The sequence below is a fragment of the Adiantum capillus-veneris genome, chromosome 1 (genome assembly GCF_014529385.1).
Source record: "Adiantum capillus-veneris isolate H3 chromosome 1, ASM1452938v2, whole genome shotgun sequence".
Classification (NCBI taxonomy): Eukaryota; Viridiplantae; Streptophyta; class Polypodiopsida; order Polypodiales; family Pteridaceae; genus Adiantum; species Adiantum capillus-veneris.
Genome location: NC_140931.1, coordinates 159,562,691 through 159,706,869, shown reverse-complemented (window position 1 = coordinate 159,706,869; position 144,179 = coordinate 159,562,691). Strand labels below are relative to the sequence as shown.

Sequence of the window (144,179 nt, the reverse complement as noted above, 5' to 3'; positions counted from 1 at the left end):
GAAAGAGTTGCAAGAAAGGAAGCTTATATATTTTTAGACGGGTACTCTAGCTACAATCAAATCACAATTGCGGAGTGAGCTAGTTACAACTTGCTAGTGGCAGATTCACAAGTTTACATGGATTTTGGAGAGGTACAATTGTCCATAGAGGTGCCTCCTTTAGGAGTGAGCTACATTGCCAGGGCTTTACCGGTTTATCACTACAACAAAAAAAGGTGTCATCGACGCAGATATCGACGCACTGTGTCGCTATGTGTGTCGATATCCGCATCCCTGTGAACCAGTCGCTATTTGCGACGCAGATATAGACACATATAGCGACGCAGATAGCGACGACCATAACAGAAAAAAAATTCTTGGGCAGAGGGCAGGTAGCCTGGCCTGTGCCCAGTTAAAAGATGGACACAGCCACAGCCAGACTTCCTTCCCTCTGCCCAAGAAAGCGAGCAGCACCAAAATCAACCATGCTCCCGTGCACAGAAATTTCGGCAGAGTTCCCTTTGTTTTTACATAAACTTTTCAAAAAAAAAAACCATATCATGTATACGCCTCCTACATGCTATCCATGTAGGATCTCACATGAGATTTAAGGCCAATGAAAAACAACTACCGTACCACCTGAAAAGAATAACCATAACGAACCATAACCATAACTTAAAAGCATAACCATAATGAACCATAACCATAACTTAAAAGCATAACCATAATGCAAATAACCATAACCACAAACAAAATTAACAATAACCATAAGCATAACCAGAAAGTTAAACATAACCATTAACAAAACCTGAACCATAACTATGTCTATACAAGAATAGGAGAAATAACCATGTCTGGCAAGGGTAAGCCTCTAGTCGTTCCTATTGCGTCTCTCTTTCTCTTCTTTGTACCTTTCAAGCCATTTTTGCATCGGCCCTGAATTTAGTATACAGAACTTCATGATCTTTTCTCGCATGGCCAGGTTCATTTTCTTCGGCACCCCTTGCCCTTGCGGCTCCTCTCCCACCAGTCTTGCATCCTCCTCATCGCTCCACAGTCGAGGCATTTCTAGGTCAGAAACGGATAGAAATTCGGTCGTCAATACAAGAGACTCTTGCACCAGCCATCCTTCTGCCATGCTCTCCTCTAGACGCGCTTTTTGGCGAACAAAACCCTTAAGTGTTTTCATGAACCGCTCTAGAAAGAACATCCAACGGCTGTGGACTGTACCTGCCACTGCAACCTCATCTACTACATGGACGAGCAAGTGCATTTGGATAGTTAGGCAGCTCGTGGGTAGATACTTCTCAATCATGAAAACTGCTTCAATGGAGTTAGCCCTTGCGACTGCAATAGATTCCTCCAATATCTCCTTGGAAGAGATCCACCGCACTAGCTCTGAAATCTTGTATATGCAGGTCCGCACTTCCTCCGTTAAACACCCCTTGATCGCAATTGGAAGAATGAATTGCAAGAACTTATGCTAGTCGTGCGATTTCAATCCTGACAGTTGATCGTCACGGGTGAATGCTGTCTTGAGACATCGCATATATCCTGTTGGCGTCCCGAACTCTGAAATCACCCTTTTCACTTGTCGCTCTTCGTTTTTTAGCAATACCCATGGCGCTCTTGGAAGTTTTGTTTGGCCAATTGCATTGGTGAAAGGCCATAGCTCTAGCATCTTTCCAACTGACTGCAAATCATCTCGTGAAGCTCGATTGTCTTTCATTCCCATGATTGTCTTCTAGAGGAGCTCTCCCACATTTTTGAATATATGCATTGGATCCAACAAATGGTTAATTAGTAGATCACCTCAGTACGACAACGTATGGAGAATGGGCAAACGTTTCATTCCCGGAACAGGTTGCCCCTAATGTTGCTCCCATCGGCGACGCCACTCTTGTACATGCATAGGACGACATTCGACGCGACCAAGCTGACCTTTGCGCAAGTGATGGCCATCTGGAAGATAACGGTGGTGGCCTTGATAAATTGTCTCTCGAAGAGAGGCAAAATAGCGCACATCCAAAGACTGCCCGCAAATTGGACATGCATTGTATCCCGAAGTTGTTAGCCCTGCATATATTAAAGCATGAATCAGGCCAAGGCAAAGGGCTTGCGACTAGGGAGAATTTTGTAAATCAATAACCATTACCAGAAGCTTCTCCGTATCCTGGCCAATCATGCATAGTCCACATAAGAAGTCCATGGATCCTTGCATGCTGTCCTACTGGTTCAACCGCATCTGCTATGTTGATCCCATGCCATAACTCCTGGAGCTCGTCAACTAGTGGAGCTAGATAAACATCCATGTTTTTTGCCTTGAACTTACCAGGTACAATCAAGCTTAATATCAAATGACCCTTCTTGATGGCAATCCACGGCGGGAGGTTGTAATTGATAAGGCACACAGGCCAAGTGCTCCATGACGAGCTTCTCAAGCCAAATGGATTGACTCCATCCATTGCCATGCCCAAACGCAAATTGCGTGGTTCACTCTTAAAATGTGGCCAGGTATCTTCAATGTGCCTCCAAGCCTTTGAATCAACGGGCACCCTAAATGTTGCGTCAGTGGATCTATTCGTAGAATGCCACCACATCAACTTTGCAATGGAACCACGACGAAACATGCTTTTTATCCTAGGAATAATAGGGAAATGCCGCAACACTTTAGCTAGCACTGTCTCGCCAACTGCATCTTGTTTGTAGCGCATTGCTTCGCACTTAGGACACGATAGACAATCTGCAAATTCATTGCGAAAAAGAATGCAATCATTTGGACATGCATGAATCTTGTTGTAGTCCAAGCCAACTGAGGTCAGAAGTTGCTTTGCATCTGGCCTGGAGAGGGGCATTTCATTGCCAGCCGGGAGAAGTTGCTCCCGCAATAACCTGTTTAAGCCACATTAAATTAAAAAGCTCTCCGAGCACATCACCGTTGCAATCGGAAAATCTCTTTTGTAAATTACATACCTAAACAAAGCAGTGACGCTTGCCTCTGACCACCCGTACACTGACTGAAGATTCAAAAACGCCAGAGAGTACGAAGCACAGATATTGTGGCGCTTTCATAGATTGGTTGACGTGCCAACTTCCTCAACATGTCTTCAGGAGATAGGCGCACGGCTTCTGGTGCTGCTTCGTTCGCGTTCTCCTCGCTTGTCTGGAAGAAGGCATCCAACATCTCCTCCATGCCGTCGTCTTCTGTCTGTAAGCCCTTTTTTGCTTCCATCCGTGGCTCTATAGTGGTCGGACCTTCACGCATAATCTTTTTTCTCTCTCTCTCTCAGATGTAGGTGCTATGTCGCAGAAATCAATGCCCGTTCCATAGGAGTCGTATCGCAGATTCTGTACGGTTTCTCTAGCAAACTCTCCGTACTTGTGCACATGCTCATTACATATCCTACGCTTGCGCAGGATTTGACACTTGCAGAGCGTGCATGAGCATGCAATCTTTTCCTCCATGTTAGTTGATGACGTTGCCATCTACAATGATTATGAATGTTGTTTTAATATATATATATATATATATATATATATACTCCTCACAATGTAAACTACCTCGCATTCTCTAGTCTTGCCCAATCTCCGTACACCTCAGTCCAGAGGTGTACAGAGATCAGGACCACCGTGTCAAAAACTCGTCTTTATTGGTCAAATCCTATATGGGTAGACAGACACATACGTGCACTCCCACGTGTACATGGCAATGCATGTAGTAGGAAAAACCCCTTTGCCTCTTTTAGTTCCATAGTTTCTTCTCTGTCTACGTACCCTATCTCTCGTTCTTTCTCTCTCGATCTCGATCTCTCTCTCTCTCTCTCTCTCTCTCTCTCTCTCTCTCTCTCTCTCTCTCTCTCTCTCTCTCTCTATTTCCCTATTTTCCTATCTCTCTCCTTGTCTCGCTCTCCACCTCCCTCTCTCTCTCTCTCTCTCTCTCTCTCTCTCTCTCTCTCTCTCTCTCTCTCCCTCTCCCTCTCTCTTTCTCTTTCTCTATCTCTCTATTTTCTCTCTCTCTCTCTCTCTCTCTCTCTCTCTCTCTCTCTCTCTCTCTCTCTCTACTTCCCTATCTCTCTACTGATCGAACGAGCGACCGAGCTAGGGAGATCTAGACGCCCACGACTGTGGAGGACTACACAACATCGACAGAGGCTGCATCAGAGGATCTAGCTAGGTCACTTTGGCTCGACATGCACAATGCCCGGTCAGACTACTGACCATGGAGGAGATTGATGAGATCCGCCAGCGACAGATGTTGGATCTCCTATGATCTACCTATCCCAGCTAGCTGGTTTAGCCCTTTAGTCCACACCCAGCAGTTTAGGATTCCATAATATTTTATTTTGTCATCTTCTTACTCTGACTTTGTATCAGATCCATCACATTGTAACTTTCTTGTCTCATGTGTCATAGGTCACTTTGGCCTTTCGAAGACGTTAATATAACATTTCATTTCATTTCTCTCTTTAATTTTTTTTCTTTAATTTTAATTTCCTAAGCATACATTAATTCTCTCTCTCTCTCTCTCTCTCTCTCTCTCTCTCTCTCTCTCTCTCTCTCTCTCTCTCTTTCCTCACACACACACCTCTCTCTCTCTCTTTCCTACACACACACACACACCTCTCTCTCTCTCTTTCCTACACACACACACACCGCTCTCTCTCTCTCTCTCTCTTTCCTACACACACACACACCTCTCTCTCTCTCTTTCCTACACACACACACACACATGATGTAGAGAGAGAGAGAGGGAGGGGTTGGGGGGGGGGGGGGGGGGGGGGGGGGGGGGGGGGGGGCGGAGATGGACATAATACCTGCGCAGCAGGTTTCGGCCAAGATCTGAGCAGGCGAAAATGGCCCCTGCGCGCGGGTTTCGCTTTTTCCCCCCAAATTTTTTTGCGTCGCTATACGCGTGGATATACGCGTCGATATACGCGTGGCAAATAAAGCCTTTCCACGTGTATATCGACACACACTGCGATGCATATATCGACGTGTATAGCAACGCATGCTATTTACGTCGATATACACGTGGAAAAGCATGGCCGTCGATATATACGCGTCGATATCTTCATGTAGTGTTGTAGTGTATGTATGCCATATGTGGTTTTTCTACTCAGACACTCAGTGTCTATTCATGCTTTATGCGGTTTTTGTGAGATTTTTGAGATTTTTGTGCAAGACTCACGAGAAACCCAGATTTTTCTTATATTCTTGCCATGCTTTGTGCATATGTGTAGTTTACTCTCTGATGGTTTAGTGGTCAAGCATGCCTCTCACTTTGACATTGATTGAGTTTTTACTCTCACTTTATCAGTTTGGACATGGATTGTTGTTCCTTGTATCCACTCCAGCGCGAGTGAGATTTGCATATGCTCATGTGGCTATAGTACATGTAGTCATAGGCTTTACAAACTCTATATGTTTTTGCGGATCTTTTGCAAGCAGTTTTCTTATGGGATTTTGTTTTCAGCACTGTATGCTCACTGCTTGCATATATGGTTATGTGCTTTATGCTCGGTTGAGTTGTTTGTCCTAGATTGGCTCACTTGGCTTAATGACATTGTTTATGTCTGCAAATTGTGGATCCATTTTACGCATATGTAAGCGTCAATTTTGATGAGATTGATCATGGTTTTCATGATTGAGTGGTGGTTGAGTGATCTCCCACTTTGTTGCCAATTTGGCATGGTTTATGGTTGAGGGTTTGCTTGAGTTTTTGGGAGAGACGCTGTTAGTTTTCTCCTAGGATTTATCACCATAGTTTTTTGGTTTCTTGACACCTATATAGTAGACATGCGTCACAGTTGAGAGTCGATAGTGACGACGCGTGAGAGATGACAATCTCGTAGTTGTTGATATATGCGATGTTGGCAATGTGGTCACATAGGGCACATTAGGCACTGTTGTTTTAGAACGTATGAGGCAGCAAAGGAGATATATGCGAGAAGCAAATGTGTTTTTGACACATGCTAGAGAGGTGGCTTTGTATGCCAGTGACGATGATGTCACACTTTCCTCGAGTACATCTCTTGCATATATGTCTATGGATAACACATTTTCTCCATAGTGTAGGACATGTCAGTAGACTTTGTAGGGATAGAGGTAGTGCGAGACTGCTCCAGTGAGACACAATAGGTGTCGTCAAAGTCTATGCAGATAGAGGTAGAGCAGGTCTACTCCCTAGAGACACAGACAAAGATGATATAGAGGCTGTTGAGTTGTTGCGAGGACACATGGTTCCACCTACGGATGCGGGGAAGATGGTCTTCTAGGAGTCGACACATTTATACATGACCGATAGTCCTAATGTTGTAGAGTATGCACATAGCATTGAGGAGGCTAACACAATCAAGTATGTGGAGATTTCGCCAATGTTTGAGCATATCATGTTTGAGTTGTTAGTGTTAAGGCCTGACTTAGCAACTGCAGTGGGAGAAATTATTGATGCTAGCATGATGCTATGTGGATCTACGCAAATCATATAGAGATGTTTGCAAGATTTACATGCAGCATTTTAGTATAGAATGATAGTGATCCAATAAAGAATTACTTCCCAAGTGGTAGGAGCAAGTGTACTATCTGACAAACAATAGTTTTCAGCCAAAAAAATATCCAAGAAAGGAAAGAGTCCTCACCTGCATCCATCCAAACAACAAAACAAATACGTTAGTCTTGGATGTGTGTTTACAGGTATCAATGGACTATATCAATTGTTATCCATGTCCAACTTACAATTTTTAAAAAAAGGACTTAAAACCACTGTCCAAAGTGTTCATGTATTTCAGCTATTTGGTTTTTGCAACCCCAAAGTTTTTAAAGATAGTACATATAATTATGGTATTTCTATAACCTCATTTTTTAATAAAATTTAGACTTTAGATAGATATTTATATATATTATTTTGATCAAGAAGGCCATCAATCCCTGGGCAATCCCTCCTGATCAGGTTTCTTAATCCTTATATCATCTCTCAGATCAATTTTTCAATACCAGAATAACTTTGCCAATTTTGTCAGGCACCGATTTCACTAGCTTTATTAAGTACCATGAAGCCATAAAGTATCCACAACACCAACTACATATACCTCCCATTTTTTGAAAAAAACTCGGCTTATGTTGGCAAGGCAATTCAAATTTCTCATACCCATTTGGGCTTACGGACTTCAACCTACCAGAGTTTGTAAGTTAATGAGAAAAAACACACTAAATGAGCCCAAGCTAGGAAGATTAGTAAAAAGAACCTATTGATAGCTTGTCTATCAAAAAGAGAAAAAACCCATATATGTTAACGGCACTGTCAGTGTCGTGCTATATAAGCTCAAGGTGAGAAGAAGCCCCACGATCAAGTACTCAGTAACTACTGTCTCCCAAGCCACCTCTATGGCCACTCCTGCTTACATATGGAAAGTTGAGAGGGAGAGAGAGCAAGTGTAGGGGTTAGCATACGCTACTGCGAGTTGTAGTGTCGTTAAGGGGGACAGAGAGAGCCAGCGGGCATGAGGTTTAAGGTAATGAAAGCCACTATCTTTGCAAAAATCTCCTAAGGGGTGGGTTCCCATGAGATGTTTAGAAGAGGAGGGTTATCCCCCATTTTTTTTAGAAACCACACCGACTAATTCGGTTTTCAACTAGGGATCTGTGCATGAAAGGAAAAATATGTTTTTCTTTGTTCTATATATATAATCAAACTGATATATAGGTATACATGTGTGTGTGTGTGTGTGTGTGTGTGTGTGTGTGTGTGTGTGTGTGTACACATGCACCACATTCGTGCATTCCCTTTCAAAGCAATGTATAACTCGCACTCATGGAAACAAGTTTCCCCATCCAATGGATGCATATAGTGGCTCAACAAGGAATTTGGGGGTCCAAAAATTTGAATAGGCAGAACGAAACAAGTTGTATTTTGACCAGAACTCTTCACTCAAGCAAAATTTTCACTTGATATATAAAAGAAAAAGTGCTCTAAACTGTGTGTTTAATCTCCCATTTTTTCCACTGCAATTAGCTAAGTAAAAGTATATCCAAATAAGTAATGTGATTGTAAATGGACTAGACTGCACCGAGATGCCCCGTTTAATTTTGTTTCTCGAGTGTATGTCTGTTCTATACATATCTGATAACTAAAAATAATATTTTTAGGGTTAGACGATTTTAAAAAGCACGTTGCTTTTTGGAAACGTCGAAAAACACAAAGCAAAAAAAAAAAAAAACCACGAAAAGCTAAAAGAGAAAATTTTCCTAAAATTAAATCACAGCTTCATCTGGCCTTCTTGAGCTAAGAATTGAACCTACTTTTTTGAGAAAATCATCAATAAGCACTTAAAAGGCAAATATTTACAAAATTGAACATTCTTTGGACCTAATAGATTAAGGATCTGATCCTGCTTTTCACAGAACTTTGAAAAGCACAAAAATCAAGAAAAAGAAAATTTTCCCAAAACTGAACTAAGTGTCCATCTGACTTAACATAACCTAAAATGACCTTGCTTTCCACTTTAAGACATCTTAGCATTGCACAATAGGCATTCTAAACCAAAAATAATGTAATGTACATAGGAAAGATAAATTTTTTATTTTTAAAAGAGGCGTAGAAATGAGGGATCTTACAACAAAGATATCTTTAACACAAAAATTCTCAAATACAAATTTCATATGGATATACTTGCCAAAGCTTTTCCTAATAGAGGAGAATGAAAAATGACCATTTGACATTCGAGAGATTGAAAGAGAAGTACAATGTCAACCATTCTAGGTTGGTACTTAGAACTAAAGATGTCAGATTCAGAGATTTGACGATTACTAGAAAACAAGACTGAAACTAAAATGGAAAACACCAAAACCAAAAGGTGAAATACTGGAACTAAAAGACAAGACATTGTAAAGGAAATTGAAACTGGGATTGTATTTCAGATATTCAGAGTACACTAGAGCATTTGGTATTCCAAAAGATGGCTTTGTCATAAAAGAAGAGAGAGAGTGCAGCAAAATGATTACAAGAGTACCACTAGCTCTGGACATAGACTAGTATAGATTCTAAAGAGTCAAAGCTATACAAAATGAGTAATGGGTCCTATTTATAGGCTCTTGGGCTGGTGTCTGATTGATTGTGCACTGTCAGTTACTTTGGTAACTCACTGGTTATTGCTTCTAGGAACTTCCTTCACTCGCCCATCCAACTTGGGATTAGTTCCCGCCTTCTACATTCCTCCTCTCCTTTCTTGAATTTTGGTATGTACCAAAATTTCCAGTAGGCGACTTCCAGATTGTTTTCCAATAAGGTTTCTTAGTTGCTTGTTGTTTGTGTCAATAAGGTTTCTTAGTTGCTTGTTGCTTCTTTTGTATTTGGACAGTCAGCTCTCCTACGTCCGCATGGGACTCCAAAGGTGTCGACTATAGACAATCATTGTCTTATACCACGCATCTCCAGCTGCTTTAATCGCCTCCTTGTCAGCACCCTCCACTTGAACAATAGTGGATTTCCTCACTCAGTGTCTGTCCAGCAAACCTTCTTCTTGTTCCGTGCCTTCTTCCTCGTAAATGGTGCATGGGATGCTTTAGAAGTAGTGGGTTCAACATTTCCCTTCTGAATCAGTCTGAACACTACCTCTTGCTCCAGTTGGTCCTTTCTAGCCGTTGACATTTCAACTTCATAGGGTGTTGACACATCCCAAGTCTTTGTGTCGGCATCATATAGGGTATGTCTACCTCTTGTTAGAAGATTTATGGGCAGCTTGTGACAATAAGAGGCCGTATGCATCCATCCCTAAGGTAGTGGTTGGTTACACTTGATGTGGGCCTCAAACAAAATCTCAGCCATGTCTCTGAATTGTGGTTCAAAGCGTGCCTTACTAGCCAATTACTTCTCTAGAATTTTATAGGCCTCAATTGTCAGTTGTAGCAGCTACTTTGTAATGCGAATGAGCCGTTTGATCTGAATTTTCCAATGGCCCAATAACAAATGAATTCTACATAGCTCCTCCCTTAGCTCACTGGCCACAGTCTTTTATTGTGCATCTTGTACTACTCAATTCCACGCCATCCATTCTACATTTGCCTCTTCATACCATGTTCGGAGCCCATTTGCTATCTCCAAATATTTGTCCTGATCTGTTGGCTCCGTGTGAGGTGGAAAGAGAGGTAGAAAGAACCGAGGTAGTTCAACTTCCTTAACTGGAATGGCATAGAGCAAAGCTAGAGAGTCAAGGACAAATTCTAAGAAGTTTAACACTATCTGATTTTCCTGATGCATCATTTTCCTTGTAAGTTGAACCAGGTGAAACAAACGTGTGAGTTGTGTTTCCCGTTCTTTGAGCGACATCTTGGTCTAGAGTCCTCTGTTGTTGCTGGCCTCATTGCGTTCTATTAAGTCCTTGACTCTAACTTCCAATACTCCTCTAGCACTTTGCATTTGAATGAGCACATCCTTCAGTTGGCGTCTGATCTCCTTCATACACTGGTAGGTGGGCTTGTTGCCTAGGAGTATTTCCACCCGAAGTCCCATTGACCTGAGATTTGGCGTGGTTAATTTTGTGGCTTTGGGATGTACTGCTCTATCATTGCCAATGAGGTTCCATTTTGGAATCCTTTCCAACACTTAAACACATGCAGGGTGAGTTGGTAATTGACAGAATGTCTAATCATGATAACTGGCTGACTTCCAGTCTGTCACCATGCATTTGGCTCCCACATAGAGCATCTGAAATCGCTCTAAATATGAATACACTGAATTATCATCCAAAAACTGGTCAATTTGAAGACTTTTTGCTCTTCGTAGACTCTTATTAAGTGCTAGCAGCTCAATGGATCTAGTAGGGTCAAAATCAGAATCAATAATGAGAAGCACAACTTTCACTTTATTTAGAGTTGAATCCACTTGGTCTTGTTATCCCCAAGTTTTCTATTGTGAATTTGGATGGTCTCCTGCTAGTGGGTCATGCTGCTCTGCTAGGTTTCCGCCTGCTATTTGATTTGGAGGTGCATTCCCTGCTGATGTGCCCCTAGCGGATGCTCCAGTGTTATGCCCATCGTCTCCATCCTCATTATCATCATCATTGTTAGGCTTCTTCTGTTGTTGTTGATCTTGATCATGTTATGTGCCACCCTCTTCCTCATAATCCTCCTCCTCATAGTTCTGACTGTTGATGAAGTCCATGATAGCTTCATTGACTAGTAAGGTAGTGTATTGTCCTGCCTTTTCTCTAAGTTCCACTTGGACTATCTCAATGAAAGTTCAAGGTCAAGTACGTTAAGAGTTAAATCCCCATTCTTATCTAGAATTTGCACTAAATTGTGGTAGACGTATTTCTAGAATATCGCATCCTTTATTACTTGATGTGTTTTGAACAAATCCCTAAAATTTGATCTTTTAGCTTCAAACAGTGTCTGGTAGCAATCAGCATCCCTCATAGCATCTTCCTTTGTTTCTTGAATAATCCTATTTTCCTGGAGAAGGTTGTGGATTTTCTTTTCTAGTGCTTCCTCTCCCCCCTGTGTTGTTGTTATTGTATCTCAATAGCCAGGTTTGGTTGTCCAGTTTGTCTTATCCTCTCTTAGTTTCTTTAGCTCCTCTTGGGCGTGCTTCAGCTCCTCCCGGGCATGCTGAAGTTCTAGTTGTAGTGTTGCAGTGGTACTGGAGCTCAAAGTTTGAGCTTCCATCATTTGTCCAATAGCATTGACTATCGTATTCTAGCCTGATTGAATTGCTATCGCACAGCCCTGAGTGATTACCTCTTAATTTGTGTTATCCGTTTCATAAGTTGTCACTAGAAATGGATATGGCAAAGCAGATCTATCTGGTTTCTTTATCACCAGTCTTCCCTTGAGAGGTGTTGTCTGCAAACTCTACAATCAATCTAGCTTAAGAATGGCCATGCTATTGGTCTCTCCTATAGAGCTACTTCTTGAAGCCTGATTGGCTTTTGCAGTTTTGGTGGCTTCAATTTGTTGGTTAGTAGTGTTAGTGCGATCAACATGTGCCTACGTTTTTTGTGTGTGTGTTGATCAGTGGTCTCCGTACTGGCTGGTTTTTGAATTCTTGCTTTAAATCCCTTGATTAAAGCCAGTAATCTCGGCTTTTTAGTAGCAGAACCAATATATGTGTCAGTGGTTGGGCAATTCTCCCCTACCAACTCTTTGCCTTTGCCTTTTCCCTCAGCAGGTTTTGATAAACTTTCCTTTCTTTGTGACCCAGTTTGTTGTGAGTAAGTCTGTGTTTCTTCATTAGAAGAATCTAAGTTGATTTTATCAACTCTAGAAGCATCCACCCTGTCCTATATTGTGTTGATACTGACAGGCACTACGGGTTGACTTGCCCAATATACAAACTGCCAGACATAGCCACTGGAATCCCTTGAGCCCCGTCTTTACTTTTCTTTCTTGCAGGATCGTCTTCTTTCAGATTACTGGCTGACCTCTTTCGCAGTCGTTGGTATGGCTTTTTGGTCATTAGGGAGTTTGAAAATTCAAGATAGTTCACAAGCAGTTAGTTCTAATGTGTGGCCCTGAATTAGTAGAGTAGTTTTTTCAACCTTGTACGTATTGAGCACCTGTTGCGTAATTTGCCCATCGAAAGGAAGTGTTGCGGCTTCCCTAATCGCCTCTAAGCCCCATAACTTGAGCAGTTTCTGCTTCCTTTCTTGAAATACATACTTTGCTATCTTGATGTGGGGTATGATACTTAGTGACTCCTTAAGGCTCTCTGCTTGAGCTTGCATCTTGTCCATGGATTCCTTCATATGCAGTGACGTCTTCTTTTTGTCCATGCACGATTCAAACAAAGAGCCAAAGAGCTATCGGTTGAATCGTGCATGGTTGAAGGAGTTAGGCTCTACGTAGGCGAATCAGGTTGTTGTTGGTCAGACACACTATCTGCAGGTGGAGGAGCAAGTGGCGCCAAAGGTTGTAAGTAAATTGTGGATGGGCGAACACGTCACATAGTTATACGTATTCTTGCCATGAATGCTCCACTAGCTGGCCACCCTTGGTCTCTGCGCTCTACTTGTGACGTGTCAAACATGCATTGGCTTGTCCGGTTAGTCATTCCTAGAGAGATTTGCTTTGGGATTTGGTTCATTCTCCACTTACAGCTGGTTGGGATTTTAAATGGTCTTTTGTTCTGAACTAAACTGGTTGGGTGACCGGTGCTGGTTCATGCACTGAACTGATCGATCACTCGTTGTTACTCGTACTGGTACTGGTACTGGTTTCCTCATTGCTGACATAGAACGAGTCCAGTAGTTCCCCTTGTGGTTCTGGTTCTGCTTTTGCTTCTGGAACACCTTATGTTCTTGAATAATAGAGCTTGATCTTGGTCCCATTGTACATTCTCTGTAACAGTAGACCACATGAATCTTTGAGTCTCACAATTTTATTCGAAAATACCCAATCCACCTCATAGGGTCCTGACCATGTTATTTTCAGGTTTGGTTTGGTTGGTCCCAATTTGAACTGGTAAGTAGAACTAGGTCCCCTCTCTGGAATTCTCTAACCTTGATTCTACTGTCATGCCAATTATTTCTCCTTTGTTGTACAATTGCTCATTTTAGCTATCGCATCTCATCCATGCGTAATAGATCATCGAGTCGTTGCTTCAAGCTCGTATTGAAGTCCATCCCATATTCAACTGCCAGTCTTAAACTTGGAATCACAAATTCCATAGGTACAACTGCTTATGTGCCATAAACCAGTTGAAATGGAGTCATGCCTGTCGTGACTTTGTAAGCAGTTCAATAGGCCCATAATGTTGTCTAAAGTCTAGCATCCCAATCGTGTGGCTCCTTCTAAACAATCTTTGTAAGAATAGACTTGATAGTTTTAAAACTGCTTTCAGCCTGACCATTGCATCTAGGATAATATGGTGTTGACATTCTGTGTTTGATTGCAAACATTCCCATGAGAATCTCCATCATATCAATAATGAAATGCATGCCCTAGTCTGACACTATCTCAATGGGACAACCATATTTGCACATGATGTTCTCATAAAGAAATGAAGCTAGCCATAATGATGTACTTATTCTTTCTGGGAGTGATATTTTTGAATGGTCCCATGAAATCAAGTCCCCATTTCATAAAGATTCCTAATGGGATAACTGGAGTTAATAGTGTTATGTCAGCTGTTGTGGGTCTACCCATCCTTTGGTAGATGTCACAAGTCCTACAAAATGTTTTGACATCAGCCATCATTGACTGCCACCATAATCATGCCTGAAGGATTTTCTTATATGTGATGTCAAGTGAAAAATGTCCTCCAGCATCACCAGTATGTGCTTCAGTGATGACTTGCATGCATCCTTTTAATGGTACACAACGCTGAAGCAATGCATCAATTCCCAATCTGTAAAGCACTTCTGCAATAATGGTGAATTTTAGACTTTGAATTATCAGTGCCTTTTTCTTATTCTAAGGCTACTCTTATGGGAATTTGCCCAGCTAAAGGAAATCATATACTTCTTTCCATTTTGGGTCTGGTTCTTCCTTAGCTGTGCTTTGAAATAGTTCAACGTCTACTAGTTCATCTCTCAAGGATGTTTACAAGTAACCTTCGATGCTTCTTGAAAGAAAGTCACCTCCACAATGTGACTTTCTTGGTTTGCGGAAAATCTTGAATTTGAATTCCATTAAGAACATCATCCATCGGATCAATCTTCCTTGTATGATCACTTTATTAACCAGAAACAATAAAGCTTGATGATCTACATAAAAGTGAAATAGTTTCCCCAGTAGGTAATGTCTCAACTAAGTTGCACTAAACACCATTCCCAGTGCCTCTCTTTCTATTGTTGAATATCCTTGTTTGGCTAAACTAAATTTGCGACTGGCGAAGTAGATTGGGTAGTCTGTCCTCCCATTAGGCTGAGCCAGTATAGCCCCCATCACCATTTTTGAAGCATCAACATGTACATGAAAGATAATATCCCAATTGGGTTGGCAAAGAACTAGCTTCTTGCTAATCGCATCTTTCAAGCATTGAAAGCTTTTCTCACATTCTTTAGTCTAGATGTATTTAGTTACTTTCTTTGTGAGCTCATAAAGGGGTAAGGCTTTAGCTACAAATAGTGAACAAATCTTTTATAAAAATTTATGTACCCCAAGAATAAACTCAATTTTGAGACTGTAGTTGGTGCTCTAGCTTGCTGAATATTCTTGATCTGGTCCTCAACCATCTCGATGCCATCTCAAAACAATGTGTCCCAGTAACTAACGTTTCCGGACCATCAAAATAGACTTGAATGGGTTTAAGAAAATTCTTTTCTCCCTGCACCTTTCAAAGACCATCTCCAGAAATAAACTCAATTTTGAGACTATAGTTGGTGCTCTAGCTTGCTGAATATTCTTGATCTGGTCCTCAACCATCTCGATGCCATTTCTCAAAACAATGTGTCCCAGTAACTAACGTTTCCGGACCATCAAAATAGACTTGAATGGGTTTAAGAAAATTCTTTTCTCCCTGCACCTTTCAAAGACCATCTCCAGAAATAATATGTGCATCTATTCAGCGGAAAACACAGTAAAATCATCCACGAAGAGGGCTAAAAATTTATGCAGAAACTCACTGAAGATTTCCATCATACACCTCTGAAATGTAGCTAGAGTAGTACAAAGTTTGAATGGCATTACTGGATACATAAATGCTCCCCACTCAGTTATGAATGTTGTTTTTGCTCTATCTTCTGGTGCAATCTTTAGTTGGTTATAGCCACTATAGCCATCCATAAAGATATAAATTTTGTGGCTTGCAATTTTGTTGAGCATCATATATGTAAATGGTAGTGGAAAGGGGTCTTTAATGGTTTGGGCATTGAGTTCCCTATAGTTGACACAAACTCTGGGCTTGTCGTTCTTCTCTGGAACTACCACTATAGGAAATAATCAGTCACTACTGGCTACCTCTGTAATGAATCCTGCCTTAAGCAAATTATCAATCTCCTCTTTGACTTTCTTTGCATAATTGGGATTCATTCTGTATATTTGGAGTCTTACTGGTCTGGCATCAAGTTTCAGTGGTATGCTATGTTGGCATACTTCTGGATCCACTCCCTTCAGATCCGTATGTTCCCAAGAAAAATACGTCTTTATACTTCTGGAACAATGCTTTGGCTTTTTCCTTGATCTCCAGCTTTAGATGTTTGTTGATCTTAATCGTTCTTGGTTCTTCCTATGAGCCGAGATTCCATTCTTCAAGTTCTTGATTGTCTGAAAGCAACCAATTTGGTCCACCTCCTTTTCTCTTAGCCAATGATTCAGCTTCATTGTCTGTTCAAATGCTCGTGCATAATCACTAAACGGGTTTCAAACTTCCAGAAGATCATTCTGAAGATCCTGTTGTGGTACTAATGGGATTTCTTCATTTGCCTTTGAATAATCCTCTGAGTTGGTTTTTGCTCTCCCACTGAGCTTTTGAGGTACAGATTGGTCTGGTTCCCGACCATCTCTCTGGACATATCTTTCCCCAACATTTACTTCAGTGAACTCGTCTTGATATTGTTGTTTCTGTGGTTTTGCTTGTTGTTTGTCCATTAGCACCGCATTGAGGTCAATCTATGTTAAACGAAAAATGTTCATAGAGGCTAACATCCTCTCGATATTTTGGGTACCATATTTCTTTTAGAGCTATTCCGATCTTAATGCCTTTCTCCATGATCTTGTGTTATCTGTCTTGACCTGGATTCTTCTACTGGAGCCTTGGATGGTTAATGTTTGGTTTGCATAATCATGTACATCCCCAACGATTTTTAACCATGGCCTTCCTAATAACATTTCATAAGCCCCTTGGACTTCCAACACCAAGAAAGTGGTCTTGAATTTCTCTTTCCCCACCCTTGTTTGCATGTTTTCAATAAGACCCATGGCTTGGACTACCCTGTGATCTGCCATCCTTATTCTGAATGGAGCTGGCTTCATCTCGGTTATTCCCTGATTTTGTCCAAGACGCTCACCGTGAGAATATTCACTCCTGCTCCCCCATCCAAAATAACACCAAATAGCGGTTCCCATTGTTTTTGGAGCTTATAGTCTATTTGGATTACTAGAACCTCATCATCTTTGATAGCTGCTAAATCCATTATTCTGGTCTCTCCTTCAGATTTTCTCTTTTTTCTGATAAAATTGGCCGCCTCAAGTAATGTGCCTCGAATGTCATCCAACTCTACAGTTAGTTTTGTGAATCCGATCACAAACCTTGACATATATCTCATCCTGCTCATTGCCCAAGCTCTTGCTATCCGAACCAAAAGACTTTTCTTGAGAATCTTCACAGTTCCACTCCATTGGTTCTCTTGTAGTTGTTGGTTGGATCTGTGATGAATCCACTTGATTCTTTCCCAGTCCAGTATTTCCAGCCTCGGCTAAGTATGCTCTGACTTGCCTTGATTCTTCTCTCAAATGCTGTACTTCCACAATCACAGACTCATCTAGTCCATTTGTTGCTTCCTCTTGTTTTAGTTCTAAAGGCTGAACTAGTATTTTGTTAATGGTATGAGCATATGAACTTTCTGGTTGTTCTGGAAACTTCTTTGATAGATTTTCAGTGATCTTTGCTTCAAGCTCCCTTTGTTCTTGCCATTCATCTAGTACCTTTTCTTTACCCTTAGCCTTCCATACTTTCCTCTGTTGTTCCCACTTTTTGGCTTCAACAATTTAACTATCTTCCTCAGTAGGGATTTCTCCAATCACTACTCCTCTGCTTCTTATGACTACTTTTACAGGTACAGGCTCTGGTTGGCTTTGGTAAATCTGGACATTGAGCTACAAAAAGACCATACTTCCCACAAGTATAGTAATTCATGTTTCTCTTAGACAAATCTCCCCTGCCTCTACCCCTTCCAACTCCATTATGATAGTGTCCCCTTCGTCCTCCAGTGCCTTCATTTTCCCTAGTCACATTGGCTCCATCTGCCTTGGATGTTTTTTGATTCGTAAGGGCAATCGTTTACATGTCCTTTTTTTTCTTGAAGAGATGAATTCAAATTCCACAATTGTTCCAAAAATCCCAAAGAATTTGCAATATGTGCATTGGGAACATTCACTTGACATATGGTCCTTTGACTTGCAATGAGAACACCATATGTTTGTTTTCCTCACTAAGGTTCTTGTTTTGGCTATCTTGGTGATTTGGTTAGACATTTCTTCAATCTTCTTGGTCCAAGCTCCTTTCATAGTTTAGTTTTTTTTCCTCTGGTTAAATTTTAGAAGAACTAGAGCTACATCTATATTTTGAACTTCCTTCAGTAGAGGATTCATCGTAACTAGACTGCCTTCTTCTATGCCTCTTTTCCTTTTTCGCCTCATGTTCCAACTTTAATGTTGTTTGTACCAGGTCATTGAATTTCCTTGTTGGTGCTGGTACTTCTTGCTCTCTCACCTTCCTACTCTTAAAGCCATTCGAGAACCAAGCTCTCAATCTTTTCTCTAAGGGAGGTTCTTGCAATTGTCTGGTTAGTTCTTTTATCTTTTTCACATAACTTTTGACTGAAAGCTTGCCTTGTTTGATCTTATCTAGCACATACAAAATATCTTCATCTCCCCTATTGTCTGAGTATTCTAGTTTGAAGGCTTTAATGAGCTTGTGATATGATCTGAGTTGACATGCTGGGTAATGGTAATACCATGTCCTAGCTGCATCCTTTAGTGCTTCTCGAAAGTATTCCCCCCATTCATCTTCATCTATGTCTTTCAGTTCAGCATAGTGCTCAAAAGCTTGTATGTGAACATTGGGGTCATCCTTCTTTCCTCCTTTGAATATATGAAAGGAAATTTTCAAATCAGCAGAATGTTCCTTGGTCTTGATGATTCTGGTTTTACCTATTGGTTTCTTCCCTCTTGGTTTCTTCTTGTCGTAATGATCAGTTTTAGCCTCACAGTCCTCTGTTTCCATCTCTGTCACTGTCCCTTCAATTGCTTTCTTGGTTACCTTGTGTGTTGAGTGATGAGTGCTTCGGCTTCTATCACTCTCATCACTCTGTCTTTGACTTTTGGATCCTTGCGTTCTATTTCGTCTAGCCGCTCTTTCAGTTCGTCGACGCCAGGAATGTCTGGAATGATGCGAATCCCTTGATTCCTCAGCAATACCCCCTCCTGGAGCAACCTCAATTTCATTCTCAAATTGTGGATCAATTTCAGAGCCTACTTCAGTTTCTTTTGGAATTGCATTGACCCTTTCTTGATTTTTCGTAAAGCGAGTTGCTGGCCTACGACCTCTGGTAGTTGTTTTGGGTGGCATTGTGAGCATACAATAGATATAGTACCAGTTGGGAGATAGTTCGCTGGTCTCAAAGCTTTCAGCTCAAAACACTGTGATCTCCAAAATGTAATGGATGTGTTCAGACAGCTATTCCAAGTTGGTGCTTAGAACTAAAGATGTCAAATTCAGAGATTTGACGATTACTAAAAAACAAGGCTGAAACTGAAATGGAAAACACCAGAATCAAAAGGTGAAATACTGGAACTGAAAGACAAGACATTATAAAGGAAACTGGAACTGGGATTGTACGTCAGATATGCAGAGTACACTGGAGCATTTGCCATTCTAGAAGATGGCTTTGCCATAAAAGAAGAGAGAGAGCGCACCAAAATGATTACAAGAGCACAAGTAGCTCTGGACATCAACTAGTGTAGATTCTAAAGAGTCAAACACTATACAAAATGAGTAATGGGTCCTATTTATAGGTTGTTGGGTTGGTGTCTAATTGGTTGTGCACTATCAGTTACTGTGGTAACTCACTGGTTACTGCTTCTAGAGACTTTCTTCGCCTGCCCGTCCAACTTGTGGTTGGTTCCTGCCGTCTACACATTATACAAAGAAAACAAAAAAGTGTATCTTAGGCTTGGATTTGTCACAACACATACTACATCAAAATTTCATTGTGAGGGTGCCGAAATGTCTCTAATACCGTAGTTTCTTTCTCCATCTTGAGGATGACCTTTGAGGAGCCTCCTCTCTTAGGTCTCGCCTTCTCAAGCTCTCTCCCTTCTCAAAACCACTCCTCTCTAATCATGGGAGCCTCTTAACTCCATCAATATATGTTGGTTCCAATATTGCAAGTTCTCGTCCTCTCCTCTCAAAACCTACAGCTTCCTCCCTTCGGCTAGGCTGCCAACAAGCCTCCCACTAGAAAGCTCTCCCCTTACATGACATTGGGTCAAGCAAATGTGAGACCAGATAAGCAAGACACAATTATAGCTCTAAATGGATTGGATTACCTGACTTGCATCATCATACTTATGACACATCTCTACACAAGGCAGACAATCACCACTACCCTTTCCAATGAAAAGCTTAACTTTAGACTTATGACTTGTAAAGAAAACTCAATCTACTCTATCATAGGTAGCCTTGAAGTTTGTAGACATAGTGCATCATGTTACACCTATTTTACTTGTTTGCAAGATACTAAGATCATAAACATGTGTCATATATGATCCTAAAAAATGAATTGTTTTGCTTATAAGCCTAAACTCACACTTGTTTTGTGGAGGCGGAGTATACTTTCCTTAGAGTAAGTTTGCAAGTTATGGGGAAAGGTATGCTTATACACAATCTACATGCAAAATGAGTTTGAATGGAGCTGTTTCAAACATGCATGTACCCGCGTACTTCAACTACAAGCGTTTTGATGAAGTTGGTGCTATGGAGCATACTCTTGGCAAGGCTAGTCTCTAATGGTATGTGCAAGCATGTTGAAGAATACTAGAATATTCTTTTTCTGTCCATAGCTCCTTAAAGGCGGGATTTTTGAATTGCAAACATATTCAAGTGAGGACATCATGCATAAGGTCAATGTTTTGTCTTGATACATAGATTGCACTCCTTTTTACATAAAAATTTTTACTATGACACTTATAACATGATTTGTTATAAATTTTTTAGTGTTTATCTTGATATCGCTTTTTGTTTAGAAAGGAATTGTCAATCAGTTTATAACTTTGTTGGCGTAGTGGTGATTTTCAGATCCCTCCCTTGGCATTCACCCACGTGGCCAGCCTTGCCAAAAAACAGCAAGCTGTCAAAAGCCGTCAGCGCTAATAAAATAAAAAAACAGCGAGCTGCCAAAAGCGTCAGTGCTAATAACAAAAAAGCGAGCTGCCAAACAAAAGCTACGCCGTCAAGAGTTCGTTCAAATTAAAATAATGAAGAGCGAAGCACTTCCCTCAATTGGAGAAGCAAGCACTTCCCTCGATTGGAGCAGCAAGCAATTCGCGCGATCTTCTCCATAAGCAGTTCGCAGGTTCTCTCTCTCTCTCTCTCTCTCTCTCTCTCTCTCTCTTATCCACAATTGCTCCAAACAATATACGACTGCTCTAAACAAGTAGGTTCGGGCCTATCATCAAACTCTAGTGCCAAGCCTGCAAGGCCATGGTTCTGTTCATGTAGGTATACAATTGCTCTAAACATGAAGGTCCGGGCCTATCATCAAACTCTAGTGCCAAGCCTGCAAGGCCATGGTTCTGTTCATGCAGGTATACAACTGCTCTAAACACAAAGGTCTGGGCCTATCATCAAACTCTAGTACCAAGCCTCCAAGGCCATGGTTCTGTTCATGTAGGTATTGACAGACAGGTGCTATTTGCCTAAAGGTCTACTCCCACAATTGTAAAGTAGAATACACATAGCTTGTAAGGTCACGTCGTTTGGTGATTTCTTTTCTAGTTCCTCATAGAGAATTGACCTTTAGTTGTAAACACGAAGGTCCGGGCCTATCATCAAACTCTAGTGCCAAGCCTGCAAGGCCATGGTACTGTTCATGTAGGTATACAACTGCTCTAAACACAAAGGTCCGGGTCTATAAACTCTAGTGACAAGCCTCCAAGGCCATGGTTAGGTTCATGTAGGTAGCAATCATAGCAGCTTCGTGTACATGTCCATCTTTAACTACCTTACTCAGCTCATTTCTGCAGGCGAAACTACTTCGGGACTAACTCTACCGTGTTTCACTGCAAACAGATCAAGAGAATCTTGGACACATCACCTCTACATTGCAACAACGACATATTCTAGCGTGTGGTGAGTAAGAAGTGCCACATTTAATTCTTGAACACTGGGGACATAGTAAAAAGGAACACACTGAAAATTGCATGCTGCCGTGGGAATGGCACGTTCCCTTGTATTATAAAAATTGGGGAGGACTGTGCAAACTCCACTGTGCAGGGACACCAGCACATTTTCTTTTTTTTATATAACATAAGAAGTGAAGAACACATACAAATAATGAGATTACTCTCAGAACCTTCAACATTGTGCTATTACTTTTCTAATGCTTCGTACTTATTCTTTGCAAGGGACATTCAGGAAATCAGCTGCTTGCCTCTTCCCAGACCGAAACCCCACAATAGCACAATCCATCACTAGGTACATGGTTGTTTCAAACGCTTGAACTGTTCGTTGCTTAGACGTGACTTGTAAGTAAATATCGCCAGGTTCTCATCGCATTGAATCATTAAGATTGAGTCCGACTTAAGCCTTCAATGGACCATCACCAAAAGCACAGGATACACCTTAGCATATCAAAAGCGAGACATTGCACTTTAATAAAGAAGAAGGCTAGATCTCTACCATGCTCACAATCATGGATTGATATCGTCAATTTAGTATACCGATGGAGTTCTGACGTTGTAGCGATATTCAGACCTTTAAGCATATGCTTTGTTTGTGGTGTAGTTTTCATCCAAAGAAGTGCCTCTTTTGATTGTACTCGAGCTCCAGACGAGACATCGATTACAATGTTTGCCAGCAGTCTACTGGTATCCAGCTTAGAGGCTACACAAATAGAAACTCAATGGGTGCAGTGCTCCACTTGTGAGAACTCAAGCGCACATCGCAGATATTGTGTGCCCTTACTTCCAGAATACACAAGAAGAATATTGAACGGAAATCGGCTTCACATATAGCTACTGAGCATCATTGACATATCTGTCAATGCCATCTCTACAGTGACAACAATTGCAAGAGGTGCACTAGACAGACGTTCAATATTAGACAACCCTCTGCTATCATGGAGTAAAGAGCATAGAACAACCTTCACAGAGCAAGATCTAGCTACATCACAAGTGGCAGACATACTTGCATTCAATCTTGAGAACAACTTCGTACTACAGAAGTACGTGTCAATGGGGCTGAACGGCCGAATAAGAAGCTTGGCCTCTGCATACTAAGTCAAGAGAGTGTGAGAAACATCATTCAACAACAACAAGACAATGCACCGTTTGCACTGATGACGCAGCTTGACACAAGTTTGATGTTCGATATCATTGAAAACATTGTTGAACCAGCCAGGAGAAGAGCATTCACCCCTAGCGATACTTACGAATTTGCTTCTCTACAGCTCCGTGGCCGTCAACAACTGCTTGAGAGAACAATTACTTTCAAGCCCAACGGCATGCCTGCCACATCAAGCTTTGTGAACGACATCACAATAGAGACAACAACGTTTCCATTCCTGCTCCCTTTTGGGAAAGGCCAGTATAATGGTAAAATCAACTTCAGTATATATGTAAAGATACGTGCATCGACTCTGTTCTCCGTTTACACCCTGTACAAGCCATACCTGCTCATAATGTACCAACTAAAGTAGGCACTTATGTTGGCTAACAATACACACACGAGCTTGTTGCAGAGGGACATTGACAACTACAAGAGGGCCAATCGTACAGCAATTGACAAAGATACTGTGAGACATGTGCTTCGGTACAACACCCCTTCCAGCATGCCAGGTTCTTACTCGTGGCACCGCAAGAACCTAAAAGAATTGATAGCAATGGTGGACGAATGGGGAATGCCTGATTTCTTCTTGACTTTCACTGCCAATGAGGTCACAGATACAAGATGGCCTGAGATTGACACGATCGAGATAATTGCACGTCAGTTGAACGCCTCCTTCACTTGGACAGACTGCCCAGTCGAATGCGCCCGAGGTCTAGAACAGAGGATCATTGCATGCTCATGTCATACTGTGGATGCATGAAGAAGACAAAGAGCAACTATCTGCTGAAATAGCTGCATACATCCCGACAAAAACTAGCTCTGTGGTTTTGCCAGCAGTGAGCCGGCTTCGTGAACTCGTACTCAGGAAACAACTTCACAAGTGCCGTACAAGTTGTTACCACGGTCAAAGAGATGGAGTATGTAAACACGAGTTTCCATTTCATGCGCAGCCAAATCCAAACCCAGTCCTCAACGAACAAAATTACAGATGGCAATACTTCAGGCCCCGACGTAAAGACAAAAATGTCGCACCATACCACCCTACACTGATTTTGCTATGGGGAGTGCATATGAATATACATCGGGTTACCAATTCATCGTTGTCCTACTACCTCTTGAAGTAGGCACTCAAAACTGAACCAATGGGCCATCTCAACATCCGCTCAGAAGATGCAGAGCGCTTAGGCCTAGGTGGCCTTGACACTGTAAAATTGAAGCTGATCTCAGCCTCTTTACTATCGAAACCTATCTCAACAATAGAAGTGGCATTAAATTGTTTACAAATCCCAATCATTTCAAAGAGCGATAGCGTCCAATACGTCCACTCATCACCCTCGACACTACGACAACGAATCATTTCTCACAACAATGATGTCGTGCTGCACCCTGTTGATCTGTATTGCACACGACCACAAACTCTGGAGAAGCTTACATTCTATGACTTCCACAAGAATTACATAGTGACGAAGGGAAAACAAAGGAAAAAAAGTATTTCAGAGGAGAACACCTACGGCCAATTGCTCTAGCGGCAACATCGACTGGTCCGTTTCACAGACTTTCACCCAGGGCATCATCCGGCGGCTTTCTTTTACAACGTGCTGCTAAAGAGCATCACCTTCAGAACTGAATCCCAGCTGCTCTCACCGGAGAACACGTCCAGGTCATACTACCTTGAGTGCAAACTTAGAAATTTGATCCTGACAGATGAGGACCTTGAAATGTACATCACAGAGTACACACAACGAAATATGCTCACGACAGATCAAACACACCAATTTCACAACATGATACTACAGAAGACATCCTCAACAAAGGCTGCCTCATTTCAATCTCCAGATGTGCAAACAGACTACAAGCAACATGACACGTCTTCTCGTATCTCTGCACTTCTAAACGAGCTTCAAAACATCCAAAACGCGTCACTGACACCTGAACAAGCAGAGATCTACAAGCAGCTCACAACAGCAAAGGGTGGACTGCATGTGATCACAGGCACTCCTGGGAGTGGCAAAATCTTCCTCATAAGATATATCACAAGCCAACTCATAATGCAACGTCACACTCGCCACTTCGACTAGTGCAGCAGCCACGAGGTTAAGCAACATCGCAACAACTGTCCATTACCAATTCAAGATACCAGTACGCACACAACAGTATCCCCTGTCAATCTCCGAAACTGATGACAGATACATCAGTATTAAAGAAGCAGACACGATTATCATAGACGAGAATTCTATGTTGACAAAGAAAACTTTTGATCTCATAGTACGACAAATTGTGAATGTCACCAATGGCACACTGCTAGATCCATTCAAAGATAAAAAGGTCTTCTTGTTCGGTGATTTGGCACAGCTGTCGCCAATATGCAGGCATCAAAGTGGTCAGTGCTACTCGTGCCACATCACAAGCTCCACTTATTGGTCCACTGCTACTACGTACGTTATGTCATGCTCAATGCGCCATGCAAAAGATATCTCTTTCATAGAGTTCCTCAATACAATAAGAGTCGGGTTCCCCACAAAGAAAGAGATCCACAATGCGCTCGGTGACCGCATCATAAAGCATGATCAAATAGAGCAACACATGGATAGGAATATGACAATCGTTTGCACACACAAGAGTGACGTTCGATATTATAATAACCTTCTCTTCGAACGTTTCCATCGGCATAGTCACATAATCCAAATCGGCCTCAAGACGAATGCACACAACGTCCTTGAGCTCCAAGCATGACTGGAAGATCCCGACTTCCACGCAATTGACAGAATAGCAGAAGGAGCAAAGGCGCTGATAACAGAGAACATAGACTGAACAATTGGAGCAGCCAATGGATCAATATGTCGCGTAGACGAAATCCTTGAAGATGAAGAAGGAGGCGTCAAAGCAATCAAAGTCACACTGGACACATCCAAACAGGAACTTACACTTCGACGGTCAAAGCATAGCAGGCAAACATTCAATGGGCACTGGTACCATAAATCCACATTCCCAATAGCTCTCGCCTATGCTATGACTGGACACAAGTCCCAAGGCGCAACAATCAACACCAATGTCTTGTTCATTGTAAAAGAAGTATTCGCCCCTGGCCTTCTATACGTGATGCTATCACGCGTTACTGAGCGAAACCAACTACATTTACTATAGCTCCCTACGCCAGAGATGTTCACACCATCTAGATTTTTGCCCTTCTAAACGTGAATGTTTCCTACCCCCTCTTCAGTATCAATTCCTCTTTGTGTTAAACTGATTGAATCGCCTTGTAACTGCCTTGTATATAAAGCAGAAATTTTAGTTCAACTGCTTTTCTTCTCTTCTGTCGACTTGTCATTTTCAATATGTTGCATTGCTGAGACATCTTCCCTACCACCTTCTGTAAATTTACTGCTCTTCCCTTTTTCACTTCATTCGTTTGTGTTTAAACGTTTGTCGGATCTTTTACTTCAGAAATACTGTAAGAGATCATCAAAATAATTATTTTTACGTGCAGGAAACTGAATCAAACAATGGATCACAACACGGTGCATTGTTGCACTCTTGTTTGCGCTTGCATTTGCCTATGCATACACATGCGAAACAATCACTCATCTTACTGTGCAGCTCTTCAAGCAATACACGAGCAATGCCAAGGAAACACAACCAATTATACAACCTAAGAGATTTTACCTCACGACTAAGTAGATGAGATTGGCTAACTCAGCTGGCGAGAAACCCCATGCGTATATTGAGGGGTTCCATACTTTTCAAGAGCGTCGCAACTTCATTAATAAGTGCGACGCAAGATATAAAGCTCTAAACCAAACGATGGCCACACCAAACACAGATAGGATGACAACAAGTACTATTAGAAAAGAAAAATGTAATGCCTTCTATCTGTTACGCTAACCAGTTTGCTCCTACATCCTGCAGGTCTCATGAAGCAAATACTTGAAGAGCTTGATATCCAGCACGAGGATGACGAGAGTATCTTGCGTAATGTTGAAGCACAACAACTCCTCGACACAAAAACTGAAGGAATTACATTGTACACGATGGAGCAGCTGCGGTTTGGTTACAACATAGATTTGGCTGAACTTTCAAAAGCTACTCAAGAAAACTGTGCCGCTATCTTGACAAATTTCATGACTTCGGCAAACCACACGCACAACGCAACTAATCCACCTATCACAATCCAGAAGGTAGCATGGCACTACAACGAACACAAGGCAGTAAATTACGGCCAACCAGCCTCTCCATACGAGCCAGTTGCAGTAGACCAAGGCAAGTATGGATAACTAGTGTCTCTAGCTTCCATTCATTTCTCCGTAGCACCGTCATTTTTTTATTGACCTAACCAATCTGCATGGACTGCAGATTTAGACACTCATCAACAACCAGAGACAAGCATTGGCCTTCCACCCCAGAAAAAGCAGCGTCGCGGAAAGAATACATAGTCTACAGTATACGCTGCACGAAAAACGACAGGAGATATATCGGAGTTACGAATAACATCCATAAACGCGTTGGCTAAACCACCTTTAGTCAGCTAAACAATTCGTTTCGCGCTATTTTCCTGTCAACCAGTTAGTCACACGCGCAACTTTGAAGATCATCTTACCGATATAGCCCTTACTTCCTGCATCAAAATCTCCCACTAATATGTGTTGTTACCTAGTCCTCCTCCTCTTCTCCACAGAAGTTCTGTCCGTTTCATTGTGAAGAAGTCATTGCATGCTACATTCAAAGTCTTACCAACTCTCGTTTGCTTAGTTCCGTTCTTAATTCATCAACTTTTTACCATACTATTTCCATTAAATCGTTCCAGTGACTTACACTCACTTAGCGTAACAAGATTTGAGCAAAACAAATAATAAGCTCTCCCTCTCTCTCTCTCTCTCTCTCTCTCTCTCTCTCTAAAAAAAAAAAAAAAAAGCCCTGCGTCTCTCTCTCTCTCAAAACAAAACAGTACATAAATTCTTGTATATATGAGTGACTTCTGCTCACTAACGCTCACAAGATTTGTCGACATTAAAATAAGCGCACTCACACACTCCCTCTCTCTCTCTCTCAGCTTTCACTTCTATGTTCTTTTTACTAATGTATACTCTTCTTCAATGCTTCGATGAGAACAAAATAGTATTTACAATGGTGCCCTTGCTCTCCATTCATTTCCATAAACATCCAGTATCAAATCCATAAACATCCAAGCACCAAAGGGAAGCTCTCTCTAATTGCAATCGCCTTGACGGCTTGCACCGTTATACCAGTTTGTTATCCACTTCCGATCATGCAGGCTAACGAAGCACTCTAGTTAATAGTACCCTATTCTATAGCTTGAAAACATAAATCTCTATGACGAGGTCAACCAAGCATCACTACCTTCCTTAGAGAAGGGTAATTTATCGCTAATATAAACAATACAAATTTGTGATTTTCACGTAAAATTGTCCTCTTCTAGAAAATTGGCCTGCCGGTTTAGGCGGGCTTCGAACTCAGTCAGATATGTGATTTGTGTAGAGCTGCTACGGCACTACGTACTTCACGCATCCGCTTCAAGCGATTTGCTTCCTGAAGCACAAAACTCATGCAAACATATACTGGCCGTGTCGATGCAGCAGGCGTGGAACTGTCCAACGGTAAGCTATGGTGGCCTTCTACATTGTATTCATAAAGCAGGATCACAGTGAGCTGTTACTCTTCAGCTGCAATCAAACAAGAATTTTGGGATAACAAACTAGTATTCGAGGATGCCTTGCAGAATGGTCCTGTCAAGCATGCTTCTTTTAGCTACTAGGAACAATAGGACATTCTGAATATGGAACTCATCGTTTATTCATTGCTCTCTCAGCTTGGCACAAGAATCTTTCTTTCAATATTTCATATCATGAGCAGTGAGAACGTGACTGACATGTGCAAGTATTGTATGTAGTGTGTGTGTTTGCATTTTGTGTATGAGAAGCTGGGAGGAGGAGGCTTTAAAGTGCCAAAGGACGGAGAAGTCTTGAAGCACATCTGGAGTATTGAGGGTAACTGTCGGGTTACAACATATACCTAGAATCTCTTCCTTGCATCACAGGAAGGTTGGGCTTTAGTTAAGCTTGACATTTTAAATGGAAGACGACGGACAAGAGCAAGGCTCTGGCCTTCATCTGGCGGTCAAAGCCGGAATTCTCTGTGAAGTATTTGCATCTGAAGTCTTTTGCATGATGCTAGGACATCTGAGCGATCTTCGGGTCTTGGGCTAATTTGATTGTGTTTTGCAGATTTCGGCCTTCAAGCCTAAAACCTAGAAGATAAGAGGGAAATTGAAGGAACTTCAAACTATGAGTGCCCGTCGAGGAGCCTACTTTATTAAAAATAAGAAACTAAAGTCTATCCAACAAAAGGGGTGCCAGTCTTTGTGGCCAACGCGTCTTGACTCGGAACTCCGTCGGGAAGTGTCGTCTTCTCTCTTAGTTATTCAAGTTGTTTTGAAGCACTAAAAGTGTTGCCAAGTGTGCATATTACAATTATCTCTGTGTTTCCGTCCGATCCCTCACCGGAATTGATTATAGTCCCAAACCCCCCTCCAAGGGCCCCGCTCTGTCGCTAGAGAGGTATTTGCTTATATTGCACAAGTGCTGATACAATGGTTCTAGATGCTAATGGGATCTTGTCACAAGACGGGCACCACATGTCAATAGAAAAGAACAAATTGAACAGACTTTTAGCACTTCAATAACAACTAAACTGAGAGAGAGACTACATGCGACCTGGAGTGGCTGAATTCCACCCCAAAGGGTATTGGTACAAACTGCCATGTCAGCAATCAGTGTTGTTTGCAAGGAAAATGAGTGTCTCTATAGCCTTGCACGAGTCACACCATCGAGAGGAAGAACTATTACATTGCCGAAACCACCTGTGATAAGCACCTATAAAGATTTATGAAGAACCCTTCTAGCATGAAGCAACTGAGAATTAGGAGAAACCAAGGACATATGACGTAGCTCGTCTCCAGTAGATGTCCGTAGAGCATCCATAGGCTAAAAACAGATAAAAGATGAGAGTTATGGCCACTCGAAGTTGGGGGTGTACTCTCTCTTGCTAAAAAATGAGCTCTCTCGAAAGTTTACAGGTGTTGCAGAGAATTGCAGCTATAAAATGGGGCCTCTTTTTATCTCTTATCCCCAAAGATTTTCCCTCTCTTCTTAGCCGACAAGACTCTCCTTGTAGGCTCATTTCAATTGGTCCATTTTTGGCCTTTTTTGGGTAGGAAAGGAGGTGTCGGTGACTGTTGACCCAAGGGAGGGGGGTGTGGCAAGTGTCCAGGGGATCAAAAAAGGGAGCCAGGCACCTGGGCAGGCTAGTGGGAACCAAAAAATGCGCCATCTTCCTCCCCATGAGCCCACGAGCCCCCGTAGCCAAGCCTTAAGAGAGCTCCTCTCACCTTTGATGCACCCATTCCACCTCTTATACCCTTTGCCTTGGGCCCAAGTTCCCCTATGTGGGATTATTCCCTTGCTACATGGCACCTTCCTCCCACACTTCTCCAACTCACTCCTTCCCACCGAAAATTTCCAGCTTGACCCTTTCTTAGGACCAACTTCCCAGGATCATAGTGCACTGCTCTAGCCACCAAATGCAACACCATAAAGCACGGTTTGGAGCCTATTACTTCTTCTATCTCCACAAATTTAAAATCTCAACATTTCTAATTTTAGATCATCAAGTTGGTCCAGTTGCCTTTGTCGCATGCATCTTCAACCACTTTCTAAGTCGAGACCGTCCACTTTGGACGCACATAACTCATGGTGTACAAGTCCGATTCACAAGCTATAAAGCACGGCTGAAAATACTTATTGAAAACCATGTTTTGGGACTCGAACGACCCAAAACACTAGTACACAAGCCCGACAAAACCAAACCTTTGTACATGAATTTTTACATGGTCACTCCCGAGACTCGAAGCACAGATTTATGGCATGATCTAATGACTTTGTGCTCATGCAAAAAATGCATGACATAGCTTGCCAACCCCTCGAGCATTCATGACAAGCAGAGGTTTCTAGGGTGAACAATTGTTGCAGCTTATTCCCAGAAACCTCATTTACATCCTCGGATGTCTTCACACTGTCTTCCTCCATTGATAGCATCTCATCTGTCACAATTGTCATCAAACGTGCTAGATGTTTCTTCATTCTATAGCCATTAACACGGTATTTATGATGTGCACCACCCAAATCTGCCAACTGATATGTGCCATTGTCAAACTTGTTTACAACAATAAAAGGACCTTCCCACTTGATTTGAAACTTTTTCTGGAAAGTATTGTTCAACTTACGATTGTATTGCAACAAAAGATCACCCTTTTCAATTTCCTTGTCCTTCACACATTCATTAGCTTTTATATGAGCTTTTTTGACACTTCCTCATAGTAGCTCAAAGCCAAAACTCTGTCCAATTGCAAACATTGTAAATTCAATAACCTTTTTTGCCAAGTATATTTTTGCTCTTCATCTCCCAATGACAACAATTTGAGTGCAGGAATTTCCACATCAATTGGCAATAATGCCATAGTTACTAGGGAACGGACCTAGGAGGCCTTGGAACGCCGGAACGGTGTTTTGGTTGGTCCAACTTGCTCGGAACGTCCCGGAAGGGCAGGCGTTCTGACAGGCCGGACATGATCGGAACGGCAGAGCTTGATTGGGCTGGAGCGAGCCGGAACGTGCAGCAACGGCCATAAACGGGCAGGAAAAAAAAAGGTCATCTGTGTATCAGACTTGGACACTCCAAGTTAAGAATCAATCGCGACAGCACCAAATAACCACTTCAAAACAATTCACAGATCACAATAGATTTGCACTGGCCTGGCGGAGTTCCGTGCCTAGAGATATTGGCCCCAAAGACTGGCGCCCCTTTCGGTATTTCTTTTTGTATTAATCAATTCAAAGTACAAGAGAGTGGGTCGGGATTCACTCTCAGACTCTGCGCCCAGATGCTCTGAGAAGTAAGGCCCTCACCACTAATTTAAAGGTTACAAGGGATGCCCAAAAGCAGAGCCCCAAAAGCTTCAAATCAAAAGCAACTGCTCTCTCTCTCTCTCTCTCTCTCTCTCTCACAGAGAGTCAAAACTTGAAAGCAAAAGCATTCTCTCTCTTTCTCATTGCGTAGAGAAAAAGCAAGATTAGAGTCGCTCATCATTATAATTAAAAAAAAAAAAAAGCATCACATGACATTCAACATTCATTCGGATCTTAGACCATGACATTCAACATTCATTCGGATCTTAAACCATCTAGGTCCAATCGGGACCTCATCGATGTCCGATTGACTAACCCCTATTGCAACCATGTCTATTCGAGATCAATCAGACCAAAATGCTGCAATCATTTCGGCTATCAGTTCTTGCACTCAAAAGAAGTCAAGAACAAATCAGTATTATTATCAGGAATTCCATTTCATAAAGTCATCCAGCAGAATGCTGTCAGCTCTTAGTATCCCTGAAGCTCAAAGGGACATCAGTGACTTTAGTATCAAAATCAAGGCATCTGTTGACAAAGGAGCGGAGTAACTCCCATCTTGTGCATTTGACTGCACCAGATCTTCGGCCAAGCTGAATTTCTGGGTTCCGTTTGGAGTAGACTATGCGAAACCAAAACATAGAGGTAAAGTTTCACAATCCGAGGAGTATCTGCTAGGTCCTCCTCCTCCATCCACTTCGCATCAAATGTAGGAAAGTTCTTGAACTTAACCAAGAACCGCCTTCGGACTTTACCTTTCTTCGTATCGTTATGTGCCAAAATCTGTTCAGGAACAAGGATCTCCTCGTTTTCTTCCACTTCGGGTTGCTCATCAGGCTCCCCATCATCAGGCACATCACCCTTAACAGATTTCAAGAGACTCACATGCAATGCATCGTGAATCCTCCAAGTATCTGGCAGTTTCAATCGGAAGGAGACATCATTTATCTTGTCAGTGATTTGGAAAGGTCCGTAGTATCGCATACTAAGCTTTGGAAAAAGGCCTCTCCTTTCCCTTTTTCTTTCGTAGGCGTGCCTTCTCAAAACTTAAGAGCACCCAATCATCCTCCTTCAATTTCAAGTCGCGACGATGGCGATCTGCTGCCTTTTTCTGTCGTTCTTGAGACTCCTGCAAAGTCTCGCGAACCTTGGCAAAAGCCGTATCCAAATCGCGCGAATATTCATCCGCTTCAAAAACTAATCTTTCGTGCTAAGGAAGGATGGAACCTTCGCAGCACTTTCAACAATCTCACATGGCGTCCCTGTCGAAGAGTGTATCGTGTTATTGTAGGCAAATTCCACCAAAGGTAAGTTCTTTTCCCATTGAGTCTTCTGATCCGAGATACAAGACTTCAATAAATCTAAAACCACTGAATTGGCAATCTCAGATTGCCCGTCAGTCTGCAAGTGGAACGATGACGAGAACTGCAACCGCGTGCCAATGTTCTCCTAAATTGCCTTCCAAAACAAACTGATAAATCTGGGGTCTCTGTCAGAGACAATCGTCTCAGACGTGCCATGTAATCTGAAAACCATCGTCATCATTCTGTGTAATCGGGAGATAAAAAATGAAATCCATTTCAATACTTTCCCAGGGGCGGGTGGGTATGGGTAAAAGGGTGTAACAATCCATGTGCCTTATGCTTGTCAAACTTGACCTTCTGGCATACTGCGCACGACTCTTCCACGTCCTTTTTGAGTCACGGCCAAAAGAAGTATCTCTCTACCCCTTTCATGGTGGTAGCAATGCCGCGGTGACCCGTAAAAGGTGGACAGTGGTATTCAGTCATAACCTTTTCCCTCAACGGCTGTGTAACGGACAAAATAGTCTTTTTCATCAAGCAGCCTTCCCGAAGGGAGTATCTAGCTACTGTCTCCCCATCCCGTATCCGTGTGAAAATATCTACAAAATCTGTATCTGTGGCATACTGATCGACCATATCCTCGAAGCTCCTATAATGTATCGCGGAAATAGCTAGAACCAACGGTTTCTGAGACAAAGCATCTGCCACCACATTCTTCTGTCCCTGCACATGGACAATCTGGAAGTGGAACTGTGACAAGATGTTCGCCCACCGCATCTGCTTTTCCGAAAGGTGCTTCTGTGACAAGAAGTAGCGCAAACTCTGATGGTCTGTAATGACAGTAAAATTTGCTCCGAGGTAATGCGGCCACTGAGTAAGAGCGTGGATAACCGCCAAAAGCTCTTTCTCATAAATCTGTGCTGTCATCTCTGGCCTAGAGAACAAACGGCTCTCGTAAGCTATGACATGGCCTTCTTGCATCAAGACCGTACCCAGACTACGACCACAAGCATCACAATATACTTCAAATGACTTCTGCAAGTCCGACAAAGTCAAAATAGGTCCCGTAGTCAATTTCTCTTTCAATGTCTGAAAGGCAGTCACCTCTGTGGGTCCCCACGAAAAAGGTACTCCTTTTTGTGTCAAGGTATGCAAAGGGGAAGCAACCTCTGCAAACTTTCGTATGAACCGCCTGTAGTACGAACACAGTCCCAAGAAGCTTCTAACTTCATGGACATTCCTCAAATCGGGCCAATCATGGATAGTCTCTATCTTGGCCGGGTCCATTTGCACTCCTGCTGCTGCTGACACAATGTGTCCCAAAAAGTGTATCTCTGGTAGGAAAAATTCACTTTTCTTTGCATTAATCACTAACGTGTGATCTCGTAATGCCTGAAAGACTTGAAGCAGATGATCTCTGAGTTCTGCCTCAGAAAGTGCCAACAAATAGCCTGTACTCTCGAAAAATCCTGTCCATCATCCGGTTAAATGTCACAGGAGGATTGGTTAAGCCAAAAGGCATCACCAAAAACTCAAATAACCCAAAAGTCGTCCGGACATCCCCTGGCGCTATCCTGATCTGATGATGTCCACTCTTCAAGTCAATCCTGCTAAAGCACGAGGATCCTTGTAACTTGTCGTGTAACCTGTCGAGTATATCATCGATCCTAGGAATCAGAAATCTGTTCTTGATGGTGATTTCGTTGAGAGTGCTATAATCGATGCACATTCTCCAAGATCCGTCTTTCTTCAAAACCAACAACACTGGAGAGCAATACGGTGAAGTAGTAGGCTGGACAAGATCCTTTTCCAAGAGGTCTTTCATTGGTTCATGATCTTTTCATTCTGTACTCGGCTCACACAGTAAGATGGCCGATTCGGTGGCGTGCTTCCAGGTATTAGATCAATGGTTTGATCTTCAGGCCCTCTGAAAAGCAATCGGCATGAGTGTGGAGAAAATCTTGGCGTTCTTTTGATCAGGTCAAAACATATTCAACCTTTATCCATCGTTCAGTTCTCTCCCAAAAGAATGAGTAAGAAACTGAAGTTCATCAAGTACAATCTCTAAGCCCTTCATTTATCAAAGTCGCTTTCTCGGCCCGGTAGTCAACCACAGCGTAGTTCTTGTGGTACCAAGGGATCCTGAGTAGAACGTCACTCGCGTGCCCTGAACACCCCTGTCATTGCAAACGAAGTTTGCCAATGCTCGGTGTAATGGCAACATCCCATCTGGGTGCCAGTCGAACTACTTCCGCATGTGGCGTCAGTTTGTCGGGCGTAATTTCCAAATCGAGCCACCCATTCCAAGTGAAAAGAAGTTGGCCTTGGCTCCTTCAAAAGAGCTTCCTGATCCTTCACTTTGCCCCAAAAGCGGCAAAGTTTGTACTTTCATTCATTAGATTCGGTGCAGGTTCCACGCCATGTGGTACCAGTTTGTTTTTCTATCTGCCTTTTCTGCCACGTTCCTCAGCTACTCTCGAACTCTCAGGCCTGTCATCGTCTTTATCATTCTGTTCTTTCTGTGCCTTTTTAGGGCACTTTGCGGAGATATGTCCATGTTCCCCGCATCCAAAGCACTTCCCCTCTCTGATGAAGCGAGCTCTCTCCTCAGGAGTCAGCTTGGGTCGTGCATCCTTTTTCTTTGGGTTGCTCTTTTTCTTTCTACTTTCATTTCCAGAAGTCTGTTCGGCTCGTTGTGTCATGGCCTCATTTGTGGGGTAGGTCAGACTGCCAGAGTGAATGGCAAAGCCCCGCTTCGCATGACTCATCAACTCCTGAATAGAAGCTGACTTCTGTTCCAAGCAGTGATCTCGGATCTCTGTAGGTAGACCCAAGGTAAACCGCTCAATCTGTTCTCTGAATGAGATCTTCTTGAATGAAGAGGCGGGTAGAAAAGAGCTCCAGAATCTTTCACAATAAGCATTGATTGTATCTTTCTTGGTCATCCGAAGATGGTTCCAAGCAGCTCGTATATCTCGTTCATATTCTTGCATCAACCAAGAAGAAATAAAAAGCTTCTTAAATTTCAGCCATTTAACTGGCGCAGTCTTGTTTAAAAGAAGTGTGGACCACCAAGTACGAGCATTTCCCTTAAAGTAAGAGGCAGCTCTCCGAATCTTGGAGTGCTTTGAATAGCGTCCTCCCGCGAAAGCGATATCAAACTGTTGTATAAAAGACAAAGCCTTCGAAGCATCTGAGTATCCTGAAAAAGTATCAAACTTGATTGAGTGGCCACCTTCCTTAAACTCTCGGACTTTCTTGCTTTTATCTTCGAGAAAGTCATACAAGTTAGCTTTGTAAAAATTCTTCTTGTTCGCATAAAAGTTTCTGTCATTGGAATGTGAGCTGCTGGTAGACGAGTCCTCAGTAGAACTGTCAGTCTCTGGGCGAGATGTAGCCTTCTTTGCCTTTTTCTTGCCCTTTCCGAAGCGTTGTTTCTTGCTTCGCTTTTTACCTTTTCTGCCTTCTTCGCTCGAATCTAAAGAGCTAGAAGAACTGTCAAATGAAGAAGAAGAAGAAGAAGAAGAACTGGATACTCCTTCAAATCGAACACGCTTCTTTAGTTTCTTTGCCTTGTTAAAAGTCGACTGACGACCCAAATATCCCGGGAAGTCAGTGCCTTTCTTTTGCTTTTTGCCATGCTTTTTGGCTTTCTTTTGCGCGTCAAAAAGCTGAGCAATCCGTGCATCAACCACCTCTTCTGATTCCTTCTCTGAATATTTCTTGTGAGCAGAAGGTTTCTTGAGAGTGGGTGTAGTGGTTTTCTGCCACTGCTCATGCACTTCTTGAAAAGAAGTCTCGCTCATATATGTTGCAAATTTTGGGTCCTTCGCAAAATTGAGCATCATCTTCGTTGCATCGCCGATCAACTGGCGACGCTCCATCTCTCGCCGCTCCGCCTGAGTAGGCCGAGGCGAGCCATACTCTCTGTCGGAATCTTCATTGTGATCCCAACCCGCATCTCCAGATGCAGAGGGAGTCGACTGATCCTTGCGTGAAGCCATAGGTGCCGCGGAAAAAAAAATTTGGGGATCGGATTTCCCGTAGAAGAGAAATCGGCCGTGCTCTGATACCACTATAACAGACTTGAACACTCCAAGTCAAGAATCAATCGCGACAGCACCAAATAACCACTTCAAAACAATTCACAGATCACAATAGATTTGCACTGGCTCAGCGGAGTTTCGTGCCTAGAGATATTGGCCCCAAAGATTGGCGCCCCTTTCGGTATATCTTTTTGTATTAATCAATTCAAAGTACAAGAGAGTGGGTCGGGATTCACTCTCAGACTCTGCATCTAGATGCTCTGAGAAGTGAGGCCCTCACCACTAATTTAAAGGTTACAAGGGATGCCCAAAAGTAGAGCCCCAAAAGCTTCAAATCAAAAGCAACTGCTCTCTCTCTCTCACAGAGAGTCAAAACTTGAAAGCAAAAGCATTCTCTCTCTCTTTCTCATTGCGTAGAGAAAAAGCAAGATTCGCGTCGCTCATCATTATAATATATATATATATATATATATATATATATTTTAGCCTCCGGGATTTTTGGAAATTAGGGTTTTTGGCAAAAATTAGGGTTTGCAAGAATTTTAGGGTTCTGGTAGAAATTAGGGTTTTTACTGTCCGCCACGTCATCACTTTGTGACAATCTGAGCAGCCAACGGTCATAATGTGCATAAATAGCCAGCAGTATAGTTATAAATTGCTTCCTCTTCCCCCCATTCCTTCACAAATGCATCAAGCCTCAAGGCTCTCTGTCACAAACTGGTGACGTGGCTGTTGGCTGCCCGGTACACACACACTCCTTCTGGCATAGTCCCGGGGAAGAACTAATTGACTGCTGACGTGGCACTGCTGTAAGGACATGCCCGCAAAATCCGGCGCGAATCGCGGAATGTTGACATGGCAGCAACGTACGAAAAGCATGATTTGCGGCAGTTTTGGATTTGCTTTTTGGCCACGCAATTTGAGAGAGAGAGAGAGAGAGAGAGAGAGAGAGAGAGAGAGAGCTCTTTTGCTTTATTTCAAAAAGGCTTTTGATTTACCAGCTTTTGGGGCTCTACTTTTAGCATCCCTTGTAAACCTATTTAATATAGGCTTGGGCTCTCACTTCTCAGAGCATCTGGACGCAGAGTCTAAGAGCGAGTCCCGACCACTCACTTGTACTGTTAGGTGCAGTGGAATGAATGTTTGAACTTTGCTCAAGATGAGTGCTCCATAATGTGCTCAAGGTTCCTTTTTATTCTTATGGAAGGGAGAGCCTTCCGTTCTTAATGAGAGAGTGCTATGATCACAAACAAAGTGAATGGACATTGTGCGTGCAAGTGTATGAGACTGAGAGATAGAGAAGACAATACGATCTCTACAATGCTTGGACTTGCCGACGATGTCGACGATGACGAGGACGACGACGAGACGGGCTGAAATCTGAGAATGCTAATGGCTGAAATCTGCAAATCTTTATCTGCTGAATTCTGACTCTATGTCGTCGACGATGTCGATGGCGATGATGCGACGACGACACGCTGAAAACTGAAAATGCTAAGGGCTGAAAATCTGCTGCTGTCGCCGGTTGTTCTACAAATGCAAAACGCTAGGCTGATCTGCTGTGTCTTGACGACGCCGGGGCTGATCTGCTGTGCACAAATTGCCAAGGCTGATCTGATGCAAAAACGCTAGGTCTTCTGTGGAGAAAACGCCAGAGTAGTCACGAGGGTTAGTCTTGCTGAGAAGTTGCCTGTTGAGCAAGGTGCTTTTGCTGCCTCTTCTGCCAATTAGTGCTAACTCTGGTTTGCTTATATACAAACTTAGCAAAATTGCCCTATCTACTTTCCAACAAAAGTCACTTAAAAATAATAAGTGAAAAATGTCAAAAATAGGAAAAATAGGCTAAATGCACTGGAAAATTTCCTTGAAGGATTCTAATGGATTCTGATGGGAATGCTTGTGATCATGCTGTGTGCAACCGAAGGATATGTATCTACACTAAGTGCCTGGTCATACACAATCTGCGAACAAACTCACAAAAGTGCCATATCACTTCTAAATCTAGACTGACTGGACTGACTGAACCCTTGTGCTGTAGCTTGTCCACGGACACATAGGGTTGGATGTGTCATGTGACATCCTCTCTTTTTCAAAGTGAGGTACTGGTACCGAACTGTATGGCGTCGAGGGAGATCGCCAATAGAACTTCATAAAGGTCTGCAACGCTTGCTTCTTTGGGCCGCGCCGAAAGCGACAGTCGTCTGAGGCTCCTTCGATGCTTCAACGTCGTCTAGAGTCACGCTTCTTCCTTCTGCAAGAATCTCCATGGTTGAAAATTCCTGAAACCACTTCCAACACAAAAACATGAACATACCTATTCCATGTAAAGTGACTGGAACAAATCTTGTCTTCCTAAAAGACTGTGCATGCAATGTAGATGAACAAATAGACGGAGTGTCAAACCGTTCATCACACACACGCAAACAATGAGATCGAATCTTTCTCTTATGATCTAGAGCAATCAACTTTGGCAATTCACAACGGAAATGCCCATGCTTGGTGCTCATACTTTCATGTGCTCTTGCTATAACTGTGTCATGCCAAGGAAGAGACATGAAATGTGACTTCCTTGAATGCAAACAATTCATCTTTTCATGAGAAATCCGCATACATTCGTGCTCATTCATGAGTGAAACGTGCTCAACGTACAATATGTCATGCCTAGGAAAAGGGATCACATAAAGATGCTGACTAAAATATAGGAAACGATCACGAATGAAACACTCAAACAATGCGTGCGTATCAATCATGCGAACACATAATACTTCCGGGGGGTTTCTTTGGACCTAGGCTCGAGAGCCAAGATCGGTTCTTCCTGAAGGGGTGCTTTGGACCTAGGCTCGAGAGCCAAGATCGATCCTTCGTGATTGATCGAATCTGCAACGAGATTAGCTTCGCTAGAAAAAGCATCAACTAACTCATCATCCTTGTGAACAATCACGTCATCTTCATGCAAATCATCATGCTAATGAGAAATCTTCTTGATCATGCAAATCATCATGCTCATCATTAACTTCCAAATCATCATGCTTATCATTGTCATTCATATCATCATGCAACTCATTGTCATTCAAATCAATGAGTTGCATGATGATTTATGCAAATCCTGTGTGTCATCCTGTGTGTGTGTTGAAAGCCTCCATAGGAGTTAGTGCAATCCTTGACGTAGATGGGAAAGAGGGAGGGTCGGAAAAACCTCTTGGTGGGGAAAATTCTTCTTCGCCTCTTTCTTGTTCATCACCTCCAAGCGAAGTATCCATTCCGCTTCGAGTGATGACCATTCTGAAGTCGTGGGTTCTTGTGGTCTTGGGTTCTTAAGTTCACGAGGAACTTGGGTTCTTGGGGGTCTTGGTTCTTGGGGTTCTTGAGGGTCTTGAGGTTCGTGAGTTCTTCTTTCGCTTGCAATCTGTGTTAGAGAAGGATCTTCTCTTTACCCGAGTTCTTCTCTTTTCCGCGGCCGCACCCCTTGGCGGCCTTGCGCTCACACCAAGGTTGCTTTTTCCCACCTCACGTCGATTGGTCGGCCGCTAAGTGCACGGTCCGCTCTCAATGAGTGAAAAGAGGCACAAGAAGAGGCTGGACAAGCCCTTCTTTCTTGGGATTCCTGTCACTTTTCAAAACCACGATTAGGAATCGACACGCCCAAGCGAACTTGGGTTCGTGCGACCTTAACAAGCAAAAACATTCTTGTGATTCTTGTGGTTCTTTCCTTGAGTGATACAGAACACTGCTGAAGCTCTGATACTAATGTAAGGTGCAGCGGAATGAATGTTTGAACTTTGCTCAAGATGAGTGCTCCATAATGTGCTCAAGGTTCCTTTTTGTTCTTACGGCAGGGAGAGCCTTCCGTTCTTAATGAGAGAGTTCTACGATCACAAACAAAGTGAATGTACACTGTGCGTGCAAGTGTATGAGATTGAGAGATAGAGAAGAGAATACGACACTAGAGACATTGTAAAACCCTCCTCCAAGGGCCCCACTCTCTATGGCAAGAGCGGTCTACTTATGATTGAACAAATCTCTACAATGCTTGGACTTGCCGACGACGTCGACGACGACAAGACGGGCTGAAATCTGAGAATGCTAATGGCTGAAATCTGCAAATCTTTATCTGCTGAGTTCTGACTCTATGTCGGTGACAATGTCGATGGCGACGATGCGACGATGACGCGCTGAAAACTGAAAATGCTAAGGGCTGAAAATCTGCTGCTGTCGCCGGTTGTTCTGCAAATGCAAAACGCCGGGGCTGATCTGCTGTGCACAAATCGCCAAGGCTGATCTGATGCAAAAACGCTACAGTAGTCACGGAGGTTGGTCTTGCTGAGAAGTTGCTTGTTGAGCAAGGTGCTCCTGCTGCCTCTTCTGCCAATTAGTGTTAACTCTGGTTTGCTTATATACAAACTTAGCAAAATTGCCCTACCTACTTTCCAACAAAAGTCACTTAAAAATAATAAGTGAAAAATGTCAAAAATAGGGAAAATAGGCTAAATGCACTGGAAAATTCCCCTGAAGGATTCTGATGGGAATGGTTATGATTATGTAGTGTGTAACCGGAGGATATGCATCTACACTAAGTCCCTGGTCATGCACGGTCTGCGAACAGACTCACAAAAGTGCCATATCACTTCTGTTCCATGGTCATGCACGATCTGCGAACAGACTCACAAAAGTGCCATATCACTTCTAAATCTAGACTGACTGGACTGACTGAACCCTTGTCGTGCTGTAGCTTGTCCACGGACACATAGGGTTGGATGTGTCACGTGACATGTACTTCGAGTTGCAGATTAATATAAAAAGAAATATCGAAAGGGGCGCCAGTCTATGGGGCCAATATCTCTAGGCACGGAGCTTCGCCGGGCCAATGTCAAATAAATTGTTAACTATGAACTATTTTGAAGTGAATTCTTGTGGTGTCGTGGTAGATTCTCGACTTGGAGTGTCCAAGTCCGATTCTCGACTTGGAGTGTCCAAGTCCGTTACAGTGGTATGAGAGCACGGCCAATTTCTTTGCTACCGGGAAATCCGATCCTTTTTACGTGGCACCTATGGCTTCAGACAGAAATAAGTCGACTCCCTCTGCATCTGGAAATGCTGGAGGAGATCACGAAGAAGATTCACGCGAGGAGTACGGCCCGCCTCGGCCTACTCTGGCGGAGCTTGAAGAGATGGAGCATCTACGATGCAGGAAAGATGATGATAAATTTTGCGAAGGACCCGAAATTTGCAAAATTTCGACGAGGTGTATGCATAGTGGCAGCAAACCACAAAACCACCCCCCAAACCAGTACTCAAGAAACCTCCTACTCCAAGGATGTTTAGTGAGCAAGAATTAAAAGTTGCAAATTTCAATGAGGTGTATGCATAGTGGCAACAAATCACAGAACCACCCCCCAAACCAGTACTCAAGAAACCTCCTACTCCAAGGATGTTTAGTGAGCAAGAATTAAAAAAGGTGGTTGATGCACGGATTTCTCAGCTTTTTGACGTGCGGAACAAAAGTGAAAAGCACGACAAAAGGCAGAAGAAAGGAACTGACTTTTCGGGTTATTTGGGTCGTCAATCTACTTTTGCCTCGGCAAGAAAGCAGAAGCATGTGCGGTTTGAAGGATTATTTAGTTCTTCTTCTTCTTCTTCTTCTAACTCTTCCGATTCAAGCAAAGAAGAGAGAAAAGGCAAAAAGTGAAGCAAAAAGCAACGCTTCGGAAAGGGCAAGAAAAAGGCAAAGAAGTCTAAATCTCGCCCAGTTTCGAACAGTTCTACAGAGGACTCGTCTTCGGATAGTTCGGACTTATGCAAGGAAGCAGAATTTTTACAAAGCCAACCAGTATGACTTTTTGGAAGATAAAAGCAAGAAAGTCGGAGAGTTCAAAGAAGGTGGACAGTTAACTAAATTTGACACATTTTCTGGTTTTCGAGATGCTTCGAAGGCTTTGGCCTTCATACAGCAGTTTGACATAGCTTTCTCTAGAGGGCGTTATTCAGAGCACTCCAAGATTCGGAGGGCTACTTCTTACTTCAGGGGAAATGCTCAAACTTGGTGGTCCACGCTTCTATTGAACAAGAAAGCTCCAGTTAAATGGCTGAAATTCAAATGGCTTTTTATTTCTTCTTGGTTGACTCGAGAGTACGAACGTGACATACAAACTGCGTAAGACCATCTTCGGATGACCAAGAGAGATTAATTGGACGCATATTGCGAGAGATTCTGGAGCTCTTTTCTACCACCCTCTTCATTTAAGAAGATCTCGTTTAAAGAACAGATTGAGCGTACAGAGATCTGAGATCACTGCTTAGAGCAAAAGTCGGATTCCATTCAGGAATGAATGAGTCATGCGAAACGGGGTTTTGCCATTCACTCAGGCAGCTTGACCTACCCCACAGATGAAATCATGACACAAAGAAATGAACAGACTTCGAACAATGAAAGTAGAAAGAAGAAGAGCAACCCAGAAAAGAAAGAAAAGGATGCACGACCCAAGCTTACTCTTTCCCAGAGAGCTCTCTACATCAAAGAGGGGAAGTGCTTTGGATGGGGGGAATCTAGGCATATCTCCGCGAAGTGCCCTAAAAAGGCACCAAAAGGACAGATGACAAGGATGAAGATAGGCCTGAGGGTTCGAAAGCAGCTGAGGAACGTGGACGAAAAGGAAAGATGAAAGCAGGACTGGTTCTAGATTGCATGGGTATTGACCCAAGCACGATTGATGAGAGTACAGAACTTTGCAGAGCTTGGGGCAAAGTGAAAGACCAAGAAGCCGTGATTTTCTTTGATGGAGGAGCCAAGCTAACTTCATTTCACCTGAATTTGCGGCACGGTTCGAGATCACACCTGATCGGATGGGACCACTAGCAGAGGCAGTTCTAGCGGCACCCGGCAAGGATGTAGCCATTACACCTGTCATTGGCAAACTTCGGTTGCATTGTCAGGGTATTTGGGGCACAATGACTTCTACATAATGCCCTTGGAAGGTTGTGATGTCCTCCTGGGAATTCCCTGGTACCATAAGAACAACGCCATGGTCGACTATCGGGCGAGAAAAGAGACTTTGACTATAGAGAAGGGCCGAACCATTGTACTTGATGTGAAACTTAAGGGCGAGTCTGTCCCTATTGTATCGGCTTCGGCCACTTCTAGATTGTCCATGTGCAGGGACAGAAGAATTTAGTGGCATATGCTTTGTCTCGGAAGCCGTTGGTTCTGGCTATTTCTACGATACATCATAGGAGCTTCAAGCATATGGTCGATCAGTATGCCACAGATACAGATTTTGTAGACATTTTCATACGGATACGGGATGGGAAGACAATAGCGGGATATTCCATTCGGATGGCTACTTGATGAGGAAAACCATAATGTGCGTTACACAACCGTTGAGAGAAAAGGTTATCACCGAATGCCACTGTCCACCTTTTGCAGGTCACCGCGGCAGTACTACCACCTTGAAAGGGGTAGATAAATACTTCTTTTAGCCGAGACTCAAGAAGGATGTGGACGAGTTTGTGCGTAGTTGCATGGTATGCCAGAAGGTCAAGTTTGACATGCATAAAGCACAGGGATTGTTACAGCCTTTACCCATACCCACCCGCCCTTGGGAAAGTATTGCAATGGATCTCTCGAGAACACAGAGTAGTCACGATGGTATCTGGACTGTATATTGACAGGTTTAGTAAGCAAGCTCATTTCATTCCAGTGAAGAAAACAGTCAAGCCGGATCACTTAGCGAGACTGTTTGTGGGCCAGATCTTCAGATTACATGGCATGCCCAAGACGATTGTCTTCGACAGGGACCCCAGATTTATGAGTTTGTTTTGGAAGGCTATTCGGGAGAACATTGATACGTGGTTGCAGTTCTCGTCATCTTTTTACCCACAGACTGACGGCAATCTGAGATTGCCAATTCAGTGGTTTTAGATTTATTGAAGTCTTACATCTCGGATCAGAAGACTCAATGGGAAAAGTATCTACCTTTGGTGAAATTTGCCTACAACAACACGATACACTCTTCGACGAGGAAGGCGCCATTTGAGATTATTGAAGGTGCTACGAAGGTTCCACCCTTCCTAAGCATGAAAGATAAGATTTTTGAAGCCGATGAGTACAGACGCAACTTGGACACGGCTTTTGCCAAGGTCCGCGAGGCTTTGCAGAAATCTCAAGAAAGACAGAAAAAGGCGAACTGTTTTGAAGTGAACTCTTGTGGTGTTGCGGTAGATTCTCGACTTGGAGTGTCCAAGTCTGTTACACTCTCTCTTCCCCTTGCTCCCAAGCCAATAGTCTCGCCGCTTGGGCCTCAAGCTCTCAACCTTTCTCTCTTGGGCTTGCCCTCAAGGCTCAAGCTCTCTCCCCCTTGGTCTCAACGTTCAAGAGGTGAAGCCTCTTTCTCAAGCTCTCACGAAGTCAAGCCTCTCTCTCTCAAGCTCTCTCTCTCTCTCAAACCCTCAAGGATCAAGCTCTCTCTCTTTCATGGATAATCCATGTCCTCTTCTTCTCGTACAACCCCCTCCGTTTATGCGGGCAACACTCAAAAGGCGAAGGAATGGTCGTGGTGGGATGAAGTGACCTCGGAGGACACCTTGTCGGCGGCGGGAGGTTCTCATGCATGGGCATGCAAGCTATGCTCTTACACGTGGAAAGGGGGACATGAAAAAGTGAGGGCACACTTACTTCGAGTGTCGGGACATGAGGTGAGATTTTGCACCAATATAACCATCAAGAAGAGGAAGGAGCTCGAGGAAAAGGATCGGCAATTCAACCATAAAGCCAAGCCCGCACGCAAAGATATTGACCCAAAGATCCTCATTTTCCCTTCTTCTTCTCTACCCAGTGGCGGTGACGGTGGCGGTGGCGGTGAATCTTCATCGGGTCCGATTCGTCGCCAAAGGACCCTTTCCACCTCTTGGGACCCAAAGAAGAAGGAAGAGGTGGATGCCGTCGTGGCCCGATTCTTCTATCATGACTATATCCCATTTGTCGTGGCGAGGTATGCTTTATCTATCTTCTCTCTCATTTCTTCCCTTATTGTCATTTCCGCCACTATGATCTCTAAAGTTTCAACTGTGAATAATCAATTATGATTTATCATACTAACCTCTTCTATGTGTGATCGAAATAGGTCGGAGTATTGGAAAGTTATGGTGCAGCGGATAGGAGAGTACGGCACCGACTATGTGCCGCCATCTTCAGAGGCTCTCCGAACCACTTTGCTTGATCGAGAGAAGGGGATCGTGGAGCAAGCAACACTCAATATTCAACGGCTTTGGGCAAAACATGGCATTTCCCTCATTGCCGACAGATGGAGCGATACAAGAAAGAGATCTATCCATGGCCTCGTCGCATACTTGAGTGGAGAGATGTTCTTTGTGCACTCTCATGATGCCACCAAGAGTGGCAAGTCCGCCGATGTCCTCTCTGCAGAGTGGACATCAGCCATAGAAACGATCAGTGAGCAACACGTGGTGGCCTTTGTCACAGGTAGGGAGGCATCAAACAGGGCAGTATCAGCTATTGTAGAGGGTCACTATCCGCATGTGTGTGTGCTTTTGCATGGCACACTGCTTGAACAACCTTCTAAAAGACATCGGCAAGCTAAACTGGATTGCTTCAATCATTGCTGATGCAGTGAGATTGTTACTTTCATCAACAATCACAACTTGGTTCGGAGTGAATACCTCAAGAGGTTGGGCGGCAAAGTGCTTCTAAAGTATTAAGACATCTGCTTTGCGTTCAACTTTCTTCTTGTGCGCAAGCTGTTTGAATGTCAAAATGCGGTCCGACAGGTCTTCATCAATGATGAGTTCACCACCTTCCCCCATGCAAAGACAATTGCAGGGATTTTGTGCAAGGATAAGGCAGAGGATCTTGAGTTGTGGAAGGAGCTCAAGGGTCTAGTTGCACGGGTAAAACCAGTGGTTCATATGCTTCGAGTTTTGGATGGCATGGACCCTTGCATTGGCAAGGTTTATGAGGTAGTGGACCGCATGATCCAGCAGCTTGCACAGCTTGAGCTGAACGCAGAGCGATATGAGGAGATCCACGCGCTTTGCAGCTCGAGGTGGAATTCATATGCCTCTCCTTTACACGGGGCATCGTACATGGTGGATCCAGAGTTCCAAGGTGCAGGGCAAGAGACAGATAGAGAAGTCATGAACCAATTTACAGAGATCTTAAACAAGATGGTTCTAGATAGAGATGGGCGATTCATTGTCAGAGATTAGTTGAGAGAGTACAGAGAGATGTGTGGCGTCATTTGGCAGTCCAGATGCTCAAATTGATCGCAAGAAGATAGGTTCAGTGCTATGGTGGGAGGACTATGGCTATGATGGCCCTGAGCTTCAGAGATTGGTGATCCGTATTCTCAACTAGTCGGTTAGTACTTCATGCTTGGAGCAATTGTGGACTACCTTTAGCTACATTGCTTCCAAGAAGAGGAATCGGCTTGGAGTGGAGAAGTCAAATGACCTTGTCTTTTTTTTTCTTTGAGAAAAAGATCCTTCTATTAGTTAATGAAACTGCCCATAGGGCTACAGCCACCTCTACAAGAGCGGGCTACAACAATCATGATGGGGAGACTCTTCCAACAAAAAAACAACATATGTACAATGAGGCTAAATCAAGAGATGGGAGGAGGGAAAAGCCACACAGGTGGACGGTAGTGCCATCTGAGTACACCCTGGACCATGGTGAAAAAAGTCTCATGGCGAAAAAAGTCCCAGGGCGCCAGAATCGAAGGAAAGCCTCTCTGCGCTCCCTCATGCGGTCAGAGCTGCCCTAGAGTCTCTCGAACTGTCCTCTGAGAGTATGGATCAGCTCTAGCCAAAGATCCCGAACAGTCTCTCTGGTGGTACAGGGCGAGCCTCGAAGATGTGGAAGCAGCGGGCCCGCCAGATGAACCAGAGTGTGAGGCCACTGATGAGCTCCCAACACTCCTCTCTCTCACTGCACCACTCCTGTGGAGTAAGCTCTGTAGTAGGCTGGAGTGTAGGTCGACCCCCCCCCCCCCCCCCCCCCCCCTGCATCACTATCATCCTGCTGGTGGAGGATAGCTCAAACTGAAGTGTGGGTCTCTTGAGAGTGGACCAAGCAGCTGCCCCCAATTGTATTGCCAAGCTGTGGAAAGAGCTGGCATCAGCCGAAGAACACAAAGCCAAACTTGTTGTGCCAGAGGACAGTCCCAAAGACAGTGACGTTGACTCTCCACAAGATGGTCACAAGCTGCACATGCTGTTGAGAGACCACTATGTACAAGCCAGCTCCCAACTGCTGTAGCTCGGTGTGCAACCAGCTAAGGGAACAAAGTGACTCGCCTCGGCTGTCTAGAGTCCACAACCTCTCCCAAAAAGCTGCCAAGAACTCAGCTGTGAGACCCTCCTTCTGCCAGTGGGGTGTTGCTGCAGGATGAGCCTCTCTCTGTGCTGCTAGTATGTGACGTCCCAGTCGAACAGTGTACTGAAAGAAAGGGACACCTGGATGGTCGGCTTAGGAGAAAGGGTCCCTCCAAAACCACTCTCCAGGATCCCACTGAACGCGTGCCAATGGACAGCTCTCCCAAGTCCACAATCTCTAGTGGCTAGTCTCAAGAGCTGCTGGGTCAGGATCTATGACACAAGTCCTCCCACAGATGCCCACCACTCGGATCCTCTGAAAATAGCACTCTGCCACCTGTGGGGCCTTTACTGAAACTCGGTGTAAGCGTCCCTCACCTTGTGGCTCGGAAAACAGGGAGGGTACAGTCTCTGAGCAGGCCCGTAGTGAGATGAGAACGTCCAGTCGCGTGAAGGCCCCCATCCATCTTGGCGTTGCTGACTTTAGAGGTGTGAGCCACTCAGTTGGTACTGCCTCTGAGATGTCCTGACACATGCTTTGCACCCCTCTCATGCCTTGTAGTTAGCTGGATGCCCTGAAGCTTCTCTGACAAGCTTGAAAACTGTAGCCAGTCACCTAAAGTGTGTGCTGGACCCTCTGCCATGGGACCCCAAGAAACATGAGGCCGACTACCAACCAAGTGGCTTCTCTGAGTGCTAACTATGGGGTTCCAAACAAGGGGCTGTCTCAGGTGCTCCTCCGTACAAGTAGGCTGACGCTGCTCTAGGCCTCTCGAGTCTGCGCAACTGCTCCCAGGATCGGAGCAGACTCACAGTGAAGTGGTCCTCTAGTCTCCTGCTCAAGCCAACTCTATGCATCTTTGTGAAAATCCATTTGGTCGAAGGTCGCCAGGGGCCTCCAGCCCGAGGCACTCTAGCACTAAGCCACTAAAGCAAGAACTCCTTCCAGGGCTCCTCTTTTGGAAGAAGTCCTCTGACGATAAACTTCCCTATAAGGGCTCTCCTGTGCTGTGCTGGGTCTATGATCCCCAACCCTCCTTGAGAACAAGGAAGAATGATGACTTGCCATGCCACTCTGGCCCGGGCTATATGAGTGTCACCAACAAGAAGTGATATACCATAGTAGCCAACAACACCTGGTTGGCCACTACAACTCTGCCTGCCTGAGAAAGTCGTGCGGAGCTCCAATGTAACAACTTCCTCCTGATGGATAGGAGGAGGGGAGCAATATGCTGCTCGGGAGACAAGTCCAAGCCAACCTGACAGCCCAAGTATCGAACTGCAGTCCCTGGGGGCATCCATTTGAAACCCTCACCTGGCATCCAATCAGGCGTAGGAGCACTACCAACCGAGAAAGCCACTGTCTTTCTCCAGTTGATCAGTGTGCCTGATGCACAACAAAAGGTCTCAAGAGCCTGCTCACACCTGTGAAGGTTGGCCTCTTGGCCATCCAAGTATAAGGCTGAGTCGTGTGCAAACTCAGCATCCAGTAGCTCATCTTCCCGATTAGGGAGCGCTAAGCCATGTAGACCAACCTGCTGTGAAACCAAAAACTTGCTCATCGCCTCAGCATAGAACAGAAAGAGGAAGGGGGCAAGAGACCAGCCCTATCTGACAGAACGTGTGAGCATGAAACGATCAACTCTACCTCCTGACAACAATATCTGATTGTGTGCCCGTCTATACAAAGCTGACAAACCTCTGATCCAAGCATCTGAGAAGCCCATCCTGCGTAGAGTGCCTTCCAAAAAGTCTTAGTCAACTCTATTGCAAGCCTTCTCAAATCGAGAAGAAGAATCGCTAGATCCTCACCACGGAGCCGCGCGAGGGCAGAAGCCTGCCAAAAAGGAAAGATGTTGTCAAGGATACTACGCTCCTTGACAAAACCTATTTGTGCCCGATGTATAATGCTCTCTAGAAGTGGCTGAATCCTCAAACTCAAAGCTTTGGCAAGAATTTTGTAGGATGAGTTGAGGATGGTGATGGGTCGCCACTGGGTCGAAAAACCTCCTGGTGGGGAAAATTCTTATTCGCCACCTCCATGGTTATCACCTTCATGCAAAGTATCCATTCCGCTTCGGGTGATGACCATATACTGAGATCTTGGGTTTTTAAGTTCACGAGGAACTTGGGTTCTTGTGATTCTTGGGTTCTTGAGTTCTTGAGGTTCTGAGGTTCTTCTTTCACTTGCAATCTGTGTTAGAGAAGGATCTTCTCTTACCCGAGCTCTTCTCTTTCCTGCGGGCGCACCCCTTGGCGGCCTTGCGCTCACACCAAGGTTGTTTTTTCCCACCTCACATTGATTGGCCGGCCGCTAAGTGCATGGTCCGCTCTCAATGAGTGAAAAGAGAACAAGGGGAGGCTGTACAAGCCCTTCTTTCTTGGGTTTCCTGTCACTCTTCAAAGCACGATTAGGAATCGACACGCCCAAGTGGACTTGGGTTACGTGCGACCACAACAAGCAAGAAAAAATTATGTGGTTCTTTCCTTGAGTGATACAGAAGACTGCCAAAGCTCTGATACCAACGTAAGGTGCAACGGAAGTGAATGTTGAACTTTGCTCAAGATGAGTGCTCCGAACTGTGCTCAAGGTTCCTTTTACTTACGGAAGGGAGAGCCTTCTGTTCCTTTAGTGAGAGAGTACAAATGATCACAACATAGTGGAAGACACTGTGAATGAAGGTGTTGAGACCGAAAGGTAGAGAAGAGAATACGACACCAGAATGTTGTTAAACCCTCCTCCAAGGGCCCCACTCTCTATGGTGAGAGCGGTCTAATATTGATTGCACAAATCTCTACAATGGTCTGAATGCAATGGTCTTGCCAACGATGTTGACGACGATGAGACGGGCTGAAAACTGAACGCTAGGGGCTGAAATCTGTAGATCTTGTATGTACTGAATTCTCACTCTATGTCGGTGACGATGTGACGACGACGCGCTGAAAACGCAGATGCCGAAATCTGCGAATAACAAGCCGAACCTGCAAACGCTGGCTGATCTGATCGTGCCGCGAGAATCTGTTGCGGGAAGGTGAGGTCTGCGAGGTTTGGGGGTTGCGGTACGGAATCTAAATGCTGAAAATGGAAAACGCTAATGCAATCATGGGTTCTGTCGCCGGGAATCTGCAAATTCTAGAGGTAGTCTACAATTTGCAGAAACGCTGGGCTGATCTGCTCTTTGATGCAAAAACGCTAGGGAGTCTGTTGTGATCTGCTGTCGCCAGGCATCATCTGCAATTGCAAAACGTTGGGCTGATCTGCAAATGCTGAAAACGCTGGCTGGTCTTTGGTGGCTGAAATTGCTAGGTTGCCTGCCGGGGGGGGGGGTTCTTGATGAGAAGGTGCACTGTTGAACACTTGGTCCTTGCTGCCTGTCCTGCCAGATACTGCTAGCGTTAGCTTTTCTTATATATTGCCTGAGTCAAATTGCCCTACCCAATTTCCCAACAAAGTCACTTATTAATAATAAGTGAAAAATTGGTAAAATAGGGAAAATAGGTCTATGCAGTGTAAAAATGCTCCCGATGGGTTCTGATGGTAATCTGATGATCATGCTATGTGCAACTTGAGGATATGCATCTAGTCCTAGACATGCACGGTCTGCGAACAGACTCACAAAAGTGCCAGAACACTTTCTAACCTAACTGAACCCTTGCCACGAAGTAGCTTCTCCACGTACACATAGGGTTAGATGTGCACGGGACACTCTCCTTCTCCCTTGGGCCTCAAGTCTCAAGCTTGAAGCTCGGAGCTTTCTTGACTCTTTAACTCTTTACCCCTCATTCTCCCTCTCTCCCTCTCTCTCAAGTATCTTCCTCTCTCTTGGGCCTCAAGCCTCAATGCTTTAAGCATGCCTAATAGGATTCTACTTGGACTAATGGTTGTATATGGCTCTCTACTAATATAGATTAAATCTAACCTAAATTAAACATATTTTAAGCTTACCATTCCGACCCTTGTTCCCGTTCCCCCCCCCCGTTTTGGAGGCCCTATTCCTGTTCCGTGTAACTTTGGGACAAACCCTAAACATCCGGATTTTCGTACTTTGCCTAAAAATCCACGCAAATTTCAGGATGTCTATATAGGTGCCATGCCATCATATTTTGAGGTTTCAAATTTCTCCACTTGATTATGCCACTCTCGAGCGCTTAAACAGGTCCATTTAAGTTAGTATGCCACGTCATCACATTTGTGACAAATTGACATAGGAGTAGGGCAAAGGGACAAATGAAGTGGGTAAAGGGCAACACCGGCTACTGATTAAGGTAGCAGTGTTGGGGATAAAAGCCTACTGGCTACCTTGTATCATAACCCATAGTCTAGACTAGTATATAGGTTCATTTATTCTTTATGTGTGTGTTTGGCCATTAAATGGCCAGACACAGTGTGTACACATTGTACCTTAACTTAAAACATATAAAGGGCATCTTAAAACTTGAGTGTACAACAGAAGTACACTTTCTAATCTCGTTATTCTGCTTTGCAGCCTCTTTCGACTCTCTTCTCTCGCGCATATTTGCTCTTGCGTGCCTCCGTTATACTCCTCCAATCTCTACACACCTTGTGGTAGGTGTTTTGCACGCGTTTCTGCGTCTCTCGCGACAAACTTGGCTGGAGTTACTGCAACAGGTTCTTCCATGCTATATTTTTCAATATGTAGGTGTTTTGCATAATTTTTAGGGATTAGGGTTTCCCTTGAAATCAAACAGGTTGCAACACGTTTTATATTGCTGTCCTGACAGTTTTCAGCCATAAAAACAGGTCCATACAACAGTTTTTAGCAGATATTGTACTCCTCCATCAAGTGGGGGTACTCTTAGGGGAGGTAATTTGTTACTAATTGGACTATTTTCTTATTTTCTAAGTAATTTCTATTTCATGAGATTAGGATATTCAAATGTGTATACTTGAACTGTTAAAGTGAGGAAGTACTGTAGACTTACTGAAACTGCTAAAAGCCATTAGAAATGGACAACTCTGACGTGTCATATGATGGGTTACATTCAGCATCATGAAGGAGTTGTTCCGTAAGTTTGGTGGGAGAGACCGGGGAATAGATATTCCCGATGCATCACATGATGGGTGACGGGAGCATCGTATAGGGAATATTTCATTAGTATGGAAGGAAATCTGAACCGGGTAAAGTAGTACATGTAAAGACGTAGGCACAAGAATAAAGATGGGTTCCAAGAAGCTTTTGAGAAAAAGAAGGATGTATTTAAGCGCTTTCCAAGAAAGCAGATGCTTTCCCGTGAGGAAATCTATGTCCGCATTGCATCTGTGCATGAGGTTGTATCTAGGGACGCGTGGGAAGTGCTTTGTAGCATCAGTTTTCAACTCAGAGTTTTTTTTTGAGTTTTTAAAAGGTTCACATTTTATTATTAATTATTAAGTGTCCGGCCGCCCACTTGATAAGTAGGCAGACATTTAATGAAAAATAGAGCGTAAAAAAAGCCTACGCCCCCCTTACGGCTGAAAAATGCAATCTCTCTTGCCGCCAGCTCTCTCTCTCTCTCTCTCTCTCTCTCTCTCTCTCTCTCTTTCTACTATTCAAGCGTTGGCTAGTATCGGCTATTGCTGGAGGCCCGAGGGTTTGATAGTTATCTAGGACGGAGAGATATCTCCAAGGCATTGTCTTTTATCAGACAGTTTGAAGTTGCTTTTGCCACTGGAAACTTTACTAAAAAATCCAAGTTGGGTGACGTCAAGTTTGACAGTTAGCTAGGACGGAGAGATATCTCTAAGGCATTGTCTTTTATGAGACTGCTTTTGCCAACGAAAACTTTACTGAAAAATTCAAGTTGGGATGTATCTCAAGGAGACTGAAAGAAACCGGTGGCTGGCCAAGAGTCAGGAAGATACTAAAGCCGAACATGAATCAGTTCAAAGCTCACTTTTATGAACAATTCGTTCCGCCCCACGTCGAGAAGGACATCCGGAAGGAATGGGACTGGCTTGCCCAGAAGGAACATGAGAAAGGCATGGCTTATGTTTACAAGTATTGGTCGGTTCTTTTGAAAGTCACTTCTTTAATGAAGATTTCTGGCGAGGAGAAGGTGCGAAAGTTCGAAGCAGGCCTTCAACCAGAGCTTTAAAAGAGTATGAAGGTGCTCATGATACCCTATAGCGGATGATGGAGTCAGCAATCATTGGTGAGGATCTACATTCCACTGGTACCTCCAGAAGGATGGAACAAGGCACGTACCGTGGGAGACAGAGTGGTCTATGATGACCATGGTGACCAAGGCAAAGAGCATCCCCCTAAGGACTTGGATCAGTCTAAGATGTTATAGGCTTGGACACTCCAAGCGAGAAATCAATAGCAACACATGAACAGAAACTTCTCAAAATCACTGAACTTTATGAGAGAGAGAGAGAGAGAGAGAGAGAGAGAGAGAGAGAGAGAGAGAGAGAGAGAGTGTGTAAAAACGGCACGACGGAGTTCCGTGCCCAAAAGCACTGGCCCCAAAGACTGACGCCCCTTTCGGTATTTCTTTACTATTGCTCACTGCAAAGTACAACTCTGAGGGTCCTCTGCTCTCGACTCTGCGTCCAGATGCTCTGTTGAGTGAGGCCCCAAGGGCTCCTTTTAAACTTACATGGGATGCTTAAAAGCAGAGCCCCATGAGCAATCAGTTGAAAAGCACTAACCCCAAAAGCATTTGATCTCAAAAGCTCCCAAAACAGCCAGCGAAAGTTGCGGAAATCCGTACATCCTGCCATGTCAACATCCGTACAATTTTCCACATCAGCATGTCATCGCGTTTTATGAAAATCCTCCTTAAGAGTTCAAGGTTTGGGATTTTTTAGGATAGGCCCTTCGGCAGGTGCTCACAAGTTCTTCTAGGTTCAATTCTTTAGTTTCTCTTGTCCACTCGGCCATTTCTCTTCCAGTTGGGCATGCCACATCATCACTTTGTGACATTCCCCCCTCTTGAAAGAATTGTAGTCGCCCTCAATCACACCTACAAATCAGTCACTTATCAATCACATTTCTGTCGAGGGTCTCAAATACAAATCTTGATCATTGTAACCATTTAGCAATTACATCCAGACCGCACTGATCTTTCACGGATGTCTTGATCTAGTAAATCTTGTTACTATTTGATTCATATCCTTTCATTTCACATTTCAACCAAGCAAACCATGCTCATGACCATCCTCATAAGGCAGTACATCCACATAGCATGCAATTCACAAAATCACACACTTAGTTCAAACTGAACATCATGTTTTCAATTATTCAATCTAGCCATCTCATTCTGTCTAGAACTCGTGATGCACCTAGATCACTGTGCAACCATCTCATATCCAGATAGACATCTTGTTGCACTAGAATCTCATTCAGATCACATTCAATTCTCATTCACTTAGCCATCACATCTAGATCTCACCAAGCTCTAATGGATGTCTAGATGCACTAAGTTCAAATCATTCATCAGAGAAAATGCTGCGGACTTTTCATCTTCCTCTACATGTCTCTATCAGTACACACATGAAAGAGCACATGTTTCAGTTCAATCCAGGAAATTTCCAATTCAACGCACACAATTCATAAAGTCATTCCGCGAAATACTGTCAGTCCGTCAGTTCCCTACAATCTCATAGAGAAATTAGTGACTTTATTCAATCTAGGCAATCTGTGACAAAGGTGTGGAGTGGCTCCTCTCTTGTGCAGTCAGCACCGCACTAGATTCAACCTGCTGATTGATCGGTAACTTTTGACATAGATACTGCTACTAGCCCAAAAGCTTTAAGGTACAACTCTCTCTGCAGAGAATTTGCGAGGTTCTCTTCCTACATCCACTGTGCATTGAGGGCCAAAAAGTATCCTTGACCAAATTATCGGATGGACCTAACATCTTTTCTTGTTCCCTGGGACTTGTTGGTTCATAGCCCTTCTAGCCTCCCCGTCCTTGGCACCTCAATTTGGATCTGTGGAATTCTCTGATTCACCGGCTGATCCCCTTTCCTTTCTTTCCTTGTGCCCTGGGACCTGTGGGTAGCCTCTCCTGCCCATTGACACGCCAGTCTCAATAGACGGAACCCTGAGACGCACTATCATCCGATCCTTGTTCTTCTCCGAAATCCTCTGATGAACTTCTTTTGGTTCCCTTAGTTTGTCAAAACCCTCGGACTCGGATGTGCTACCATCTGATTCCATTCCCTTATTGCTCCGGAATTCTGTGATGAGCTGTCATCCGGTTCCCCTAATTTTTTCTCTTCTCTTGAAGACTCTTGCCTTGTTGAGGTGGATACTATCCTGTCTGTAGGATAAGTCAATGAGCCGGCATGCATTCCAAATTCTTGCTTAGCATATCCCATAAGTCTCTGAATCAGCGTCACCATGAAACGTGTTTCGGCAGGTAAGGGTAGGTGAAACGTTTCGGGCCTTGAAACGTTTCGCTCACCAAGTGAAACACTAGCCGTTTCACTAACAACAAGTTACCATAGTTTTAGTTTCAAAGCCGTCAAACGCACGTTTCGGTCTCACGTTTCACTGTGCTCTCATTTTGGACTGAAACGTTTCGTGGTGAAACGCCACGTTTCAGGGTGAAACGTTTCGCGGTTACGCTGGTCTGAATAGAGTCAGACTTCTGCTCTAGACAATACTCTCAAATCTCGTTTGGCAAACCACAAGAAAACCGCTCAATCTGGTCCCTCAAAGTAATTTAACGAAATGAAGACACTGGCAAATAAGTACCCCAAAACCTGTGGCAGTAGTCATCTAGTCATTCTCAAATGATACCAAGCTGTGATGACATCTCTTTCATATTTGTTTGATATCCATGTTGACGTGAAAATTTTCTTGAATTTTATCCACGTCGCAGGTGCTTCTCTGCGTAACAACAGAGTAGACAACTAAGTCTGTGCAATTCCTTTCAAATAGGATGCTCCCTTTATTTACACCTTGGAGTGTTCCGTGAACCAAACTGTATCACAAGGCTGTGCAACCACTAACCTTAGTTGCTGGTTTCTTTCCCTTGATTTTTATTTAATTTTTGGGATCCTCTTTTTGAACTCATAACTGGACGGACATTTTGTGGCCAGTGTGAAACGACCAGTGGACGAGGGTTTCATTCGCAGTCGAGAAGGGCAGGTCGCCACGAGATGGTTGGGTCAATTGGCACTGAAATCGGAGCAGTAAAAGGGTGTCTAGGCTTAGTTCAAAGTCATTTAGGCCCCTCACTACACTTTATAAGTCGGTTGGTACTAGAAATTTGACTCAAAAGAGACAAACTGGACACATGGCGGCTCTAGGGGATTTTGCCAGTTATGCATGAAGAGGAGGCGCCCAATGTGAGAGTGGAGGCTGATTTTTACTTCACAAGTGATGACATTGTATGTGTGAGTACTGGATGCAGGTGATCACAGCTTTAATGGAAAGCTTATCTTTTCCCTTGTCTCATGTAGCACGATGATTTGCTCTCGTGCATCTCTCTCTCTCCTTTGTCAATATGGTAATGCCCCACTAGTTGGGCTTCTTAGATGACCATGTACAACTTTGGGGGTTTTATGTGCGTTTGCCAAGGCAAGAGCCTTCTGTACATGAACCGCAATAGCTATTTGCTAATCTCCAACTACGCACAGTTGCATTGCGAAGGATTGCAAAATTGAAGAGCTCTCTCGTGTGAAAACTTGTCCGATTCATAGGGGAACTGTCTCCCATTGCGTGCGGGAGCACCTGAGACATGCGTAGACGTGCTCGTTCCGCCCAAATCGATCCAAAAAAGAAAATCACAGCCTGTTGTTTTTTTCTACAGATTCAGGGTTTCGCACCTAAACTGTAAGACATCACCAGGGGAGCCTCAGGAAAGCCTTGGGATGCTTAAATAGGGATTTGGGCAGCTGATAGTGACAAAACAGGGTGTTACAACATGCTGAAATTGACCTGCAGCTCATTGAAAAGCTTCCAAACTGCAAGGGAAAGTGTCCTTGACGTGTACTTTTGACATATAGGGGTTTTTGCGTTGTTATGTTGGCGAAATTGGGTCAAAAATCTGCAATCACAGCCATGGACAGGTTTGGACAGCTTGGTGAGAGCTAGCTGAAAGCGCCGAGATCATCTATTTGCAATAAGAATAAAAAAATACCGAAAGGGGTGCTAGTCTTTGGGGCCTACAGGGTGTCGCTGTCTGCTTGGTACCACTCTAGCTACCAAGTCGTGGTTTGTTTGAAGTATCAATTCCAGACACAAGTTTGTACGTGGAGTTTCTCTATGTGGTGAAGTTCAAGTAAAGTTTTTCAAGAGAAGGTTCCGGTGAAAGCAAAAGTGTGCCGCCCTACGGCCGGTTTCATGGTTCCATCGCCGGGACAGAATCACTTTTTCCTTGAAGAGTGAGCCTTGGTCGGTTTGCGGCGAAGACACAGAGCATAGGAACTTGGAATTACACTATTGCTGATAGGACAAACGACGCCAAGGAAGACGGTTCCTCTTCACAGGACAGACAAGCTGTTCCTCCTCTAGTTTTCGAGCGTGGCGAGAGTTCAGGTCACCCCTGTCTGTACCTTTTGTTGATTTGAATGCTCCACAAGGTCAAGGGTATATGACTGGGCAACTAGACAAGGATGCGTTCAAGACACAGCTGGTTGCTGCTGTGAATGTGTTTTCTCGGTTGGTGCAGACTCTAGGTTTATGGAATTTTTGCAAGCGCCACCAGTGTCACAGCAGACAAGGCAAGTGTCTCGTGCAGTAGAGCCTGTTGAAGCTCAAGCCCGGTCCCTTGTGCATCCCAGTAGGGCAAGGAGCACTCACATGTTGCGGTGTCTGTTGGGGTTGCAAGAAAAATTCCTTCTGTCCATGAACATGTGGTTAGGACGCCTGTTCCACAGGCTTTACTAGTTCAGCTAGCCACCTTTCAGAGTTCAAATGTTGCCTTAAATGGACAGGGAACCAGTTTCCAAGCTATGCAATAGGTTTTTCCACCACCCATGGTACATCTTGGGTATTTCGGGGGTAGATTTTTATTTTAGAGCATGGCTGGTTATGCGCCTGGAAACCAACAACATATTCTAGGAACAGTCTTTGGGGTATGCAAGACATAATGCCAAACCCCATGTATGGTAACATTGGCATGCAGCAAGGCTTTCAGTGCAATCAGGGCTAGTTTGGGGTGCCAAAGGGCAATTTTGGCATGGCTAGTTTTTCCGACCAGCAGACACTTATGGCACTAATGGCGCAGAATGTCGCCGATGATCCTTATCACAATGCCCATGTTGCAGACAATTCCCTATGACAATTTGGAAGCTTTGGAAAAGCTAAAAGCATATAAAGAAGGTGGTACAACTGTGAAGTCTGATACTTTCAACGGCTTTGAGGATAAGGCAAAGGCTCTTACTTTCCTCCAGCAGTTTGGCACAGCTTATGCAGGGCTGAATTTTACAGAGGGCTCCAAGGTCAGGAAAGCTTCCACTTTCTTGAAAGGCAATGCGCTTACATGGTGGACGACACTATTGATGTAAGGACAGGCACCCGCCACATGAGTATACTTCAAGCAAATGTTTGCATCTGCATGGCTCTCAAATGAATTTGAAGCTGATGTCATGATTGGAGGGCCAGGAGGCCAACCTACACAGGTGTGAGCAAGCTCTTGAGACCTTTTGTTGTGCATCAAGTGCACCGATCAATTGGAGGAAGACAGTGGCTTTCTCGGTTGGTAGTGCTGCTACGCCTGATTGGCTGCCAGGTGAGGGGTTCATATGGATCCCCCTTGGGATTGTAGCTCGATACTTGGGTTGTTAGGTTGGCTTGGACTTGGCTCCTGAGCAGTAGATTGCTCCCCTCCTCCTGTCCATCAAGAGGAAGCTATTACATTGGAGCTCGACACGACTTTCTTTGGTAGGCAGAGTTATAGTGGCCAACCAGGTGTTGTTGGCTACTATGTGGTACACTACATCTTGTTGGATCTTTTCGAGCTCCTGCATTAGCCAGGTAGAGAGGCTAATCAAGAATTTCCTTTGGTCAGGACGCGATACTAAGATAGCCCGGGCCAAAGTGGCCTGGCATGTCATCACTCTTCCTTGTTCTCAGGGGGGGTTGGGGATCATAGACCCAGCACAGCAGAGCAGAGCCCTTCTTGGGAAGTTTGTTGTCAGAGGACTGCTTCTAGGGGAGGAGCCTTGGAAGGAGTTTTTGCTTCAACGGCTTAGAGCTAGAGTGCCTCAGGCTGGAGGCCCTTGGAGACCTTCCACCAGATGGATTTTCATAGAGATGCGCAGAGTTGGCCCAACCAAGACACTTGAGGACCGTTTTGCTGTGAGCCTGCTTCGCTTCCGGGAGCAGTTGCGGAGAGGCTTGGAGCAACACCAGCCTACTTGCACGGAGGAGTGCCTGAGACAGCCCCTTGTTTGGAACCCCATGGTTAGCACTCAGAGGCGCCACTTGGTTGGCAGTAGGCCTCATGTTTCTTGGGGTCCCATGGCAGAGGGTCCAACTTGCACTTTAGGTGACTGGCTACAGCTCTCAGGCTTGTCAAATGAGCTTCAGAGCATCGAGCTACGGGGTATGATAGGGGTGCAGAGCATGTGTCAGGACATCACAAAGGCAGTACCAGTTGAGTGGCTTACACCTCTTGAGTCAGCAGCGCCCAGATGGATGGGAGCCTTCACGCGACTGGAGGTCCTCATCGCAGTTCAGGCTTGCTCAGAGATTGTACCCTCCATGTTTTTCGAGCTACAGGGCGAGGGTCGCTTACACAGAGTCTCAGTAGAGGCCCCACGGGTTGCAGACTGTTGTTTCCAGAGGATCCGTGTTGTGGGCATCTATGGGAGAACTTGTGTCATAGATCCTGACCCAACAACTCTTGAGACAGGTCACTGCAGGCTCTGGGCTTGGGAGAGCTGTCCATTGGCACGAGTGTAGAGGGACCCTGGAGAGTGGTTTTGGAGGGACCCTTTCTCCTCAGCCGACCATCCGAGTGTCCCTTTCTTTCAGTACCATTGTTCGATTGGGACGTCACATACTGGCAACACGGAGAGAGGCTCGTCCTACTGCAGCACCTCATTGGCAGGGGGAGGGTCTCATAGCTGAGTTCTTGACAGCTTTTTGGGCGAAGTTGTGGGACGCCAGACAGTTGCGGCGAGTCACGTTGTTCCAGTGGCTGGTTGCACATAAAACTACAGCACTGGGGAGATGGCTTGTACATAGTGGCCTCTCGGCAGCATAGCTTGTGACCATCCTTTGGAAAGTCAGCGTCACTGTCTTTGGGACTGCCCTAAGGCACAACAGGTTGGGTTTCCGGTCCTTCGGCTGGTGCCAGCTCTCTCCACAACGCGACAATACACTTTGGGGGCAGCTGCTTGGTCCCCTCTCACGGGCCCTGCGTTACAATTTCAGCTATCCTCCACCAGCAAGATGATAGTGATACAGGGGGGCCGACCCACACTCCAGGCTGCTACAGAGCTTACTCCATAGAAGTGGTGCAGTGAGAGAGAGGAGTGTTGGGAGCTCGTCTGTGGCCTGACACTCTGGTTCATCTGGCGGGCCCGTTGCTTCCGCATCTTTGAGGTTCGCCTTGTGCCACTAGCAGAGACTGTTCGAAATTTTTGGTTGGAGTTGATTCATACTCTTTGGGGACAGTTCGAGAGACTCCAGGGCAGCTCTGACCGCATGCGGGAGCGTAGAGAGGCGTTCCTTCGACTCTGGTGCCCTCGGCCTTTCTTCACCGTAGTCCAGGGTGTGCTCAGATGGCACTACCGTCCACCTGTGTGGCTTTTCCCTGCTCCCATCTCCTGATTTAGCCTCATTGTACATATGTTGTTTTTTCATTTGGAGAGTCTCCCCTCATAATTGTTGTAGCCCTCTCCAGTAGAGGTGGTTGTAGTCCTATAGGCAGATTCATTAACTAATAGAAGGATCTCTTTCTTGAAAAAAAAAAGACCTTTGTCAAACTGACCTTGCAACCAATCTTTAACTCCTTGAAAGAATCCTGCGTGAACTTGTGTCCAATCTTGGTTGGGTCATGAAGGCTAGGTTGCAAAGCAGCTTGTTCCATCTTATTTGTGCAGTCTTCTGGTAGAGGTAATGCCACTCGTTTCACTTTCTTTGCCACAGACTTATACTTAGTATCTACTTGCACATCAATACGTTGAGCATTTTCAAAATCCTCAATAACTTTGTACATTTCTATGGAACATACTTTCACAACCTCATTTTGAACACACAAATCGCAATCCACCAAATACTCCTTGAATTCTTTGTTTGTTTTTGGCAAGGGTTGCACTCTGAGACTTTCACGGTTCCTTTCATGGTCCACACAAACAGTAAGGAATTGGACCGCATGCTTTCCATTCCTGCTCCTTATCCTAGCATAAGATGAACCATCGTCCATTACCTTTGTTTTTATACGAGTAGCAGTGATGTATGGCTGCCCAAGGATAAGAAATTTTGGTCATCTTTCACATCCCCTATAGTCACCCTTACATTCAGACAGGCTCCATACAGCTCCCTTGATGAGTTGTTTGTTGCACGGATCATCCATCCATGATTTATATCGATTGGCCATTTTCCTTTTTGATATAGACTCTTTGACATAAGATTAATTTCTGACCCATGATCTATTAGCCCAATGTATGGCTCTTCTAAGTCTCCCACTTTCACCAGGGTCTCTGTAGTCGCCTTGCCCAATGACTCTTAGAGTAATAACTCTTGTGAGTGGTCTCGACTTCATCTTCATCATCCAAGAAGTGAACTTATTTTACTCCCAACAATAGTTTCATCACCTTGCTCGCCATAGATTTGTACTCCTTGTGCATTTAAAAGTCTCTTCTTCACTTTGTACATGGATAGATTCAGTAAGAGATTGCCGCTTCCTCTTGATGATATCAATTATTTCTTCATGGAACTCCCTCTTCGCTATTCCAAGGACGTCACCTAGGGTAAATTCCACCTTATTGTTGAAAATTCTCTCTTCCAAAACCTTTTTGAGATAAATTGCTGTCTCTATATTAGATTGGAGTTTGTAGGCCGGACCCTTTGCTTTAATTTTTGTTGTATCCTTATTCTTTTCTTTAGAGGCTTCTTGCATAGGCACTTCCGGGACAGACATCTATTGCGGGGAAGCTGACCTAGGAGGCAATGTGTCATTTCTGCCTCCACTCCTCGTGGCCCGCTTTGAAGGCCCTTCATCCCCATTCTCACGCCTGTGTTTCTCTTCGACAACGGCCTCATTGGCTTGATAGTTGGCAATATAAGCATGCACTGACAAAGAGTCTACAAGGTTATTCCAACGTGTTTCTAGCTGAATGCAATCTCCAGCTTCATGCAAGAGCTGTTTAGTCATTTTACCCTTCACAACAGACTCTATTGCACACGGCCATAGTTCTCCAATCCCATTAGGTGCTTCTTCTTCAATCCTGACCATAGTTACCCGGAACGCGGAACGGGAACGGCAAGGGGATCCCCGCGGAACGGGGGAACGGCTAGGGGTCCGGAATGGGAACGGCGTGGAACGGGAGGTATAAAAAACACCCAAATAGTGCATTTTTTAGCTCCTTGTGTTGAAATACAAGGAGTATTAGAGTCCTTCGACTCTAATACTCACAAAAAACTCGTTTTGAAGACCATTCAACCTTACTATGACTAGATGATGAGAGAATGAGAGAGAGAGAGAGAGGGAGAGGGAGAGAGAGCTTGAGAGCGTGAGATGGAGAGACTCCAGAGAGTGAGAGGGAGAGGGAGAGATTTGAGAGAGTGGGAGGGAGAGGAAGAGAGCTTGAAGGCTTGAAGCCTTCAGCCTTGAGAGAGTGAGTCTTGAGAGTGTGAGAGGGAGAGAGCTTGAGCCTTGAGGATTAGCTTGTGGAGAGAAAGGGGGAGGGGGGTGCATTTCATGAGTCCTTGAGGCCTTGAACACTTCAAAAAGAAGCCAAAACACTACCTCAATTTTTTCGATTTTTGCCAAATTTGTTTGTAGCCGTTGGCCGTTTCGGAACGTTCCGCAACTGTTCCGGAACGGCCGTTCCGGTTTGCATTGACCACCTAGAACGTCTGGAACGTCCAGACGTTCCGGGACGTTCCGGAACGTTCGAGAAGGGAGCTGCCCCCCGGAACGTCGGAACGGGGACTAGGGGGCGTTCCCCGGTAACTCTGATCCTGACTCCTTTTTTATTGATAGGTTCTACCTTGAGCTCATAGGCGGCTGTCTCAACCATTGAGATGGCATGGCTAGTAGCCATGTCCTCAACTAGCTTCTTCATCCCACCTTTACCAAAGTTTGTCCCCAAGAGCTAACCTGTTTCATTCAAGTGGATCTTGCTATCTTTAAAGAAAACAAGCTCCTTTGTCAAAGCATCTTTGAAACTTGCACAATCCCTCCTTGCATGGTCAGTACTATCGCACCATATGCATCTATTTACGAAACCTTCTCTGCTTTGGGGTCGTTGCACTGTAGATTGACCTGATGGTTGCCCCTTCTCTTCTACCCTTGTAAGTTTTAACTTTAGCCCTTGAATTCCTTTAACAATATCATCGAGGATGGATTTGTCACTCTCACAGGCTTCATGGAACACTCGGGGCTTGAGTAGGGTTGACTATCATCTTGTCTCTTCGTCGTTGTCTCTTAGCTAGCAGTGAAATGGCATCTTCGACCTCATTTAATCGGTCTTTAAGCCTTGTTCCGCATCCTTATCCTCAAGTAGTAACTCTTAACTTCTCTTGAATCTCTTTGCCTACAGCTTGCAAAAAGAGCTCTGCGTTCTCTGAGTTTAGGGTAGCCTTCTCAGTCTTTGAAAGTTAATCATAGCGGCGTTCAAATTCCCTTAGCAGTTCGGTAGACGAAAGTCACTCTCTTGGCTGAACTACCCACTCTAAAAAATTCCTCTTTGTCACCCTTTCAGAGTTCTCCATGAAATATTCTTCTTTTAAGGCTAACTTGAATGCTTCCCATGTTGCCCCATGCTCATTTCTAATTCCCCTTACATGTCCTCTGATCTCAGGAACCACAGCTAGCTCAAAACTTTGTACCATCTCTGCTTCGGACACTCGGTGAAGCTCCATCTCCTTTACATATCCACAAAGATAATTTGTTACATCTTTACCATTAAATTGGTTATTTTTCTTCACTACAGATTGAAGTGCTTTGGTTGAGGAAATCTCCCTCCTTTCTGCAGCTTGTTGTTACTGCATAAACATTGCAAAGGCTCAAAACATTTGCATTGTAATTGGATCAAACCGAACCCCCTGTTGCTCTTGTTGCTCCATAGCTTTAAATCTTTAATTTGAAACCTTCAATGAAGCTTTTGAACCCTCACCCTAGCCTACTTCACGTCGGCTTCACCAAACTTTTGTCAAGAAGTACGAAATGCGGCTAGGAAAGTGCTGGGCCTCTGATTTTGAGAGCTCGCAGCAAAATCAAGTGACTCGTGGAAGATTTGAAGCTAAAAACACACTCAAAAAGAACAAAACTCCAACCATGAAAGCTTCTCTTTGAAAAAGAATCAAGATCAACTCAAAACTCTTGTGTATGTGATGATTTGGTGTAGTCTCGGTGCCAATTGCACAGTTGCAGTGCTCTTTTTCCGTGACAAAAACCCTAAACAAACGCTTCAATTCTCCGTCGTAGCCATTTCATGGACGCTTCAGAACTTCATTATACATTCCCAAGTAGGTATTTGAAGAGGGGAAACCCTAATTGGTGGCCTCATAGCCTCGAATACAGGGTTAGAACAGCATGGGACTGCACTAGCATACCATAGGTGCAGACCTTGTATCCCTTCACAGAGGAGCTTAAAGTGTTGATATTGATGTTCTAAAATGTTCCCTCGCTCCTCAGAGTCACGCATTGTGAGTGATGTGGCATTTTGAGACATTTTTTAAAATCAATTTTGGGTCATTTTTAGCCCAAAAATTGCCCCTTTTTGCCCGTAAAAAGCCCAAACGAGCTGGGAAAAATCCCATCGGACTTAAATTTCATCTTGAACCTCGTTTTACAACTTGGCAAGCACTCTGGATGCATCTCTTACGCACGCGTATGAAACTTTATATTTTTGGCCGAGATTGCCCGCATTGAACTTTTTAGGCAAAACGAGCATGCCACTTCGATACACTTGACATTTGTACATTTCTTAAGCAAGGTAGGCATATATTTATGTGACAAAAACATGCCATAGTGCCACGTCTAGTGCCTTGCTGTCCCGGCAAGGTATATACAGAACTGCAACCGTGGCATCTATTTTTGCATATATCACACTATGTACATTATAGCATTCGGTCCCACATAACAAAAGCATTGAGAGTGAGGTAGATATTTTAGTTTCACATTATGCACGTGCCACGACACGACAGCTTGTGGCAATAGCATCGGAGCAGTGCTAATGCAAGATGGTCAGGTAGTAGCTTATGAGAGCAGAATCTTGCAAGGGCCATAAAAGACTATGCAAATCTATGAGAAAGAGTTATTGGCCGTGATTCATGCTCTCTCTACCTGGAAGCACTACCTGTTAGGTGCTGGTTCTATTGTCCAGACAAATCATCAGACCTTGCGATACTTCTTGACACAGTCAAAGCTATCCGAAAAGCATATGCGATGGGCAAACATTCTTTCTATGTTCCACTTCCAGAGTATGCTTGTGGAAGAATGTGGTGGCTGATGCGTTATCAAGGAAACCACAAATTTCAGCTCTGTCAATTCCTTATCATCATGAGCTTGATGACATGAAGGAACAATATGCTACTCATGAAGATTTTGCAAGGATTTTTGAATAGTTGCAAGAAGGACAACGTCATGAGCACTCCCTCCTCAGAGACGGTTTTATGATGATGCATGGCAGACTTTGTGTCACTAGGCCATTGCGACATAAGGTCATGGTAGAAAGTCATGTCTCACCGTATGCAGGGCATCGTGGAATTAGAGACGTTCTTTTATTAGCCTACTTTGAGGAGAGATGTGGATGCCTTTTGTGCGAGCATGCGTGATTTGCCAAAAGGTCAAAAGACACCAGGGTTACTACAACCACTATCGATTCCAGATAAGCCATGGGAAAACATTGCTATGGATTTTATCTTTGATCTTCCAAGAACGCCGACAAGGAATGATGGTATATGGACCATTATTTGTAGGTTCAACAAGCATACCCATTTTATTCGTGTCGGGAAGAAGATAAAATCTTACCAGATAGCACGGTTGTTCATGTACAATGTGCTTAAGTACCATGGTATGCCAGAATCAATTGTCATTGATCGTGATCCTTGCATGACAAGTTTGTTTTGGAGAGGATTGTTTGAGAACATGGACACTACGCTCAAGTTCTCGTCTTTGTTTCATCCACAAACAGATGGACAGTCAGAAGAGGCTAATTCTATTGTCTTGGATCTGTTGAAATGTTGTGTCAGATAATAAGGGCAAGTGGGAACAATATTTGCCTATGCTTGAGTATGCGTACAACAATACAATGCATTTGTCCATAGGCAAGGCACCTTTTGAGATTGTTGAAGGTGGCAAAAAGGTTCCTCCCATTTTGCATACAAAGGACAAGATCTTTGAGGCAGATTAATATGTTGAGAACATGGATGAAATGTATAAGAAAATCAAAGTTGCCTTGGAGAAGACTCAAGCAAAGCAGAAAAGGACTGCTGATCATCACCATCGTGAATACTGTTTTTACCTAGTGATTGGGTACTTTTACGGTTTGAAAAGGAAAGGTTAAAGAAGATGAAGGGCAAGGAAAGGTTGTTTTCGAAGCTCAGCATCGTTACTATGGGCCTTTTCAAGTGCTTGATAAGATCAACGATGTTGCTTATAGGCTGAAATTGCTTGACACTTGGAAGAGTCATAATGCGTTTCACATGAGTCTTCTAAGACCCTTTGTGGATGATGTGCCAGAAGATATGCCACAGGAGGATCAGCCAGAAGTCGATGAACTTGATGAGATCTTGGTACCTGAGCAGATTTTGGCACATATTGAAAGAAAAGTTAAGGGACAGGTGCAAGACGGTATTTGGTGAAGTTCAAGAACTATCCACCTATGGATGCAAAGGGGATGGAAGAGCGTGAACTGTCAGAGTCACCAAATGTATTGCAGCTCTACCTTGAGGCCTTAGGGTTATAGCCTACGGATGCCCCAACCCAACGTGTGCAAAGGAGGGGTAATGATGGACCTAGCACATCAAATGTACATACGGATTCAGTGCAATAGAAGTGTGCATTGCTCTTCAAGTCTTAAAGGTATTATGCTCACTTCTATCATAGATGGAAATGACAAACGTATGAAAGTCTTAAAGGTATCATGCTCACTTTTATCATAGATGGAAATGACAAAAGTATGAAAGTCTCATTAAGACATTTGTATCTATGTGTTATGACCTTTCTTGCAGGTACATGCGATGATAAAAGCGTGCTAACAACACAAGATCATCAATGACATGTATGTATGGCATGCAATCGAGGACGTTTGCAATTTCAAGAGGGGGGTATGTCACGAGGACGTAGCAATTGCTAATTACTATCACCAGGACGTGGCAATTGCTAACCTTAGTTGTTGGTTTCTTTCCAATGATTTTTATTTAATTTCTGGGACCCTCTTTTTAAAGTTGCAAATGGCCGGACATTGTGTGGCCATTGTGAAATGGCCAATGGCCGAGAGTTTCACCCGCAGACGAAAAGGCCTTGTCGCCAACGAGTTGGTCGAGCTGACCGACACTGGAATCCGAGCAGTAAAAGGATGTCTAGGCTCAACTCAAAGTCATTTAGGCCCCCTCGCTACACTTATAAGTCCATGGGTACTAGGAAAATTAACTGAGAGGCATAGTGGACAATTGGCAGCACCAAAGCCTGCAGAAAGTCAAACTCAGCCACCTCAGCCAAGATTTGGCGCAAGAAGCAATTTGGGGCTGCCTTTCTCTCTCACTGTGACTTACAGTGTGTGTGTGAGTAGTTGTTGCAGGTGTTGAAGCTTTAATGGAAAGCTTGCCTTCTCCCTTGCACTATGTAGCGCGATGATTCTGCTCTCATGCACCTCTATCCCCTTTTGAATATAGAAACGTGATACCCCGCTCGAGGGCTTTTCATTTGTATGTACATTTGTGTGGGTTCATGCGTGATTGCCGAGGCAAGAGCCTCTTGCATGGGTACTGGATTAGCTAGTTGCTAATCCCCCACAGGTACATGTGAATTCGGAGAGATCATGCGAGAAATCTCGTCCAATTCAAAGGGCAAGTAGCCCTACAGGTGCGGGAGCTCGAGGACTTGCTACAAATGCGACCGGCTCGTGAAACGGAGCCCCAAACAGGGAAATACAGCCTGCTATGTATTTTTGCAGGTTTAGGGTCTCGGCCCTATGGTCCCTAATACCCCAAGGAGGTCCGAGGATGCGAGGGGACCGCTGTGCGGGTGATCTTGCGCATTTTCAGGGCAGAAAACAGAGAATTCAGCATGCTGCAGATTCTCGCTAGGTTTTGCAAAGTGTCCGTATGCGTCGGCAAAGTTACTTATTGCGTGGGGATATTGTCTATGAAGCGTCCTAGTACAGTTATGTTGCCGATATCGGGCTAGAACAGGTCATTTTCAGCCCGAGTATGCGGGACAGCTCGTAGGAGATCACATTTTTTATTTTTTTTTTTCCGAGAAAAAGATCCTTTTATTAGTAAATGAAACTGCCCATAGGGCTACAACCACCTCTACAAGAGAGGGCTACAACAATCATGATGTACAATGAGGCTAAATCAAGAAATGGGAAGGGGGGAAAAGCCACACAGGTGGACGGTAATGCCATCTGAGTACACCCTGGACCACGGTGAAAAAAGGCCCAGGACGCCAGAGTCGAAGGAAAGCCTCTCTGCGCTCCCGCATGCAGTCGTAGTTGCCATGGAGTCTCTCGAGCTGTCCTCTGAGAGTATGGATCAGCTCTAGCCAAAGATCCCGAACAGTCTCTGTTGGTGGTACAGGGCAAGCCTCGAAGATGCGGAAGCAACGGGTCCGCCAGATGAACCAGAGTGTGAGGCCACTGATGAGCTCCCAGCACGCCTCTCTCTCACTGCACCACTCCTGTGGAGTAAGCTCTGTAGCAGGTTGGAGTGTAGGTCGCCCTCCTTGCATCACTATCATCCTGCTGGTGGAAGATAGCTCAAACTGAAGTGCCGGGCCCGTGAGAGCGGACCAAACAGCTGCCCCCAAGTGTACTGCCGAGCCGTGGAAAGAGTTGGCATCAGCCGAAGAACACGAAGCCACACGTGCTGTGCCAAAGGACAATCCCAAAGACAGCGACACCGATTCTCCACAAGATGGTCACAAGCTGCACATACGGCTGAGAGACCACTATGTACAAGCCAACTCCCAACTGCTGTAGCTCTGTGTGCGACCAGCCCACTGGAACAAAGTGACTCGCCTCGGTTGTCTGAAGTCCCACAATCTCTCCCAAAAAGCTGCCAAGAACTCAGCTGTGAGACCCTCATCGTGCCAAGGAGGTGCTGCAGCAGGGCGAGCCTCGCTCTGTGCTGCCAATATGTGACGTCCCAGTCGAACAATGTACCGAAAGAAAGGGACACCTGGGTGGTCTACAAAGGAGAAAGGGTCCCTCCAAAGCCACTCTCCAGGATCCCACTGTACTCGTGCCAGTGGATAGCTCTCCCAAGCCCACAGTCTCCAATGTCCAGTCTCAAGAGCTGCTGGGTCAGGATCGATGACACAAGTCCGTCCACAGATGCCCACCACTCGGATCCTCTGAAAGCAACACTCTGCCACCTGCGGGGCCTCTACTGCAACTTGGTGTAAGCATCCCTCACCTTGTATCTCGAAAAACAGAGATGGAACAGTCTCTGAGTAAGTCCGAATTGTGATGAGAACCTCTAGTCGCGTGAAGGCTCCCGTTCATCTGGGCGTTGCTGACTCGAGAGGTGTGAGCCACTCAGCTGGTACTACCTCTGAGATGTCCTGACACACCCCTCTCATGCCCTGTAGCTGAAAGCCCTGAAGCTCCTTTGACAAGCGTGAAAACTGTAACCAGTCACCTAAAGAGCGTGCTGGACCCTCTGCTATGGGACCCCAGGAAACATGAGGCGGACTACCAACCAAGTGGCCTCTTTGAGTGCTAACCATGGGGTTCCAAACAAGGGGCTGTCTCAGGCGCTCCTCCGTGCAAGTAGGTTGACGCTGCTCCAGGCCTCGCCGCAGATGCTCCCAAGATCGGAGCAAACTCACACCGAAGCAGTTCTCCAGTCTCCTGCTCAAGCCAACTCTGCGCATCTCTGTGAAAATCCATCTGGTCGAAGGTCGCCAGGGGCCTCCAGCCTGAGGCACCCTAGCACGAAGCCACTGTAGCACTTGGAAGAAGTCCTCTGACGATGAACTTCCCAAGAAGGGCTCTGCTCTGCTATGTTGGGTCTATGATCCCAAGCCCTCCCTGAGAACAAGGAAGAGTGATGACCTGCCAAGCCACTTTGGCCCGGGCTATCTGAGTGTCACGCCCTGACCAAAGGAAGTTCCTGATCAGCCTCTCTACCAGGCTGATACAAGGACTCGAGAAGATCCATCAAGAAGTGATGTACCACATAGTAGCCAACAACACCTGGTTGGCCACTACAACTCTGCCTGCTAGAGAAAGTCGTGCGGAGCTCCAATGTAACAACTTCCTCCTGATAGACAGGAGGAGGGGAGCAATGTGCTGCTCGGGAGACAAGTCCAAACCAACCTGATAACCCAAGTACCGAACTGCAGTCCCTGGGGGAATCCACCTGAAACCCTCACCTGGCATCCAAATGGGTATAGGAGCACTACCAACCGAGAAAGCCACTGTCTTTCTCCAATTGATCAATGCGTCAGATGCACAACAGAAAGTCTCAAGAGCCTGCTCACACCTGTGAAGGTTGGCCTCCTGGCCATCCAAGTACAAGGTTGAGTCGTCTGCAAACTCAGCGTCCAGTAGCTCATGTCTCCGAATAGGAAGTGCTAAGCCACGTAAACCAACCTGCTGAAACACCAAAAACCTGCTCATTGCCTTAGCATAGAACAGAAAGAGAAAGGGGGCAAGAGGGCAGCCCTGTTTGACCGAGCGTATGAGCATGAAGCAATCACCTCTACCTCCTGACAAAAGTACCTGACTGTGTGCCCGTCTGTACAAAGGTGACACCCCTCTAATCCAAGCATCTGAGAAGCCCATCCTACGTAGGGCGCCCTCCAGAAAGTCCTAGTCAACTCTGTCGTAGGGCTTTTCAAAATCGAGAAGAAAAATCACCAAATCCTCACCACGGAGCCACGTTATTGCAGAAGCCTCCCAAAAAGTAAAGATGCTGTCAAGGGTACTACGCTACTTGACAAAACCTGTCTGAGTCCCATGTATAATTCTCTCTAGAAGTAGCTGAATCCTCAAACTCAGAGCCTTGGCAAGAATTTTGTAGGCCAATTTGAGGATGGTGATGGGGCGCCAGTGTCGAATCTCATCCAAGGAGCCACCCTCCTTGGGAATGAGGTAGATCAGGCCCTCACTCATGCTGTCAGGCATCTCTCCTGTGTGCAGGATGTATTGAAAAGAATCCACGTTCCTAGCCACAAGTGGATAACCGAACGCCCCAACCCGCTCCAGACGCCCAATAGCCTCCCTAACCATCGAATCAAGATGATCAAACCACCATCATGTAACATATTTTTGGTGATCTCGGACTATTAAACCATGCCAACCCCACACCTATGCCAGACACCCCCCACCAATTTCATCTCTACTAAGATCCACGCAAGAAACAAGAGCAATCGAAGAAGAATACAGAGGTCCGCTTAAAAATCTGGAGCCCTCGCCTGCTGTCACAGTAACTGATGCTCAGGCCACCGCAAAAACCACGCCACGAAGATTTGCAATGCGAGTCAAACAAAGAGTAATCAAGGTAATATCAGGTGACCCTGTTTCTAAAGTACGAAAGGCCACAATAATTCAACTTGGAATGTAGACGTTGGAGCACCCAATCCGTTTTCTTCATAGCCGATACATTCCAACCAAGCGGATAACCCAAATGACGAACCAGAACATGGGGAGGAACAATCTCCCCAGGCCACAATATCTTATGCCAGTCACACTCTTTCAGAGGCACTAGCTTGGATTTGCAAAAGTTAACTTTGAGACCTGCTGCCAATCCAAACAAGTGAAGAGTATGCATAATCTGTTGTACATCATCATAGTTATTACGAGGCATGAACAAAGAGTTATCCGCACAAGCCTGACCAGCAAACTGTCGACCAGAAGGTAAAGTATGGCCATGTAGCCTACCAATGGAGGTCAAGGAATCCAAATATATAAACAAGGGATGAGTAGCGATCGCATAAAGCAAAGCACTTAGAGGGCAGCCCTGCTGTACCGACCGTCCCAAAGGCCAAGATTCTATGAGAGAACCATCCAGCCTGCAGAAATACTGTTTGCATACAAGAAAAGCACGACACGGGATAGCCTAGGCCCAAAGCCCAAATGTCGCATGGTATCCGCAATGTAATCCCAAAGAACAGTATCAAATGCCTTTTCAATGTCAACCTGCATAACTAATACATCCTGTCGAGTATATTTTACATATTCCATACCAATAATGACATTTGCGAGGTTATCAGTAATTTGACGTCGCGGAATGAAGCCGTATTGAGATCGATGCAAGCCTTCATGCAGAAAGCATTTGAGTCGGTTAGCAAGCATTTTTGCCATTAATTTATATACCACAGGCATAAGTGTAATAGGCTGCCAATGTGAAAATTCTTCACACAATGCATGCTTAGGGATCAGCTTGAGCAACCCTTCTTTCCAAGAGGAGGGTAATTCCTTTTGTTCCCAAGCTGTATTCATCATGAATAATAGAGGCAACTTCAAATAATCCCAAAAAGACAAGAAGAATTCCACAGAGAGACCATCCCAACCAGGAGCTCTCCATCGACCTAAATCAAGCAAGCTGGCATACAAGTCCGACTTAGTGAAAACAGCTTCCAAGTCTTGAGCCTGCCGCAACGAGAGAATGGAAGTGACATGCGATAGAAACATGTGACGCGCTTGGCGAGCTTCTCTCGTGGGAGAAGAAGGGGCCTCAAAAATCTTGCCATAATGAGAGCGTAGGGCTAGTGCTAGCTCTCGAAAAGTGGAGGTTCACTCCCCTGACGGTAATTTAACTCTCCGTATAGCTTGAGACTGCCTCGAGTAATGTAAATGCCGAAAGAATTGTTTAGAAGCTGTTGACGAGCTCGAGTCTGCCATTTGCCCAATTTCCTCTCATCATTGTGCCTTAATATTGCAGGAGCAGAAAACAACTCGGTCATTTGAGCATGAGTAAGAGAAGAATGATTAGCCAAGTGCATTAATCGGCTACAAGCATCCTTTGCCTGGTTAACCTGTTTCCTTAATTGTGACAAATAATCCCTGCCATAATCCTGTATAACTGATTGAACACGCATAACAAAACGAAACCATGCTATGTCCATGTCAACATACATTTGGGAGAGCAAAGACGGGATGATATTCACAATCATAGTGCGAAAAGGCTCATGCTTGAGATAAGCATTATTGACATGCAGAAGTCTTTTCTTGGGTAGGCGATCATTGACATCAAAAGAGCCAAAACGAAGTTTCAAACATACGGGAAAATGATCCGAGAGACACATAGCATAATCAATCCTTATCTTGCATACAAAGTCATCATATTGTTGCATGTGAAAAAGATACTAGCGATCCAGCCGAGCGCGATACATGGATTGAGCATTGTGCTGAAAAGTAAAGCTTGGATCAGTTGCATGCAAAAAGGGCCACAAATCAAGCCCATTACAGGTCGACATAAATTGGTCCCAAGATTGCCGTTCCATATGAAGCATGTGAGAATGGCCAATAGTATTATCCTCAAGGTTTGGTGCATTATTAAAATCCCCGCAGAGAAAGGCATTGGAACGCCAACAATAAGAAGAGATAGCACTCCACAACCGTGCTCTATCTGCAGAAGCTATGTATGCATATAATCCTCCAAATTTGATAACTTCTCCATTAACAATACATTGGATGACCATCCATCTCCCAGTCGGGTCATTAAAGACAAAGGTCGGGAAGAGTTCATGTCGAACAAGCATAAGCACTCCAGAATGGCTAGCTGATCCTGCATAAGCTATCCAGTAGCCCGCAAAGTAAGAAGTCTGTCCTGCAAATTGGTGCTGGTTATGCTCTTGAAGAACCACAATGTCTGCTTTACATGTATCTACATAGTGCCAGGTAAGCCGCCCCTTGTCGTGATTGCATAATCCACGCACATTATAGGAGATGCAATTCAAAGAACTATGCATTCTATATGGTATATACAGTGGACGAGGAAACACGGAAAGAAAGGGGGGAATAAAACTCAAGCACTAGTGCCCATCGACACATCCTCCCAAGCTGAAGGTGCTTGAGAAGGTGGGTCAATACTTGGGCTTGGATAATTGAAAGGAAATGCACCTTGCGATGAAGAAGCTTCTCCAGTAACAACCTCCTTGTAAGAACGAACAACCTTGTCCCAAGCTTTAGCCAAAGAAGTGTTGTCATTACAAGGGAGTTTTTTCTGAGTAACATTCTTCAAAGGAGGCACATAATTACGAGAAGATGCCGGAACACGAGGTGTAGCTGCTTTGACGGGTTTCTTGGGCACTATCCAAGTTTGAGAGGTCGAAACCTGTTCTTTTCCCTTGTCTTTAATATTTGGAAAAGCAGAAAGTGCAGACAATTGTACTTGTTTCCCCTTGCCTTTAATCGCCCCAGCTGAGGGGGAGGAGGTTGAAACTCCTTTAGTTTGAACTTCAGTAGAAGGTTCGGAGGCGAGCGAGGTTGAGGAGCATGGATGGCTGAAGGAGGTGGTTGCAGATTTGGTTCCAGACATTCGGACTGCATATGACCAAATTTGCCACATCGGAAGCAAGACTTTGCAAACTTGCCCCATTTAAGCTTAAATGGGCGCTTTCCAAACCACTGTATCCCCAGAATCAATCGAAATACCTGCTGTTGTGGGGATATCCGTGTCCCACAAAATACAAAAACGGTTTGTGTTTGCCTCCAGCTTAGGAGGGCAAATGACTTTGCTTAACTGAGCAGCCAACAAAGGAAGAAAATGACGCCAAGTGCGAGGAAAGTCGACCACCTCAACCCAGACGGGACACTTGTGACGAATGAGACTCTGATAGTCCTTGGTAAGAGCCCAGGGCAGCACATGAGTCATCTGCGTATTGAAGAAAAGAGGAGACATTTCAAGCAGAGCATCCCGAGCATCCATGTCAGCCAGCAAGACTTCGTAGAACCCTCGCGCACCAAAGTAAACCCCTCGGACTGCTTGCCGTTTGAGTAGGAAATCAACCCATTGGCCTACATCCTGAGCAGTAGGCATTCTACCCGGGAAAAAAGAATCACAGCGTTAAGTGCATATTGAGCAACAGGATCCATGAGCTCCTGTATAGGGATGCGCACTTCCATAATAGGAGCGGATCCTTCCCAGGCTTGAGGTGCATCCTTAAAGTCCTCATGCAAACATTCTTTGATAAGACTCAAAGCATCCATCTCCGAAGTTTCCATGGCTTTCTGACGCTTATATATACACCGATCAGTCGAATCCATGTGAAGCTCTCACACACACACTCTCTTCTTTTTTTTTGGGAGTTTTTGATATATGACTGTTATATACACAGGCAGACACACACACCGGCTAGCTGTACAAAAACACACACCCCTCTCTCGCACACAAGACGACGGAAGGACCGCGTGCAGGCGAAATCAAACTTCCACCCCCGGCGCGCTGTGAAGGACCTGCACAGGGTAGATGTTGTGTAGAACAGAGTCGCCCGACATACAAGGTCGAAGGATTCACCACAAACCCAAATCCCCCACAAGCGTACACACACACGCACTCGACATAGACACACACACGCACGCAAGGCGGCTGTGATGCCACACACCACACACACTGCAAATCTGACCAGCACGTTCGTGACTTCTGTGCCCTGCTGTACTTTGCCTGTAAAGATGCTTTCAGTACTTCACACACACACACACACACACCAAGCAGGACTGCACAGAGCGCTCAGCAGCAGCAGGTAGCGCAGGTCCTAGGGCTCGCGCAGGAGGGCAGAGGGTGCTGCTGGCTACAACAGTAGATTGCGAAGCTCCTAAGGTTAGCGCAGGGGGGCACACACGCACACATACTCACACACCCCCGCTGGTGCAGGCACAGCAAGCGCCGCAGCGCGCAGGAGCAGATCGCGACAGAGCAGCAATTTCACGCGCTTCCACACACACACACACACACACACACACACACACACACACACACACACGCACACACACACGCTCATGCACACACCCAAAATAGTGCTCTTGGATTGCCCAAACGGTTTCATTGGTGCTAAACAGAATACTTCACTAATTTATCGCGTGTACACTGTATAGAATGAAAGCAGGTTTTATTTTTCTGAGGCAGTGAAGGTGCTTTTAATGTTGTAGTTATACCATTGTTTTTACTGTCAATATGTGTAATGAATGCATTGGCAATGCTTTCAGTATGCTTTTGCATGTAGTGGAGGTAGTTTATTCGGAGACAAATGTTTGTTTAGCGTTAACTTTCATGGATTTCAGCAGGCTTCTTGAAGATTCCAAGAATGTGGTGGAAAAGATTGTGGACTAAAATAGGCTTACTTTGGTTGAGTTCTGTAGGAAAGCTGCAGTGTATGGCAAAACGGTAATCAATGTGAATATTATCATGCTTTTAGGTAGTCATGTAAAGCTGTAGCATTCTCTCATAAAATTTATAAATGGAATTAAGGATGAGCTGATTTTTTAAATGTCTGCTGTACTCATTGAGAAGACAGAGTCAGAAGGAAGTTTGATCAAGAAGTTATGCTGTGACAGGCATAAGTCAACACACTATGTTCATCCTGGGTTAGCTTGGCAAGTAACAGTACGCAGCCAAGACACAGTCGACCGTCGAGAGGGGGTGTATAGAGTGATTCGCTTAATGCCATAGGGTAAGAGCAATGGACCCTGGTTATATAGACTGACTTATGTAATGCCATATGGGAAGACCAATGCACCCTCGCTAGCGTTCACAAAAGGAGGATTTCTGCCTCTATTCCGGTTTTTTTAATGCCTAGCGCTATCCTCAGTGAAGGTATAGAAGAGCTTTTTATGAGCTACAAGGAACGAATATAATGGAGGATCGGTACATAGATAGTATTGTAAGGGAGGTGTAGATCCATACCTAATAACATCTCTGAAGTCTTCTAGATTGTGTCGTAAAACCAAAATCTACTGCCCAGACTCAAAATTGGGGAGGATGTGTTCTGGAGAGGTGTGAAAATGGACGAAGGAGAAAGCAGGTCTGTGCGGTGAGCCAGGAGTTGAGACTATGGAGAGTATTTACACCGGAACGGTGGAGGGACTGAGTGAAAAAGAGGAATTTGGCCCAGGTGAAGTCATGGAATGCTCGTGGGTTTGTCTCATCAACCAGCTGATCTGGAGCTGAGAGTGTTATGTTGAAGCCTGGGTTGAGAAAGAATGCCATTGACCTCCTTGCCGTCTTGCTGTTCACAAGAGCTCTGTGGACACAGCTCTGATACTGCTGATTTGTTAAAGCCTGTAGACAAAGAGCATTTAAGTTTCAGCACCAATCTTTGCATGCATAAAGCATTGATGGTGGGAGAATCGCCAATGGATCATTACCATGAGGGTGTCTCCAATGTTGACGACGGAAGCATCAAGTTGTTGTGAGATGGTGAACCAGGCACCGTTATGGAGGACTTGGAGGCCTGCGACATTGTCTTGGTGGAGGATGGTGAGTGCTGTTGGGTCGGTATGGGGGCCAGTGCCAAAGGTAAGGCCTAGTTGCTGGCAGGGAGGATGGTAGTTGAGCCTTAGGATAGAACTGTTGTCAGGAGGCTCACAGAATCTGCGAAGTGCGCTCCTGTCTAGTTTCAAGCCCATCTCTAGAACCTCCATCACCTCAATGCCCACTCTTATCATCTTTTTGCTGTATTCCTCCAAGGCTTCATCTCCCCTAATAGGGAGCACTAAACCACGCAAGCCACACAAGCCAACCTCCTGTGAAGTCGAACATCTGTTCATCACCTCAGCATAGAAGAGAAAGAGGAAGGGGGCAAGAGGGCAACCCTGTCTAACCGAACGCATGAGCATGAAGTGTTCCCCTCTTCCCCTTGCAAAGAGCACCTGACTGTGTGCACATTTGTAGAGGGCTGACACACCTTTGATCCAAGCATCTACGTAGAGTGTAACAAACTTGGACACTCCAAGTCAAGATTCTACCGCAACACAGCAGAGATTCACTTCAAAACAGTTCACAGTTCACAATTTATTCGACATGGCCCAACGGAGTTCCGTGCCTAGAGATATTGGCCCCAAAGACTGGCGCCCCTTTCGGTATTTCTTTTTGTATTAAATCTGTGCTCAAAGTACAAGGGAGTGGGAGGGTCTCACTCTCAGACTCTGCGTCCAGATACTCTGCAAAGTGGGAGCCTTGCCCACACTTAGAAAGGTTTACAAGGGATGCTAAAAGCAGAGCCCCAAAAGCTGAAAATGAAAAGCTGCCATATTTTTTAAAAAATAGGTTTTAAAAATAAAGCAACTTCAAAAGCTCTCTCTCTCTCTCTCTCTCTCATGCTTTAGCTTGCGTAACCAAAAGCTGCCAAATTTCCGTACACTATTGCCACATAAGCAATTTCGGTACAGCCTGCCGTAATCTGCGCCGCAATTTGCGGAGATTGCTGTACAGCATGCCACGTCAGCACTGCAGCATGTTTTCCGGGTTTCTGCAGCCAGCCAGCCAGGGAGTGTTTGTGTGTAAGCTCTGTTGCCCATTGTAAGGCCAGCCACGTCACCGGTTTGTGACATACTGCCCTCTTGAAAGCATTGTTTGTAATCGCCCTCGATTACGCCTGCAAAACAGATAGAAGCCATAAACTGTCTTAGCACGCGTTGACTGTTAGTACCGACACACTAGGAACACACATCTAGCACATGTACCAATCGATAGTCACATCACAGGGCATCTGTTCTCGTCTGTCGGACGAAACGAAGCGTCCGGTGGCGTCCCGTCCGGTCATGGCGTCCGTTCCGTTGTGTTTTTAGTCCGTTTGATCGGTTTTTAAATCCGTTGACTGCGCTTTTCTTTGGGAGGATTTTAAGTTACCTTTTGGCATAGGATCCCTCCCACCTAGCCTAGGATTCCCCCTCCCCCCCCTCACCTCCCACATGCCTTGAGCCTCCTCTCTCTCTCTCTCTCTCACATTGCTTTGGATTCCATTAGGCTCCTCTCTCTCCCTCTCCCTCTCTCTCATTGCTTTGGTCCTTCACCTTGGATTCCATTAGGCTCCTCTCTCTCTCTCTCTCTCTCTCTCATTGCTTTGGTCCTTCAACCTTGGATTCCATTAGGTCTCTCTCTCTCTCTCTCTCTCTCTCTCTCTCTCTCTTGTCTAACTCTCTTTTGTGTTCAAGGGCAAGTGTCTACACTCTAAATCTATATAAGGATCCCCTCTTTCTCTTCTTCTCCATTATGTTCCAACTCAAGGCTCAAGCTCATGAGTCATTGAACATTCTCAAGCTCTCCGTTCCTCCCTCATAGCTCTCAAGCTCTCCATTCCTCCCTCATAGCTCTCCATTCCTCCATGAAGCTTTCCTCTTGAGTCTTCCTCTCTCACACCTCCTCTCTCCATTATCAAAAAATCTCAAGCTCTCCATTGCGTAAACCTCTCAACTTTCAAGCTCTAAATCTCTCAACTTTCAAGTGTTCTATCATGCCTCCCCCTCTTCATGAAGCTTTTGAAAAGCATTGCCGTTCCTATGAGAGAGTGAGGGACAAACGAAACGTTTGTAGGTGGACATGCAAATATTGTCCCAAGATCATGACCTCCTCCTCCACTCGACTCATCATCCACTTGACGAAGATGGGAGGTGAAGCCGGTCCATGTCCCAATATACTCGACGACATTTTGAAAGAGTGCAAGAAGAAGTATCTCCCTTTGAAAATGTGCAAGGTGGGGATGAAGAGAGCCCAAGAGGAGATAGTGGCGCCCGACATTGATGTTACCGACTCGGAGGAGGATACAAGCGGCCCTTCTCCCTCTACCTCCATTGCAACCGGTGACGTGACGGCAAGCTCAATGGCTACCAATAAGAAGAAGGCATCGGCAAGTGCTAGTGGCCGTCCTCCAAAGCAAGCAAGGCAAGCCTCTCCTCAAAGAGAGACAAAGGCTTGCGGACATTGAGATTGCACGCACCATCATTGAGTGTAATCTTGCTTTCAACATCCTTCGACTAGAGCGGTGGAAGAGGATGGTGAAAGCTATTGCGGCCGTCGGTCCATGTGAGGGGTGGACGGGTCCATCCTATGCGGACATGCGCACCAAGAAGCTCGACGAAGAGCGGACAAGAATCGACAAATCCCTTGAGCCCGTGCGAGCCGGATGGGCAAAATATGGGTGCTCCATTCTCTCCAATGGGTGGAGTGATCGTAAGAAGAGGGGCATCATTAACATACTCGTGTCATGCCCTCTTGGCACCTACTTCTTGAGAGCGGTTGATGTGGGAGCAAGAGGCAAGAAGGTCACGGGAAAATTCATCTACAAGCACATCAAGGCGGCAATAGAAGAGGTGAGAGTGTAAGTTGTCCCCTCTTCTTGTGCAATGTGCATTGTGCAATGTGCATTGTGCAATGTGTAGTATGTACTTACTACTTTTTGCCCTCTTGATAAGTGTTCTAAATTTTTCTCTCTTTAATGTAGGTCGGGCCCGAAAATGTGGTGCAAGTGATCACCGATAATGCATCCAATTGCACTAGATGAGCCGACTACTTAAGGCCGAATACAAGAACATTGTATGGACCCCTTGTGCCTCCCATTGCCTCGATCTTCTCATGGAAGACATAGGATAACTAGAATGGGTGAAGGCCATTCTCACCCAAGCCCTCACTATCGTCAACTTCATCAATGCTAAGGTGAGAATACTTGCAATTTTTCGCACGTACTCCAACAAGGAGTTGAAGAAACCCTCGGCAACACGATTTGCCTCTATGTGGCTTCTTCTTGAGCGCCTCTACGATGTCCAAAACAAAGTGCAAAAAACCATGGTGTCCGATGAGTTCAAGCAATGGTGTGAAGGAGAGAACTCGGCAACCTCACAAGAGGCAAAGGCCATCAACGGCTTTCCCTCAAAGAAGAATTTTGGGAAGAGGTGAAGGGTCTTGTGGTAGCCATCTTGCCCATCTACAGAGTGCTCCGAATGACCGACATGGAGGGATCTACTATAGGCCTTCTTCACCACTTCATGGATGAGGCATACAAGGAAATAGAGGCATCAACCATTCTTGATGGTCCACCCGATGGGACACAGTATCTCCTTTGCTCTCCATTCTAAAGTCGACAATATGTTTTTTGCTAATTTGCACTATGCTTCACCTCTCTCTCTCTCTCTCTCCCTCTCTCTCTCTCTCTCTCTCTCTCTCTCTCTCTCTCTTTTTGTAGTGATGTCTTTAAAGATTCCCCCAAGAAAGATGATATCCTCTTTCTTTTTCAAAAGAGATGGGATTTTATGAAGAGGCCCATTCACCACTTTGCGGCTCTCTTGCATCCGGCCTACAAGAAGCCGGATCTTTTCACAAACCAAATGCTACAAGAAGCGAGCCGCAACTTCCTTCCCAAGGCCCTCTCGGAAGATCATCACGGCGCATTCCTTCAAGAGCTAATCAACCATGGAGACCAAAGAGGCACGGCTTTTACTTCCACCATATGTTGGAAGAGGGAGTCCTTGGTGAAGCCTCTTTTTTGGTGGGAGAGCTTTGGGTACCAATTACCTCACCTTCAAAGAGTTGCATTAAGGATTCTTGGACAAGTAAACCCTCTTAAGCCCCGGGCCTTGGCGCTCTCTCTCTCTCTCTCTCTCTCATGAACTATATTACATACTCACTATCTTTTGAATATAATATAGGATTGCTCATCCGGTGCATGCGAGCGAAATCGGTCCACATACTCGCTTATCCACACCAAAATTCGCAACAAACTGTCAACAAAGCAATTGGAGCGGCTCATCTATTGTCGCTCCAACCTCCGAATGTTGCACTCCATGCATGAGATGCCTATGGCTAGACAAGTAAACCCTCTTTCTACACACTTGCTTCTTGACTCATATGGGCTATGGCTTTGCATTCCAATTCACATGTGCTAACTTTGTCTCGAGTCTCGACTCTTTTTGAACTTTTCTATAACTTGTCAAATAGGTCAATGTTGATGATTGCAAGCTCTCAATTGATACTCTCAAAAGTGTCAACAAAGAGCGTGATATGATGGAGGAGCAAATTTTCCGCGAGCTCTACTTGGAGCTAGAGGAGATTGACCGACGGGTTTCTCGCACACGATCACGCAAGAGGGTCATTGTGCGTGGGGTCCCTATACCTTCGGCTACAAGAGGTAGAGGTGCAAGAGCTTCCCATGCTCGTGGCCATGGTCGTGGCCGTGGGCGTGAGATGGAGGCTACTACTCCTACAACCTATGTGCGGCGAGGCTCGGGAAGCGGCTCCATTGCGGCGGCCTCCGTTTTGGAGGATGTGCCTATTCGTAGATCCAACACTATGGACCCTAGAGAGCCGGAGTATGACGAGGAGGGAAATCTCCTTAGTGAGGGAGATTATAACACACCACAATCCGATTCATGTGAGGATGAAGATGACATCGATGAGCATAGCTCACAAGAGGAAGATGATGATGATGATGAGAGCGGAGGAAGCTCTTAGACTTTAGTGTCTCTCGTATCTTTTTTGACCCTACTTCCACTTTTTGCACGATTGAGGCTTAAAAGGCCTACTTTTTTGTATCATCTGGATTATCAAATCTCAATTAGCTTTTTGATTTATGACATATGTAATGCGAATCGCAATTCATGCCCATTGTGTCTCATTGTCTTGATTCTCAACTCTTGAGTGTCGGCACTTGGCACTTGCAGGTTGCTTTCTTGCCCAATGTGATAATCAATTGTCTATTTGTCCCAAGTGTAAAATCTAGGGTTAAGAATTGCGTGTTTTTATTTTTGAACGTACGTAACCATGTCGTACGACATAAAAGTTCGATGAGTACCGTACGTCTTCGTACATGGACAAAACGTACGTGACCGTACGAGACCACCTTGACTGGACAAATCACATTAAAAAATTAATTCGGATCTCAGATCATGATTAATCAGCAACGTATTTAGCAATCGCATCTAGATCCACTCGCGACCTCATAGATGCCTGATTAACTAATCCTTATTGCAATCACGTCTATCAAGATCTTTCAGACCAAAATGCTGCAGTCATTTCGTCTATCAGTTCCTGCACTTAGACAAGTCAAGAACAAATCAATATCATATTATCGGGAATTCCAGTTCATAAAGTCATACAACAAAATACTGTCAGCTCATAGTATCCCTGAAACTCAAAAGAGACATCAGTGACTTTAGTATCAAAATTGGGGCAATTTGTTGACAAAAGAGTGGAGCGACTCCCCTCTTGTGCATACCCACTGCACCAAATTCAGCCCAGCTAAGTTCGGGGTTCAATTTTGGAATAAACTATGCTAAACCAAATGCTTCAAGGTAAAGGTTCACAATCTGAGGAGTATCTGTCAGGTCCTCCTGCTCCATCCACTTTGCATCCAATGCAGGATAGTTCTTGAATTTAACCAAGAACCCCGCCTTATCATTTTACCTTTTACCTTTCGTTCTTTATGTGCCAAAATCTGTTCTGGAACGAGTATCTCCTCGTTTTCCTCGACTTCAGGTTGCTCATTAGGCTCCCCATCAACGGGCACATCGCCTTTAAAAGGCTTTAGGAGACTCACATGAAAAGGATTGTGAATCCTCCAAGTATCGGGTAGCTTTAGTCTAAAGGAGACATCATTTATCTTTTCGGAAATCTAGAAAGGCCCATAGTATCTCATGCTATGCGTTGGAAAAAGCCGCTCCTTTCCCTTTTTCTTTCTTAGGCGTGCCTTCTTAAAACGTAAGAGCACCCAATCGTTCTCCTTTGATTTCAAATCGCGATGATGTCAATCTGCTGCCTTTTTGTGTCTTTCTTGAGATTTCTGCAAAGTCTCCCGGACCTTGGCAAAAGCTGTGTCCAAGTTCTGCGTGTACAATCTTATCTTTCGTGCTTAGGAAGGGTGGAACCTTCGTAGCACCTTCAATAATCTCAAATGGCGCCTTCCCCGTCGAAGAGTGTATCGTGTTATTGTAGGCAAACTCCACCAAAGGTAAATACTTTTTCCATTGAGTCTTCTGATTGGAGATGTAAGACTTCAATAAATCTAGTACCACTGAATTAGCAATCTCTGATCGCCCGTCAGTTTGCGGATGGAACAATGACTGAGAACTGCAACCGCGTGCCTATGTTCTCCCAAATAGCCTTCCAAAACAAACTCGTGAATCTAGGGTCTTTGTCGGAGACAATCGTCTCAGGCATGCCATGTGATCTGAAGATCTGGGCCACAAATAGTCTCGCTAAATGAACCGGCTTGACTGTTTTCTTCACTGGAATGAAATGAGCTTGCTTGCTAAGTCTGTCAATAACAGTTCAGATACCATCATGACCACTCTGTGTTCTCGGGAGATAAAAAATGAAATCCTTTGCAATACTTTCCCAGGGGCGGGTGGGTATGGGTAAAGGCTGTAACAATCCCTGTGCTTTATGCCTGTCAAACTTGACCTTCTGGCATACCAAGCAACTGCGTACAAAATCGTCCACGATCTTCTTGAGTCTTGGCCAACAGAAGTATCTCTTCACATCTTTCAAGGTGGTAGCAATGCCGCGGTGACCCGTAAAAGGTGGACAATGGCATTCGGTTAGAACCTTTTCCCTTAACGGCTATGTAACGCACAACATGGTTTTCTTCATCAAGTAGCCACCCCGAATGGAATATCCCGTGACTACCTCCCCATTTGGTATCTAAGTGAAAATATCTGCAAAATCTGTATCTGTGGCATACTGATCGTCCATATCCTCGAAGCTCCTATGATGTATCGCGGAAATAGCCAGAACCAACGGCTTCCGAGACAAAGCATCTGCCACCAAGTTCATCTATCCCTGCACATGGACAATCTGGAAGTGAAACTGTGAGAAGATGTTCGCCCACCGCATCTGCTTTTCCGATAGCTGCTTTTGTGACAAGAAGTAGCGTAAACTCTGATGATTTGTGAAGACTGTAAAATCTGCTCCGAGTAGGTAATGTCGCCATTGAGTAAGAGCATGGATAACCGCCAAAAGCTCTTTCTCATATCTCTGTGCTGTCAATTCCAGCCTTGAGAACAATCATCTCTCATAGGCAATGACATGGCCTTCTTGCATTAAGACCGCACTCAGACTACGACCACAAGCATCACAATATCCTTCAAATGACTTCTGCAAATCCGACAAAGTCAAAACTGGTTGTGTAGTCAATTTCTCTTTCAATGTCTGAAAGACAGTCACCTCGTGGGTATCCACGAGAAAGGGACTCCTTTCTGTGTCAAGATATGCAAAGGGGAAGCAACCTCTACAAACTTTCTAATGAACCGCCGATAGTAAGAACATAAGCCCAAGAAGCTTCTAACTTCATGGACATTCTTCAAATAGGGCCAATCAAGGATAGTCTCTATCTTGGTCGGGTCCATCTGCACTCCTGCTACCGAGACAATGTGTCCAAAAAATGTATCTCAGGTAGAAAAAATTCACTTTTCGTTGCATTAATCACCAACTTGTGATCTCGTAATGCCCGAAAGACTTGTAGCAAATGTTCTCTATGTTCTGCCCATCCTTGGATAAAACAATGATGTCGTCAAAGAAAGTGCCAACAAATAGTCTGTACTCTCGAAAATCCTCTCCTTCATTCGGTTAAATGTCGATGGAGCATTGGTTAGGCCAAAAGGCATCACCAAAAACTCAAATAAACCAAAAGTCGTCCGAAAAGCTGTCTTGTAGACATCTCCCGGTGCGGTTCGGATCTGATGATATCTGCTCTTCAAATCGATCTTGCTGAAACACGAGGATCCTTGTAGTCGGTCAAGAATATCATCGATCCTAGGAATCAGAAATCTGTTCATGATGGTGATTTTGTTGAGAGCTCTATAATCGATGCACATTCTCCAAGATCCGTCTTTCTTCAAAACCAACAACACTGTAGAGCTGTAAGGTGAAGTACTCGGCTGGACAAGACCCTTTTCCAAGAGGTCTTTCACTTGGTTCATAATCTCTTCATTCCGGGCTCGGCTCACACGGTAAGGTGGCCAGTTCGGTGGTGTGCTTCCAAGTATCAAATCAATGGTATGATCCTCACGACGAGCGGGTGGCAACTCGCCTAGCAGACCCTCAGAAAAGCAATCGGCATGAGCGTGGAGAAAATCTTGGTGTTCTTTTTCTAGATTAGACACATTTGTCCTATGATCATCATTCAACTCTTTTAAAAAGATGGAGTAAACAAACAGACTGGATTTCATTAATTTTGCTACGGCCGAACCGAGACAATAGGGACAGACTCGCCCTTAAGTTTCACATCAAGTATAATGGTTCGGCCCTTTTTTGTAGTCAAAGTCGCTTTTCTCACCCAATAGTCGACCACGACGTTGTTCTTATGGTACCAGGGAATTCCTAGGAGGACATCACAACCTTCCAAGGGCATTATATAGAAGTCCTCGTGCCCCAAATACCCTTGACAATGCAACCGAAGTTTGCCAATGACAGGTGTAATGGCTACGTCCCTGTCGGGTGCCGCTAGAACTGCCTCTGCTAGTGGTCCCATCCGATCAGGTTTAATCTCGAGCCGCGCCGCCAATTCAGGTGAAATGAAGTTGGCCTTGGCTCCTCCATCAAATAAAATCGGGGCTTCTTGATCTTACTTTGCCCCAAGCTCGGCAAAGTTCTGTACTCTCATCAATCGTGCTTGGGTCAGTACCCATGCAATCTGGACCAGTCCTGCTTTCATCTTGCCTTTTCGTCCACGTTCCTCAGCTGCTTTTGAATTCTCTGGCCTTTCTTCATCTTGTTCTTTCTCTGCCTTTTAAGGGCACCTCGCAGAGATGCGTCCTTGTTCCTCGCATCCAAAACACTTCCCCTCTTTGATGTAGTTGGTTCTCTCCCGCAGAGTGAGCCGAGGTCGTGCATCTTTATCTTTTTGATTTTGGGGGACTCTTCCTCTTTCTACTTTCATTTTTAGAAGTCTGTTCTGTTTTCTACGTCATGATCTCATGTGTGGGGTAAGTCAAATTGCTTGAGTGTATGGCGAAGCCTTGTTTCGCATGACTCATCAATTCTTGAATAGAATCTGACTTTTGCTCTAAGCAGTGATCTTGGATCTCCGTAGGAAGTCTCAAGGTAAACCACTCAATCTGTTCTTTAAATGAGATCTTAAATGAAGAAGCGGGTAGAAAAGAGCTCCAAAATCTCTCGCAATATGCGTCGAAGGTATCTTTCTTGGTCATCCGAAGATGGTTCCAAGCAGTTCGTATGTCGCATTCGTACTCCCGAGTCAACCAAGAAGAAATAAAAAGCCTTTTAAATTTCAGCCATTTAACTGTCGCTTTCTTGTTCAATAGAAGAGTGGACCACTATGTTCGAGCATTTCCCTTGAAGTAAGAGGTAGTCCTCCGAATCTTGGAGTGCTCTGAGTAATGTTCTCCAGAGAAAGCTATATCAAATTGCTGTATGAAGGCCAAAGCCCTCGAATCATCGCGGAATCTAGAAAAAGTGTCAAATTTAATTGACTGTCCACCTTCTTTAAATTCTCGAACTTTCTTGCTTTTATCCTCCAGAAAGTCATACTGGTTGGCTTTATAGAAATTCTTCTTCTTTGCATAAAATCTGTGATCATCAGAGTCCAAACTATCTGAAGACGAGTCCTCTGTAAAACTGTCGCTCGAATCAGAAGAGCTAGAAGAACTGTTAGAAGAAGAAGAAGAAGAAGAAGATCTGGATACTCCTTCAAATTTGACATTCTTTTTCTGTTTTCTTGTCGAGGCAAAAGTAGATTGACGACCCAAATAACCCGGGAAGTCGGTTCCTTTCTTCTGCTTTTTGCCGCGCCTTTTGGCTTTGTTGTTCGCGTCAAAAAACTGGGTAATTTGTGTATCAACCACCTCTTCCAATTCTTGCTTTGTAAACATCCTCGGAGTAGGAGGTTGTTTGAGTGCCGGTTTGAGGGGTGGCTCCGTGGGTATCAACCACCTCTTCCAATTCTTGCTTTGTAAACATCCTCGGAGTAGGAGGTTGTTTGAGTGCCGGTTTGAGGGGTGCCGGTTTGAGGGGTGGCTCCGTGGTTTCCACCACTGTGAGTGCACCTTGTTGAAGGAGGTCTAGGTCAAAAATTTTGCAAATTTCGGGTCCATCGCAAAATTTATCATCATCTTTGTCGCATCGTCAACCAATTGTCGAGGCTCCATCTCTTCAATCTCTGCCTGAGTAGGCAGATGCGGGCCGTACTCCTCGTGAGAATCTTCTTCTTGATCTCTTCCTGCATTCTTAGATGCAGAGGAAGTCGACTGATCTCCGTTTGAATCCATAAGTGTTGCGAGAAAAGGATCGCATTTCCCGGAAGAAGAGAAATCGGCCGCGCTCTGATACCATTGTAACAAACTTGGACAAGTCAAGATTCTACCGCAACACAGCAGAGATTCACTTCAAAACAGTTCACAGTTCACAATTTATTCGAGACGGCCTTGCGGTGTTCCGTGCCTAGAGATATTGGCCCCAAAGACTCGCGCCCCTTTCAGTACTTCTATTTGTATTAAATCTGTGCTCAAAGTACAAGGGAGTGGGAGGGTCTCAGTCTTGTGTCTTGAAGGCGCGTCACCTCTGCCTCTAAGCTTGCTTGCTCTGTCGGCGAAAAAGAAAGTCGGATGGTGGGTTCCGCGGGGTTGTATCTATGTCTGCTGCTGTGACGTCGAACAAGGTCGGGGAGGGAGTGGTCTTCAAACTCCTCCAATGCCAAAGGAGGGAGAGAAGGACGACAGGGACGGGCGGGGGAGGGGGGGCAGGAGGAGGGCTGCTGAAGAGGGGTGGAATGGGGTGGGACGAAGTCGGGGGCAGCGAGCGAGGAGGGGGGGGGGGGAGGAAGGGGACAGCGAAGGCAAGCGGGCAACAGTAGCAAGCGATTGAAAGAGCCTTTACATTGGATTTTCCGTATTTTGCGCTGGCTATTCTAGCACTAACTTTTGGACACCATATGTTTTTAGAACTTGATGCTTTTCATGTATTGCTTTTGGATAGGCCCAGTGCATCTAAATATGTGCCATGGCATCATTCTCTAGCACGTCTTCGCGTGGGAGTTTGGGGCCAATGCTCTCTTGGGGTGGAACTCCACCACTCCCTGCCTCGCGTGTCGTTGTTTTGAAGTGCTTAAAAGTCTGTTTTGTCTGTTCTTTTCGGTTGGCATGTGGTGCCCGCCTGTTACAGTTTGAGCTACAAATGATTTGTCATCTAGCAATTGCAAACCATACACTGCACCAGAGGTCAACAAATGATCCAAATATGTAAGCAAATGAGGAGCCACAACAGAACTCAAAGGGAAACCTTGCCTAACCTATCTTTGTAGATTCTAACTATTTCTAAGCCGGGAGCCAAGTGTCAAGGATCACTGTAAAGCAAGTACATTATATGCTACAATCTCAATTCAAAACCTAATTGTGCCATAGACACGGCAATGTAATCCCAACTAACAATGTCAAAGGCTTTCTCAATATTAACTTGGAGAACAAGCACGTCCTGTTTAGTGTATTTGGCATGCCAATATATGATTTTGCTAGATTATCATTAATTTGCTAGTGAGGAATAAAACCATACTGAGGATGGAATCCCTTAATCATATTAGCCAACATTTTAGTGACCAACTTGTACACGACTGGCAGAAGAGTGATAGGGCGAGAATCCGAAAATGACCTCCAAGAAGGTGGCATACATTCATCTTCCCATGCTCTATTGATCATAATCAAAATTGGTTTTTCTAAAAAAGGCCAGAAAGCATTAAAAAATTCCAATGTCAAAATGCCCCAGTGAGGTGATTACCAGTTGCCCATCAATGCAAGGCTTCCTTTATCTTCGCTTTAGTAAAAGGTTCCTCTAATACTAAAACATCACCAGGAGAGAGAATAGGTTGGACAAATTGCAAAAGTTAACTACGAGCCTCCAATTCATTTGAAGCGACATTCAAACTAGTCGCAAAAAGAGAATAAAAAGTAGAGTCTAGCATAGTTAGCCAATTCTGGCAGAGAATTAGACCATTGCCCCTCCAACTTTTTGACCCTGCAAATATTCTCCTATTGCTTAAACTCTTGCAAACTTTTTAGAAACTATTTAGAGGAGCACCCTTTATCCAGTAAAGCCTTTTGATGAGAGCGAGTCATGTATTTTTGCAGTTTACGTTGATCATTGATCATAATTACATTCTTCGCCCGCAACAATAAATCTTGCTCAATTCGGAAAGAGGCCTTCGTTGAGCATTAACAATGAGAGTATCACATACTTGTTTTGCCTACTTGATTGCTCTCTCTCTCTCTCTCTCTCTCTCTCTCTCTCTCTCTCTCTCTCTCTCTCTCTCTCTCTCGGCATGGCGGCTCTTTCATGAGCACTCCCCCCCCCCCCCGATCCATGTCCCCACACATGTGCTTTTTTCACCGCTGAGATGGTGACGAAGGCCATTGACAGGATGAGGACTGGGAGAGCATATGATCACGATGGCTTAGTGGTTGAGCACTCATGCATGCCAGAGATCTACTAGTAGAGCTTCTAGCAGTTATGTTTAACCGTGCCATGTGTGAGGGCTTGCCTGATACTTGGAGCCTATCTACTATTGTACCTATCTTCAAGTCAGGAGACCCTATGGAGCCTGGGAATTATCGCACTATCATGATCGGACACACATTGGCACGGTTGTACGCAACCATTTTTGAGCAACAGCTGAGCAGATGGGCAGAGAGAGAGAGAGAGAGATACGTGCAGGCGGGCAAGCAAGGTTCAGGAGAGATTTTTCTACTCTTGACCATATCTTGACACTCAAAGAGCCATCATTGAGGAGGGCAGATCACATCCGAGACGGATCTATTGTAGCTTTGTGGACTTCCGCAAAACATTTGACACAGTATCCAGAGATGGGAGTACCCACAAAGCTCATTTGGGGGGTCATGGCATTATACAAGTCAGTAGTGGGGCATGTACGCACCTCAGAGGGCCTATCTACAGCAGTTCACTCCACTATTGGGGTGAAGCCGGGTTGCCCGCTCTCTCCTACTCTATTTGGTATGTATGTGGATAAGGTTTTTGACTACATTGAGAGAAATGGTGATAGAGGTGCACAGCTGGCAGGGACATGGATTCCACTATTGTTATATGCTAATGATATTGTGTTGATCTCCGACTCTCCGGAGGGGATGCAATGTCACTTGGATGCTTTGCATAGGTTCGCCCATGAAAGTGGTTTGTCTGTCAACCTTGGTAAAACCAAGGTCATGGTATTTAATACCACCCCACAGTGGATCAGGAGGTCAGCGCTTGCATTCACATATGGCGAGGAGACAGTGGAGTATACAGATGCTTTACACTTACCTTAAAGTGGTTTTCAGTGGACCAACATTTTCATTGAGGAGAGTAGAGAGACTAGACTGACCACAGCCCATGCATCATTGGGTAGATTGGAGAGGATGTGTTCACATGTTTAGTTTCAGGAGCCTCGGACGAAGCTCTGGCTGTTTGACACTTTGGTGGCTTCTGCATTGCTCTATGGAGCTGAGATTTTGGGACCTTCATTGGACCATCAAGGGAGGACAGGTCGCACTGATGGATGGGGGGACATGGAGAAGCCACTAGTCTCTATGATCTGGCGGCTCATTAGAGCCAAGGCTTCAGTACCACGTGCCATTATCCGGGCAAAGTTAGCTGCCCCCCCACTAGTGGTGGAGGCACTCACAGCATTGGGTAGATTGGAGAGGATGTGTTCACATGTTTAGTTTCAGGAGCCTCGGACGAAGCTCTGGCTGTTTGACACTTTGGTGGCTTCTGCATTGCTCTATGGAGCTGAGATTTGGGGACCTTCATTGGACCATCAAGGGAGGACAGGTCGCACTGATGGATGGGGGGACATGGAGAAGCCACTAGTCTCTATGATCTGGCGGCTCATTAGAGCCAAGGCTTCAGTACCACGTGCCATTATCCGGGCAAAGTTAGCTGCCCCCCCACTAGTGGTGGAGGCACTCACAGCATTGGGTAGATTGGAGAGGATGTGTTCACATGTTTAGTTTCAGGAGCCTCGGACGAAGCTCTGGCTGTTTGACACTTTGGTGGCTTCTGCATTGCTCTATGGAGCTGAGATTTTGGGACCTTCATTGGACCATCAAGGGAGGACAGGTCGCACTGATGGATGGGGGGACATGGAGAAGCCACTAGTCTCTATGATCTGGCGGCTCATTAGAGCCAAGGCTTCAGTACCACGTGCCATTATCCGGGCAAAGTTAGCTGCCCCCCCACTAGTGGTGGAGGCACTCACAGCATTGGGTAGATTGGAGAGGATGTGTTCACATGTTTAGTTTCAGGAGCCTCGGACGAAGCTCTGGCTGTTTGACACTTTGGTGGCTTCTGCATTGCTCTATGGAGCTGAGATTTGGGGACCTTCATTGGACCATCAAGGGAGGACAGGTCGCACTGATGGATGGGGGGACATGGAGAAGCCACTAGTCTCTATGATCTCGCGGCTCATTAGAGCCAAGGCTTCAGTACCACGTGCCATTATCCGGGCAAAGTTAGCTGCCCCCCCACTAGTGGTGGAGGCACGCACCAGAGCTATCTCCTTCATACACCGCAAGTGGGAACTTCCGAGAGATAGATATGCCCGCCTTGCACTCGAGTCCTCTCGACAGTTACCCATGCAGGGAGATACAACATACTGGTATGGGAAGATGACATCACGGTTTTAGGCGCATGGGTTCAGCATAGACAGATTGCCCCCCTTCCAGTACTCACTGGATGCACCCTCTCTGACTCTTACACAGTCCGAGATCATCAGGCTCATCGGCCGGGATCTGATTCAGCTAGACACCAGGAGGACATGGATACAGCCAGCATAGGAGTTGGGCACGAAGATGGCTTTCTACAGAGAGCATCTTCTCCAGCTTACGGAGGACGGTTTTGTGACGAGGCCCAGATACATGGACACCCACTTGTCTCATGGGATACAATGTGCTATTGGCCAGATACGCACATCTTCACACCAGCTGCGGATCGAGATTGGGAGATATAGTGGAGTACTGGCAGAGGCGAGGACATGCCTCCTGTGTCACATGGAGCCTGAGACAGAGTTGCACTACACATGCCATTGCCCTGTCTACTATGAGATACATGGCCGCTTCCACTGCTTGTTTAGAGAGGGCTTCGAACCACTCTCCAAAGTCATGCAGTACGAGGATCAGAGATCCTTGGGTCTGTTTTTGCTCGAGCTGCGCAGACGCAGAGAGAGCCTGATGAGGGGAGAGGCTAGCCAGTCTCAGAGACGGATCATAGACTTCCTTAGAGTAGACACTGGGCACCCGGAGGAGCTACTACCACAAGAGAGCTCATCGCCTCACACCAGAGGCACACTGATCGACCGAGCTAGGGAGATCCAGACGCCCACGACTGCGGAGGACTACACAGCATGGACGGAGGTTGCATCAGAGGATTCGGATCACTTTGGCCCGACATGCTGGTTAGGCTATTGACCATGGAGGAGATTGATGAGATCCGCCAGCGACCGATGCTGGATCTTTTGTCATTTAGCTATCCCACCTAGTTGCTTAGCTCACACCTAGCGGTTTAGGATTCTATAGTATAGTATTTTATTTTGTCATTTTTGTTACTCTGACTTTGTATCAGATCCACCACATTGTAACTTTCTGGTCTCATAGGTCACTTTGGCCTTTTGAAGACGTTAATATAACATTTCATTTCATTCTCTCTCTCTCTCTCTCTCTCTCTCTCTCTCTCTCTCACACACACACACACACACACACACACACACACACACACACACACACACACACATATGAGAGAGGTAATGCCAGAGATTACAACGACCAGGGAGAAGGGAAAGATAGCCTTCTACAGAGATGGACGGGTGGTGATTTTAGAGCGGCGCAGTGCATGATGGTGCGAGACCTATGGGACCACAGTGAAGATGGCTACCTGGAATTGTAATGGGTCTATGAGGTTGGACGTGGGTGCATTTGAGGACAGTTTCAAAGACAAAGATATTGTATTCTTCTCAAAGACTCATCAGGCCCCTGGACAGGTGATGCCACATGTGGTGGGATACAGATGGGAGACAGCTCACAAGACAATGCGAGATCTGAGCATGGGAGTAGAGGTTCAGGAGGAGCAGTGCTATTCAGAGAGGAACTACAACCATTACTGCATATTGTACGAAGAGATGATCATGCTAGATATATGTGGGTGAGACTGAGAGCTGACACAGGTCGATTCCTTTATATTGCCATATGTTACTTTCCTCCCAGTACATCAGACTTCAGTGTATGCTACATCCAGAGGGCAGTTGCCTTTCTCTATACTAGATGATGACATATGGGAGTTTTCTAGGGATGGTGATATCATTGTCCTAGCGGACTTCAATGCCCGAACGGGCAACTCGCAGATAGTCTTCTACGACACTTCAGATGAGATGCTTAGAGAGATGGATGTGGGTGAGTTGGGACTTGACAGATGCTCAGATGACAGAGAGCAGACGGAGTATGGGAGATACCTCATGGAAATGACGACTATACATGGGTTAGTTATACTTAATGGCTTACAACGATTTCCTGGAGCAGGCGGTTTCACATGCTTTCCACACAGACATGGGGCCAATACAGTGGATTATGTTATGACACAACCGAGCTTTGTCCCCTGCATTCAGGATTTCACAGTGGGAGCCAGGCCAGTGGGCATAGCAACCCCTTCCAGACTCTACCCAGCCTTGCCCAACTACGAGCACTTTCTTTACATCTGAGATGGTACAAAGGGCCATCAACAAGATGAGGACCGGGAAGGCATATGATCATGACGGTCTAGTAGCGGAGCACTTTATACATGCCAGGGATATGCTAATGGAGGTTCTCTCAGTGTTGTTCAATCGTGCCATATGTGAGGGATTACCTAAGACTTGGAGGTTGTCTAATATTGTGTCCATCTTCAAGGTTGGTGACCCTACAGAGCCTGGGAACTACCGCACTATTATGGTTGGACACACATTGGCACGGTTGTATGCATCTATTCTGGAGCAACACTTGAGTAATTGGGCAGAGGACGAGGGTGTACGAGCAAAGGGTCAGGCCTGCTTCAGGAGGGGTTTCTCCACTCTTGATCATATTCTGACACTCGGGGCCATCATTGAGGAGAGCAGAGCACATGGGAGACGGATCTATTGTAGCTTTGTGGATTTTCGCAAAGCATTTGACATGGTATCAAGAGCTTGATTGATGCACAGACTAAAGGAGATGGGGGTGCCCATAGAGGTGATTTGGGGGATTATGGCTTTGTACAGATCAGTGATGGGACATGTACGCACTCCGAAAGGGGTATCCGATTTAGTTCACTCTACTATGGAGTGAAATAGGGCTGCCCAATGTCTCCTACTCTATTTGGTATGTATGTTGATGAGGTGTCTGATTACATTGACAGAGAGGGTGACAGGGGTGCCCAACTGGCGGGGATGTGGATCCCATTGTTCCTATATGCTGATGATATTGTGCTGATATCTGACTCACCAGAAGGTATGCAACGACATTTGGATGCACTACGCAGTTTTGCAGAGGATAGTGGATTGTGTGTAAACCTAGATAATACCAAGGTTATGGTGTTTAACACCACACCGCAATGGGTTAGGAGATCAGTACCTACTTTCAAATGTGGTCAAGAGACTTTGGAGTATACAGATGCATACACTTACCTGGGGTAGTCTTTACTAGGTCGAGATTTTCTTTGAGAAGAGCAATAGAGACTAGACTAACTAGAGCTGGTGCGGCTCTGGGAGGAATGGAGAGGATGTGTTTGCAGGTTCAGTTCCAGGAACCTAGGACAAAGTTATGGCTCTTTGATACTTTGGTTGCCTCTACTATGTTATATGGGGTGCAGGTTTGGGGACCTTCTGTAGGCCAGGATGGTTGGAGGCGTATGGAGAAGCCCCTGGTATCTATGATCTCTGGGCTGATTCGAGCCAAGGCTTCCGTACCGCATGATATCATTCGAGCGGAATTAGTTGCCCCCCCTATGGAGATTGAGGCGCTTACCAGATCAGTCTCTTTTGTACACAGTTTGTGGGATACTACCAGAGACAGATATGCCAGGGTGGCTCTAGAGTCCTGCAGACAATTAGCTCTTAATGGGGATACATCATGCTGGTATGCACAGATGGCATCATGGTTTCAAACACATGGTTTCACCATGGACAGGTTGCCTCCTTTTCAATACTCTCTACATGCACCCTTGAGGTCTCTGATGCGGGTAGAGATTAATAGACTCATTCGTCAGGATCTGATCCAGCTGGACACGAGGAGGACATGGATAGAGCCGATACAAGAGTTGGGCACAAAGATGGCTTTCTATAGAGAGCATCTTCTCCACCTCACGGGGGATGGGTTTGTGATTCGACCTAGCTATATGGACACGCATCTTTCTCATGGTTTGCGTTGTGCCATTGGCCAGATATGCACGTCCTCACATCAGGTCGAGATTGAGACTGGCAGATTTAGAGGGACACCAGCAGATAGTAGGATATGCCGCTTATGCCATCTAGAGCCAGAGACAGAGGTACATTACATATGTCATTGCACAGTGTACTTTGAGATACGAGGCCGTTTTCATTGTCTATTCAGAGAAGGTTTTGGGCCTCTATCTAGGGTCATGAGTTATGAGGATCAGAGATGTCTTGGGCTATATCTACTTAAGTTACACAGACATAGAGAAACTTTACTGAGGAGAGCTGAAGAGAGACAACCCCAGAGACAGATCATAGATTTCTTTACACTAGATATTGTACATCCAGAAGAATAGACAGAGGAGCAGCTAACAGTGGAGAGTCTGCCCGCACTACTGGCATTCTCATTGACCGAGCATTGGAGCTAGGGAGATCTAGATAACCCCGATGGAGAAGAGGAGCTCCACAGTTTCGAAGGAGGCTACAACAAAGGATTCGAGCCATACTTTTTCGTCGTCCAGAGTGCAGATGAAGATGGATCTCTACTTCCCTCCCATATTGTCTACACATTGTACTGCTTAGTTCACACATTTCACGCCTTTCACCTTTCACACCTATCAGCTTAGTTTAGGATTCCGCTTATTTTGTTAATCTGATTTTGTATCAGATACACCGCATTGTAACTTTTTGGTCTCATAGGTCACTTTGGCCTTTTGAAGATGTTAATATAACATTTCATTTCTCTCTCTCTCTCTCTCTCACTCACACACACACACACACACACACACACACACACACACATGAACGTGCATGCACACGCCCAAAATAGTGCTCTTGGACTGCCAAAACGGTTTTATTGGTGCTAAACAGAATATTTCACTAGTTTATCGCATGTACACTGTATAGAATGGCAGGTTTTAATTTTCTGAAGCAGTGAAGGTGCTTTTAATGTTGTGGTTATACGATTGTTTTTACTGTCAATATGTGTAATGATGCATTGGGAATGCTTTCAGTTTGCTTTTGCATGTAGTGGAGGTAGTTTATTCGGAGACAAATGTTTGTTTAGTGTTAACTTTCATGGATTTCAGCAGGCTTCTTGAAGATTCCAAGGATGTGGTGGAAAAGATTGTGGACTAAAATAGGCTTTACTATGGTTGAGTTATGTAGGAAATCTGCAATTGTATGGCAAAACCATTATCAATGTGAATATTATCATACTTTAAGGTAGTCAAGTAAATCTGTAGCATTCGTTCATAAAATTTCTAAACGGAATCAAGGATGAGCTGACTATCAAATGTCTGCTGTACTCATTGAGAAGACAGAGTCAGAAGGTAGTTTGTTCAGAACGTTATGCTGTGACAGGCATAAGTCAACACAGTATGTCCATCATCGGTTAGCTTGGCAAGTAACACTATGCAGCCAAGACACAGTCAACCGTCAAAAGAGGGGGTGTATAGAGTGATTTGCTTAATGCCATAGGGTAAGAGCAATGGACCCTGGTTATATAGACTGACTTGTGTAATGCCGTATGGGAAGACCAATACACACTCACTAGCTTTCACAAAAAGGAGGATTTCTGCCTCTGTTCCGTTTTTTTTGTATGCCTAGATGCTATCCTCAGTGAAGGTATATAAGAGAGCATCGGTACATAGATAGTGTTGTAAGGGAGGTGAGGCGTGCATCCAAACCTAATAACATCTCTGAAGTCTTCTGGATTGTGTCGTAAAACAAAAATCTACTGCCCAGTCTCAAAATCGGGGAGGATGTGTTCTGGAGAGGTGTGAAAATGGACGAAGGAGAAATCAGGTCTGTGCGGCGAGCCAGGAATTGAAACTATGGAGAGTATTTACACCAGAACGGTGGACGGACTGAGTGAAAAAGAGGAATTTGGCCCAGGTGAAGTCATGGAATGCTCGTGGGTTTGTCTCATCAACCAGCTGCTCTGGAGCTGAGAGTGTTATGTTGAAGCCTGGGTTGAAAAAGAATGCCATTGACCTCCTTGCCGTCTTGCTGTTCACAAGAGCTCTGTGGACACAGCTCTTATACCGCTGATTTGTTAAAGCCTGTAGACAAAGAGCATTTAAGTTTGAGCACCAATCTCTGGATGCATAAAGCATTGATGATGGGAGAATCGCCAATGGATCATTACCATGAGGGTGTCTCCAATGTTGACGACAAAAGCATCAGGTCGTGGAGAGACGGTGAACCAGGCACCGTTATGGAGGACTTGGAGGCCTGCGACATTGTCTTGGTGGAGGATGGTGAGTGCTGTTGGGTCGGTATGGGGGCCAGTGCCAAAGGTAAGGCCTGGTTGCTGGCAGGGAGGATAGTAGTTGAGCCTTAGGATAGAACTGTTGTCAGGAAGCTCAAAGAATCTGCGAAGTGCGGTCCTGTCCAGTCCCAAGCCCATCGCTAGAACCTCCATCACCTCAAGGCCCACTCTTATCATCTCCTTGCTGTACTCCTCCAAGACTTTGCTGTTGACAATCCAAAGACACGCTGAAATTAGTCTGGGGGGAAGGTCAAGTACAGCATGCGAGGGGGGTTTTTCAGCTGGCAAAAAATCTATAAAAATTCACGGGATTACATTTACAAGTTTTTAATGGAAAAAAAGGCATCTATGTAATTGGGTTTTTTGAATAACGTGATGGGATGATTTCATACAGGTGAAACTACAGAGAATGGTTAGTGGATGGAATGCAACTTAACATGCATTGTGGCCGCCATCACTAGAGTGTATGTAGAACTTCATGTTTAGGTTACCAGCTTATTATAGGAAGACGAAGACTTGGGTTGCTAAGCAGCTCCTTCATGACAAGTGAATGTGCACGCACAATGCACATTGTGGTAGCGCTATAATCTATACTTTACATGAATTTTTATGTTATGATTACTACAACCTAAACCTGTGTTATGAGTACTACAATCTTTCTTTTACATGATATATTATATTCAGATAAAACTACAATAAATTGTGGGCTCCCTTTGTTGCCCACAATTGTAGAAAGTACAATTTACTGAAAAATGGGCATTGGACTACACAATTCTACCTGCTGTCTCTGTGCTCATCCCCAAGTACTTTCTCCAATAAACTAGAGATATTGGAGACTGGTGAGGGCTGGAGAGACATGGTTTCCTTCCATGGCAGCCTTGAGGAGAACCTGCCAGTGAAGCTGCTGGCATAGCCGAAGCTCTCTCCTGGAAACCTGCCAGCCTTCTGCTTGGTCGCAAGACTGAGATCGAAGAAGCCTTGAGTGTGTGCATGCACCTCCTCAATGAGGCTCTGGGAAACTCCGTGATTGACGATATGGAAGAAGCCGATGTCTGAGCTCGCTTGTGAGGCAAGGTTAGCGACGGTCTGTGAGGTGGAGCTGTTGCGAAATTGGGCCAAGTCGATGATGGGGACCTCGATGAACTGATGAGAGTGGGAGGGGGTGGAGGCGTGCTGATCATGGGCAGAGGCAGCCTCAGGCCAGATGAAAGCAGGGGGGATGGAAGGGATGGTGGAGAGGAAGGAAGGGTCAAAGATGAGGTGCGGCGGAGGGGGGGAGGGAGAGCATGCAGAAAATTGGTTGAAGGCAGGAGGGGCAGATTGAGTGGCCATATAATGCACGGGCGGGCAGCTGATGGGAGGCAGCTGCTGAGGGATGCAGAAGAATGGGTGTGAATCGTGATTATGAGAGGCTATGAGAGGGATAAACGGTGGGGGGGGATGGTTATATAGTGGGTGCGGGAGGAGGGTGGTGGAAATGGGCAGATTGCTGGAGGCTTCTAAAGTTCTGACGCTTTTGATGGGCGGCTGTGGGTAGCCGTGGCCCGTAACACACACAGGGAGGGCCGAGGGTATCTAGCAGGAGGAATCGGGTAGTAGTAGGAGTAGGGTATATTTTGTTTCTTTGGCAGGAAATGAGCACGCAGCTCAAAGCTCCCTCGCCCCCACCCGGCAGCAGGTCCCTCCCTTCCACAACCCGACAACTGGCCAACCATGTCTACAAATTCCTCTGGGACCCCTCTCTCTCTCTCTCTCTCTCTATATATATATATATATATATATATATATATATATATATATATATATATATATATATGCATGCTTGCGATCTTTCTCTTTCTCGTCTCTTTGCTTGGCCTGTAGTGCTCTCTCTCTCTCTCTCTCTCTCTCTCTCTCATTCTCATTTTGACCAACTCCACCTTCACCTGCACAAGTTCACTTGGCTTACCCACGTCAAGAAGCGGTTTCGGAAACAACAAATGTAAGGGGTTAAGATGGATGTGTGCGGTGCGTAAAGACCCAGGTTCGATACTCAACGGCATCTTTCAAGTTTGAAATGTACCTCAAAACAAAAATTATAGGTGGATTACACTAGCTATGCCTAGGTTTTTCGACTTAAGAAACGCCAAGAAGAATAGTTGAAATTTACCAATTTAGTGCAAAATATATATCTCTCTCAAAGTTTCCACATGTGGTTCTCCATGTATTTCTTTTTTCCAGAAATGGATCTTGGTTGAGGGTTCAAAGCGCACAGAAATTGGCGATTGCTTGTGTTGCACACTTTGGAGAGTAGTAGAGTAGGGTCCACGTCATGATGACTAAAGAGCTAAAGTTCACTATTAAGGTTTTGTTTTGCATGGATGGCCATCCTTCGTTTGCCCTTCACATTGATAACAAGGACATGCCTTCTTGTTTAACACAAAAGGTTCCCCCTTGTTCTATAGTGACAAACACCCAACAAAAAGGGAGGACAAGAGTGTGCTTTTCGTGATCGAGACATGGTTCATACTAGTTGATGAAGCCTATCACTATCGCATTTGCTTCGAAGATTTGCATACGAAACGAGCACACTCTCTTTCTCTAGTCTCGATCATACCCCTTCATTGGTGGGATAGAGAGAAACATATTTGACGAGGAGTGATGGATGGAGAAAGCTACATGTTGCTAGACAGTGGAAGAATTGGCATGATTTGTTACATGATTTGGTAGGGCAAATCACTTTATGTTGCTAATAAACTAAGCTAATAAATGATTTGAAGTACAAACCTTGTAAAGAAATGAGGGGTGCGCATTGGCTAGAATGGGAATCTTATATTTGATATTAGTGGAAATGGCACTTTTTTTTATGGGACCTTATCACTTCTTTAAGCAAAGGGGAATTCAAGATCATATATATTTTCCAATAGTGCTTTTATGGGGGCCCTTTTAACTTTAGAAGATATATTTCATCCCAAAATCTTGCCCATGTTCCCCCCTCGTTAGGAAGTGCGTTCACATTTTTTAAAATATGCCTCAAAAAGTGTTGTAATTTTTGTCCATAGCAAGTACACATCTCATTACTGCACAAAAGCCAAGTGCCACATGTCTTAATACTTACCTTTCATCAAATGTTAGTTCTTATAAACAGGATTCTTTATCTTGATAGATTTGTATTGTTTTTCCCAACTCCTTGCTTATCAAGCCTATTTGTTGAGGTCATCTTACAAACAACCAAATAAAATAAACAAAAAATAATTAAGAAAATGCATTTTTCATGTCTAAGAGTTGTTTGAAACAATTGATAACATTCTTAAGGTCAACCAAAGTTGCATTTTTGTGGATCAAGATTTTAGCTTGGGCATTGTTTGTTTAGGTACTAATGTCGCAATAAATTGTCCCAAAGTCATGAAAGGTATGCTTCTAGGTTGTACTAATCGACAAACTTATCATGTTCAAGTGCATTGCAAGGATGTGGAGATGGAAGAGATTCAAATGATATGTGGTGAAGAAAATTGGCTAGCAAGAACATGAAGGAGACCATCTTTGCGAGGCTATTATGAGGTTCGTCACATCCATTCTTTCATTTTTTTGAAATGTAGTTTTGGCTTAGTGACTTCTTCCTTTGGTCTTCCTCATGTCTCAAGGGAGGAGCGCATGGGACCTTCATAGATACAAAATTCCCTAGTATTCCATATGTCCATATGTTTTGCTTATGCACCAATGCATGTGGTTGCTATGAGCGCTACGAGCCCTTTAAGTGGGAAAAAAACCTCTGCTCCAAACATGAAAAATGTGAGTCCAACATATTCTTAAAACAGAAACGATATGCCAAATAAACTTGCTAGAAAGACCTATCTGACAAAAGTATGACGGATCTCTTATGTGAAAAATGCATGAAGTAGATAGTGCGTCAGGGCGGAGGAAAACTGAATCATAAAGCTTAATCTCAATATAGAGAAATTGAATGCTACTGTTTATGCTTAATCAAGAGACTCTAAAATTTTGTTGGAATTTCCAAGTTTTTGATGAATTGTTCAATATGAGGGAGTCATATATGCAACAAAAAGTGTCTAGACAGGACCTTGCAACAAAGTTAGGTGTATCTAGAGCTTTAGATGCTACAAAAGGGCATGAAAGAGATCATTTGAAAGCTAAGAGTGAGCTCTATACATTAAAGACCTATACTTTGAGGCCAATATAGAAGCTTTTTTATGATTTGTTTTCTTTCATTGTCTCACCTTTGAAGGCTTTTCGTAAACAATGATAACTATTTTAAGTAAAAAGGTCCAATGATATTTCAATATAGAATATTTATTCATTAAAAGGCCAACATGGTAAATGATTACCATTACTTTAGTACCAAAACAGGCCACTTACGTGTCCTTTTTTTCACGGTTTTCAATAAAATGCCATATCAAGTTAAAAAAGAATCTCCAACATTCTTGTTTAGTTCCTTTTATACAATAATCATACAGTTTTGAAAAACTGTCTCCTTATACTATTAAGCTTATGATGATAGATAATTCATCCCATAAAGAGTGCTTGTGCAAAATTGTATGTAATGAATACAAAGCATAAGTACAATTAGAAAATGCCAAGGGTTAGTAAAAATTTATTAAAAGCTTACCTATATTAGCCCCACATGTTTGTCTATGTTTTACTCAACAAAATAATATTTTAATGTTGCAGTAAATTATATTAAGCTACGCGGGGTTCAACACACAAGTTCCATGCATGGAACTCTATACAAAAAGTAAAACATTTTATTTGTATAATTTGAAGAGTCTTGATGTCATATATACATGGATGCTATCGAATTGATACATCAACAAAAAATTATAGTTGTTTATGTAAGCTACAAGTAGGATATCTTCTTGCACTCAAGTAAAAAAAATCACCTAAGAGCTATAAACCACAAAGATGAGCATAACAATGAAATTTTTTTGTCAATTTCAGTAAAGCATAGCTAATTCCTCCACTAGAATACATGAATAGCATCTATAATCTCATTTACATGGATTTTTGGTGAGAAGTTCATTCATTGATAGATTATGCATGATAATTTTTTTTTTAAAATGATTATGAGATTTATGTAAGATTGGATGTCCAAAAAATATGTACATTTTTTATGTTAACCTACAAATTTACTTTGAATCATAGTTTAGCACTAAAATTGCATCAATTCTTTGATACAAGCTTTGAAAGCCCAAAATTTACTCATTTAACAACATTTTCAAGATTGTACTTTTTTGCTTACTACATTTAATAAGCATGAAAACTAGGCTTTTAAGGTTGGTTTTTTAATCTTCATAGCAATTATCTATCACCAAGGATTTAAATATTTTTTATCAAGCAACTGTATGCCTTTTAATAAATGTTTTGAGAAAACAGTTTAAATTTTTTGGTGAAATTTACAATTATGATCAATCTCTTAATATAGTGATCATTTTGACATAGAAAAAATTTCTCTCTTTTTTTGGCTTGTAAGCTAAGTTTCATGTCGAGAAACAATTCAAAAATTAGCTCCTGGCTTTACAAAGTAAACCCAAAACGTTGGAAGGAAAACATGACACTTTAGTGTCTTATGTCCGATTACAAAACTAGTGTTAAGACAAAAAACTAGTGTTGGATGGAAAACATGACACTCTAGTGTTTTGTGTTCGATTGCAAAACTAGCGTTGGAAGGAAGACATGACACTTTAGTGTCTTGTGTCCGATTACAAAACTAGTTTTTATCAACTGAGGGTATAATGTGTCCTACAACAAAAAGAGTTTCATGTATATTAACACCATTAATTATCAGAAGAAATTTCAATATCATTTTCTTATCCATATCTCATTTGCCTTCATGTCCACTATGAATTAAGTGGTTTCCTCCTCTATCATATGTCTTGCGTATGTAAGAGATTGTCCATCTAAAGATACTATGGTGATTCAAGGAAGAACCATTCATGTTGAGGGCGAACATGGATTATGTTAGGTTAAACAAAACCAATTAACAATGAGCCTATTTTATAGGATGTTGAAGTCGACTCCAATGTGGTAATACATGACTCTATATGACGTGGAGGAAAAACATTTGGTGGAATGTAGGTGCAACTAATGCTATGCCAGCTTGTGGGTTGCAAGAGGGGTGAATCCCTTGCTTCAAATGTATGATAAAAGTAAGCTAGATGATGAAAATAGGAGAGGATTCACTTAGTGAAATTCAAAAACTATCCACCTACGGATGCAAAGTGGATGAAAGAAAGTGAACTGATAGAGTCATCAAATGTATTGCAGCTTTACCTTGAAGCTTTTGGTTTACAACCCATGTACTCTGCAACTCAGTTCACTTCAGTAGAGCAAAGGTCAAAGGGCTTGATACGTGCTCAAAAGAGGGGTGATGACAAAGCTAGCACTTCATATGTACATAAGGAATCAGTGCAATAGCAATGTACATTGTTTGACAAAGGTATGAAGGTCTCATTAAGTCATTTGTACACATGTTTGACAGTCTTTCTTGCGGATACATGCGATGATAAAAGGGTGCTTACCACACTAAATCATTTATAGCATGTATATATGGCATGCTATCACAAACTACTGACGTGTCAAGCCACTGAAGAACGGATCCAACGTATAGATCCCCAACCGAGGGGCCTAAACCCTACCAAGCAACAACAACAAAAGAAGAAGCAACAATAGAAGATGTTTTACCAACTTGCAAATTCTTGCCGAGTGGCCTATTTTTGAAGACAAGTTCCCACCAACTTACGGGACCCCATAACCTCCCCTTAAGATGTTGGGATAAATGCATACTCTTACCTTCAAAAAGTTTATCCTCCCTGGCATGAAGGGATAGTTACAAGTAGACCCTAAACTACAATGACTTTGGATTTCATAATTAATCATCTGAGTAACGAAAGTGGGTAACGCCTTCTAATTTTTTTGGGACATTACCTTCATTGCCCTTAGAAGACTTTGTGTGCCCACAAGTGCCCTTGGGGTAAGAATATATGCCAAAGCCATGGAACATTCATGAGGAATTGAAGTATCAAGCAAAGAGGAGAAAAGGGCTCACAAGAACACCCAATCTCCAAAGGAAGCCTCCAATTTTGTATCATATTGCCCACAAGCCACTATGTGGTTGTACTTAATTTCATCTACTTATTGATGGCCCATGTAATTTTGAACATGTAATTCCTATTCTTTGTTGTAGATAGCCTTAGGATGTAATTGGCAAGCTTGGTTATTTTCTTGTAATTACATGACGCTTACAAAACTCACAACTAAGTGCAGGGACTATAGTTAATCGCTTTTGGTTGGTCAATTGTGAACCCTAGTTTTTAAGCTCATTATGATAATTAGCCACTTTCAGCTCATTTTAGAGGGAATCTAGTCACATCAAGATTGTAATATTTGAGAATAACAAAGAGCTCTGCAGTGTTTATATCCTCTCTAAGGATTTACTCACTTGTATTCTTCTCCCTATGCATGCTTCTTCATGCATGGTGGTTGAGTTCTTGAATAGGAACAATGCTATATTTTTTCTTTGTGCATTAGTGTTTGAAATTTCTAATCAATATTTCTTGCTAATGATAGTGCTAAATCCTTGTGGGTGCTCTTTGATAAACCAATCGTGCTCTAAGTTGTGCATTAAAGTAGGTGTACAGTATGTAGCATACTTAATTTATCATTCTTCCACACACATTGTCTTCTTGATGCACACACAGAGTAGCTACATCACTCTAGGATGCATTGAGTAAGATTCATTAAGCAATCAAGTTAATGAGAAATTTACAAAGCAGAAAAGGGCAACCATTGATTTCTAATTGAGTGGATCAATGATTAGAAACGGTAGGCCACCTTGCACCTCTTGATACCACCAATGTAGTGATGTATCTAGATAGCTTCGATGCTCTAGGTCAGGATTAACTTCTATATTTGTGGGATTGAAATATTTAGTCATTTAGTGCAAACACTATAGTATCATGGCTGCACAACTTTCCTTTGGCACCGTCGCTCGAGAATGAGTGAAGGACTAAGGCTAAGGCATGACATTGTTGTATGCCTAAAGCTTCATTCTTTAGAGTAGAATTAGATAAGGCATTAGGTAACAATCCTCCCATTGAGTTGAAGGAAGCTCAAAGCCTCTCGAGCACCTTTGTGGTTGATAACTCTCGTTAATTAGAATTAGGGTTAAATAAGATTATGAGTAGTTTAAGAAATAAGATAGATCTAGCTAGAAGGATAGGATTGCGTGTTAAAAACTATCATCTCAACTTTTCACCTATGTAATTGTGTTTTTTCCTAGAAGAATGATACCAAATATAACCTTTTTTTTGCACTTTCAATTTCTAAAGCAGATGGTGAATTGTTTACATAAACACTAGGGCTATAAGTTTGGGGGCCAAGCCTCACTCTATCTTATTATAGAGATAGCAAAAACCACGCGCATAAATGTCATACCGTGGAACGGAGTCAACACATTAGTGTACGGAGGCTACAAGAGGTTGTCGATCTCTTGAAAAACACATTCAATCCTTATCTACTCAATGCAACACACAATTGTATGTCAGACAAGAAAAACCAATCGTAACATCTGCAAGAAAACCTTGTCAATTTAGCAACAATTAAACGAAGGCCAATCATCACCAAACTTATAGGTAAGGTAACAAAGCCTAAACACACATGCTTAGAGTCTCAAATCCATGTTTTAACCCCTTGCCAAAAAAATGCTAATTATCTACATGGCTATTTTGACCTAGTCTGTTTCGGCTCAAAATGCTCAATGCTTATTATCTATAGGGCTATTTTGACCTCGTTTGTTTTGGCTCAAAATGCACTGAATAGCTTAGCAATGCTATCCTAATACCTCTCCTATGCTTAAAATGCAATTTAGATGCTTAAATCTTGAGTTATGAACACATTGAGAAGAGGATTAGCTACAACAAACTCATGGAATCATCACAGAAATATGAGGATACTGGGAATTGATGTATGCAAATCTCTATCCAACTATGATATAAATAGGCCCTTGGCTTGCCAAATATAGTTCCTTGAACCGTGTGAGCGTTTGCACTAGCTAGACCTACCTTAGACCTGCCATTACTCCCCCTTAGAGAAGCATTTTTGTTCCCGAAAACAAAATTGATGAGATCTTTGTAAGAACACTAATGTTTTTCATAGCGTCATCCCTCACGGGTCCAGCTATCCATTTGATTGGAACATGGTGTAATAGGAGGTTCAATGAAATCAAGAAGAGCATCTTGATTTTCCACATTTGTAGTCCCTTTGCAATTGTCTTGTGTAACCATCCCATATCCAACATAGCATATAGACTCCATTTAGAACTCACTTGAGTATGCTAAACAAGTTATCACAACTAAGAGGTGTCTAAAAGAATATCTCTTCTCACTTTCTACGAAAGTAACTGGCTGATATAACTTATCATGCAACAAAGGATAAGTCCTTGACTTGTTATCATTGTTCATCAGTAGACAACCCCACCGTAACTACTGATTGAGGTTGAGAGCTTGATTTAAATATGAAGGGACTAAACTTAGTCGCAACATGCTTTGCCTTATGGTAAGCAAACTCCAACTAGAGAGTTTATCTTTCTTATTGGATTGCTTGTTTCAAATGTACGCTCATAGCATATCCTTTATCACAAGATTAACACTTGTAAACTACCTATCCACCTCTTGATGTACTGACAATATTGAGTCCTGTTTCCCTACCGTTTACAGACCGTTTCCAAAAATGAATGGTGAATGTGGGTCACAATTTTGTGCAACATTACTGAAATCGACAATGTTAGGAATAACCAGCTTGGTTAAACGTACAAAGTTTAATCACGAATCTACCAACACCGAAACCAAACTAGACCTCTATTGGTGATTGGTAAATCCACAACTAAGCTCGTAAAGATACTACACATAAAGTGCGAAATGCTTCATAAGGTATCAATTTCATGAAATTTGCATGTCGCTCCAAATCAACTTTTGCTAAACACTGGGGGCCCATAACACCTAGTATGCGTGCCTTTAGCAAAAAACTAATCCGAACCTACATTTTCTTTACTATAAATGCCAATATGTATGGAAAATGTGATGCTCATAGCACACATCAAAGAGGAGAGTAAATAGTTCTAAGAAGAAACTAAATACTTTCTATTGCAATTACTTGCAAGCTTTGCTAAAATGTTTGAACCATAATAGAATGTAAAACATGAATCACATCGAGGTACAAGCAATGAAACAATTTCATTGACAATACATAGCCTTGCTATATGCATAAACAGTTCTATTCGTTAATGTTGTTTAACAGCATTTGTGACTTAACAAGTCGTTCTAAGTACTCGATAATTTTTTGCCACTGAAATTGCTCTATATACTACGTGCTCAAAATGGTCAGCAAAATGGATTTGACCAGCACATAGGGACTTTGTCGTGACACATAATTAAAATAACAGACGCTAATGTCAGTCCCAAAGACAAATATTCTCCACAGGTGGAGAATGTCTCAAATAAGGAGGTCCAAAAAAATGACATCCTTCAAGTACGAGATGTACTTGTGTGTGGAGGTAACTTGAAACACTCAGCAACATGAGCGAGAGGGACTCTTATAAACTTTGCTCCACACTGGCTAAATCAAACTCCATGAGTTCTTATACCATATTGCACTCCTTGTGACAACATGTGTCAAAAAAACCCTACCATGTAGGTCTATAATTGCACGATGCAGAAATCTTCTAAGTACACAACTATCCCAAAATTCATGCTCCTACATGGCCTTGTCATGTGTCCTAAGAGAAAAAGGGATGAAAGCATTCTAGTATATTCATCCCACTTTGAAAACTTAATCAAACCATATGCAAGAATAAAATGAACCCAAAACATAGGTTTACCTGGAGAATAAAGATAGCATCCACTTATCCGGAGTTAAGTGCACAAGCCAAACTTGAAAGGTATAACTTGAAAAGCACAACATGTAATTGGTAACCCTGGGTGTTGCCTTGGTAAACCAAACCCCTTGGTTAGATTCTACATGTAAATTGTTGAAACGGTGAGAACTTAGTCTATTGTGTCCAGTAAAGATTGTAATCAACTTGTAAACTTGAACTTATCAACTACCCCTTAGAAAATTTTGGACGTCTTTCCTTGAAAGTATAACTGTGAAGAGATCAATCAATGACCAAACACACATGGAATAATTTGGTATTAGATGAGTCATACCACTAGAAATACCACACATATAGACACAATCAGTGCTATATATTCAACAACAGATCGTCATATGTTAGAATCGTATTCACAATAAGAGCTTGAAAGAATTATATCTCTCCATGAACAAAGAGAAAGATTCTCAACACTCCAAACAAGATAGTCATAGTAAAGCTTTTGAGTGTTCAAATAAGAGATCACCTACTTTGAGGCTCTCATTGTCTATTCATATCTTCCCATGAATTATTTGCTTGATAGCAAGCCCATTCCTACTTGCTATCCATAGGAACCATCTTCTGTATTGCCACGACCTTGTGCACAAAAATTGCCCACCGTTGTAGTCATATACAATGATCGCAAGCAAATATACCAGCCTCAACTCTTCTTGAACATAGTAGCTGATGTTATAGCGGAAGCTAAAACATGCTTTAGTGGATTGAGTCCATGATACTGGCATGCCATGCATGCATATTAAGAAAATAGTGTGATAAGCCATTGGCTTCAATGACAGTCTCCACAAATTGAGCCGATGGCATACGTGCCTTGCACAATTTGTATTGGTATGGATACATCACAATTGGTCATTTCCAACTATAAATTGACCTTACATCCTTTTAATTTTTCCATTTTCTAAACATATGTGTCGTTGTCCTTGATCCCAAGTCAATGGATAATAAATTGGCACAAAATAGAAGCCTTGCTTTGCTCTATGTCTGTCAAAGCACTTTGATTTTCACAACAGAGAAATATTTTTCAAATGAAATGTTAAAGACAAAAGAACAAGTAGAAGCCTTGCTTCGCTCTATGTCTTTCAAAGCACTTTACATAGAAATCTTTTCCAAATGGAATATTAAAGACTTAAAAGAAAGTAGAAGCCTTGCTTCGCTCTATGTCTGTCAAAGCACTTTGCTTTGCACAACAGAGAAATATTTTTCAAAGGAAATGTTAAAGAAAAAAAACAAGTAGAAGCCTTGCTTTGCTCCATGTTTGTGAAAGCACTTTGCTTTGCACAAGACACACAAATGTCAAAGCAAAAGAGAATTGACATTGTCGATCTTTCATAGAGGAATGGTCTTGCCGAATCATGCCACTTATTGAGAATCATGAGATTTCCCAACTTTATAAGAGATAGATCCTGAAGCTTAGCTATCAAATGTCATCTAACTACCAAACTCCACTTGATCAAAGCCACATTTACTTGTCAAGTTGGCATTGTAGAAAATCCTGCAAGATGGAATAAGTTCAAAATGAAATTAAATTTAAGGTACTTACCAATTTTTTGTGACCACCACCCCTGGCATCGGAAGTCGTAGCAACCCTGGTATGGTTGGCTTATACAGAATATTGCATATGTGTAGAAGCCATGGTGCACCCTGGACCATTGTATTGATCACTTAAGTGCATAAAAGTTTTGCCTAGGAGCCATGCCCTAGCAAAAATTCAAACCCCAAACTCGACGATGGAGAAAGAGAGATTTCTACCGGTTTCTTAGGTTGCAAAGAGTTGGCCATGTCAAACATCTTTGTATCTATCAAAAAGTCTAGCAACATGTCTTGCCGTACTAATAGTTTCCAGGTATCCACGACCTCTTTGGATCAAAAGTTATCTCCTTGAGATACTGAAGCATTGCAGGTTGGCCTTTCTTTTGCATCAAAAGCTAACCTCTTGGAAATCTCTTACAGTATGAAATCATACATAAAGCTAAAAAACTCATGGAAACATAAAATCTCAAACCTGATGATCACACTCAGTCAAAATCCTCTTTTCAATGTGTTGCATGGGGAGAAGCACTGCTTCTTATCGAAATCGTTTCTTAGTCAAGCCTTGCTTGACAATTGACTTTTATACCTTAGCCAAGGTTTGGAAAACATTAAATAGACTCAAATCTGGATAGAAAGGGACTAGATCTAGCACTGTCATGTTTAACTCTTGAATCTTCTTCTCTTAGTCTTCACTTGCCGATGCCAGCTCCTCCACTAGCATAGTCATGTCCATCAATTCGGACATTTGTTTACGGTTTGCCTCTTTTAAGCTCTGGATTTCATTTTGGGACTTCTCATAAAGGGCACTGAACTCTTTCAAGAGCATCAGCCACTTCCAACCTTTTGGTCAAGTGCTTATCGGAGCTTTCAACTTTCTTGATCTTGATTTGTTGTGCATGTATTTCATTTTTCATCTTCTTGATGATGTGATGGGAAATCTAGGAATACTCCTCAATATCCTTCATCTCGGTTAAAAATGGGCTCAATTTGGTATTAGAGATAATAAGCACGCTTATTATTCATGATGGCTTTTTTGCAACTTTTTGGAACTTTGACTTGATAGGATATTTGAACATGATGTATCAAGACCCTAAATGTGATTTTGAAGAAATTTAGGTTGGTGAAGTGTCTCCTTATGCTAAATTTTGGAAATTGGAAGTACAATTGCATTTTTTGAGGTGGGGGACAAAGTAAAAATGATTTTTTCACTTTTTATGGATGTAGGGGTTGAATAATGTATAAAGCATTTGTGATCGAAAAATACAAAAATGTGTCATTTTGAGACCTGTAGATAATAATCGCAATTAGTATCTTAGCTTGCAAATATTTGACAACATTGACTTTTGATGAATCACACTTGTCCTGTAGGCCTAGTAAGTAACCCTTAGTCTCTTTTTGAACTTGTTTTGATTCTTTTGAGATGTTCTCCCCACTTGGCTCTTTGACTTTAAAATCAAACAATTTATAAGTTAGTCTATTAGCTACAAGTATGTACACACAATGACTCTTGGTCAGAAGTTTTAGTCTCAATTTTGCAAAAATAGCCAAAGGACCAATTTGTAGCCTTCAATTCTACACATTTAGCTCAAGCGTTATCACGACCTACCTGTAAAATCAAACAATCTATAAGTTGGTCTATTAGCTACAAGTATGTACAATGACTCTTGGTCAGAAGTTTTAGTCTCAATTTTGCAAAAACCGCCAAAGGACCAATTTGCAGCCTTCAATTCTACACATTTAGTTTCTAGTAGCAAAGAATGTCCAAATGACTCCAAAGCTCTGAGGCTGTCTATGTGATAGGTGTTCTACCCTTAGCATCGAGTAAATTTCCAAAATGACCTCTCTAGTAACTAGCAAGAGATAATAAGCGTGATTATTATCTACTGGCTCAAACAAACATCATTTTGCTTTTTTGATGATTCCCACTGGTTAAGGGTATGTTCAAAGAGCTCTGAATATACTTTTATCAGGTTTGGGTAAGTTTGCACAATTTCTAAGTAGTTTCAATGTTTGGCAATTTTTGATGCAATTCAAGTGGTTTACTCTATCATAACTTTTCCAAATCACTGAAATTTGAAACATGCATTCTATTACCAAAGATCCAATCCCCCTCAAGAAAATTTCAGAAACTTGAATTTTCAGGATAGGAGATAATAACTGCACATCTCTCAGCTTAAAATGAAGGAATTTTTCTACTTTTTGGACTTGTACTGGATGTACTCACTATAAACAAGTCACTTGGCAAGTTTCATGAAGTTTGAATTAGATTTTAAGTTTTTAGGCCAATTTTTATGTCTGCTAGGACCAGTGAAAATTAAGTCTAATTGACACTTTACAAATCTAAATGACTTCAAACTTGAATCAGTGGCTCAATGCACTATGTTCTAGCCTATGATATGGAAAAATGATGAAAAATTTTCATCTCTAGATTAAAAGATATTAAGCGCGCTTATTATCATGGGGTCCAGATTTGCAATTTTTTCAACTTTTGGTGATTCACACAGTTAGTACAAAGTGTTTTAAAATCTATCAAGAGGTTTTATCCAATCTGAAATAATTTTGTGTACACTTATCTTCACTTACTTGTTGATCAGAGGTGAAAGCATATCCTGCTCAAAATTTGCACATGAATGAATTCAAAACTCCTAGAGCCTTCACAAAAGTGTTTACACTTGACCTTGACAATCTACTTTTGAGTTTAAAGTCCAATTTTTAGCTTTAAAAATAAAAAGATTATTATCTACTAGCATGGAATTGTACTTTTTTTAAATTTTGGTGCCATTTTAAAGGTATTATATAGTAGATTGCAAGTACCTTCAACCAAAAAAATCCTAATTTGCGTGCATTAATCATAAAAGAGATAATAATCTTTCTTTTGTCAAACTTTGAAAATTTTCTCAAAAGCTGGCTTTAACTTATCGTAAAGTTCCCATACCTTTTCATAGACCTATTTTTGACCAGAAATGTTGTTTGGTGGTCTTTCAAGCTTACCTTAGTGGTAAGCTTTTCACATACCTATTCTTGACAAAAAATATTGTTTTTGAGGTCTTTCAAGCTTACCTTAGGAGTTCAGAACGTGAAAACTCTAAAATTGCACGAAACAACTTTCTCATGAAAATTTAGAGACCGGGATAGGTCAAAAATCCACCTTGGTATCTACTTAACCTACTCCTATTCAGATTAGCAAGAAGGTAGTGGAAAGTGTCTACAAGAGTTGTTTTTTCTCTTTCTATTTCTTAAGAAATGAGTGTCAAATTTCAAAGTTGTACATAGATAGCTTAACCAATCAACCACTTGAAAAAAGCATAATCTATGCTTAAAGGGTCCTTGACAAGTACGACTACTCCCAAGACACCTCTGCACAACTACAGATGATGCTCCTCAACTATGCGGTTTCTAAAAGATGGTGTTTTGCTCTAAGTAAACCTAGAGAAAGTCCTAGAAAATAATATCCAGAACACTGAGGTTTTCTCTCATTTAGGTCACCTCATCCCCAACAACGGTGCCAAAGGTAAGTTCAGGTGTCAAGCCTCACTCTATATTATTGTAAAGATAGCCAGAACCACATACATAAATGTTATAATGTGAACGGTGTCGACACGACTAGTGCATGGAGGCGACAAGAGGTTTTCAATCTCTTGAAAAATACTTAATAGGCTTATACACTCAATGCAATACTCAAATGTATGTCAGACAACAAAAACCAATCCTAATATCTGCAAGCAAATCTAGATGATTAACTAAGCAAATGAAGTTCAATCATCACCAAACTTATAGGTTGGTTAGACAAAGCCTAAACACACATGCATAGGGTCTTAAATCCAAGTTTCAACCACTTGCAAAAGAAATTCTTATTATCTATAGGGCGATTTCAACCTAGTCCTTTTTAGATTGGAATGCACTCAAAAGCTTAGTATTGCTACCTTAATACCTCTCATATGCTTAAAATGCAATTTGGATACTTAAATCTTGAGTTATGAATAGATTAAGAGGAGGATTAGCTACAACAAACTCATGGAATCATTTGAGAAACTTACGATGTCACATAGAGCTTTCACTTGCAATTATGTTGAAGCAAATGACACTCCAAACAGACAATCTGTGAGGGAATTACAAGCAAGAGAACAAAGAGGGAGAGTACATAGAGCTTGGAGATAAAATTTATGCTTATTACCCAAAAACTTCATAAGGGTTTTACAAAAAGTGGCTTTTATACATTAGCCCAGGTTTTAAAAATTTCAAACAGACTCAAATTTGGGTAGAAAGGGACTAGAGATGACATATGGGTAACTATAGCTGGAAGCTCATAGTCCCGCTACCAACTTAAAAATTACAATTTTGGACATCACATGGTTTTTTTTTTAAATGAAGGTTACAAATATTGAGCTCAAAATAAGGCCACTTTGTTAGCCTATTTCTAACAAGGGCTTGCCCTAGAGAGGATAATTCTATTGAAAAGAAGGTTGCAAGCACCAAACATAGCATTTTTCTACTCACATTGTTTTTTACCCCCTCATATTGTTTTGGACTCAGAGTGCATCTTTGGGGTCTACAATGGGCCAAAGAGTCTTTGGATCCCTAAAGACACCAACTTAAAACTGTATTTGGATACCTATAAATAAATTTTGGACTCAAAACCTAGAATTAGCTACTAAAATTAGCCATTGGGGCCTTCAAGGGGCTCAACCTTGCAAAAATAGTGCCAAATCTCCTATTGGCAAAACACAATTTGATCTCAGATTGTTTGGGACTCTAGGGTTTTTCATGATTTTTTCAAGTATTCACTACTTAGGGCTCTCCTTTGAAGGTCTACAACCTTACTAAGAAAAGAAAGATCCTTAAGCATGCCATACTATTAAGGTCTAGCACCACACTAGATTTTAGATTTGAAGCATCCTCTAGGGCCTCTACTCATAGTAGTCAAGTGGGACCATTCAAGGATCCACTAGAAACTATCTTTGAAGAGCAACTAGTGCCCAATTTCAAGGAAACTACCTTGTGCAATACTACTTCAATGGCATCAACGGTCGAATCTTCAAAAGAGGCTATACACATCCAATATGAGCCTATCTTGCATTCCCATACTAATGTTTTGGTACAGATGCCTACACAACTGATGATAAAGCCAATGTGAGGGCAAGGGGTGTGAAACCCGATACTCCACCCAGCCATCTTGCCCTTTCTTATAGGGTAGCCCCCATGCTAATCCCCACCTAGCCCATGGCCTCACAATACTGCCCCCTTGGACAAGTGTTTTTCATCCTTGAAAACAAAAATGGAGTACTTTCTCTTGAGAACATTAATTGTTTTCCCAAGTGGCATCTTCTTCAGGTCCGTCTTTCCACTTTTAACAAATGGTTAGCGACGCATATGATGACGAGTATGTAAATCATGATAGTATAGAATGCAGTCAAGTTCATTGATATTGAGTTGTGTTCCCAACCATTTAAACATAGACATCCAAAAATGAATGCTAAACTTGGGATCATGATCACTCACAATGTTGTTGGGAGAATACATATAACATGTACATAATTTCAACAAACAACTTGGATAAGTCTGGAGTTTTAATAGTGGACTTGGTTGGAATAAAATTGAAGAGTTTAGTCAACCTGCCTAGCATCACCCATATTGATTCATGACCATGTATGGTGGTTGGTAGACCCACAATGAAATCCATCTCCCATTTACCATTGGGAATCTCCAAATAATGCAAAGAGACCTCCTGTCTTTAGGAGATCTGCTTTATTAACTTGTTTGGCAATGCAAAGACATAGTCTTGAGCATTCTTATGTAACATTGGCTAGTAAAACTATAGTCGTACTAGTGCATAAGTTTTCTTTATGCTTGGGTGCTTTGAACTTGGAATGTCATGACATTCATTAAGAAATTGGCCCCAAATGTTCGTGTCCATTGATACACAAACTCTCCCCTTGTGGAGTAGGGACCCATCATCAATGGAAAAATTAATCCATCTAGTCAACTCATCACTCAAAAGAGGAGAATTGGGAGTGGAGGAAATAGACACGCTGCTAACCTTTTCTTGTTATGGCCACAGAGGAGTAGTAAGAGAAGAGAAAGAAGCATGCGGTGTGTCAATGGTAATGCAAGTGGCTGTACGCATGGTTAGGTGGCCTAAATAGCTATGTCCTAGACATTGATGATAGAGGGGTAGCTACTTGCTTGTCAAAGCAGGAAAGGAAAAAGTTAAAAGGGAATTTCAAAATTGCTTCTAGCTTGGAAAACTTTAGGAGCTCCCTAACTTTGTCCTTGCATGGAACACTATTTTTGTGTGAAGTAGAAGAAACACAAAACCTTTTTATAGCGTTGAGGTTCTCTCTCTCTCTCTCTCTCTCTCTCTCTCTCTCTCTCTCTCTCTCTCTCTCTCTCTCTCTCTCTCTCTCTCTCTCTCTCTCTCACATAATAACTAATATCTAATTCTCCTAAATGATTTTCTCACGTTAAATTGATCATTTAATATGGGGAAGTGCCAGGGAGAAAAAGCTAGAATATTGGTTGAGCTCGCAGACCGGCCACAGTAGGGATCCAAAGGAGGAAAAATAGGGATCCAAAGGGGGGGCCATCTGCAAAAGAGCAAGGTGCAACAATGGGCTAAAAAGACCCTAGCCCATTAAGACTTCCAAAATGCTAAGGTTCCAAAATTCAAAGGTTGTGTCCAAAGGCCAAACTCTAGGGAAATTGGATACTTTGTGTGTGTCCCAAAAAGTCTTCTCGAGTCCTACATAGGAGGGGGCGAGCCCAAGAATTAGGGGATGAGAGAGAAACTCACTCTCTCTCTCTCTCTCTCTCTCTCTCTCTCTCTCTCACACACACACACACACACACACACACACACAAGCTAGCTTTACACAAAGGGAATGAGGGACACATGTCAGCTCCCTAGCCCAGATGCCCACAAGGTGTACTCAAATCCTATTGGATGGCCATGGAGGTGGACCAATGAGAATTAGGCTAGAGTAAATCTACTTTAATTAATTTAAAAACACTTAATAAAAGAACCAATAAGAATTAAGCTCTCTAGAAGACTATTGGGTAGTCTCCCAAGGGGTCCAATGAGCATTATGCAACCCAATCGCTTGCCTGATTCCTATTGGCCAGGAGACAAAGGGGTCCAATGAGAGTTTAGATGCATTAATTAATTACCTAAATGTCTCACAAAAGGGGAAAGGGGAACACATGTTAGAAGGGTATCATTTATGCTCTTGAAATTCCATTGGCTAGGCCTGGGGAGGTCCAATAGGGTTGCAACATGAGCAAATAGCAAGAGGGGTCGACCAAGACATAGAGGGGGCTGATTTTCTCAAGGCATTATTGCATACACACTCACACTAGTCCATGTGTGGAGTAAGAAGACTCTCTCACTCTCTCCTTTTCAAGCTTCAATCGAAAGCTTATCACCTACTCCAAGCTTGTGATAAGGGAGGCCTACACCAACAACTCTTGGCTTTGTGATGCAAATCCAACCAAGAGCCAAGCTTCAATGCATGCTCATCTCCTCTACCATGCTAATTACTAAGCTAAGCTATGCTAATATGAGTGATTATGTGAGGAGATTTACATCTTTCTCGTAAGACTACTCCTTCTTCCTCTCGATCTACCCTCATACCCCGCTAGCTCTCACCATCTTCAAAGGTGTGTGAGGTCTTGGGTCTGAGACCGTGAGGGAATTGATGTTGTGTTTGATAAGTGTTTTGCTTAGTGCTTGAAGTTTCCATCTTCATTGCACTAGCTAGTATTGAAGGAACACAAACAATTGTATTGTAAAATGTCTCTCTTTATGGGAGAAAACATAATACAAAGCCTTTTGGAGGGGGGACCGGCTCCATGCAAATCCAGTCCTCAACTATTGTCAATAGCTTAATTTCTGTTTCTTTTCAAGTATTGTTCATGCTATCTAATTAGGTGTTATACTTTTTGTTGCTCTCTCCACCCAAGCACTCTTGTTATTCTCATTAGGAATCTATTCTAATGAAATGCTCACTATGTTCATGCTATTTTTCGCTACACACAAGTTACTAGACCATTAAACGCTACATTGGTATTAGAGCACAAGGTTTCTCTTTTCTTGCTCAAGAAGGGAGGTCCTCAAACTAGCTATAAATGGTTGGTATTATTAATTGCATGTGAGTAAGTAGAATAGGTATTTTTCATCCTTGCAGTGTTCCTGCCTTCGTGCAGGTAACAGGGCATCACTGTCGAGAGCCATGGTCTTAATAGTGGAGTCCTACGGGGCTTGCCTATGGATTAACCACTATTGAGCTATTAGAAGCTTGAGAGGAGCCAGTGTTGTTTTGGTGTTAGACGACCCTCTCTTCTATTCCTTGCAATTAATGGTATTCGAGCCACGTGAGTGATTTTTCTAAAGGGGTAAAGAGGAGTAGCAACTAGGGCTTGAAGTGCCAAAGTGCACCTAAAAGGTTTACACCTAAAAGTTGTTAGAATGGTTGACAATAGTAAAGAGAGTGAAATTAATGTTGATAAATTTGATTTTGCTAATGAGCAAGCCACTAATGATGCCCCGATGTTTGTAGGCTTCAACAAGCCATGGGCAATCCATCCCTCCAAATTGAAGTGCAACGGCAGCTTCGTGCTCATGGGATTCTCCAAGCTCCCCACCATGACGAGAGAGCTCCTAGGAAGCCTCCTTGCGAGACTTCCAAAAGAAGCCTCTCTCCGATTCTGGAAGAAGAAGAGGATCCATACGAGGGGCTCAAAAATTTGCTTCTTGATGATGCATCTCCTTCTCAAAGGAGAACCCAAGAGCTCCCACCGAAGGAACGAGAAAGAAGGGAGTCTCCCACCACCTCGGCGGAGATGGCTCCACGAAGACGGCGGGCTAAATGCTCTCCATCACCTCCTAAATGAAGAAGACCATCGCACACTTCTCCACACCATAATTCAAAGAGGGATGACAACAAACAAGAGAATAAAAAAGCGAGAAAGAGGAAACCCTCTTCTCCATCTTCTTCATCCTCTTCCTCTTATGAAAGTAATGGTGAAGACAAAGAAGATCAAGGCAAGAAAAAGGCAAGAAAGAGGTCATTCTCTTCTTCATTCTCCTCAAATTCTTCATCTTCTAAAGAAAGTGATGGCGCAACCTTTGAACCATAAAAAAGAAGAGGCCATAGGAAATCCTATGCCACGTGGAAGAGGTCATCCAAGCTCAAGAAGTTCAAAGAGGGAGAGAAGAGCATCTCTTTCCTTACCTACGATAGCATCTTTGGTGCTACGGACAAAGTCTTGGCCTTTATCCAACAATTCGATGCGGCGTTTGGAGATGAGGGCTTCACGGAGTCCTCTAAGCTACGCCATGTAGCTATGCACTTTCAAAAGCTTGCCAAACAATGGTGGTCTAGCCTACGGACCAACGGTGAAGCTCCACGAACATGGAAAGATTTAAGAGCTTCCATTATGAAGCAGTATTGGGCCACCAATGCCAAAGACAAAGTACTCACCGAATGGCGAAGCTTGAAGATCTCTTCCTATGAATCCATCCATAAATATGTAGTCAAGTTTTGGAACCTACAACTCAAAGCCACTGCCTTCAAAAAGTTGCATTTTGGAGAGAAAAAGCAACAATTTTGTGCGGGCTTAACCGAAGAAATGGCAGAGTTTGTTGGCTCCCAAAGGCCATGCACCATATTGGTGATTATATACCATACTATGGTGGCTTCTCGAAGCAATTTCCAAATGGGGGCGAAAAGAAAGTCTAAGCCCACAGAAAACAAGGGTTCCAATGAGCCTAAGGGGAAGAACAATGTCCAAAAGTCTCCTAAGGGCAACTCCAACAAAGCTAAGAAAAAGGGAGCTTACAAAGGCAAAAATAAACTCTCTCTTGAAGAGCTTGAGCGTTACCGCAAAGATAATGGTTGTTTCAAGTGCGGTAAGCAAGGGCATGTGTACCGTGCTTGTCCCCAAAAGAACACCCGCCATGAACCTCCTAGAGCTACCTTGGTCGAAATCCGAGAGGAGGAAACTCACCACAAAGGATCTCCTCTATGCCATGCTTGGGGAAAGGTAAGAGAACATGATGCTTTTATTCTCTTTGACCCTGGTTCTACTCACAATTTCATATCCACAGAGTTGGCCACCAAGCTAGGCATACAAGCTTACGAGATGGGAGATTTCCTACCCGCAGATGGCGCTTTCAAGGGGCAAGAAGCTTCAGTCACTCCCTTAATCGGGAAATTGAGGCTCCATGTCCAAAGCTATGTGGACAAAGAAGACTTCTTTATCTCTCTTGTCAAGCACGAGGATGTAATCCTAGGGGCACCATGGTTTGATTGCATGGCTACCAATGTTAAATTCCCTAAAAGAAGAATCTACTTTAGGTTCAGGGAAAAAGATATGTAGATGCTAAGGAAATGGGTAACACCATACCCATTGTACATACGCAAGCTTTCAATAAGTCAATAAAGAGTTCTATTTTCGTGTACATGATTTTTGTTAAAGACTCTCAAAATTAACCTAATGTTTTAGCAAAAAAATTATACACAATCAAAAGGAATTAGAGTTATCCAATTTTCTTGAAGGGTTTCAAGATGTCTTTATTGACGACATCCCTTGTGAGCTAACTTCTAAACGAAGCAATGATGACCATGCAATTGAGCTTCTTCCAAGAAGTTCACCACCTATCAAACCTCCTTATAGAGTTTCTCAAGCTCAACAAGAGGATATCATGCGGCAAGTGCATGAGTTAGTTGAGAAGGGCATGGTTAGGCCTAGCTCAACAAGAGGATATTATGCGGCAAGTGCATGAGTTAGTTAAGAAGGGCATGGTTAGGCCTAGCTCATCTCCATTTTTCTCACATGTGCTATTAGTGCAAAAGAAAGACAGCACATATCGTATCTGTGTCAACTATAGAGCACTAAATAGGATCACTATCAAGAATAGGTTTCCTTTTCCACGGGTAGAATACCTATTTGATAAGCTACAAGGGTCCACCTACTTCATTAGGATTGACCTAAAAAGTGGCTATCATCCGATAAGGATAGTTGATCAAGACATTATAAAGACCACATTTTGCAATACGTTTGGTTTTTACGAATATATTATCATGCCTTTTGGCTTGACCAATGCACCAACTACATTCAACCGCTTGATGGAGAAGCTCTTCAGGCCTCACCACCTTTACTAGAGTGTTCTTTGATGATATCATCATGTACTCTAATTTATAAGACGAACACAAGCAACACCTCCAGGTAATATTTCAAGTTCTAAGAGAGAATAAACTTTATGTTAATCGAAAGAAAAGTGATTTTTTCTTACAAGAGATTCAATATTTAGGTCACATTATCTCTCAAGATGGCATCCAGATGGATCCATCGAAGTTAGAGGTAATAAAAGGATGGCCTAAACCAAGGAATCTTCATGAACTAAGAAGCTTTATAGGTATGTGTGCATAGTGTAGATGCTTCATAGAAAAGTTCTCACTAATAGCAGGACCATTACATGACCTAACAAAGAAAAGCGTTAGGTATACATGGTCTACCAAGGAGAACAATGCCTTCAAAAAGCTGAAAGAAAAGCTTACCTCTCAACCTGTGCTTACACTCCTAGATCTCTCAAATCCATTCGAGGTCCAATGTGACGCTTGTGGTGATTGCCTTGGAGCTGTTTTGCTCCAAGAAGGGCACACCATAGGCTATGAAAGTCAAAGGCTAGACCCTGTTGAGCAACTCTAGGCATATATGAAAAGGAACTCCTCGCAGTTCTACATGCCTTAGACTCATGGAAGCATTATTTATTAGGGACTCCTTTCATTCTGCGAGACGGATCACCAAAGTCTTAAGTACTTCGTGACGCAGACCAAGCTCTCCGATAAACAAATGAGGTGGGCAAATTTCCTTTTGCAATTTCATTTTCATATTGCTCACATTGCTGGCAAGCATAATCAAGTAGCCGATGCACTCTCAAGACGCCCGAGAGTGAATGCGGTTTTCATAGCAACTCACAATGATCTATCTTCTATGATAGATGAGTATGCTATTGATCCCAATTTTAGAGATGTGATTTCAGCTCTTGCACTAGGGAAGAAAGAGGAACCATTTACATTTTACAAGATGGTTATCTTATCTATGGCAGTAGACTATGCGTTACTAACTCATTCCGTGAGAAAGTAATGTATGAATCTCATGCTCCTCCTTATGCAGGGCATAGAGGGATTCAATTTACCTCAAAGGGAATTGAAACATATTTCTATTGGCCTACCATGAAAGAAAACATACAAGAGTATGTTTCTAAATGTGTGGTATGCCAAAAGATGAAGTTTGATACAGAGAAGCAACCTGGATTGCTTCAACCTTTGCCAATTCCTAATTCACCATGGGAGAGCATATCCATGGATTTTATCTTTGGATTGCCTAAGTCTATCCATGAGAATACGAGAATATGGACGATATCAGACAGGTTCAGTAAACAAGCTCATTTTATACCTGTCAAAAAGACTATCAAAGCCCATCAAATGGCAACCCTATTCATTTCACAAATCTTCAAGTACCATGGCTTGCCAATGTCCATAGTGTCGGATAGAGATCCTAGAATGACCAATAATTTCTGGAAGGGTCTCTTTGAGAATTTAGGGACAAGGCTAAACTTCTCTTCCGCCTATCACCCGCAAAGGATGGCCAAAGTGAAATACCTAACCTAGCAATTCTTGATCTACTAAAAACCTATGTAACAGAAGTAGATCAAAGATCCCAATGGGAGAAGTACTTACCCTTAGTGGAGTATGCCTACAATAACACTGTACATACTTCCATGGGAAAAGCCCCTTTTGAGGTAATTGAGGGGAGATCAAAAAGTCCCCTACTACTTAAGGTACACGGGAAGATCTTGGCTGTAGATGAGTATAGCCGAGACCTACAAGAATCTTTCCAAAAGATTAAGGATGCTATCTCTACCTCACAGTAAAGGCAAAAGCTTGCTGTGCTGACAAGCACAGAAGAGCCCAAGCCTTTAAAAAAAATGATTGGGTCTCACTCAAATTTCCCAAGACTCGACTAAGGCACACGATGGGCAAGAATCCTATGGGACACCAAAAGTACTATGCTAAGTTAGCAAAAAGGTACTATGGTCCCTTCCAGATTCTTAGGCCAATCAATGAGATGGCCTATCAATTCAAGTTGCCCAACCATTGGCTCATACACAATGCTTTCCATGTGAGCCTACTAAAGCCTTACAAAGGAGAGCCACCTCAAGAACCAACTATTGAAGACCCACCGGAGATTGAGGACCAAGAAGAGGTGATGCAGCCCGAGTCCATTCTCCGACATGAAGACAAGGTACTAAGAGGCGGTAAGAATTATCCTTTTGAAGATGCTAGATGGATGCAAGGCATACAATTAAAGGATAACCTAAACCTTGTCAATGCTTACAATGCTTCCCAAGAGTAAGCAAATGTACAAATGTTCAAAATGAAAAAAAAAATTGTCTTATAAGACTCTGTTTTTCTTTATTGTGCACAAAAATGAAGTAGTATGCATGCTTAGATCAAGTTTGCGGAGACAACGTCTCCCGAACACCAAGTAGAGCTTGTCACTCTACTATGGAAGATTGATAGGACTACTGTGCATACATGCTTGCGGTAGCTTAGGCTCTCAAGCGCCAAATGGACTAGTCATCCATTTTGGAACAATATCGTAGGGTAACTTAGGGATCCTCTCCCCGCTAGGAAAAGGACTAATGAATATGCTTTATCTTCTCTACCCCATAGTCGAGGATGAATATGATTTCAAGAGAGAGATAATGTCATAATAACTAATATCTAATCCTCCTAATTGATTTTCTCATGTTAAACTGATCATTTAATATGGGGAAGTGCCAGGGGAGAAAAAGCTAGAATATTGGTTGAGCTGGCAGACCGGCCATAGTAGGGATCCAAACGAAGGAAAATAGGGATCCAAAGGGGGGGCCATCTGCAAAAGATCAAGGTGCAACAATGGGCTAAAAAGACCCTAAGGTTCAGCCCATTAAGACTTCCAAAATTCTAAGGTTCCAAAATTCAAAAGGTTGTGTCCAAAGGCCAAACACTAGGGAAATTGAATACTTTGTGTGTGTCCCAAAAAGTCTTCTCAAGTCCTACATAGGAGGGGGCGAGCCCAAGAAGTAGGGGATGAGAGAGAAACTCACACACACACACACACACAAGCTACCTTTACACAAAGCAAATGAGGGACACATGTCAGCTCCCTAGCCCAAATGTCCACAAGGTGTACTCAAATCCTATTGGATGGCCATGGAGGTGGACTAATGAGAATTAGGCTAGAGTAAATCTAGTTTAATTAATTTAAAAATACTTAATAAAAGAACCAATAAGAATTAAGCTCTCTAGAAGACTATTGGACAGTCTCCCAAGGGGTCCAATGAGCATTCAACAGCCCAATGGCTTGCCTGATCCCTATTGGCCAGGAGACAAAGGGGTATATTGAGAGTTTAGTTGCATTAATTAATTACCTAAAGCTCTCACAAAAGGGGAATGGGGGACACATGTCAGAAGGATATCACTTATGCTCTAGAAATTCCATTGGCTAGGCCTGGGGAGGTCCAATAGGGTTGCAACATGAGCAAATAGCAAGAGGGGCCGACCGAGAGAGAGAGAGAGAGAGAGAGAGAGAGAGAGAGAGAGAGAGAGAGAGAGAGAGAGAGAGGGATGATTTTCTCAAGGCATTATTCCATACACACTCACACTAGTCCATGTGTGGAGTAAGAAGACTCTCTCTCTCTCCTTCTCAAGCTTTAATGGAAAGCTTATCACCTACTCCAAGCTTGTGAGAAGGGAGGCCTACACCAACAACTCTTGGCTTTGTGATGCAAATCCAACCAAGAGCCAAGCTTCAATGCATGCTCATCTCCTCTACCATGCTAATTACTAAGCTAAGCTATGCTAATATGAGTGATTATGTGAGGAGATGTACATGTTTCTCGTAAAACTACTCCTTCTTCCTCTCAATCTACTCTCATACCCCGCTAGCTCTCGCCATCTTTGAAGGCGTATGCGGTCTTGGATCTGAGACCGTGAGGGAATTGATGTTGTGTTTGATAAGTGTTTTGCTTAGTGCTTGAAGTTTCCATCTTCATTGCACTAGCTAGTATTGAAGGAACACAAACAATTGTATTGTAAAATGTCTCTCTTTATCGGAGAAACCATAATACAAAGCCTTTTGGAGGGGGGACCGGCTCCATGCAAATCCGGTCCTCAATTGTTGTTAATAGCTTAATTTCTCTCTCTTTTGAAGTATTGTTCATGCTATCTAAATTAGGTGTTATACTTTTGTTGCTCTCTCCATCCAAGCACTCTTGTTATTCTCATTAGGATCTATTCTAATGAAATGCTCACTATGTTCATGCTATTTTCCGCTACACACAAGTTACTAGACCATTAAATGTTACTCTCTCTCTCTCTCTCTCTCTCTCTCTCTCTCTCTCTCTCTCTCTCTCTCTCTCTCTCTCTCTCTCTCTCTCTCCTCTCCCTCTCTCTCTCTCTCTCTCTCACACACACACACACACACACACGCACGCACACACGCACGCACGCACGCACGCACGCACGCACACACACACACACACACACACACACGCACGCACGCACGCACATACACACACACACACACACACACACACACACACACACACACACACACACACACACACACACAATCATGTTGGGAAGGTAGCCACCATATTGCATTGCAAGAGGTATATTTTCTTCTTACATTGTAGCACCATCAATTGAGGCACCATAAAGCATTGGAGATGGAAGATGCAATACAACATGCTCAGGTGTTGAAGGAGGAGAGATGATTTCAGGTATTGGAGTAGAACCACACTTAGCTCTCCATTGTGTTGTAGCAGGTAATCATGAAGTAAGAACTAATGTAGCATGTAATCGTGAAGGGAGAATTGGGTGTAGTAGGTAATCATGAAGGAAGAAGTAATCCAAGTATTGGGGTAGCATCAATTCAACCCCTCTTTGATTTTGGAAGTTCTATAAATATTTCAGCTATTGGAGCAGGTTTTCAACCTCCAAGGAATCAGAGCAGTCTCTATTGCATCTTTTATGAATCGTGTAGGTGATCACATAGAGGGCAATGACAAGTGTGAGTGTGCGAGGTGTATAAAGCTTTCTGCCAAGACGTATGAAGCTTCTAGGAAGAAAGCCCGCCCAGTAAGCGACATGCCATATCCAATTGTATTATTACATGTTTCAAGGAAAAATCTCAAGGCCTTAACATGAAAACAAAGGAAATCAACCTCAATGATGTATTGAAGGATGCTAGCATACATAGGCACAAAATCAACAGTGAAGATGATTCGGTGTTGGTGGGCTTAAGGGACACGTTTACCACAATCAAGAAACCAAGGAAAAAAGGAAGATATTTTTGGAAAGAGAAATTATCATGATGGCCATGTGAGCTTTTGCCCCCAATATTCATGCAGCTTCAAGAGTATTGGGTATACATAGAAGAAACTTCTAGGCAACAAGAGAATGTGAAGAAGGATTCCTTACCATTGAATTTGTGTGAGAGACAAGCACGGTCAAAAAATTCAATAAATAGTAAGGTCAAGAAATTGGGGATCTTCTTCTGGTCAAAAAATACACAAGTCTCATAGAATAAAAAGGATGTTTGTCAAAAGCGTGTCAAGAGGAAGTTCCGGGAGAGACATCCAATATACCTTCTTGAGCAACCCCATGTGAATTTTTGTGCAGCTGTATGATGTCCATTAATAAGGTTTCAATATTTGTGACTCTTGTGCATAATTACATTGTAATATGAACCATCAATTTCCTTGCATATAGATGTATGTACTTGTGCAGGCTAGATGGCTATTCTTTTGAAAGGAATCGTGCTGTATTGTTGAACATTGTTGCCTCTTGGATTATGTAACCTGGCTTATTGTGTTTGGAGTGCTAAAATGAATATGACCAAAAAAAAAATTCCTATAGATGGTGGCCACATCATAAGCATTAATATAGATCTAGTTTCTTTTATAAGTGCCTTGGAAAGGATGTGCTTCTTGTCTACCTCATGTGACCCACAAGAATCAATCACATAGTTTATGGTTGTGGACTTGAGCCAATAGTGATGTTCTATACATGCCTTTTCTGTTGATCAATTGAAGCTTACTTGCACAATGGAGCTATCTGGCCTTTCCTCAATAGCTGGAAGGTAGTTGAATGTCCTGAGGTAGATGCCTTTCATATAGCTATACAATCTAGCTCCCATTATAATCTTTGGGTTATTGACCTAGCTTATGGTGTATGGCCCTTACATCCACAACTGCAAAGGATAGAGTACTTCCCCTCTTCTATTGCTCATATCCTTGCTTCTGAAGTAAGGTGTCATCAATGGAACTTGAGAATAAAGGAAGGTCAACTATCAAGTCACCCCATGTATGAGCAATGCAAAACTTGATAATTGACTTATCAAAGTAGGAGTGGGGGAAACAACCACCCGTGATTGAGGATGGCCACACCAACAACCTCATTCTCTTGTGCTATAGGTTGAGGATTCACTAGAGGTTCAAACATGGCATTGGAGATTTGTGTTTTCTTCTCTTGTGGGACCATCTCACACACAGTACACAGAGAAGATAAAAGGGTGTAATACTTGTGGTCAAGTGCTCTATGGTCAAAACAATACTGGGATGGGTTACCTCTTAAGAAGTTTTGAGTCTTGGTAAACAATGTCCCTCCTGTGCATCCAACGGCACCAATGAAGCCTTTGTAGCCTTGTTGCCAAGTATGCCTTTTTCACTGCATTAGTCGATTGCCTTAGAGGGATTCAAGGAGGGGGAAGGTGAAGGGGGTAGCATTGGGATTGCGTGCTCTTGTTAGGGTAAGCCCAACTTGTGGCACCATGTGGGAAATCCCTCTAGCCACCTAGGAAGAGATAAGTGATGAGATGGTCCAATAGCAACAAGTTGCAATCTCTCTAGCCAAGATTGGAAATCACAAAGCCTATTTAAGATTCTAATCTCCAATGAAGAATTTACACTTTGACTCTTATCATCGTGTCTATACTCTCTCTCTTTATGCTCTTGCCCTTGGCATAAGTTAACCCTAATCTCCATACCTCTAACCCTAACCCTAACACCATGATTAAGCTACGGCTCCATCCTCCATAGCCTAATGCTAAATGATTGGTGTTTAGGGAACATGCTTCCACATCTAACCCTACATGTGGTATCAAAGCCAACGGTTCTACACCTAAGCCGATTAATTCCCATTGCATTAGCATCCCTAATAATCACACTCTCTAATCACTCTTTTCCATGAGCATGCTCCAATACGCTTTGATGATTAGTGAGGACATGATTATACTTTGCATTTTAGATTACAATTAGCATGTGTATGTCATTGAATTTTCATTTCTTGATTGCATTTAGTGAGTGATTTTGCAAGATTTTGATCTCTTGATTACTTGATACTAGTTAAAACTCAAACCATTGCATTAATTGTGTGTGTGAAAGAAGTGTTGCTCAAGGTATTTCCATTGAGCCCCTAACCTTTGCATTTGGAGGCTTGTAGCATTATTAATCAGCTTGCAAAATGCGTTATTTTGCCCTCTACATTTTTTGCTACAGTAGTTCAACAACTCTGCTTGTGTGGAGTTTTGAGCATTCAAAGAAATCTCACTCCATTTTTTGAACCCACTCACCTTTTGTGGAGTTTGTGCCATCAGGGAACCCCTCAAATAGAGAGTCAAAGAGCCCACAAAAAAAAGGGGGGCTCACGGTAGCACTGGGATTGCGTGCTCTTGTTAGGGTAAGACCAACATGTGGCACCATGTGGGAAATCCCTCTAGCCACCTAGGAAGAGATAAGTGATGAGATGGTCCAATAGCAAGAGGGTGCAATCTCTCTAGCCAAGATTGTAAATCACAAAGCCTACTTAAGATTCTAATCTCCAATGAAGCATTTTCACTTTGACTCTTATCATTGTGTCTATACTCTCTCTCTTTATGCTCTTGCCCTTGGCCTAACCTAACCCTAATCTCCATATATCTAACCCCAACACCATGGTTAATCTAACGTTCCATCATTCATAGCCTAATGCTAAACCATTGGTGATTAGGGAACATGCTTCCGCTCCTAACCCTATAGCTCTCACTGTCATGTAGAAAATTTGATGTAGAGCTCTGTTGCTCTTGCTCTCTATCTATTATGTGCTCACCCTCTAACTCTTTTCATAGACGACTGGGCTATGCTATCCTTGGTACATGATTTTTGGATCCTTGCCTCACGTATCACTTTTTTTACTATAAGTCTCTGGCATCACTGCTTTTTGTTAGTCAACTATGATTGGCCTCTGCTTTTAGCTATGAGTTCAAATCGGCCTCTCTCTTTGGAGTCCTTGTCTCTTGATCATCTAGGGAGCCACAAAATATTCAATGCTCGCTTTCCCCTCTAGAACCGTTTCTTTATTCCTTAAGATATAAAACATAGAATTAACATAACTTGCACATAGAATGTCCAATTTTGAAACCGGTTGTCTTGAACAAATCCCTAATTATTAATACACTCAAGAATGCTTCTAAACTTAGAATAAGGTCCTTGAGTGGAAGCAAATGTCATTGATAAAAATTTGGGTACAATATAGACTCCCCAACTTAGGAATTCGAGATGTCCTCATCTCAATAACAAGTGAGGGTAGCCTTGTCTAAAGTGGCTTCATCTTCCCATGTTGCATCTTCTTTAGGATAGTCCTACCACTGAACAAGGTGTTTTTTGAGAATGCTATTCAAAAGGATTTTCTCTCAAAATTCCAAAACTCTAGAGGGTTGAAGCTCCAAGATGTTTTGGGTGGGCATGATAATTTGCTTATCGTCAAGGAGTTAGTCATCACTAGGAATGTATGGTTTCAATAAGATTACACTATTGCTATTCTAAGCAGTAGAGGTGTCCTAGGCTCACTTGCTTGCCAAGAAAGGTCAAAAGTGTCCATTCCCTAAGTCTTCCATGCCAATGTTGGGTGCTACAACTCATGTAACCCCATGCTTAGAGCCATTCTTTTCAAAAGGGAAGGGTTGGCATGGCTATGAGTCATCTTATGGGCATCTTATGGGCATGCATACACATGCACATACATGCCCATGCACATGCATACACATACATACCTTTGAATTATGAATTGATTTTATTATCATTAGGATACGGATTGATTGACTTGGGTGAGCTTAGCTTATCAAAATTCAATTCTAAAAATTTCTTTTGAAAGACGACCTTGAATATAACGAGCTAATTTGATAGAAGAACACACTTGCTATATTTAGCACTTTTTGGAGCAAACAACTATGTTTATGCAAACTCAAGATGGGGTAGATTGAGACGAGACGATCACATCCAGATAGGTGCAAGCTCCTTAACACTTATTTTTAGGACAAAAGTGACAAAAGAAGTTAAAATTTGACTTTTAAAAGGCATACATCAATATTTACATCAATAGCTCATCAAAGGTGGAAAAAATTGCTAAAAATAGAAACTTTCTATTTATGACCAAAATGGCATGATGATTTTACTTTATAAGGAGACCCTTGTCCTAGGGTGGTGGAAACCTTACATAAGCCATGTTGATAGACCTTCAATTACCCAAACCTCTACATTGAAGAACGAGGGGGTGTCATCATCCTGATGGGGCTTTGTCTGCACATCACCTACGTCCAAAATACTCGAATCAAACGGAAAAATATAACACAATGGACATTGCATTAATAGGACTTTGCACAGATAGCTAATATAATTTAAGATAGAATATAGCTTGACCCAAAGATGTACATGTTGAGGAAAAATATATATAATTATATTACAAAAGCACTCATAAATAATTGTAGTCTACTACAAAGACTTGTGTTTAATAAAGGAGGGTTGGACAGGGTTTGGATACACTATCGCCCTTTGGGATATGGTAACTTTTTTATCAAGTTTTGGTAGCACTTGTTTCTTCAAAGGCATTGCCCGACATAGGACCTCTCACGCTAGCATCTACCCTTCTCTTTGGCAATTGTAACCTTTGACTCTAGAAGTGCATCATGTCTCTTGTTATACTCTCCACTCACTCCTCTTGCAAAAACATTGATCAAGCTACATAAGATGTTGTTGGATACAAGAAAATGTTATGCTTCACATCTTTCTATACCTAGATTCATTTTGTTGTTTGTTCCATCTCTTGTCCATGCAAAAGCTTCTGCAAGTTTAGGGCTATTGTCAACTATATCTACTTTGATTGTTGGTGATATAGATTTTGGAGGTTGAGGGTTATGGTTTTAATCATTAAGAAATTATATGATGGTATTATGGCATGTGTAATTCCCATTTCCTCATTACCCAACTCCTGAAGGTGCAGATGCGGAGTGTGCAAGAGAGGGAAGGAGAAAAGGGGAAAGGGAAGAAAACAGTAGACACAGGTCTGGTGGAGCATGAGAGAGTAATCACTCTCTTCTCCTTATTTGCTATATGAACAAATAATGTAAGAGGGTGAGCGCTCGGCCCCAACCTGACCAAGGTACTGAAACCCAACAATCTCCCACTTGAAGGCCAACGTGGCCCAAGTGGCTAAAGAACGTAGGGGCTACTATGTACAAATGCACAAAACCGTGAAGCATGACTATAGCTTCACTCTACGCCCATCGTCTCTATGCAATGTGTGAGTCGCTCTGAGGCTAGGCTCTTTGTTAGAGCATCCACTTGGTTTTCATCCGTGTGAACTTTGACTAACTCAATGCATTTGCTAGCCAAAATATCCCGTACCACATGATACCTAACCTCTATGTGTTTTGACTTGGAGTGAAACATGGGGTTCTTTGCTAACGCAATTGCACTCTGACTATCACAATGTAACACTGGAGTTTGGTGTATACCAAAATCTCCCACTAGACGAGATAACCACACAACTTCCTTATTGGAACTAGAAACTGCAACATACTCTGCCTAAGTGGTGGAAGACAAAGTGCAATTCTGGATACATGATCTCCAAGAAACTGCCACTCCAGCGAACAAGAAAACATAGCCAGATGTGGATCACCTAGTGTCAACACAACCCGCATAATCCAAATCACTGTATCCAAGTATGGATGCATCACTGCTCCCAAAGCATAAGCACTTGCCAGTTGAGCCCTTGACGTATCTCAAGATGTGCTTCACTGCTTCCCAATGCTTTCTGCCTAGATTTTCCATAAACCTGCTGACCACTCCCACTGCATATGCAATGTCTGGCCTTGTGCTAACCATGGCAACCATGAGACTACCAACCGTCAAAGAATATGGCACCTTTTCCATTTTTGCCTTTTAGCATTTAATTTGGAACAATGATGCTTGCTAAGTTTCTTGTATGCAGCCATAGGGGTACTCAATGATTTCCCATCTTGCATATTAAACATTGCAAGACCTTGTGAATATACTCTTCCTGTAACAGTTCAAGTATACCATGTTTGCAATCTCTCTTGATACACATACCAAGAAATTTATGTGCATCACCTAAATCTTTTCATAGCAAACTGCTTGGTTAAGGCATCCGTGAGAAGTGCAATTCATATTTTGACTTTCTAGCTATGAGCATGTTATCCATGTACAAATTCAGAATGATGAGGGAACCATCGTTCAACTCTTTGTGTACAAGCAATGATCCTCTTGGCTCTGCATGTAGCCTTGGGACTGAATGTGCTTATCAAACCTGATGTACCATTGTTATGAGCCTTGCTTTTTATCCATACAAAGCTTTCTTGATTCTACGTTCTACCCGTGTTGGCTTCTCAAACTTTATCGCAAAACCCTATGTTTGTTTGATGTAAACACTCTCTTCAAGATAACCATGAAGAAATGATGTCTTCACATCCATTTGGACCAATTCCAAGTCCTCCATGGTGACTCCAAGCACAAGATGCAATGTAGTCATCTTGACCACTCGAGAAAAGATTTCATAGAAATCCACACCTTTCGTTCGCTTGAACCCTTTTGCAACCAATCTTGCCTTATACTTAGGCTCGAGATCATCTGTGATATACTTCTTCTTGTACACCCATTTGCATGGTAATGCCTATTTAACCACAAGTAACTCTGCTAAATCCCAAGTTTCATTGGCTAAAATAGAGTTGTACTTAGATTGCATAGCCTCTTCGTACTTCATGCTATCGTCCATTGGCCTCTTTGTAGCAAGTGGGTTCACCACTAGCAAGTGGGTTCACCACTTGATTGTGGGTTCACCACAATCAGTCCCCAATCCTGGCCCAAAATGCTCAGGTGCACGAGATGTACAAGTAGATCTTCAAAGTGCTTGAATATTGGATTCTACTCTCTCTGGAGCAACATGTGTGTGTGTACTAGTGGAAGGTACATCACTAGCACGTCCAACATTCTGTGTGACTGGTGGAGACATCCTCAAACCGTACTTTGCGATACTCAATGTATTTCATTGGCTTTTTATGCACCTTAGACTCGTTGAATATCACATGTGAGTTGCGTATAACCTTCTCAAATTTTGGGTGCCAGAGACGATACCCCATCTCTCCGTCTACACCATATCCAATGAAGATGCATTTGTGTGATTTGGGATTGAGCTTTTCTCTAAGCACTTTTGGTACATGTGAGAATACATCACACCCCAATACACGTAATCCATCAAAACTGGGCTCTTTGCCCGTCCACATCTCTTGCGGAACCTTGTACTTTAGTGGTGTACTAGGTGATCGATTGATCACGTAAGTAGCCAACATAACAACTTCTCCCCAAAATTCTTGAGATAAGTTGGCCGTAGACAACATAGAAGTGACTCGTTCTTGCATGGTTATGTTCACTCTTAGCGACATCGTTTTTGGGTGGGTGTTTAAGGAGTGGTTGTTACCATATACATGTGGTAGTGATGTGTGTGAACACACTAGGACCGTCGGGGCATTTTTTCCCTCTTTAGGAGGTTTTTTCCCCCGAGCATTGTATACACGCCCGTCACTCTAGGGCTATCTATCTTTCCATTGCACACTAAGTAACACACTCTCTATCGTGTGCCTTGAGCTTCCTTCGTCTTCTCCAAGATGTGTGCGTTTCTCTGCAACCCTAATTCCAACGATTGGTATCAGAGCACGTTGCATCCTCCCGGGCTTAGTCGCCAGCTGCTCCAGCACACGCTTGCTCACTTTCTCCGATTACAGTGAGGTTTGGCAAGCAGCCGCAGGTTGACAAATATTTCGGGAGATCTTGTAGAGCTCTGTCTGCTCAAATTTTTTATTCAGGCTCATTTCGGCCTCCGTTTCCACTACAGGTAGTACTGCACAGGCTATTTTGTCATTTTGTGCAAAATTTCTGTCAGTGCCATTTTTTGCATAACACCTCATAGTCTTCTACGGTTTGTGCTATATAGCACGTGTTGTTCCCGCTCCATTTCTCCCATTTTTGGATAGTTTTCACATCAGGTGCATCACTTACCATGGCTGACAACAACACAGATGTGTTCAAGATGTTTGCTACTGAGGATAGGTTGGATGGGGAAAACTACCCTATGTGGGCTTATATGATGCAGCATGTTCTTGTGTCAAAGGGCGTCTGGAACATTGTGCAGGGCATTGATGTACGTCCTGGTTCTGAGGATGTAGGCGATGTTGAGGATGTTGCAGGTATTGATGCAAGGATTGCTGCTGTCAGAGTTGTTTTGCCTACGACAGAACAAGCTCGTTGGGATGTAAAGGATGCGCAGGATCATGCATTGATTGCGTTGTCTGTGAAGCGCACCATTGTTCCTCACATCCGTTCAGCAAAATCTTCAAAACAGGCTTGGGATATTTTGGCTAGTCTTTATACAAGTCGCAATGAGGCTAAAATTGCTTTGCTGCGTAAAGAGTTGGAGTCGAAGATTATGCATGAGGAAGATGATATGGACACTTTCCTTGCTAGTGTCAAGGATATCAATGAGAAACTTATTTCTGTAGGTGAAGTCATTTCAGACAGTTTCATTGTGCAGACTGTTCTTGATGCCTTACCAGATTCTTACGAGACTTTTGCTAGTACTTGGAGACTAATGACCCAAGGAAATCTAGAAGTTGTCAAGTTTGATGCATTATGCACATTGCTATTGCAAGAGTCACTTTCCAGAAAAAATAGGACTAGACAGCGTGTAGTTGAACAGGCTTTTATTGCTTCTCAAAGAAAGCGTGGTAACAACAATGCAGCCACTTCTTATGGTTCTGCTACAGGTGGCAAAACTTCTATTCCCAATGCTTCTACTGGCAGCACTTCGTCTGGCAATTCTGGTGATAAGGGCAAAAAGAAGATGCGTTGCCATTATTGTAAAGCTAATGATCACTTGATCAAGTAGTGTCTTAAGTTGAAGGCCAAAGAGGCTAAGAAGAAAGAGGGTGGTTCCACTACAAATGCAGCCATTGTTAAGTCTTATGTGAAAGGAGACTGTAATGCTGATGTTGATGCATCAACAACTGACATCAAACTCTTTGTCAATTTGGGTACATGTCTGACATTGTGTAGCATAAAGTCACTGCCATTATGCATAGAAAACTTGATCCTCCCCACAGTGCATACATCAAGCTCATAAGAATTGCCTAGCTTCATTGTGCCATGCATAGCAATGTACGTAGAAAACCACTCCTTGTGAGGAGTCACATGAAAGCTAGCACCTAAGTCCACATTCCAATAATGTGCATAACACTCATCATGAGCTAACAATGTATCAGGACTCAAATCCAATGTGAAAATCAACACATCATTTGACACTTTGAAAACTTTTTCAATGGCTGGAGACTCAACCACATTAAGCTCTTCAATCTTCACACTGCTTTTAGGTTTGTCATACTTTGTTTTCTCTTTGCCCTTATCACGCTGCATTGTGTGGCAATCTTTCTTCAAGTGTCCCTTTTTATGGCAGTAGTAACACTCTACATTTTGCATGTCTTTGCTGCGACTCTTGCTATGACCTTGCTTATGATCCTGTGAATGACCGTGGCTATGATGACGCTACCTTTGCTTGTCACAATTTCCACTAGCCACTTATGCATCACCATGCCCACTCACATCAAGAAATTAACGTTGAATCTCCTTAGTGAGCAACACTACTAAAATCTAGCTTGCATTGGGTGGAAAATTGCTTATGGTTGTGTTGATAGTATCCCATGATCATGGTAGCGAACATAGCAAGAAATTGAGACATTTCAAAGTAAGTTGTGAAAATACGTTGTTGAACTTGTTCAAATGAGAACTAACATTACTACCTTCTTTCATGCTCATGCACATCAATTTCTTTATCAAGAAAACCCCTTGTTCGAGGCATTGTTGTCATCCCAAGCCTGACATAGAGCATCCCATAAATCTTTGGCATTGATCTTATCCATTATGGTAAAGTAAATGGATTCACCGAGGTGCTATGGTGAATGATAGCCATAGCACACTCATTCAAGTCATCCCACTCATCATTAGTGTACTATTCTCTCTTCTTGCACGCAAGGGTGCTATCAAGCCTTTGTTGATCAAAACATCTTGTGTACGCTACCACCAAATGACAGTTTGAGCCATCAAACTTTTTGATGTAGTACTCTTCTCTTTTGAAAGCACTACTCGCAGCCATGATTAAGAAAATGTAGCCAAAAAACTTTATGGTGAATTTTGTGGGACAATTTTGGCAGAGTTTTCCCTAGAATAGGAGAAAAAAACTCAACCAAAATGTAGTACAATCACTATGTAAGAACAACTAGAAGTTCCAAGAACGCATGAAACGGACTGGCGAGAAAAATTTGGCAAAGTCTCCTTTGTATGAGGAGTCAGAACTCAACTAAAAAAAAATCATAAACTACTCAAAAAAGAACCATGGGGCATATACTACACAAAACCACTATTGTGTGACCACCAACTCGGCATCAAAAGCACAAAAAATTGTCTAGATACATGTCCTATGGCGAGGGTACCATAAAGGGGGACTCCACCTACCTATATCACCGCCTGAAGGTATCTCAACATTTGAAAATACCCTAGCTCAAAGAAAATCTCATGCTATTGACGCTCCAAAAGCTAATGCAGACACAAAAGGACTAGCCACTGGCTAACAAAGGGCTCTTCCGATTTGAGTTTCAAAAACGGCCGGGAAAACTGCCAAGATAGTCAAAAAATGGCTCCACATGAAGTATAATAGGCAATGTCCGCAACTCAATGTACATGAGTCAACCATGCTCAAACAGGTGCTAAGAACTGCTACATGCAGTAAAAATGATCCCTTTGGGGATATCTGCTCTCAAAAAGAGCTTAGTAGCATTAGGTGTGCTCACACAAAAAGTGCATCTGTCAACGCATTTGTCAACAGAGAAATTGCAGTCAAAATGATTGCTAAAATCACTTAGAAAAGCGCTATGTTTGTAAGTGTTCGGTGACTTGGGGATTCTGTGTGTAAACACGCTCAAAATTCCCCTCTAACCTGTAACCTACGTGTCAGTGTTGCTATGTGCTGATTTTCACCGTCGGGCCGAAATGTGATAGTAGAATAGCCGCCAAAGGTGTCGTAGCCAAAAATCATGTCGTAGAGCATGATCAGTGCGCTCGGTGTTGATGTCGGGTGTCACTCCTCTGTGGTAGAGGCACTTCACCCGTGCATGTCACAAGCACAGTTGTCCGCAGAAAAACTATTGTCCGCGGGAATGCATGTGTCGAGGTTGTATGTCAAAATCCACCTTGTAATGTGCAAGAACGGTGTCGTGGTTTCCAAGATTGGTGTTGAAACCAATGTCATAAAACTGAGTTGATGCCGAAGGACTAATTGAGAGTCGATCCGCTCTTGGCGATGTCTGTCGCGAATCGGTGGGTGTGCACACACAATGTGTCGGTGTCAGAGCCGAAGATCTCTCTCTCTCTCTCTCTCTCTCTCTCTCTCTCTCTCTCTCTCTCTCTCTCTCTCTCTGTCAATGCCTAAGAATGGTGTCGATGTCGGATGTCGCCTTTCGTCACCGAAGCCTCCAAAGTTGAGACAAACTCCTTGGGAGATGGGGCAAAACCCTGCTCTCTCTCTCTCTCTCTCACTCGCAACTCTCTCTCTCTCTTGATGTGTCTGTCTCACTCTCAATCAGCTTTGCCCCGATGTGTGTGTGAGCGATTGAGGGCTCTGTGGGAGTGAGCCCTTGCACACAACCATTAAGTTTGAATTTTTTTTTAAAAAAAAAAGATTCTACTGCTGCAGCACTGACGAGGCCTCTAGAAGCTGACGAGATGTGTGTGTGGGTTGGTTTGGGAGATCCTCAGTCGCTTGCATATCAATTGAAGGTGCTGCTTGAATCACTGCCCAATGCCTCGACCTGCTCGCAATGTTTGCCTCTGTCTGTCAATTTCCTTGCAAGCAATTATTGCCCTGCTGCTCGGCTGCCAGCACTACCCGACCTTGATTCTCCTACGCTTTGCTTCCACGCTTCCCTTAATTCCCCCTTTGCTTCAATTTTTGTGCATATGGTTCTCCTACTACAGCCGGACTTGCTCCTGCTGTCCTCGCTTCTCTGCCTTTGAACGGCCTCGCTACCCGAATACCTCATGAGCAGGAGCTCCTACTGCAAGCTGCCTTGATTTTCCTACTGGCACAATTCCCTTAGCTCGACTACTCCAAACTTGAACCTTCTCTCTCTACTACCGATTCCTGCACATCTTGCCAGTAGGGAGCGGGAGATGCCAAGGCTCGGGGTCGGGTGCCCTGAGCTCCCAATTGAAGGTGTGGATGTGGAGTGTGCGAAGGAGAGAAGGGGAAGGGGAAGAAAACATTAGACACAGGTTTGGTGGAGCATGTGAAAGATTATCTTCTCCTTATTTGCTATATAATGTAAGAGGGCGGGCGTCCGGCCACGGGCCTGAAACCCAACAACTCTGATCCTCCCATTGTACATGTCACATTTGTTCCTAATCCATGTGCATTCTCTTTGAGCAAAGTAACAGGAGTTCCCAAAACATCAAAAGATGTGTCCACTGTACTAGCTAGTCGCATCTATTCCCAATCCATGTGCATATGTTTTGAGCAAAGTTATAGGGGTTTTCAAAATATCCATGGATGGGTCCAAGTCATTTGCTCTATAAGGGGTATGAGCCTCCCGAGAACGGCCACGGGAGGGGACCCCCCACCTAGACACGCTAGCCTCACTCCACGCACTCGTGCACCGTGGGGACTCCACGCAAGGTTCCCCGGGGCACGCTATGACCCTCCGTGAGTGCGGCGGAGCTTGAGGCTACGTGGGGCTAGGGACCCGGAACGCAAGACCCGCGAAACGCAAACGGCCGTCGACCCATGGAACGCAACCACGCCCGAGCCGGTCCCGTCCGAGCCGGGCCCCCATGAAGGCAACTCGACCCGAGCCGGTCCCGTCCGAGCCGGGCCCTCCTGAGCCGGTGCCGTCCGCGCCAGGACCCCTTGAAGCAACACCTCGACCAGAGCCGGTCCCGTCCGAGCCGGGCCCTCCTGAGCCGGTGCCGTCCGCGCCAGGACCCCTTGAAGAAACACCCCGACCTGAGCCGGTCCCGTCCGAGCCAGGCCCTTGAAGACAAAACACCCCTCCGCCCGAGCCGGTCCGAGCCGGGCCCTTTGGAAAGCGAACGCGCCCACCACGCACCTCAACCCGACGCGCCTAGATTCTGGGGCGTCACATGCTCCTCGTGTGTTCAACCCATGCGTATATGTTTCCAACACACAACATACATAAAATTTCCAGTATCCTAAAGAATGACGTACATTAAACTTGAAAAAATGCTTCAAACTAATTATAAATTGTTTTCACCTTCATTGTCATTGTGTCTTGCTTCTGTTGCATCATTGTCAGCCTTGTTGGATATGACTTCCATGGCTACACCTCCAATTTCAGCAACTGATTATTAGAGAGGTGTCTAAGAACAGGGAGGGCGAAAGAAATGATAGAAAGACAAACAAATATGACCAACAAAGTCTTACTTGCAGCACTATCTGATTATATAAGTTCTGAGATCCTTTGCCTTTCTTGGAGGTAAACTCTATAAAAACATGCATAGGTAGCTACTAGGTGACAAATAGTTAAGTAGTAAATAGATAGTAGGGAGCCACTAGGTAGGCAATAAGTAGCTAGTAGGTAGCTACAACTATGACAAAATGCATGAACATTAGCTACTAGGTGACCAATAGTTAAGTAGTAGATAGCTAGTAGGTAGCCAATAGGTAGGCAATAAGTAGCTAGTAGGTAGCGACAACTATGACAAAATGCATGAACATTACTACAAACACAAATTCTGTCATATTCACCATTACAAATGTTTTAACTAACATGGCAATAGCACTATATAATTTGAAACACAAAAGATAATAACAAACGCAATAGAGTTAGCAATTTCGTTGTAAGCATGAGATGTATCGCTAGAATTCACACAGATCAACTCGTTGATTTTGTGTGAGATGTCCTGGGTACATCCTACAATGATGCAATAATAAAACCTAATACAAACACAGAACACTTACCATTCTTGGTGCAAGCATGGGATGTATTGCTAGTATCCATACATCAACTCCTTGATTTTGTGAGAGATGACTTGGGTACATCCTGCATTGATGCAACAAACTTCCTTAAGAGAAACATGTGAGTAGTCGATATGGTACACATGCTTGCAAGCAAGCATAAACATGCCCAGTGTGTCACTGTCGCACATGAGTAGTCCACATACTATGCAATTCTCAGACACTACGTATGTCTACGCATCTACTGTAGGAGCCCTAGGTGGTGGCACTTGTAGAAATCCATAAACGCAGCAAATGCCAAGTTTGCTTCTAAAGCCTATGCATTTTCATCCTTCATGTTAACCTCTTTTTCTAGCACAATCATTGTATCTATATAATCCTCCTAGTCCACTTCACCTTACATGGTATCAAGGGTCAACTCAAGTATATTGATGCTTGTTTTTTCTCTATCCATGTCCCAATCTTTTGCACGTTATATTGTAGGACTTGTAGTCAAGCTCTCACAATATCAAGTTGTCTTTCAACACTTTCGATGACTCACATTGCTCCTTCCTCCCC

The 144,179-nt window shown here is 43.4% G+C and overlaps 3 protein-coding genes and 2 pseudogenes across 20 annotated transcripts; 3 read left to right on the top strand and 2 right to left on the bottom strand.

Annotated features, from left to right (window-relative positions):
• Window positions 1-28,601: 28,601 nt before the first annotated feature.
• LOC147465897 (uncharacterized) lies at window positions 28,602-129,277 on the top strand. 18 transcript variants are annotated; one of them, XR_015189537.1, is made up of 7 exons: window positions 28,602-28,794; window positions 53,323-53,492; window positions 53,598-53,661; window positions 78,366-78,468; window positions 104,155-104,258; window positions 106,980-107,151; window positions 107,253-108,130. XR_015189537.1 is itself a non-coding variant. In XM_086522633.1 (5 exons), the coding sequence occupies exons 1-4, from the start codon at window positions 28,743-28,745 to the stop codon at window positions 104,226-104,228; spliced, it is 360 nt and encodes a 119-aa protein (XP_086378759.1). In that variant the 5' UTR covers window positions 28,602-28,742; the 3' UTR covers window positions 104,229-104,258; window positions 104,342-104,708. The 18 variants fall into 18 exon arrangements, 7 of the variants coding, with proteins under 7 accessions (XP_086378759.1, XP_086378752.1, XP_086378734.1 ...); XR_015189540.1 differs by lacking the exons at window positions 106,980-107,151; window positions 107,253-108,130 and adding an exon at window positions 128,909-129,277; XR_015189539.1 differs by lacking the exon at window positions 106,980-107,151 and having other exon boundaries at window positions 107,194-108,127.
• LOC147465901 (gibberellin 20 oxidase 1-B-like) lies at window positions 78,506-80,044 on the bottom strand. Its single transcript, XM_086522640.1, has 2 exons — window positions 79,449-80,044; window positions 78,506-79,362 (listed from the first exon to the last, which is right to left on the bottom strand). The coding sequence occupies exons 1-2, from the start codon at window positions 79,917-79,919 to the stop codon at window positions 79,048-79,050; spliced, it is 786 nt and encodes a 261-aa protein (XP_086378766.1). The 5' UTR covers window positions 79,920-80,044; the 3' UTR covers window positions 78,506-79,047.
• On the top strand, window positions 80,097-82,693 carry LOC147465900 (uncharacterized; annotated as a pseudogene).
• On the top strand, window positions 82,439-83,153 carry LOC147465899 (uncharacterized; annotated as a pseudogene).
• Window positions 99,686-102,405, bottom strand: LOC147465898 (gibberellin 20 oxidase 1-D-like). The gene is made up of 3 exons (XM_086522587.1): window positions 101,497-102,405; window positions 100,596-100,923; window positions 99,686-100,509 (listed from the first exon to the last, which is right to left on the bottom strand). Exons 1-3 carry the CDS (start codon window positions 102,048-102,050, stop codon window positions 100,249-100,251), a joined length of 1,143 nt encoding a protein of 380 aa, XP_086378713.1. The 5' UTR covers window positions 102,051-102,405; the 3' UTR covers window positions 99,686-100,248.
• Window positions 129,278-144,179: the final 14,902 nt, after the last annotated feature.

Excerpts from the sequence above, each read along its gene's own strand:
- LOC147465897 (XM_086522603.1), top strand. The coding sequence starts at position 28,743 with ATGCAAACATATACTGGCCGTGTCGATGCAGCAGGCGTGGAACTGTCC. Across the intron at positions 28,795-53,322 it reads AGGCGTGGAACTGTCCAACG|CCTCTTTCGACTCTCTTCTC; the intron begins GTAAGCTATGGT and ends TCTGCTTTGCAG. Across the intron at positions 78,469-99,537 it reads CTGCAGTGTATGGCAAAACG|GCTTCTTGAAGATTCCAAGG; the intron begins GTAATCAATGTG and ends GGATTTCAGCAG.
- LOC147465901 (XM_086522640.1), bottom strand. The coding sequence starts at position 79,919 with ATGCTCATGCGTTCGGTTAGACAGGGTTGCCCTCTTGCCCCCTTCCTC. Across the intron at positions 79,363-79,448 it reads ACATTGGAGACACCCTCATG|GCTTTAACAAATCAGCAGTA; the intron begins GTAATGATCCAT and ends CTTTGTCTACAG.
- LOC147465898 (XM_086522587.1), bottom strand. The coding sequence starts at position 102,050 with ATGGCCACTCAATCTGCCCCTCCTGCCTTCAACCAATTTTCTGCATGC. Across the intron at positions 100,924-101,496 it reads GATGAGCACAGAGACAGCAG|CAAAGTCTTGGAGGAGTACA; the intron begins GTAGAATTGTGT and ends GATTGTCAACAG. Across the intron at positions 100,510-100,595 it reads ACATTGGAGACACCCTCATG|GCTTTAACAAATCAGCGGTA; the intron begins GTAATGATCCAT and ends CTTTGTCTACAG.